The sequence below is a fragment of the Lynx canadensis genome, chromosome A1 (genome assembly GCF_007474595.2).
Source record: "Lynx canadensis isolate LIC74 chromosome A1, mLynCan4.pri.v2, whole genome shotgun sequence".
NCBI lineage: Eukaryota > Metazoa > Chordata > Mammalia > Carnivora > Felidae > Lynx > Lynx canadensis.
In genome coordinates this window covers 164,273,283-164,417,461 of record NC_044303.2, presented here as the reverse complement: position 1 = coordinate 164,417,461, position 144,179 = coordinate 164,273,283, and the positions used below count along the sequence as shown (strand labels likewise).

At 39.3% G+C, this 144,179-nt stretch overlaps 1 long non-coding RNA gene across 2 annotated transcripts; it reads right to left on the bottom strand.

Annotated features, from left to right (window-relative positions):
• Positions 1–58,214: 58,214 nt before the first annotated feature.
• On the bottom strand, positions 58,215–134,585 carry LOC115521063. 2 transcript variants are annotated; one of them, XR_003970945.1, is made up of 3 exons: positions 134,488–134,585; positions 75,829–75,877; positions 58,215–58,345 (listed from the first exon to the last, which is right to left on the bottom strand). It is a non-coding gene; the product is annotated as an uncharacterized LOC115521063 (long non-coding RNA). The 2 variants fall into 2 exon arrangements; XR_003970946.1 differs by lacking the exon at positions 134,488–134,585 and adding an exon at positions 127,076–127,353.
• Positions 134,586–144,179: the final 9,594 nt, after the last annotated feature.

The following is a 144,179-nucleotide window of genomic DNA, read 5'->3' as shown; positions in this document are numbered from 1 at the left end:
CTCTCTTACCCTCCAACATCTATAGATGCCAAAATATGGCCTCCTTCATAAGACCGTGTCAGTATCTGCAGATTATAATTAACTTATTCCACCTCCATACTTCTGTGCCTGTGTCTTTAAGAAAGTGCCTACACATCGTAGGTGTTCAACAAATGTTAGTTAAATTGAAATGAAAGAAAAGAGTCATGAATATCTGAAACTTAGGCATTATCTCTTAGGACACCTTCTACACAAGAAAGCAGAGATATAATTTCTGACTCTTGTTGAAAATTTTCCGTGAGGACAGACTAGCTATTTGGTTATCAATCAATAAGTCGACACTTTATTTTATTTTTAACTTTTTTAATGTTTATTTTTGAGAGAGAAAGAGACAGAACGTGAGCAGGGGAGGGGCAGAGAAAGAGGGAGACACAGAATCAGAAGCAGGCTCCGGGCTCTGAGCTGTCAGCACGGAGCCTGACATGGGGCTTGAAGTCTTGAACGGCAAGATCATGACCTGAGCTGAAGCTGGACACTTAACCAACTGAGCCACCTAGGTGCCCCAATGAATTGACACTTTGTACAAGTTTTAAAGCTTTTTGTTTTTGCTGGCATTTTCTATACCCTCTTAACTGCCTAAAAAGGTATTTACTACCCATGGATTTCGTGAATCCAAATCTTGGTCTGGTGAGATCTTAGACCACATTAGGAACTCTCTTCTGATCTGTAGAAGATGTGGGGATAAATTTCATTCATGGTGCTCTTGTGAACATAAACATGTCTACATTCTTGCAGTTAATTCCCAGTGTGAGAATGAAGAGCAACTAACAGCACCTTGTTTATGAAGCAGAGGGTGTGTTGAGGAAGTAGTGATGGAATGGGGAAGAGTGCCAAGAAATCGAGCGCTGAAAAGTAGATCAGAATGAGATGGTAGAGAGCCTTATTAAACAATGAATGGTGTTTGGGCTTTATTCTATAAGTTATGAGGGCTCATTGGAGGCTTGAAGCAAGGATATGACATATTCAGAGTAACATTTTTTTTTACAGATCTGTCTTTTAAGCATGGCAGCATAAAGCATTAGCTAGAAAGGAAATTGTTAGCAGGGGAGTTTAGGATAAATGCTTTATTTACCCTCCTGGTGGGATAGGAAAAATGTAGCTTTCTGGAAATCACTAGGGAGACAATCTCATGAGGAAACAAGAGTTGCTGGGTCTCAGGACATTTTCTCTCACCCAGTTGGAAGATTTCTCAATCCTCTGCTTCTCGTGTCCCAAAAGAACATAATTTCAGCACTGATAAATTGACTCTTTCCTGTAGATTTTGAGTGACTTACAAAATGTTCATTACTGATGGGGGAACCCGCTTCAGTGAGTTTCAGCTTGAGAACATTTGTGACAGGAAGAAGTAATGATAAAAATATGGGACACTAGGGGTGCCTGGGTGGCTCAGTCGGTTGAGCATCCGACTTCGGCTCAGATCATGATCTCACAGCTCGTGAGTTCAAACCCCATGTCGGGCTCTGTGCTGACAGCTCAGAGCCTGGAGTCTGCTTCGGATTCTGTGTCTCCCTCTTTCGCTGTGCCCCTCCCTCATTCATGTTCTGTCTCTCTCTCAAGAATAAATAAAACAGGGGCGCCTGGGTGGCTCAGTCGGTTAAGCGTCCGACTTCGGCTCAGGTCACGATCTCGCGGTCCGTGAGTTCGAGTCCCGCGTCAGGCTCTGGGCTGATGGCTCGGAGCCTGGAACCTGCTTTGGATTCTGGGTCTCCCTCTCTCTCTGCCCCTCCCCCGTTCATGCTCTGTCTCTCTCTGTCCCAAAAATAAATAAACGTTAAAAAAAAAAAAGAATAAAACATTTAAAAACATTTAAGAAAAAAATATGGGACACTATTAACCAGGGGCATTTCTTTCAAGTTTTCTCACTCAAGCTTCTTTTATTTTTAAAATTTTAATTCCAGTATGATTAACATACAGTGGTATATTAGTATCAGGTGTATCAGGTGTACAATACAGTGATTCAACAATTCTATACATTAGTCAGTGTTCATCATAATGAGTATACTCTATTTTTTTCTTCTAAGATTTAATTTTATTTTTTTAACATTTTATTTATTTTTTTTAAGAGACAGAGAGAGACAGAGTACTAAGAGAGGGGCAGAGAGAAAAGGAGACACAGAATCTAAAGCAAGCTCCAGGCTCTGAGCTGTTAGCACAGAGCCAGACATGGGGATCAAACCCACGAACTGTGAGATCATGACCTGAGCCAAACTAGAATGTTTAACCACTTAAATCACTAAGCCACCCAGGCACCCCTCTAAGATTTTATTTAAATTCAAATTACTTAACATATAGTGTAGTATTGGTTTCAGGAGTAGAATTTAGTGTTTCATCACTTACATACAATACCCAGAGCTCATCACAACAAGTGCCCTTTTTAATGCCCACCACCCATTTAACCCATCCCCCACCCACCTCCCTTCCAGCAACCTTCAATTTGTTCTCTAGAGTTAAATCTCTTATAGTTTGCTTCCCTTTCTGTTTTTATCTTATTTTATTTTTCCTTCCCTTCCCCTATGTTCATCTGTTTTGTTTCTTAAATTCCACATGAGTGAAATCATATGGTATTTGTTTTCCTCTATCTTATTTTGCTCAACATAATATACTCTAGTTCCATCCACATCATTGCAAATGGCAATATTTCATTTTTTGATGGTAGGGTAATATTCCATTATATATTCATATATATGTATATATATATGTGTATATATATATGAATGTGTGTATGTGTGTATATATATATATATATATATACACACACACACATACCACATCTTCTTTACCCATTCATCAGTCATGGGCTTTTGGGCTCCTTCCATAATCTGGCTCTGAAAATGCTGCTATAGACATTGGGGTGCATGTGCCCCTTTGAGTCAGTATTTTCATATCTTTTAGATAAATACCTAGTAGTATAATTGCTGGGTCTTAGGGTAGCTCTATCTTTAACTTCCTGAGGAAACTTCACACTGTTTTCCACAGTGGCTGCACTAGTTTGCATTCCCAATAAGAGTGTAAGAGGGTTCCCTTTCTCCACATCTTCGCCAACATCTGTTGTTTCCGGAGTTGTTAATTTTAGCCATTCTGATAGGTCTGAGATGGTATCTCAGTGTGGTTATTTGTATTTCCCTGAGGATAAGTGATGTTATGCATCTTTTCGTATTTCTGTTAGCCATCTGGGTGTCTTTGGAAAAATGTCTATTCATGTCTTCTGCCCACTTCTTAACTGGATTATTTATTTTTGGGTGTTTAGTTTGATAAGTTCTGTATAGATTTTGGAAACTAGCCCTTTATTATTTATTTCACTTATAAGAAAGTGGTCCAGTTCCATTCTTCTGCATGTTGCTGTCCAGTTTTCCCAACACCATTTGTTGAAGAAACTGTCTTTTTTCCATTGGATATTCTTTCCTGCTTGGTTGAAGATGAGTTGACCATATAATTATGGGTCCATTTCTGGGTCCTCTATTCTGTTCCATTGATTTATGTGTCTGTTTTTGTGCCAGTACTATACTATCTTGATGACTTCAGTTTTGTAATACAGTTTGAAGTCCAGAATTGTGATGTCTCCAGCTTTGTTTTGCTTTCTCAACATTACTTTGGCTGTTCAAGGTCTTTTCTAGTTCCATACAAATTTTAGAATTGTTTGTTCTAGCTGTGTGAAAAATGCTGGTGTTATTTTGATAGGGGTTGCATTGAATGTGTAGATTGCTTTGGGTAGTATAGACATTTTAACAATATTTGTTCTTCCAATCCATGAGTATGGAATGTTTTTCCATTTCTTTACATCCTCTTCAATTTCCTTCGTAAGTGTTCTATAGTGTCATAGCATAATAAGTGTACTCTTAATTTCCTTCACCTATTTCACCCACTTCCCCTCTGGTAACTATTAGTGTGTTCTTTATATTTAAAAGTCTATTTATTTGTCTCTTTTTTCTTTGTTCATTTTTTTAATTCCACATACGAGTGAAATCACATGGTAATTTTCTCTGACTGCTTATTTCCCTTAGCATCGTACCTTCTAGATCCTTCCATGTTGTTGCAAATGGCAAGATTTCATTTTTTATGGCTGAGTAATATTCCAGTAAATATGTGTATGTATGTATGTGTGTTATATGTTTGCATATATGTATATATATTATATACCACCCTTCTTTATCCATCCATCTATGGATGGACACTTGGGCTGCTTCCATAATTTGGCTATTTAAATAGTGCTGCAATAAACATAGGGGTGCATATATATTTTTGAATTAGTGTTTTTATATTCTTTGGGTAAATGCCCAGTAGAATTACTGGATCATATGGCAATTCTATTTTTAATTTTTTGAGAAACCTTCATACTGTTTCCCACAGTGGCTGCACCAGTTTGCATTCCCACCAACAGTGCAGGAGAATTCCTTTTTTTTCCACCTCCTTGCCAACACTTGTTGTTTTTGTGTTGTTGGTTTTAGCCATTCTGACAGGTCTGAGGTGATAGATATCTCACTGTAGTTTTGATTTGCATTTCCCTGAGGGTGACTGATGTTGAGCATCTTTCCATGTGTCTGTTAGCCATCTGAATGTCTTCTTTGGAGAAATGTCTGTTCATGTCTCTTGCCCATTTTTAAATTAGATTATTTATTTTTTCACTCAAGTTTCTTTTAAAGTAGAGGGAAGCAAAAAAGCAAAAAATGCCTCTTCTTGAGTAGCAGGTTTCTATTAATAATATTTTACACCTATTATTTGCTAGCATTTACTTTACTACCAGACATTGTGCTACATACTTGGGATATCTTATTTCATTCACTCTTCCTAACAAAAATATGAGATGTGGAAACTGAATTTCACCAAGACTAGGCACTTACTTAGAGTCACACGATTACTAAGTGGTGTTGTCAGAATTTAAGTATAAGTTCACAGCCCAGGCTTTCTCCTATTGGTTACGCTATCTGTAATATACAGGTATGTACAATAGTAATTGTACTGGATTTGGTGTCAGACAGGCTGTATTCAGATTCCACTCTAATACTCACTAGCCTTGTAAATTAGGTAAGTTACTTAAGCCTCAGTCATTTCTTCTGTCAAGTTGGACCCAGAATGCTTGACAAATGGGGCACTTGAGGATTAAGCTATAAAAGGTTCTAGTCACACAATTAATGTTATATTCCTTCCTTACAATAAAGTGGATTCCATAATTGGAAACACTTCTGCTATATTCTTGCCTTCAGAGGATGTGACATTTGGCCAAACACTCAAAGTCAGAGAACAAACAGCTATGTGTCCAGTCAGAGAATAACAACCACTAAGATCCACAAAAGGAGAGGGTCTGGGGTTTTAAGAAGAGCAGGCATAAGCCATGTGACAGGAGCAGAGAACCAGGGAAAGGCTGGCTAAGAAATGGCTTGAGAGGTGGGCAGGGTCTTGTAAGTCAGGTGTTGGGAGTGTGGATTTTATTTTACACTCAATGGGAAGTCATGGATCTTTACCAGGTGGATGGTATGATGCCTGGGTAACCAGAAGAATGTATCCCGTTCCCCACACCGTGCTCCCAACCCAAAGATGCCCACATCTGAATCCCTGGAACCTGTGACTATATTACTTTACTTGGCAAAAGGAACACTGTGGTGTGATTAAGTCAAGGGTCTTGAGATGGGGAGATTATCCTGGATTTTCTGGGTGGGCCCAGTGTCATCACAAGGATCGCCATCACTGGGAGATGGGAAAGTCAGACTCAATGACAAAGGAAGCAGAGGTTCAAGTGAGGCAGGGCTATGAGCCTAAGAATGCAAGCAGCCTCTAAAGCTGGAAAAGGTAAGAAAAGGATTCTCCTCTAGAGCTTCTAGAAGGGACACAGCCCTGCCAACACCCTAATGTTAGCCCAGTGAAGATGATTTCAGATTTCTGACTTCCAGAACCATTAGAAAATAAACATATCATGTGTTAAGCTGCTAAATTTGCTACAGCAGCAGTAGCAAACTAATCCAATGCCTATGAGTGGAGAATGGCGTGAAGACGGGATGGAGGGTAGAACTGGGAGGCTAGCTGAGATGCTATTACAGTGATCCAGACAAAGTAGGTCTGTCCAAGAGTAATGGTGGCTGCACAGAGCTGCAATAAGGGGACACACTGGAGATATATTTTGGAGGTAGGGCTGATAGGACTTGCCAAATTCCCCTAGCTCCTAAACCATTCTTTGTTTTGGCAGGACCTGGAACCCCTGGGTACTATTTGGCACACTAGAGTCATCAGTCCTAGGAAGCAAGTGCTTCTTTACTAGGTAACTGATTTGACAAATAAATAATTTACTCACCAACCGGAAACATCTAGCCAATGGGAAAAAGCAACAGAACAACAACAACTCAGAGTCCAGACTGAAAAAGTCAAAAGGCAAACTCTTTGGTTTTATACTGTCATAAAGAATGGAAAAAGCAAGGCCCAAGACAGCAGCTGGCACAAAAGTGAATGCCTTTGAGGGTGAAAATGTGCTTGTGGTCTAGTTCCAGGCTCTGCAGAATTTCCTTCTTAGAAGGAGTAACAAGAATGATTTTCTCTGTAGCAGAAAAGAGAAGGAAAGTAATAACCTTTTTAACCGAGCAGCATTTGTCAGACCTTTCCAAGCACCATCCTGCACCCCTTCAGGCCACCCAAAGGCCAGGCCTCCACTTGCTATTCCAATGAGACATTCCTATAGGCAAGATTTCATACCATGGTCTCTGCCCACCATCCTTGCACCAAAGCCCAGAGCTGTCTAGAATGCCAGCTTGAGGACTGAAGACCCAAGGAGGGGGGAAATCCCATGGGAGACCAGCCATCCTGCCCTGTCACAATATAGGCATTTCCTTCCCAGGGAAAAGACTAAAATAAGCCTTCACTCCACCAAAGCTTCCAGGATCTTATTGGATTTACCTAAAATCACCTCCCCAACACTAGCTCCAGCACCCCAGCTCATCACACCTTTCTCCAACAGCACCCACAGTCAATCTCAGCCTCCTAAGACTGATTCCCAGCTGCCCCACATTTTGCCTCATTGTGTTTTTCTGTGTGTGCCACACACTGCCCCTCCCCTCCAAGAAACCCTCTTTGAATCCTTAACTCTCCCTAGTAATTGAATCCACACCCAGTAGTTGAGGGAGGAGGTGAGACTTCCTCGCTTACACCATAGGCAGTGTGGAGTGCTCATGGGGAACCCAGGGGTTCAGCATCTTAGGGTGAGAAGCCCTTCTGGGGGGGGGGGTAAGGAAGAGGGGAGTGTGCAAATGAGTTTCAGAACAGTGCATATCCCCTCTCTGGCCTCTAAATCCCTGGCTTGCAGGCTTGCATGTCATTGCTCTGTTCTCCCTTGCCTGGGGGTCTTTTATTGCTCCAGACTTTTGTCATAGAGTTTAGGAAGCCTCACCTCAACCCGGCTGGCAGGCCTCATTTTCCCCTTGCCCTAGAGAGCCAGAACAGATCGCTTTTCTGTTTTTTTATGTACACCACTTTGATTTAATGGTCCCATTTATGCCCCAAACTTGTCACTCTCGACTAATGCCACACCTTACCTTCTTCACACTCCCTAGATCCCCAGACTGATTTGTGGGTTAGTATCTCCATTTTTATCAATAATAAAAAAACCAAACTACTTTGCTATAAGAATAACACAGATGCCCGATGCTCATAAAGAAGGCGCCCTCTAGCTCTGATCCCTCCCATCAGAACTAGACTTCATCCCGGGTCTCTATTTTGGGAAGCTTTTCATCCCACAGGCCACAAAGGCAACCAATTGCCTGAAGAGAATAGCATTGTAATGAGCACAGAGGTCATTCTGGATACCATGTGCTGTTAGTTGATTACACACTTTTCCAAGGCTGCCCTTGGTACAGATGCAATGAATGCTAAATGGCATGTGCTGCTCGTTCCAGCAATTAGTTTTGATCTCTCTGGCTTAATGCTGTGTCCAGTTGTTCTGAAAGAGAAAAGAAATGCTCTGCCTCTGCACCATTTATTTTTATATATGCATTCAGTGAAGACTTACTGAAGCCTAGGCCCTCCTAGGCATTGTGCAGGATAAGAATAAAGCATTCTTCCCCTCCCTGGAGAAGCTCATAGCATAAAAAGAGGAGGAAAACATGTAAGGAAAATATGACATGCAGTATGCTACAATATTAGGAGGACAGAAAGAGCCCTTTATTCAACAAGTACATGCCAGGCATGGTTTAAGGCCTGTGGAAGTAAAGAAGGCAAAAGAGGCCCTTACTCTTCTGGGAGAAATGATCATTGCACTAGTAAAAAAATTAAATATCCAAAATTAATTTAAATAGTGATAACTACAACTAATGGAACAGGAATGGGATGAAATGGAGGTTAGCTTAGAGCAGGTCTTCAGATAGACCTCTCTGGAAAGATGGCCTTCTGAGTGACACACTGGATCTAGCTGTAGAAGATCTAGAAAAGGAGCCACATGAGTAGGGGAAAGAAGTGCAAAGGCACTGAGGCAGGCACAGGCTGGGAGCTTTAGGAGAAAAGTGACAGTTTGACCTCTAAGAATGGGTAAAATGACATTTCAGGAAAATAAAATGGCTTGAGCAAAGGCACACAACTAGGAAAGTATGAACTGCATTTGGTCAGAAACAAGCACAGATTTGAACCAAGGTCTAGCCAAACATGAAGTTCAGAAGATAAGATGAGGATAGACTATTTACAGAGAGCCCAGGGCCAGGCTGTGGCTATGGAGGATATTCTACGAGCAGGCAATGCTGCAGGTTTTAGGTCAGTCTCTGACTTGATAAGAATGTGCTTTAGCAAGTTTGCTCTGGTGTTAGTGGAGACCTTTTTTTTTGCCTTGGACAAACAAATATTACTTGTGCTTCCTATTCACTGATAAAAATTCATCTTCATGCCTAGATTTCTTGTAGGCATGGGCTACAAAATAGGCTGGGCTATAAAATAGTTTTAAGTAGGGATGGCAATCTAATTTGTGGGGTCCAGTGCAAAATGAAAATGTACGGCCCTTTGTTCAAAATGCAGTTTAGAAGCTTTTTCTTTCTCCAGCCATCTCTGTCTTGACTTGCCATGATGTTTTGTATTATTTAATATAAAATGACTCTCTCAAACATGAGGATACTGCCAGGCAAGTGCAGACCCTCACAGGCACCAGATACCTTCCATTCGACCCAACACTCTGGCATCCACACCCAGCACCCGCAGCAAGGGAAGGCAGCAGTGGTGTCTGGGCAGGATCAGGAGGCCAACACTCTGTCTCACAGAGGCAGGGAGGTAGAACCACATGTGTGCAGAGGCTCCAAGCCCCTGGCACATACCCCATTGTTCATCTTATTTCACTTACAAACGTAAATCCAAAGATAAAATATTTAAGAGTTTCAAGATGCTGATTGCATCCTTCTGCGTGTGGGGCTTTGTGAGATGGCATGGGTGGCAAGCCTATGATGCCCATCCCAGACTGAGTCCTGAGGAGAGGGTAACTGCATCTCAATGTAGACTTCTTCCTCAGAACTTAAACCCAGTGAGCTACTGCCCCTCAGAAACACCTGTACTACTATCGTTCTATGAGATGCTTAGCGTGTGTGTGTGTGTGTGTGTGCGTGCACACCAGGAGGAATGAGTGAAGGGTACACATTTCCTTGATTTCCCATGGATATACAATTATTTGAGAATAAAAAGTTGTGTACAGAAAGCCTTCACACATGTGCTGTTTTTCTGAAGGAGAGGAGGGAGGAAGGAGTCTAACAGCAAGATCGACAAGATAAACCTAAAGCCACTTAGTGGTGCTTGGCTGGACATCAAAGGTTACCAGGCTTCCTCAGCCAGAAATGTAAACCTTGTCCTTGAGCTAGGAAAGGATGAAAAGAGAGTGGTCGGGCTCACATTCCAAAGGTGAAGGACTAACTAGCTTGTTTCTGACCACATTCATCCTGTTTAAATCCACTAAATGATCATTTACTAATTGCTCACCATGTGCAAGGAATGAACTGCACTGCTCTTTGCTCTCTGGCATTACAATTCAAGACAACTGCATTTTATGTAAGGAATGTTTTCCCAAGAGTGGACAGAATCCAAGACTAATCTTGACAGAGAATGGTGAATTCTAATTACCAGCTAAAGGAACACTACCTCAAGACAACAGAGAGTTCTCTTGGTCCAAAAGTTTTGAAATTCCTGTCAATTTTTAAGTTTGGGAGTATTCACCTTATTTCTGATTTTGTGTTTGATGTTTACATAATACTACTCAAAATTTGCATAATTCAAATTGGCATAGAAGGATCTTTACATAACACCATACAATATCATACAGGGATATTGTTGTAAAATAACAGATATAAAAAAGTATCTAGCACAATCTTTGGAACAAATGGGAAGAAATTAAAGAGACCTATTCTTTTTGCTGTTATATTCAGTAATATTTCCAATAAGTCACAGTCTCCAATCCCAAGAATAGTATTGCTAAGCTATAAAAATGGGGCACATTTCATCTTTTTTATATGCAGGAGAATAAAAGTGCAGCTTAGAGAGCTAAAACATTTTAATATACCTTCTTTTAAGCTTATTTATTTGAGAGAGAGAGTGTGAGCAGAGTAGGGGCAGAGAGGAGGAAGAGAGAATCCCAAGCAGGCTCCATGGTGTGAGTGCAGAGCCTAAAACATTTTATAAGAAAATTCCATTTAGCATTGAGGTTTTAATGTTTTTCCACTGAAGAGAAAATTAATACCTAGTCAATTCTACTTCTGTGCAAATGTGTAACACATTAAACCAACATATCATCCCAAAGCTGTGGTCTAGTCAGCAGTTAGAATACCTCTTCCATTATGTTGTTTTTCTTTGCCCACACCATGGGGAAAGGACTAATGATCAATGAAATCTCTTAATCAAAGGCTAGCAGTGGCAAAAGCCCTGTGCATGATCATTTGAATTGAGATACATAGCCCATAGTGTCCTTCAACTCTTGGGTAACAGCTAGTGAGTGAGGGACCCCATAAGCAGCAGAGCCACGACCAGGGCACTAGGGTTCAGATTGCTCAGCACCACCTTCATGCATATGACCATCTTCATGGCCACCCTTTGGCTCTAGCCATTGTCTGTGCTGCGTAGCATGTCCTCCAGGACCAATCTTATAACTTGGTGGAGTCTCAAGAATTGAAAAAGGCCAAAGCCATCAGACAAGTGGTGGCTTGTCTTCACACAATTCCATGAAGGGGGAAGGTTTTCTGAAAACAGAACTAGGGAAACTTGTCTCTGGAGAAGTATGTCATAGCTGTGAAGAAACACAGCAAAACACACTTATCCTAAAAGAAACTGGTGCTGGATACCAGGACTATGGGCTCCTTAACAGTTGTCTGCTTTGATCATGGTGTGTGTAACTGAGCGCTTCCTCTGGATCCAGCCCTGTCTTAGCTACTTTTGGGGGAAAACATATAATCTCTGCTCAAATGGAGCCTGTATTTACCTGGGTCCATAAGACCCACATGAAATAGTCTTTTGAACAAGAGATTAAGAGTACCAGCCCTGGGTCTCACAGACTGGGATCCAGCCTCAGTCCTGCTAACTTGCTACCTGGGTGGACCCAGGTAATTCACTGAGTTTTTCCAAGCCTTTCTCCTGAACTATGAGGATAACAAAAGCCCTGACCTCCCCAGGTGAATGTGAGCATGGGACATAGTAAATCTGACCTTTATGAAATAAATCTCATTTCATGGAGACAGTCTCATGCTGTGCTTCAGTAAGTTTTGATTCACCTCCTAGATTTACCATCTATTAGCTGCATTTCCTTGGTCAAATTACTTAACCTCACTTGTCGCCATTTCGTGGTTTGTAGAATGTGGATAATGCAGCCCTCACAGTGAGATTGTTTTATAACCTTGCCACAATCAACAAGGAGTATTAAGACAATCCCTTTTAAATGTGAAGAATCAGGGCCAGTCTGCTGACATTTTATTCTTCACTCAAGACAAGGCCAAACAGCATTCGGAAATCTGTATTTTTAACAGTATGTTGGTGAAATTTATTTTCCATTTTCCAAAGATCTGAGCCATTCAGATTACTTCACCTGGACAGAAAGGGGTTTGCTAGAAACTCCCAGTCAACTCTGCGGACATGACACAGCAACTAATGCAAAATGGGGGAGGTGTTCTGACCCTTTCTGTCACCTCCCTGGGATTTCAGAGTGGAGCCCAGGATGGGCTATCTCAACCAAGGCAGGTTCATTGAGAAGGGTTCTCTCTATTATTGATTAGAAATGCTAAACCAGCAGGCAACTATAATTTTCAGATGCACAGAGAGATTTCTCACAGGAGTTTGACAAATATCACGTTCTTTCCCCTCACTCATATGTACCTGTTGCTTTTCTTCTGAAAAGGGGTACCCTAGTCTTACGGCATCTTACTTAAAAATAAGAGACCATAGTTCTGATTTGTTAATCTCATTTGGTTCTTCAAAAAAAGAGGAAAATTTTTAATTGTTTACTGAGTGTGAGAGGAATAAATAGGCCCATACAAAGAGCATATGACTAAAAAACTCCTAGATGAGATGATTAAATGATTAAAAGTATTTAGCTCAGTGCCTGGTTCATAATAAGAACTCAACCTCAATAAATATTAGTGAGTGCACACATATACACATATATATGCATCTACGCACATACACACACGTACGTACACACATACACACACACTCATCCACATCCGCACAAACTAAATGAAGCAATATAATTTAGCTCTCAATGATAGGGCACAGGCATTCTTTGTAGGCAGAGAGAGAATGGTGATGGCTCCAAGAGGTAAAAAGACTTCATGAAGGGAGAGGAATTAGAGCCAACCTTGAAGGTTGGCTAGAATATGAACAGGAAGAGGAGAGACAGGAGGACATGAATGGTGAGGGAAATGGAGGACAGGCAGGGAAGGAATGAGTGCTGTGTTCCTGGGACGGACGCTGAGGACAATTAATGAAATTGATAGAAATGATGGGGTCAGGTAATGGAGGGTATTGGGAATCAGCAGGAAAGACTTGACTACTTATTTTTTTATTTGTTCATAAGTCTATCTGAGGAGGCAGAAATAGCACAGTGTATTATTCAGGGAAACAGAACCAACAGGAAGTGTGTGTATATGTTTATGTATATATACACACATATACACACACACAGAAGGGGATTTTAAGGAATTGGCTCATTGTAAGGGCTGGCAAGTCTGAATTCTATAGGGCAGTCCTGCTGGACACCCAGGGAAGAGTTGATGTTGCAACTGGAGTCTGAAGGCAGAAATCTTTCTTCCGGAAGACCTCAATCTCTTCAGAAATCTTTCTTCTGGAAGACCTCAATCTTTTTATCTTGAGGCCTTCAACTGACTGGGTGAAGCCCACTAACTACATGGAGGGTCATCTGCTTTACTCCAAGTCTACTGATTTAAATGTTAATCACATCTAAAAAATACATCGCAGCAATATCTAGATTAGTGTTTGACCACAGGTCTAGGCACCATACATAGCCTAGCCACTTTGCCATAGAAAATTAGCCATCACACACAGTAATTTAAACAGAAGAAGTTTAACATGAAGAACAATTAACCAATGATAGGAAAGTAATTATAAAGACAAAAAAAGAGAACTCTAAAAGGAATCTTAAGGTAGAAAGAGAGAGTACTCAAGGAAGCATTAACTTGGAAATAGGGGTACAAGCCTCATCAGAGAAGGTTGGTTGCAGTCACTGGTTGATGGAAGATTTTGCTGGTTTGGCATGGCCAGAGTTGGTACCTAGCCTCTGGGCTAGCAGAAACAACCCCTGGGGCTCAGGTGAGCCAAGGCTGCTGGACAGGTATGCAGTGAGTCAGAAGTACTGAGTGTGTCAAGCACTGCTGCTGGTGTGAGGCCCAGAGAGCTTGGTGTCTGCATTAGAACAGCCACAGAAACAAACGTCCAGGGCACTGGTGAGGTGAGGTTGACACTTGGCCATGCAGAGTGAGTTAGGTACATAGAAGATGCTGGAGTGCCACTGTGGGTGCTGTTGACACTGGGAGTTGCAGAGGAAGTCTCCCTCTATAATGACCTAGTGTACTTTTAGGTACCTCTGAGGCCCGGGGGCCATTTCCTACACGGCCAGCTCCACAGGGCTGAGGAGAGGGCTAGAACACAGGCCTTGGTGTCTGGGGCTCCCCAGTATGCCACCAATGCCCAAATTGAGAGCTGTGGAACCCTGGAGAAGCTATATCCTATAAGCACTTAGCACTAGAAGAAATCTCAAAGGCTGAGGAATGGAGAAAAATGTAGTACAATCTACAGGAACTAGGAAGAACAACCCTTCTTCCTGCAGTGTCCCTCCAGAAGTATGTGGTAGCAAGGTTTAATTTCATGCCAGCTGGCAAAGGAAAAATATTGTAATTTTATGTTTAATATTAATATTAAAATATGAAGGTCACAGGTCTATTTTCACAAATCAGGCAATGAAGGATAAATCTGGAGCTCAGAGGCAATAAACTGGCAAGTAGTATCATGGGAAGTGCAATGGAAGCAGACCTTGGGTGAGTGATGTCAGGCCATTCAAGTTACATTGTCAAGATTGTGCTGGCATCGAGAAGCTCAGCCAGGGGGCTGCTGTAGTGACATAGGCATGACAGGCCAAGACCTTGGATCAAAGTGCTATCACTAGGAATGAAGTACAAGTTTGGAGTGAGATATTTCAAAGGAAAAACAGAATTCTTGCTTTAGGTTATCATCCTGCCTTCATCTATTCAGTCTGCTATAACAAACATACCATAGATTGGGTGGCTTAAACAACAAATATTCATTTCTCACAGTTTTGAAGACTGGGAAGTATAAGATCAAGGCGCTGGCAGATTTTGGGTCTAGTGCAGATCTTCTTCCTGATTCATAGATGGTGTCCTTTGTATGTGTCCTCACATAGCAGAAGGGGCAATGGAGCTCTCTGGACTGTCTAATATCATTAATGAGGGTTCCATCCTCATGACTTAATCACTTCCCAAAGGCCCCACCTCTTAGCACCATCACATTGGGGTTTAGGATTTCAGCATATGGATTTTGGACTTGGGGGAGGACACAGACATTCAGTGCATAACATACCCCAAATTACAAAAGCTTGGGGAGATCTGCAAAGAGATTAGAGAAAGAGAAACACTTTCCCTCAACTCTGAAGTGCTAAGTATGCTATCGTGTGTGTGTGGATAAACATCTGAATCCACTGAGGATCAGAACACTCCCTCTCATAAGAACTGGGTCACTCCTTTCCTAATGAGGGTCAAAATAGGGCAGAATGAGGTAGGCAAAAGACCATGAGTAATAATGAGCATATTAGGTTTGGGAATCCCAGAGCCTAAGAACATGACCAGAAAAGGGGCTAAGGAATTCATTGTCCAGAATGAGACTGGCTGAAGACTAGCAAATCAGTCTAAGGCTAAAACCCACGGTGGGTCTTAGTACTTAGCATGAAGTCTGGCAGAAGGTACAGACACACTCAGTAGGTGTTGGAGAAAGGAAAGGAGCAAGAGAGGGCAGTAAGGAGAGAGAAATTCATTAAAGCCAGGATGTTAATCCAGGCATGACTGGACCAAAAAGCAGCCTTTCAGGACAGAGGAAGGGAGAGCCATTAGTAAGCACCTGGCTCTTCCAACAGGCAGCTTCTATCTATGGACTGTGGGAGACTCTACGCATGAGTATAACCAGAGGCAAATACTGACTCCTCTGAATCCCTGAGTGAGGGGCAGGTTAACAGGAATCCAGGCACAGAAGTCAACCACTGAAATCATCACAACTCCCTTCCAAAATAAAACAGTGAAATTGCCAGACTACCTCCCTTTTCTACCTTCTCCCTCTGTTCTGGCCCCATCCCCACCCATGTCCCAGCCCAGCCCAGCCCTCCTCTCAGTAATAACCACTGCTGGTTCTGGAACAGAACTTTCCTCATACAGCATCCTGAGTCATAGCGATAGTGTAAGGACACTTCATTTGCACTTAAACTGATATAGGACCCCAGATACAGGAAAGAAAAATCCTCATTGTTATGTGCACTTTACATAGATGATCTCTTCTCATCCTCAAAAAGGAGGGTGCTTTTACCCCTATTTTACAAATGAGGACACTGAGATTCCCAGAGTTTAAGCCCTTCCCCTTGTTCATGTAACCTGTAATTCTTGGAGAGAAAAAAAAGAGACAGATATAAGAACTTACTTTAAATAAAGTTACTTTGACATCCATATTAAAGATGCTCAGTTAACAAATATACTAGGTTCTTACTCTTCATTTTCATCAAATTTCTACATAAGAATGAAAGTTAACATTTATATATCACTTATGAAGTGCCAGGCAGTGTTCTGAAAACTTTACATATGTATTAACTAAACTCTCTTTCATAAGGAAACAGAGACACAGAGAGTTGAAGTAACTTGCCCAAGGCCACAAACATAAGGATTCAAACCCAGCCTGTCTGGCTTCAGAAACCACCTACAAACTGAGAATACGCTGAGTTCAGAGAGAAAGCTTGTAGGACAAACATTCAATTGCAGAGCTTAAGATGCAGAATATCTTGATTTTACAGTGAACCTGGTAACTTTTTGACAACTTTGGAAAGGTCATGACTATGACTCAGATTAACTACTCCACAGTCTTTCTGTTCTCACTGGTTGGTAGTTGTTCTACTCTAAGGGATAGTTGAGGAGCCAAGGGAAATGGTGACAAATGAGACATGTGACTGAGGCCAGAAGTGTCTCTTCAAAGCTGTAAAGCATGGGCAGCTCAGACTCCAACTTCATTATCATCCCTCCACTTAGCTGACTTTCTAGCAGGAAGCCTGTCTGTCTGGGAGCAGCATAATGCATTGGTCTGTGTGCACATGAACTCCTCCAGCCCCAAAAGCCACTTGTGTTTCCTGGAGCCTGGAGTCTCCCCGGTGCCAGGAAACAACATGATGCTGCCAGCCTGTATTTATCATTCCTAAAACATGGCTCCCTACTCCAAGCAAACTGAAAAGAAAAGCACAAAATTCTGAGTTTGCAGCCAGTTACCTCTGCTGGTGTTGGTGGCAGCCAGGCATTATAAAAGTAGGGAAAGAGCAGGAAACGCACTTCTATTCAGACAAGAGTTCTTGCAACTGTGGGGAATAAAATCGACATCATCTCCATTTCTTGAAAAAAGCAAAAAGAGAAACGTTAAATTCACAAAGCTCTGACAGAGAACCCAGTACCAGCCACAAACAAGAGTCTGACGTGCATGCTCTTTATTCTCTGTCTTCTTTTCTTCATCAATGCTTTCTTGCCTACTTGGAGGGAAAAGAGGAAAGCATAAATAAGTAAACAAATGCATACATACATGTATGTAATAATCTTGAGTGGGTCATGAGGGGAGTGTAGTCCCTAGGGTCAAAACTTCCATTTAATCAAGAACAGAGATAGGTAACACAGGCTACTCCAGCGAAAGCATCCTGTATCTCTCCTTACCGTTGCAGGCTTTGCCGCCCTCCTGATCCAGTCATCTATGACATGGACAGAGGCCACCGCCTCCTAGCTATCAGAGTGATGGTTTTCAGACACCAGGGAGGAGGGAAGCCTCCAAACTGCTGCCTACAGATAAAAGGCTCTGATCATCATTAATAAGGCTCCAAGAGGCACTCACCCCTCAATTTTGCTTCAACCTGCTAGCTTTAAATATAGCAGTCTAGATGTGTGTTTTATGTACCTTTCATGTGCTGTTTTGCTTTAGGACATGCTTTCTTTCCCTCTAAATTTATGTTGGCTCTGTTTTCCCCACTGAGAATTATCAGTTCCTTTTTCTGGCTAAAGATGCCTTTTTCCTCCTTCTTAGTTTATGGATTTTCATGGCTATGCCTTTAGATAAAGTGAAACATGTTGGTATAGTGTCCTAACCTTTTCTCTCTCCTTAAAAAAGAGACGCAACCACAAAATATTTCTGCCAAGTTTAAACCAAAATTTTGACCAAAGCAAATAACTAAAAAAACCTCTGTAGGTAATTTTATTTTACCAGAAAGCCCAGGTTGCAGACAGATACAGATGTCCTTGTCTGTATTTTTCTTTATAGAAATAATTTAATTTATAAGTGGATTCACTCTGGGTTGGGTTTTTGTCCTTATTATTTACTATTTCCCTTTTCTGAGCAGTCTGACCTTTGGAATCATTTCTGTAGAAATCTTATTTCCATGACAGACACTGTCAACATTATCCAAGGCCACCTGGCATAAACAGCCTAAATTCCTTTATCTCAGTTGATAGCTTCTGGACCTCACTAAACAATTCCTTGGTATTATTCTATTCAGCATCATTTCTATTTTACTCAATCTCGTATCCATGAAGCAACTGGATCTCTCATTTGGCTCAGGAATAAAAAAATGAAGCTAGAGTCTTTCCATTCCTTGGAAAGGAGAATATAAAGTTGTAGGGAAACCAGTCTTTTTTTTTTTTTTAATGTTTTTATTTATTTTTGAGAGAGAGAGGGACAGAGCACAGGCAGGGGAGGGGCAGAGAGAGAAGGAGACATAGAATCCAAAGCAGGCTCCAGGTTCTGAGCTGTCAGCACAGAGCCCAAGGCGGGTCCAGCCCGTGATCCACAAGATCATGACCTGGGCTGAAGTTGGGCTCAACCGACTGAGCCACCCAGGTGCCCCCTAGGGAAACCAGTCTTTAAAAATTCTTTGCTGTTTTCAATACCTACATAAGTCAGACTTTTGGCAGAGCCAGAGGGAAAGACTCAAACAGAACCCATTTAAGAATTAAACTGAGGGACTGAGTTTTGCTTAAGGGAAGAGTTAAAGACCCCAAGGGCATGGCAGTAAGACAAATTGGGGTTCTCATTGTTGTTTATCTCTAGAAAACATTTGATTAGAGAATACAGAACCACAGACCAAGCAGCGTTCGGATTCAACTAAAAGAGAACCTTTTCTGAACCCCATATCTCCACAAGAGTGGAGTTTAAAGGTGCTTGGACTGGTGAAACCAAGAGAAAAGAGTAAGATGAATGAGCACGGCTGCAAGAGTACCACACCTGCTACGTGGGCTCTGTGTGCCTGGTCTTCTTGCAGCTGCTCCCAGGGCCACAGCAGGCTCATAATCATGGACAATGAGGAGCAGCTGAGAGTAGCCAAAATGGAATCCGGGCCGTGTTAGAGGCCATGTAAGAGACGGTAGCATACAGTTTTTAATCTAATCCATTCATCAATCATTCGTTCTTCTGACATAGCTGCTATTTGAGCAGAGGAAAAAGAGCCTCATAAATGACTTAAGGCACTATTCTTGGTTGTGTCACATGCCATATGAATGTAGTCCTTTGCATTCTCTTACAGCAAAGGATGTGGAGAACATGGTAGCTCTAGAGTAACCTAGTGGTGCTAATGCTGAGACTGACATATCATCTTATCTATAAAATGGGCCCAAAGGAAAGCAAACCAAGTGAGTGTTTGCTCTTAGTAAATGAGCACATCTGTCACTTCTCATGAGAATAAAATTTCCAGCCTTCATTTGTTTTCCCATATCTTTTTATAGTTTGCAATGCTCCTGTGAATATGATAGAAGTAGCCATTATGGGCATGTAAAGCCTTTATCCTTATTAAAGCAAATGAAAATATATTCTTCTGATTTTTAATATCATAGTATTGACCATGTCCAATGATTACAACATGTGCTACTTTCTTTATATTTACTAAAACTGACTGAAATTCTGCATCTCTGTCTCTATTCCAGGAAAGTTAGTGGCTTCAGGACATACTGTGTCTCCTAAAATGTTCAATGTTATAGACTTCAAATGCTGAATCTAAGATCCAGCAGTCTCCCATATTTCCATGGCCTAAGAAGCCAGACACATGGCAGAAGTAGTGTCGAGGACAGAGACAGAAGACCAGTGTCCAAATTCTATTTCTATGTAACATTGGGGCATCTCATTGAAACTCAGTTTCTTCCTCTAGAAAATGGGGATAAGAGTGGCTTCCTATTTTATAGAGTAGTTATAAAACATGAAAAGGCAGAGCCCATGGAAATGTTTTATAAACTAAAGTGCCATACAACTATGAGATATTACTTTTGGTCAAAGAATATTTTTGTTTCCATCCACCCATGAGTAGCAAGAAAATTTCTGCATATGCATGTACGCACATGTGCGTTTATATGTACCCATGCATGTGTATACATGTAACATGTCTCACACACATGTATTTACACGCACACATGTGTGTATATGTGCACATATAAATGTATTAGGGGAGGGGTGAGAGGGTTTTCATATGCATCTCAAAGGAAGTCGTTACCTAAAACTGGTTAAGAGCCTCTGGTATGGACGATGCTCCACACCATCAGCCATTAGAAATATGCAAATTAAAATCACCAGGAGATTCTACTACATGCCCAGTAGGATGGCAGCTATTATCAAAAAGACAAGCACTACAGACTATTGGTGAGGGTGTTGGGAATCTGGAACACTCATAGACTACTGGTGGGAATGTAAAATGGTATAGCCGCTTTGGAAAATAGTTTGCCAGTTTCTTGTAAAATTAAACCTACGATGTGACCCAACACTTTCACTCTTAGTAATGTACCAAAGAGAATGAAAACATATGTCCACACAAAGACCTGTACACAAATGTTTATAGCAGCATTATTCAAAATAGACCAAAACTTGAAAGAAAAATCGCCATTATCTTGTGAATGGACAAACTAAATGATGCATACCTGTATAATAGAATAATAGCTCAGAAGTAAAAAAGGAATGAAGAACAAATAAATGCTACACTGCGGATGAAACTTGAAAACATTACACTAAGTAAAAGAAGCCAATCACAAAGAACATAGTATATACTACTTATATGAAATGTCCAGAAATGGCAAATTCATAGGAATAGAAAACAGATGTGTGATTACCTATGATTGGAGGAGCAAGGGTGGCAAATGACTGCAAATGGGCTGAAAGAAAATTTGGAGATTGATGGAAAGTTCTAAAACTAGATTGTGGCAACGGTTTCACAACTCTGTACCTTGCCTAAAAAAAAAATCACTGAGTTGTACGCATATAGTTAGTGACTTTATGGTACATAAATTAAACCGCAATATAGTCATTTTTATAGAGGACATGAATAGTGGACAGGATGTTTTGAGATATAATTGTAAAATAAATATAACAAAATATTTACTTGTAAAATTATTTTACTCTTGCATACATAGGTGGTATTTTAAAATACTGTCATTTAAAGAAAAGTGTTCTTGATTCTCTCTGTGCTGCAGTTTCCTGATCTGTAAAATAGAGATGATAAAAGCAACTACCTTGTAAGCATTTGTGAAGCAAAACCAAATAAGAGATGTGAAGAATTTAGAAGAGGGCCATACACAATAAGCATGGAGTACATGTTAATTGTAGAAACTAACTAGAGATCTCATGTCACTACCAACCACATATATTTTGTAATGTGAACTTCTTTTATTTTTTTAAGAAGCTTTATTTTGTGACGGAGTGCACACATGTGCACATGTGCACACACAACTGGGGGAGAGACAGAGGGAGCGGGAGAGAGTGAATCCCAAGTAGGCCCCGCGCTGTCAGTGCAGAGCCCAATGCAGGGGTCAAACTCATGATCCGCAAGATCATGACCTGAGCTGAAGATGGACTCTTAACCACTGAGCCACCCAGATGCCCCTATAATGTGAATTTACTTTTTTTAATGTTTTATTTATTTTTGAGAGAGAGAGAGTATGAGTGGGAGGGGCAGAGAGAGAGGGAGAGACAGAATCCAGAGAAGACTCCAGGCTCGGAAATGACAGCAGAGGGCCGGCATGGGGCTTGAACCCATGAATTGGGAGATCATGATGTGAGCCAAAGTCGAATGCTTAACCAAATGAGCCATCCAGGCATCCCAATGTGAATTTCTTTTAATGTTTTTTCTCATAGGAAAAATGGGCATTAATAATTAACTATACTTTCCCAAGTTGGCATAAATAAAATGCATATTAATAGAGGGTATTCAAAAGTGATGTGGAAAAATATAATAGCTGGAGATTTGGAGTTCCATGGAATATATCATGGGGAGCATAATCAACAAAAACTCATTTGGGTTATAATTTCATTTGAGATCGTACAGTCAATTATAAAAAAAATGACTTCAGTCCTCCTTTCTTCACTCATGTTCGCTCTTATCTGCTTAGTTGCAGTGCCCATGCTGAACCTCTTCCTTATCAATTACAGGATGAAGGAAAATGTTCGCCTCTAGAAGTAATAAAATTAGAAGGTGCAGAAGTTGGCATTGATAGCAGTTTGGGAAAACCATTTGTGTTTAACTGTGTGCCTCAGTCTGGAAATAGAACGTTTTGCTTCTGTGCAACCTCAAACCAAGAAATGAAAAGGTAATTCATTAATCTGTGATCTTACCAGTCTCACTTTGGGTGGAGGAATGCTTCTTCAATAGCAGTCTTATTGATTTGGGGGTTGGAAGCAGAGAAGGTAACAGTAAGTTTATAGTGTGAGTCAATCAACTATCTTTTTATTAGGTATGAAAAGTTGGGTTCTTCATTATTCCCCCAGTTTTTTTTCTATCAGAATTGCTAGAGAACTGAAACATTTTCTCCTAATTCATTTACTTTAGATCTCCACATTTTCTAAAAAATCTTAATAGTGTCACGGTCATATCTAGCTTGCCTAAGTTACCAGGTTTATATATTTTAAGCCCATCAGATTGATAGTCCTAGCTACAAAAATAATGTAGTAGGGTTGCAATTTAGCACACTACAGGGAGATGAGCAAAATAAATAGTAATAATGTAGCCTTGTGGGGAATGAATCCAGTTGACATTTTTAAGCATACAACCCAACTGGAGGGGTAGAGGTATGCAGGCTTTCTAAGAGGGTAGCCTACAAATTCTAAGCATTTAGTGGCTTATGATCATTACTTCACTGTATCACCCTAAGGGAATGGAGATCACTGGTCAATCCAGTGAGTCAACTGAAAACTGCAATGTAAGTGCTGCTAATTTAGGGTGAAGGTAGGATGGAGTAGAAGTAAGGGAGACTGACAAAAAGGTAAGAGGTCAACGGTGTTGAGTGTTTCTTTAAGAGGAATTGGACTCAGTTCCAATCTTAAAGAGAAGCCTAGGTCTGAAACGTCTGAGACTAACAATATACTGTTCCTACTTGTAGAACATTATTGATTCAAATGCATGTTGCTTTAAAGAACAAAGAAGGAAATATGATGATGGTAACCTGACTGTATTTCAATTCAGGAACAAAATATTTGTTGGTTAGCTAATGTGCCCAAGACAGTGTTTTAAGTTCTCCACAGACTATTAGTATGATTAAATGCCAATTCTTGCCCTCAAAAAAGCTCAGAACTAAGAAGATAGGGCATTTGGTTGAATATTTGTAATGCCAAAGAAACATTAAGAAGTGCTATAGGAGAAGACAGAGTGGCACGGCAACTGAGTGTAGGGAGTGAGGATCTCCCAAGGCGGGGATGAGGGAGGAGTTTACAAAGGGTGTGGCACAGGATCAGACAAGCGTGCAAAAGAAGAAATGGAACAGAAAAAGGCAGAGGGAATAAATCAAACTTTGGGGAGAAGAGCAAGCAGTATGGTTTGATTGAAAGTTACAGGGTTTAAAAGAAAATTTAAAAGATTGGCAAATGGGGTGGATAGGCTGGTAGCTGGCTAAGGAGACAAGACTAAGAAAATATAGTCCTCAAGTAGGAGCACTAATAGTGCACTAAATGTGTCTACTCTGTCCAAGGAACACTTGGGGAGGGAGCTAAGGACAGTGACTGCCAGTCTTTCCATATTGTAATAGCCAGTGCCTTATAGTTATTAACACCAAATCGTTACTAGCCCTGCTGGTGGTAATTAATTCACATGCCTTGGTAAAATAAAGAGTGAAGAAATTTTATCTTAGTCACTAATTAAACAGTGGTAAAGGAGAAGGATAATAATTTATTTAAAATTTTTTTTCAACGTTTATTTATTTTTGGGACAGAGAGAGACACAGCATGAACGGGGGAGGGGCAGAGAGAGAGGGAGACACAGAATCGGAAACAGGCTCCAGGCTCCGAGCCATCAGCCCAGAGCCTGACGCGGGGCTCGAACTCACAGACGGCGAGATCGTGACCTGGCTGAAGTCGGATGCTTAACCGGCTGCGCCACCCAGGCGCCCCATAATTTATTTTAAATATGCCTGGCGGAGGTGGGATTTTGCCATCCAGTAATACCAATTTCGTAAGAATGTGTTGCCGCCTTTCGACCGTCATCTTCCAGCCGTGAAATATATCTGAGTCTCAGGACTATTCTGTCTGGAAGATGGGTTTCCAGGGAGAAGAGCAAGCCCCTCCGAATGATACTTATCCAGTCCCCAAAGGAGAGTTCCTCTCATTTTACTATCTTTCAGGTGGCTGGAGGCAATGGACAAAGCAATCCATCCTGTCCACCAGGTAAGGTATCCTTGATATTCATCTCTGCCTTCATCCTGCTCTTCTCCTCAGAGGGGGAAAGGATCAAGTCAAATGTCATGCAGTTCACCCTGGGACTTCTCAGATCTGCTCTAAAAGCTGGGAAAGAGGATTTTAAGTTAACAGGGATTTCTATTCAGATTCCATGAGGGAACTTGCATTCCTGCTGTTCTTTTTATTTTCAGGGGTTTGTGTGACATTCTCTCAGTGAACTCTAGGTAGTCACAAATTGGGGTGGGATTTACATTTTACAGGGAGCAGTCCAGGAGGTTAAACCACTGCTTCTGTTTTCTTTTCAATCTCCAAGTACAAGATCTCAGGAATGTCCTAGGATAGAGCTGTAGGCTGAGCAGCATGTTAGAAATTGCATGTCGCATGTTCAGAAATGCACTGCTTAATGTTCATACCCTTGTTTTGGACACATATTAGCCCAACTTTCACTGTTCCTACCTGTTCAAAACTCCCAGTCTTGCAGCAATATACTTTCTAATTTGGGCTTGACCTTTAACTTCCTAACATCAACAGGTGAGTCATTCCTTTAGCCCCTAAGACATTTGATACCCCACTTTCTGAGCTAGTGCTATCACCTGGCTGGTGGGGAGGGGATTGCTTTTGTGCCCAACTGTTTCCTTTTTATGCTACGTGTAAGATTTCTAATAAGGTCATACACTTCCTTTAAATATGCTCATTTCCTCACCAAATGTCATACAAGCAAAAGGTATTTACTATCCATTATCTTCTCTACATGTTTCGGCTCTTACACATTCAGGGAAATTTGGATTGTTTGAGCTTAAATGTACTGCCCTGTGTCCTATAAGTGTCCTTTCTGAACAATCACTGGCATCATCATATGAGAAACAGCAAGACTTGTGTTTCATTTTACCTGGAACACAATGCTCAATACACTCATCCATCTCTCCAATGTGTCATCCTAACTAGGCTGATATTTGTAAGAGGGCTCTAGTCGGCTGATGCGTTCAGAGTGTCTGTAGCAGAATGAAAAAGGAACACCCAAGCTCCCCACAGGCTCCCTCTTCACAGCAAAGAATACAGCCGGCTCTGCATTCTGAAATCTTCTGCACTGCCTTTTTAAAACTAAAGAGCAAAATGGAAACTAAATATGGAAGAGAAACTGGCCGGCACCTGGTAGGGCATTGTGATAACGAGATGAAGCATTGCATCTACTGCCTCAGGTCAGGTTACAGGGAAAGCCTGCCTCTCAGGCCTATGGACCAAGGACTGCCCTCCAGGGTAGAAGATCTGGATTTATCATGACCTGGCACATCACTGACCATGTGAGCTTAAGGCCAGATCTGGCCTGGGGCCTTTAACTTGGTCCTTTGCACAAATGGGAGTTCTAAAGGGAAGCATGAACCAAGGGCTGCTATTAGACACAGTAGACATGCCAGGAACAGGGCTAAGAGGACAATCCCAGTGGTCAGTGAAATAATCTTTTGATTTCCTGACACTAGGACAGAAACCAAAGAGAAGGGACATGAATTCAGGTTTTCTGGCTAGTTGCTCAAGTATTAGATTGCCTTGGCAATAGAATCACTGAGGGCAGTGCCTTTTCTGAAGTCAAACAGCCTTAGTGCTGATGTCATTGGCTCCTGGGAGTCAATGACCACTGGCACAGGATGAGCACTCAGATGATCCCTTTGTGCTACACTTGCAGAACCATGTCTGGGAAGACGTTACCCTGCACAACAGTAACCTCCCACCCCTGGCTATCAAGAACCCAGAGTGCCTAGGCCTTTTGCACCAACTGGACAGAAATACAGATATGTGGGTCCAGCACTACTGCATTCTGAAGGATGGCTGCTTGTACTTCTATGCTAGCATTCGCTCCACCCAGGCCTCAGGTATGGACTCAACTTTCACTTGAAATAATAGTAATTATAATAGTAATAGGAGTGACATCCTAGCTTTATGGACCTCTTACCAAGCCTTATACTGTGTGCCTTACCTAAATTAGTTCATTTATCCTCCAATGAAGAGATACTGTTATTATCCTCCTTTTACAAAGAAGAAAACTGGCTGGAAAGTCTACTTAACTTACAAGATCACACATAGTAAGCAACGAAGCTGAGTTCTAAACAGCCAAGCTAACTCCAGATCCTGTAGATGTAAACCCAAGCTTTTTTTGCCTAGAAAAGCAAAAGTAAGCTCCTTCATTCTTTTGGTTACCGATGGCATTCAGAGTTTATGTCAATAACTTTCTGCTAGGAACTCCCTTTTGTCAGAACATTCCTAATGTTGGACAAATGAATAACAAAAGGAACATTAACTGTCACTTTTCCTTGGGCAAGTTACTTCACTTCCTAAAACTTACTTTCCTTATTGGTAAAATGCAAATAGCTATTTCGAAGGACTGTTGTGAAGATCACACAAGGTAATTGTTATCAGGGTGACTTAACCTCTACATGTAAAGCTCTCTCTATAAAAAGCTCTCACTCTAAAAAATGTACACATTTACATACTTATTAAACTATATATATTAAAAGCTATATATGCAAAATGGGCATATAAACAATATGATTTAATAATTTGGTTTTTTTTTATTTTAAGTTTATTTACTTATTTTGAGAGAGGCAGAGAGAGCAAGCAGGGGAGGGCAGAGAGAAAGAGAGAGAGAGAATCCCAAGAGGGTTCCACACTGTCAGCACAGAGCCCGATGTGGGACTTGAACTCATGAACTGCAAGATCATGACCTGAGCCGAAACCAAGAGTCAGACGCTTAACTGACTGAGCCACCCAGGTGCCTCTTTGATAATCTAATAATAAAATAGTTGTGTCTGATTTTGACAAGAAATATTTTGCCTTCTTGTAGTCTTTTTTAAAGATTTTATTTTCAAGTATCTCTACACCCAGTGTGGGGATTGAACTCATGACCCTGAGATCAAGAGTCACACGTTCCACTGAGTGAGCCAGCCAGTCACCCCTAGACTTTTGCAGTTTTTGACAAAAGCGATTATTGCTATTTTATTTGCACTTGGATTTTTTTCCCCAAATGAATAACCTTAGTTAGCAGTAGTAAACATCCTGGAATCCCAGTCATTTAATCATTTTTTTAGCATTAATGCTTATGTTTATTTAAGCTAGACAGCCATGCCAAATGGGAAGGAAGTATCTGGTGACCATTTCAGCCTTCTTGGAAAGTACAAAAGAAGTACGAGGTGAATATCACACTGTGGTCCATTTCTTATCACTCAGGATGAATGATATAATGATTCTCTTTCACTTATTCAACTTTCCATTTGAGAATATTATAACATGACCCAAAATATTTTCAACTATTAAGAGATAGCCAGCATCTCTAAGCACTTACAGAACAGGCTGTTGCTATTTAACTCCAAATCCATAGTTGTTTTGTTTTTAAGTTTATTTATTTATTTTGAGAGAGAAAGTGAGAGTGGGGGAAGGGCAGAGAGAGAGAAGGAGTGAGAGAACCTCAAGCAGGAACCATGCCGTCAGCACAGAGCCCACCACAGAGCTCAAACTCACAAACCGTGAAATCATGACCTGAATCAAAAACAAGAGTCAGAGGCTTAACCAACTGAGCCACCCAGGCACTCCCCAAGTCCACAGTTTTAAGCACCTGATACCAGGATGGGAATGAAGGTAAATAAAACAAAACTCCAAAGTAGTCACGGATTGGGATTTTTATTATAAAATATCACCACAAAAGTCTGAATCATTTTAATTTCCAAATCATTCATGCTCATTTTTAAGAGACTGTTTCCATAGATTCAAAGGGAATGTTTAGGATTGATGCTTAGATTATTCCAAACTGAAATATTAACAAAGTGCTTCCAAACCCCTGGGGCCCAGAGACTGCTACTGACGCCAAGTTTAAAACAGTAATAACAGCCACTAGGTGGCTTCCCTTATTCTGAAAAGTCAGAAGGAGGTCCTACTTAGAAAAGTTCTACTTGGAGAACTGGAAAGTGGCTACTAACAAATGGCCTAAAAATAATAACAAAAGTAGAGTTACCATTTAGTAAGTCCTCCTTTTGTATTGGTCACTCTGTTAAGTGTTTTTACTTACCATTTTATTTAGTTTCAACAACACTCTCAGAAAATAGGCTATTATTCCACCTACCAGTTTGCAAACCAATGCTTAACAAGGTTAAATCATTTGCTTGTGGTCCCCTGGGTAGTAAATGGTGAAGAAAGAATTTGAACCCAGGTAGCCTAAGTTATACCAAAAAAAGAAAAAAATAGACAAAAATGGACATCTTCTTTATATTCAGCTCTTATCATTTCACACATCTTTCCAGAACCTTCCATGGTTCTTTGTTGACTCCATAGATAGTACTCTAGAGTTTTATACTTTGTCTCAAAACCCTTCTCTCTGGTTTTCTTTTCCACTCCTTGTGTTAAAGGACCTTGCACTCTAATCAAACATGGTCATGTTCTATTTCCATAACTCACCACACATCTTAAACCTTTGTCTGGCACCATGTCTTTGCTTTTTCTAGTTCCTTCCCCTGAACTGGTGTATATCTACTGATTCCTCAACACAAGTTGTTCAGATTCTACCTGCCCTTCAAATTTTTATTCAGTCACCAGCCATCTCTCCTGTCAAGCAATCCCACATGGTCTTAGACAAAGTGCCTCCCCTCTCTGAACTTCCACATTTACCCATCTTGTGACACTTACCACTCTCTACCTTGTATGTTACCTCCAGAGAGCCATATTGTCTCTTCTAAGGGACTATATTCTCCAAAGATGTCCCTATACTATGTATTTTTAATGAATGAATCAATGAATCAATGAATCAATGATTAAATGACCCCAAGTGGCCATTACTCCCATGAAGTGTGAGTAGTTTGTCATCCCCTCATGTAATAGTAGAGAATGGTTAGAAGATTGGAAAATCAATTCAAAGGCAAAACCAGAACTCAGGCCACCAGATGCCTAGTCTTTCTGACACATCATACTCTTTCTAGCCCTAGGAAGTTACCTAATTTCTATCTATTTTTAATTCCTCTCTTAAAAAAGATCATTCTGTGACTAATAAAAATATTTAATCCAAGCCCATTCATTCTTAACCAGCCATACATCTTAAATATTCCTATGTCCACAGGCCCTCCATTTCTAGCTTAAATTATCTCAAATATGGATTAAAAGAACATTTTTCTTACTGAAATTCCAAAAGAAAATGCTATGTCTAGGCCATGTTCTAAAATCGAGGCCTGTGATTTAGGGTTTTACATGACTCTACTCTTTCTTGAATAAAAAGTGCCATTTGCCTAAGCATGCACCTTGTGCCAGAAAATACACTTTACTTCCACCTCCTCCCCAGTCTCACCCTGACAGCTGCTGGGTCCGGATGGAAGCTCTCCCAAGGTTAATCAGCAGCTCACTCTTCATTAGCATTAAGGTGGCTTTGCAGGAGCTCTTCTGGGGTGCTTTACCCTTCCCAAGATTGGAATTTTGCATTGAGGTTTACATTCTTTTCCTAAGAGCCCTTCTCAATCTTATACATCTTAACTTGCATCGTGACCTGAGGCCCGTAGCCAATGATCCGGCACAGTGAGACCCAAGCTGAGACAGAGGCATATCGAAATCTCCTGTGGAAAATCCCCAAAAGAGAAATGCTTCTCTCTACTGTCCACTAAGAATCACTGCCCTGGGGAGCCGCATTTTTTTGAGAGGCCTGGGTCATTCTGCTCAGGTGTATTGGTGGCAGAAAGTATGTCTCACTGAATGCTTCCTGTGTGTCCAGCACTTAAATAAGTACTTTATGCTCATCATCTAAAACTAATATTTGCAAAACATCCACGGTTATTGCCCCATTATAAGTCAGAAACTAAGGCTTAGAGAAATTAACTAACATGCTGATGTGGTCACCCAGCTGTTAGGGGACAAAATTTGAGCAAATGCTATCCAAATCCTTATGCCCAAACTCTTAGCCATAATGCTATATATAGCACTCCCTGCCAGAAATTAGTCTTCTTAAAGTAGTACTCAGTATTTGGCATCTAGTCTCTGGAAATCAGCACATTGGCTGCCATAGCCATGATCCACACAGTCCAACTATTTATCACAACAACTGGGAATTGTAAGGACAGTGAAGAAATTTATTGAGTTAGGGCTGAACCTATGCTGTGCCATGAACACCACAGGCACTACAATGAATCAATTAAAAATAAAATACTCGGGGGGCGCCTGGGTGGCGCAGTCGGTTAAGCGTCCGACTTCGGCCAGGTCACGATCTCGCGGTCCGGGAGTTCGAGCCCCGCGTCAGGCTCTGGGCTGATGGCTCAGAGCCTGGAGCCTGTTTTGGATTCTGTGTCTCCCTCTCTCTCTGCCCCTCCCCCATTCATGCTCTGTCTCTCTCTGTCCCAAAAATAAATAAACGTTGAAAAAAAAATTAAAAAAAAAAATAAATAAAATACTCGGGGCGCCTGGGTGGCTCAGTCAGTTAAGCGTCTGACTTCGGCTCAGGTCATGATCTCATGGTCCGTGGGTTCAAGCCCCGCGTCGGGCTCTGTGCTGACAGCTCAGAGCCTGGAGCCTGTTTTGGATTCTGTGTCTCCCTCTTTCTCTGACCCTCCCCTGTTCATGCTCTCTCTCTGTCTCAAAAATAAATAAATGTTAAAAAAAAATTAAAAAATAAAATAAAGTAAAATACTCAGTTGAATGTAATCATTTTTATATGCATGGAATGTGAATCATTATATTTATAAAGATTGTACAGAGTTCTAATACTTATACTCAGTTCTTCCAGGTTATGCTAAGTGAATGACCTTTGTGCTGGTCTGATCTATAGTTCCTCCTTCACTTGTATTGTCCAAGCTCTGCTTGGCTCTTGCGTATCCTACCCTTGCTTGGTTCCTTGTTCTCCAGCCCAGTGAAACAGGCCGTGGTTACTATTTATAGCATTATTCGTCAAACCACACGTTTTTACCCCCTTACTGAGCCATGCAGTCAATGTAGTAGGTTGTGGCGAGTATTTAAAAGTACAACAGAATAAGGGCTCCTGGCTGGCTCAGTTGGTTAAACGTCCAACTTTGGCTCAGGTCATGATCTCACAGTTTGTGGGTTTGAGCCCCATGTCGGGCTCTGTGCTGACAGCTTGGAGCCTAGAGCCTGCTTCGGATTCTGTGTCTCCCTCTCTCTCTGCCCCTCCCCCGCTCAGGTTTTATCATTCTCTCTCTTTCTCTCAAAAATAACTAAACATTAAAAAAAAAAAAGTACAACAGAATAGAATTTAATTGAATAGAAAATATCATGGTACATCACAATGTTCCACAAAACTTTTGGTCTAACTGTATGAAAACCCATAGAGCTCTGTATTTATCACATCTTTGGATCACAGGCAAAAAGCCTGGAAAAATACTCATATACAAATCATTGTCTCTGCATTCCTGGTCAGTTTTGTGTTCAGAATCTTAGGTCCTTTCCTTTCAATTATCTTTGTCATCCACCTAGGATATTAGTTGCTTTGTTATTAAGACTCAACTTTCTGTGGTCACCACTTCATAGAGACATGGTCCCCTGACCACAGCATCTCAAAGGCTTTACTGCTTTATTTTCATTTTATTTTATATTAATTTTATCCCATTGATTTATCTTCTTTATAAGAGATCCCGGACACCTCACATGATATTTCTTCTAAAGGTATGTGTAGTATTTGGGACCTGACTTATTTACTGTAACAGTCACCTGAGGGACTGAGACAATCCCGGGGACAGCAAAGAGAAGGCAGGGAAACGGTAACAGTGAAAGGGGAAAGTACGCGACGTGAGAAGCCACATGGCCCTAATTTCCTGGAAAAAACAGGGTAGATGCGAATCTCACATTGTACTTTCAGCTAGATAAACATGCCTCTAATGTGTATTGTAAGAGTTGTAGAAATAGCACTGGTCAGCTCCCTGAAGTCTGTGCTTACTGTCAAGGAAAGTGCTCGTACTTTAACAATATGCATCACTGCCTCTCCTATGCTGGCTAATATTAAAAAAATATTAAAAACACTGTACAAGTATTTCCAAAAGCCCTTTGGTCAAATGCCTCTTCATAGGCCCTCAGGCTCCTTGTCATTCACCATATACTTGATTTTTTTTCCCTCTTATCTCTCTCCAGCAAAAGCTGAAAGTAACAAATTGTGACTTAACTATTGTTCTTGAATAAATCACATGAAGGTCTATGTGCACTTCTCAGATATATTTTACATTATTGCAACAAATGGAACACTTAATGCTTGCATAGTTCTTCTGAGAAATCTCTGTCCAAATGTTGCGTCAGCTTGCTATTTATTGCTGCTACTTAATAACAGATAGAGACTGGACCAATGAGGTCACCTCAAATGAGGTAATAGGGTTATAGCAGACGTCTTTACTGCCAATCATTTCTACCCTGCAACTGGTTAGAAAAGGGGTCAGAAACTTTCCTGTTTGTAGCAGACATATTTTTGGACAAAACTTTCTATCCATTCTCAAAAAGTGTAGGGACAGAAGAGGGTATTCATATCTGCTTAGACATATGAGAAAGGGAAATCTCACAAGAAAGAAGACATCAGAAACCAGTACAGTAATATAAATGCATTGTGCTATTGTTGGGAGCAGAGAATTAAGACAGCAAAATAACCCTTGGATATGTCTTTGGGTAGCCTATAGTCCTGACACATCTAACACATTGCTTATTCTACTTCTAGGATATACCCCAAAATATATATATATGCAAAAATTTGTATACAAGTATTTATAATGTTAATCATTATAGTCATGAAAATGAAGAAAACTCAAATGTCCATCCATGAACTAACGAAGAGATAAATAAAATGTTGTATACCCATACAATGGAATATCATTTATCCATAAAAAGGAATGAAGTACTGATACATGACGCAACATGGATGAACCTTGAAAACGTCATACCGGATAAAAGAAGCCAGTCACAAAAGACTGCATATTGTATGATTCCATTTATATTAAGTGTCCCAGGAAAAGCAAATCCATAGAGATAGAAAGTAGGTTAGAGTCATCTAGTGTTAGGTTGGGGCAGCCAATGGGGAATGACTGCTAATGGGTATGGAGTTTCTTTTTGAGGTGATGAAAATGTTCTAAAATTAGATTATGGTGATGGTCACACCACTCCATAAATAAGCTAAAAATCATTGCCCACTTCAAATGTGTGAATTTCATGTTGTGTAGTGTAGATTAGCACAAAGACACAAGTCACTCTCTGATTTTTATAAATACCATTTTACTGGGACCTACTAAAGGGGAAAAAAATCTAACCATTTCCGAAATGAATGCATTTCTAGAAGTTAGCTTTGAAACTCACTCTTTTTAAATAAAAAAATTTTAATTTAGTATTGCATCTAAACCCCCCCCCATAAGATCATGACCTGAGCCATAGTCAGATGCTTAACCAACTGAGCCACTCAGGTGCCCACAATAGCCAAATTATGGAAAGAGCCTAAATGTCCATCAACTGATGAATGGATAAAAAAAAATGTGGTTTATATACACAATGGAATACTACGTGGCAATGAGAAAGAATGAAATATGGCCCTTTGTAGCAACATGGATGGAACTGGAGAGTGTTATGCTAAATGAAATAAGCCATACTGAGAAAGACAGATACCGCATGGTTTCACTCTTATATGGATCCTGAGAAACTTAACAGAAACTCATGGGCGAGGGGAAAGAAATAAAAAAAAAAAAAGAGGTTAGAGTGGGAGAGAGCCAAAGCATAAGAGACTCTTAAAAACTGAGAACAAACTGAGGGTTGATGGGGGGTGGGAGGGAGGGAAGGGTGGGTGATGGGTATTGAGGAGGGCACCTTTTGGGATGAGCACTGGGTGTTGTATGGAAACCAATTTGAAAAAAAAAAAAAGAAACCAATTTGACAATAAACTTCATAAAAAAATAAATTAAATAAATAACTAAATAAATAAATAAATAAACAAACAAATTTTAAGGGAAAAAAAAAAGTAAACCCCCCCCTATAAAACAGACAAATTTTAAAGTCCAAAAGCCACTCTTTCGGTTTAAAAAGAAAAAATGTCTGACTTCTGGACAGTATACATCAGTACCAAATATAACCAAAAGGAAAACCAAGGTCAGCCATAGTCAAAGGGATGAAATTTTTCCTTCATGGTTTCGTTTTGGTATAGAATAACTACCAGATAGAGCAAACATCCAAGTTGTATTTTTGTATTTTGTTAGTACAATGCACTAAAGTGGCTCCTGGGAGGAAGTGGGAGATTAGAACAAGAGTTAGCAAGAGCAAGAAACAGGTTTAAACAATCTAATCACTGATATTAATGACATTACCTAGATTGTGTACATGAGATTCAGGTTACCACAGAGCATCAAGACACTATAAAACACATAAAGGTTTTGAGTTTTTAGCCTCTTCCCCCAGACCAATATCCTTTCTCTACCCCCAGATAATGGAAACAAAATTCAGGCCAAGAAATATATAACCACTAACTTGGACTCAAAGGACCATGGGGGGAAAAAAATTATCTTCCAAAACCAGTCATTTATTCTCATTTTAATTCAAGTTGGCTCCCTCATATCACCCTGTGGGTTCATATTTTAAATGTGCTTTGCATATTCACAAAGAAGGTGAGAATCTACATTGGTTTTAGAAACTGCTGGCAATCTCCATTATTATTCAGGAAAGCTGTTTTAATGGTTCTGCCTAAGCAAATAGTATTTAATTTTCGTCTAATGTGATATTGCCGGTGTCACTCTTTGATACCAAAAACTTTATTTCAAAATGTGTCCTCCAGGTAAAGTACCTGGCTTAGACCCACAGTAACCCAAGCTAAACACTGAACACATAATGAGAAGACCACAAAAATGAAAACTGGGAAATCCACCTGTATTACCAGTCTTGCCATTAATCGTTAGTGGAGGACCTTAAATTACATATTCTTCCGAGTCTCAGTGTCTTCATCTATAAAATTAGACACCTAGAATTAGAGATTCCTTCAGATACAAAGTTTTCTTGATGCTTTTTCAGATTCCCTTTTTTTCCCCCATGTTACTCTTTCCCTAGTCTCATTTTTTTTTTCTTTCACCCTCTGCAGGTGGTCTATATCTGCAAGGATACAGGGTGAACGAGCAGATCCTTAGCTTCAAGCAGTCAGTAATTGAACTCAAACCTCCATCTGAAGAGTTCAAGACTTTCTATTTCTGTGCAGAAAATAATACAGAAAACCAACGGTAAGTCAAGGTCTGCATATTTCTTCTTCATTTGCTTTGATAAGTCTTCTTAGCAAAATCCTTACCCTTACTCTCCGACTTCAGTTCCCATCTTCAGTTAACTCTCTCCCTTTCTTGCATAGTCTTCATAGCTAATACTCCCCAGGATTGTTTTTTCTTGCAATGCATACAAGATGATTCCTCCAGAAGTACTTTTTTAAGTGGAAAAGGAGTCCACAATTCTCCCCAAAGCAATGGGCTCAGACTTAAACATAAAAAAAAATCTACTAACACAGTTTTCCATGAATATTATGTTATTAATTCAGATTTGCTGTCTCACCTCCTTTCATATAACTCTTATTCATATGTCCATCCGAATTTGGTCAGTTGTTTGGCTTTGTTATAAGCCATTGAAGGATATAGAACTTACCTATCTAATTCAATATGTTCAGTATCCACTTTGACATGCACACATGGGCACTTGGGTTCATGATGATTTGGGGGAAAAAATAGCAGTAGAGTCAAAAGAGACAAAACCATGAGGCAGAAGAAGGATTCTCTGGTACCTAGAGGATCTTCCTCCATCTAATTTCAGTACTCAAGACGTCCTGTGCCCTCCATCTCTCATTCCTACTATCAACTACTTGATGACCATCCCTCACCTCATCCAGATGCTTTCTCCCAACTGTCTGAGTTAAAAAGATCTAATAAAGAAATTCACAGTCATTTATTAAAACAGAGGACATGGTAAAATTTCCAGGGGTATTTACAAGAACCAAATGCATTGCTTTAACTCAAAGAAATAAACTCTGAAAGTAGAATTTCAGGATTTCTAGCCAGTAACCTTTAGGGAAGAGAGGAGTCTCCCTACCTTCTCCCATTATGTAAACCTTGTCTGCACCACTCATTCCTAAGGATAGGCTAGAGTGGGAGGTTAATGAATATAGAATTGCTAGATATTTTGCCAAGATCTTTTTCCTTGGGCTTATGCTATACAATCTGGGTGGCAAACTAAGATGGTTCCCTTGAAGGTAAGACTCCAGCTGGCATATTAGAAAAAGGGTCAGTAAAATAAAATTAACCCTTATCTGTTAAAATCCACTGTCTTCTCTAAGAGTGGAGGTTGAACAGTTAGATTTCACTGCCAAATCCATGAGTCAATATTATCGATAGGAAGCAATAGTGAGTCACTAGAGAAATAGTTCAAAGCAAACGAGTAGAGTTTTGCAAAGTGTGGTTCATGGAATTCTGGCTCCACAAGATGCCCTACTCCCGCAAAATAGTTTTTAGGAAATGATACATATCATATTTCCATCTTAGAGAATCACAAAACATATTAACTTATCAATGTTCCTGACACACCCTGCTAGAAAGAATCCTGGTTAGCTCTTCATAACTCCCACTACCCAAGCTTATCTGACCCAACCTTTCTTTTTTTTTTTTTTTTTTTAATTTTTTTTTTCAACGTTTATTTATTTTTGGGACAGAGAGAGACACAGCATGAACGGGGGAGGGGCAGAGAGAGAGGGAGACACAGAATCGGAAACAGGCTCCAGGCTCTGAGCCATCAGCCCAGAGCCTGACGCGGGGCTCGAACTCCCGGACCGCGAGATCGTGACCTGGCTGAAGTCGGACGCTCAACCGACTGCGCCACCCAGGTGCCCCCCAACCTTTCTTTTAAAAACATGACACGTGCTAATTACCCTTAGAATAAATTCTATATGTGTACACTTTATAAACCATCACAAAATAAAATGAAAAGAAGGAAATAGAAAAGAGAGGGGAGCTAACCTAGAGAGTTTGCTGTGGTTAATAGAATGTAATAAAGGAATATTTTGCCCTAATGGCAATATTTGATAACTCTATATTTGATCAACTGAATTTGAAATTTCTATAGGAACAGTAAAGTACTATTAATAATTGCAAAAGCCCTATAGCTCCATTAATCACTGCCTACAAACATTGCACATTCTTCTCATCTTAGTATTTATATGAACATAGTTTTACTTCTTTGCTAAACATTACATACTCTGCATTTGGTGTTTTACCTTTCATTCAATCCAAACCTAAGGATGAGGGTTTACTATATTGATTTCAAACTAAATAACCGAGAGAAATTATTAGAAAATAAATTTAAACGATTTTTTAACATTTCATCTTCCTACAGTCCAATTTTTTTTAAATGAACTGGCCTGTACTGTTATTTCTACAGCTGGATTACAGCGCTGAAAGCATCTATCAAAAAGTGGCTTCCTTTGCATCAGGCTATTCAAGACTTCATGAATCGACCTCTAGAGGAGACCAGAATGTAAAAGAAACCCTAATCTTAAGAGAAAGGACCCACAAAAATCACTACCAGCCTGTTGTGGGAAGAAACAAAAACATTTTTTATTACATAGCATTCAACTGAATGTTCCTCCAAAACATTAAAATTTTGTGATAATATTATCACTTTGTTTTTGAACCAAAGCACCAACATCTAATGCGACATTCAGAAAATAGAATATCTATCACCATCATTAATATCTCACGTTTCTGCCCCTCAGGCTGCTCGTGTTAGCATCAAAAAATAGTATGTTCCATACCCATGTCTTTTGAAAGCATAAATTCAATAAAAGTTAATTTCTTTTTTGTATTCTTTGCTAAATTTTCCATTCTTTCCTTTGACTGTAGGCTTCCCAGAATGCCTATAGGCCATGATATGGGAAGCTGATATTTGGAAAAATTAAGATCATGGAAATGAAGTGGCTTAAGTGGTGAATAAATAATACAGCTAAACAAGGTCCTCTCTGTCAGGTCATCCTACAATCAACTAACCCAGCTACCTCCCAGGACTTCGCAGATGAAAGAAAATAATAACAATTATTGCTATAAAGATAAGGAAGGATGTAGGCTGAATTTAGGGGGGCAAACTCAAAAAATGCATTGTATGATTACCTGAATTATTACCTGAATATCTGTCACACTGCAAAGGGAAAACACAAAATAAGTCAAGAATGTTCTGCCCTGGAAGTAACATTCAGAGAAATTCAAAAGTAAATTCTAAGTAGTGACCTCATTTCTTAGTGGAACAATCCCAGTGTGGAGCCATGATGTTGTGATGCACTTGGAAGTCCCATGCCCTTACTAATGGAACAAGGAAAACAAGTTTCAGGGAGTTCAATTGTCAGATTTAAGTGCTCTGGAACAACTGAAAACAATAATAAAAACTTAAGGTCTTGTTTGTTCACAAAATAATAGTATTTCAGAGCTCACAAAGACCTTACAGCTCAACCCCTGTTTATGGCGAAATCTCAGGGAGGGAGTTGCCTGTTGAAGATCACAAAGGTTGTTAATGAAAGACCAGGAACTGAATCCGGGTCTTCATCCCTCCATCCAGTGTTGTTTCCACTCATCCTACAGCTCTCCATTGTTATAAAGAATGTGTGGTTTCACAGAGATAATGTAATCACCCACTTTCCGAAGTTGTCCAATGCTTCTAGTCTTTGCCTGAGATTGGAAACACACTGATTCCAGCAATAAATCATGTTTATATCTCTACAATCTCATGAAGAACTTCGTGTTGATTCAAATTATATCATTTTACAGAGAATCTTAAATGTGAAAAAGATATCAAAATTCATGCCATTTTTCATACACTCCTCACCTCTGCCCTCTCCCCCAAAGACTGTGAACTCTTCAAATAGATGGCAACAGTTTGCAGCTGTCATTCACCACAACTCAGATAAAGGACGTGTGAGTGTGTGAACATGTGCTACTTAGTTCCTGTATTAAAAGAAGCTGCACAAATGAACCCATGCCCCCCAAAAGACATGCCGTAATACCCTAACCAACCTAATACCATAATCAAAAATATTCAATTAACAATAACAGATAGTCCTCTGTTCTGACAATGGTCTCTTTGTTCTCCCAGTATTTGCCATGACAATAATGAGGTCTTTCAGCAGGGGCATCATCAGTAATGTTCATGTCAGAAACCTGGAGCTCATACATCCGCTCCCCAGTGGAGCACTCGGCCTCTTTGGAGCTCCGCCATGGAATGCACAAACTGTGCCGTTACCAGGCAGCCAGCTAGTGACCACAGCCAACTGTAACACTGGCACAGAGCTTTCTCCTGAAGGGGAAAAACAAAAGCAACTACCTCAATAAAATGTGAATACAATTTTCCCTGAATTAAGCAGTTGTATAACTCACTTGAAAGTAAAAGGTATCAATGTTCAAAGTTACTCCTCAAAAACTACTGTTGCTATTCCTGGAAGATTCTAGAGCTCTAAACACTACCATACATTATGCCAAAAAAATTTGTGTGAGCATTTTTATGTGGAGACAATTTTAAGCTTTTATATGATTTTCAAGGGATACATGACTCAAAAAGAACTTTTTCGGTTTAAGATTAAGAACATTTCTCAAGATCCACAAGGTTTCCATCTTTTAAAAGATACAATATGGAGGGGAAAGGGCAGGGCCGGTCTTCTACATATGCACTATCTGACCACACATTTTAGGATTAGCCCACCTTTTGGCAAATCAAAGAGAGCTTGCCATGAGTCCAGTGGTCAGTTAGCAATTATTTATTCATTGAGCACCTACTGTGGACCAAGAACTGACTGCCACCAGCCTACTACCATTAGGAGAGGCGAAAAAATTATTAAAGTCTGTTCTCTGTAGCCAGAAGGCCCAAGTTCAAATTTTAGCTCTGTCACTTCCTGGCTGTGACTTTACACAGGTAAACTTTAACCCGCCCTGCTTTAGCTTCCTCATCTATAAGTGGGGATAATAGTATGTGTCACATGTGTTTGTGAGAATTATATGAATAGTGTACAAAAAGCACTGGAACAGTGAGTGTCCCTGATGAACTCCCAATACGATTATCAATATCATTAGCAAGGATTGTCAGCCAATAGTCACATCTCTGTGGACTCTTCCTGAGGGAATACATCTTGTCTCCATTTCACTACCCACAGGTAGAGAGGATAAAGGAACATTCCATCAGGGTTTCCATCTTAAGTGGGCTTAATAGAGAGAGCCAAATATAGTTTCAGGTTTTGTGGGTCATATGCTGCATAGTATTGCCTATTTAGAACCCAAAGACTGGCCTATAGTTGTCTAAACTCTGCTAGCCCAACTCCTTGATAAACTTGGAAGATTTTCCATCGTATTCCTAGAAGCCCTAAACTAAGCCCACATTGTTCTCAGGAGGTCCCTGATGGGCCCAAGTAGTGCTGATCTTGCTCCAATTCTTGTTCTGCCTCATCTGTTGACTTAATGTGCACACTATAAAAGAAAACCCCTGGACTGTTCTGTACTTGGGAATTACATTTAGTGAAGATAAATTAAGAAATATCAAAGAGCACAATGAATTAGAAGGGAACTACAGGCAGCCAGTCTATTTCCTTATTTGCCTCACCCACTTAGCCTGAGAAAATGATCTCAATGATCCCTTGCTTCCCAATCCCTCTCAAGCTTCTTCCTGGGCTTGGAACAATTTCTCCATACCCACCCTGACTTCTGAGAAAAAATACTTTCTCCAGAGTACAATTCTGTTTTCCATTCCAACCCATGTAACAACCATATAAAACCATTTCAAAGATGTGTACATAGTGGGATGTAAAAGCTAATGAACCTATAAAGCATATTCTTTAAAAAAGTAACCACTCTATACTAACAATTCCTCACAGCTTACATATACAATATTTATGCATGTATCTTTTTGGTTTAAAAATATCCCTCATATGTTTCCAAACCTGTCTTTTTAGAATGGAACCCATTCTTAAGCAGAGATTTTCATTTCAGTGACTCTTCACAGGCTATGAATACCCAGGATGCATAAACAAGGTTCTGAATTATGCTAGTGGATTATTTGATCAATCTTTTGAAGCATAGTGAGGAGGTTCTCAAGTTTTTAATTCCAGGTGTGATGACTTCAGGGAGGTAGGAATATGTCTGTCTTACTGTATTCCCTGAAACTAGCACACTGTCTAGCATACATTAAGTATTCAATATTCATGTGGAAAAGCATAAATAAATGAATTCCAGCTACTGACCTGATCACAGATGAAAATTAAATCTTCTAATTATGAATTTAGATTCTAAGTTGCATTAGGACTTTAAGGGTTGACAGTTACCGAAAGGTTTTGGAGTAGACATAAGTATAAAGGTATTATAATTATGAAGAAATGGTGGCATCTATGGAAATTAAGGCAAGAATGCACCTCAGAGGTAGCTTCAATGGTGATCAAAGCATTAGGAAGAAACCTGAGGTATCATCTCTCTCTGTGCTACCGCTTTTGTGCATCCACTTCTTCTTTCTCCCTGCAGGTTGACTTTAGTCGTTATAGAGAATGAATGCATGAATTGTGATCAAAATTCCAATGACAGTCATGGCCTCTTGTAGACAGTATCTACATGTGAAGATTGCCTAGCCTCCTCATTCATAAAGTCAAGAGCCAGAGCATAAGGTAGAACAGCCTATGTAGCAATCATATCTAGGGTCAACATGGTAGGGTGAGCTACTCTGCATATCATCAATGAAGTGTTATGTAAGCAAGGGCCTACACAGAAACACTTATAAGAGAACCAAAGTCAAAACAGAGCTCCCCCTGACCAAAGATAAGATACAGGAGACTTCCCATTTCAGAGGGACTTGCTCCCACAAAGAGGAAAATGCTGTCTTGCCACTCTTTCCAAGTGCTTGAAAGTTGTGTCTTACTTTGGATGGTGGAACCCCGGGAGATATCGAGGTAGCTGCTGTTCAAGTCCAGCTTCTATCATTTGCCATCAGAGTCATGAGTGATTAGGGTGACCATATAATTTAGCTTCCAAATCAGGCCATTTTGAGAGAAGACACTACGAATAATTATACTGAGACAACGGATATAAGCAGGGAATGTCTCAGGCAAAGTAAGACATATGTCATCTTATGAATAATGTACAAAATGGTATTCTCTGCTTTGTCATCCACTTGGAAGAACATGATTTTAGCTCACAGCTTCCAGTACATATGCTCTCAGGTCCAGTTCCCCATGAAAGAATAATTTTGTTCTTTCAATACCAATTCTAACGAATTCAAAGAGACCAGTTACTCATGACCAAAACAATGGGTTTACATTACAAGAAAACAGATTCTGAGAGCTCAGCAGCCCTAACTCTGTATTTGTTTGGAGTGGAGCAGGAGGAAGAAGGGTTTTATTTTCAGAAAAATGGAGTCTTTGGGAAGTCACTGGTTGAGATTTTATCCTACTTAAACAAGTTTAATGGTATAGAGGAGCCCTAGAATCCAAAGAATTCCCATTAAAATGACTACACAATTTAGCGTGTTTGCCTGTCATGGTTCCATGGATGCTTGCAGAAGTCCATGAGATCCCTGTGTCTGAGACAAGACTTTATTACTTACAGCCGAAGCAGCCACTGACCACCACTTGTAAGCTGCAGCCTGTGACACAAGTTCTAGCTCTGTCACCAACTGCCTGTACTGCCTGTAAAAAATCATTTGGCTTTTCAAATATTTAGTTACCTCACCTTTATTGTTGTACTATGCAGACTCAGCCCCAAAACAGATTTCAAAACAGTTTACTTAAGTAACAGTTCTTGAGAAATTGTTGTTTTTCCTGAGCTCATAAGAGTGTAATCAACTACCCCACACTTTAGAAAGTTTACCACGTAACACAATAAATTACGATATAACTTAAGATTATGAGGAAAGTATAGTAATATGTAATTAAAATTATAAATATAAAACAGGAGACCCCTTTTTTTGGACACTGTTTAAAAGGTACTGGATTCGAGCTTGACCTTCTGTAGAGCTCCCCTACTGTGTTGATTTAGCAGCAAAGCAATGAAGTGTTATGTTATGAATGTAAGTTTGAAACAGGAACTCTCTTGGGTGAATGCCATTGAACCACATCAAATCTTTTATTTTGCTAAAATCCCCCTCTCAGACAACTTTCCAACTGATTATACATATTTGTCCTTTATGCTTCATCAGTTTCTCAACTTGTAGATAAAAATAAAATGTTTTGCTCAGTGAATCTGTTCAATTGTAGTCACTGTAATTATGACTTTATTTTTAAATGATCCATGCTGTATTTTTCTATGCTGTAAAATAAACTGAATTGTGTTTTGGGGAATCTTTTCTCTACTCTTTGCAACAACATAAGGTAATGTGATCCAATAGTTTTGCTCTACTTTCGTATGGACTTTTCACTCTAGCTTCTCTCACTTTCTTCTGGAGTGTTAATTACATGTGAAATCTGATACTAATTGGACCAATGGAGTTATATATAGCCCTAGTTGGTTCAGCATTATTATATTTACTGTGAATTAGTTAATTATGGGACTTCCATAAAAATATACTGATGATGATGTTTTGTTTCGTTTTTTTCATGAGAACACCTTCCTGATCTTTTGAAAGGAATTTGTGTGTGTGTGTATGTACATGCGTTCATCATCTTTCTTTAAAATCTTACTTAGGAATTCCTAAGCCCTGAAGTAATACAGACATTTTAAGTTCCATGACAGGGTTTTAACTGAACAAAATGTAGTAGCTATAACAGAGCTACCCCTTCCACTACAGTCCTGAAAAGAAATAGGAGGTTTCTGGGGCATCCAGGTGGCTCAGCTGGCTAAGCGTCCAACTTTAGCTCAGGTCATGTTCTCTCCGTGTGTGAGTTCCAGCCCCACGTTAGGCTCTGTGCTGACAGCTCAGGGCCTGGAGCCTGCTTCATATTCTGTGTCTCCCTCTCTCTCTGCCCTTCCCCTGAGCATGCTCTGTCTCTCTCTGTGTCTCAAAAATAAATAAATGTGAAAATTTTTTTAAGAAAAATAGGAGGTGCCTCTTTCCTCATATGGCATCCATTTTCGGTCCTAAACTGTGATGTTTTTACCCCAGGACCTGTTTATACCTGGCTTGAAATGTAGTAGCAGTTTAGAATTGTGTATACATTGGTTCAGCTAAAGCAGTTGTAGGTGCTATTCTGTGAATTCCTAGAGAGGTAAAATTTCCAACTTTTTACTGAGACTAAACAAACATGCTATGTCACATAGGATCACTACCCTATCATGTCCTGCTGCGAAATCTAAATGCTTCAGAAACCAAGTAAAATAAATGTGGCCATCCGACAAACCTATACAGAATGTATTTATTTAGCAGCAATAGGCCATTATCTAATGACAAATCCTCAATTTATCAGGTAAAACTGGTGACCACAGCATCCACATACTTAGTCAAAAAATAGAATTCGTTTTAAAAATATTTTCAAACATTTAGCTCTATAACCATTCATTCATTCATTCATTCTCAATATGCTTCAGGCCCTAGAAAAGAGTTGCCTGGTAAACGGGGTCTCTGTCCTCACTGACAGACTGACCTTCTAGGGGAGGAGTCTCACTGTCAACTGGCAATAAGATAAATCAATGGATGAAATAAGTACAAAACATGATGAGCACAAGGAGGAAAATAACTAGCTTACACAAAGAGAGAATGAAAATGATTCTGAGACCCAGACAGGGAGAAGAAGCTCCTTTGGGAAGAGATGGATTTCTGCTGGAACTAGGGAAACAAATGAATAATCGGACAAGAGTTTATAGATTCAAGTGTGCTGACCACGGACCAGGAGCTTTGGCAGTACAAGGAGCCAGGAGATTGCATCATACTGGCAAATACACAGAGCCCAGAATGGAGATGAGGTAATAACGGATCGCTGGGGGGCTTGGCCTTCATAGCATAACTGAGAGCAACTGGGAAGGGGGTATGACTGAATGAATTATAATTAACTCTTAATTAAGAGTAAGCATTGCTCTAGTGTTGAAGTCTCAAATATTTTGCTCTGTGGGGTGGCATCCGAAACCAACTAACTAGCTGTTAAAGCACCATTACTCAAATTATGATGACATAAATTTTGTATCATTATTTCCAGCAAATTATAAACATTTAAAAATGAAATGTGCTAACTTTGCATGACATATTCTTGATATCACCTAATTCCTATACCTCTTGTTAGGCTGAATAATCAATGAAAGTAGAACTGGGTGCTGTTTTCCTACCACTCCTGGAATTTTACCACTGATAAACACACCGTCATAGGAGAGTTTCAGGATAACAAAGTGTTGTGTGCTAAGTAATCTTTTCCTTACTCTGCACCTATTTGGCTCAGTTGATTATTGCCAATGTTAACGGCTCTTTTAACACATTAAACACATTCACCAGGTAGCTTTGTTCTCTTCCAAGGCCTCAAGTTGTACCTCTAAAAGTGCCAGTTTTCTCCAAAGACCATTTTGTTTTCTTTTGTTTTCTAAATAAAAAATAACTCAATGCACAAGTCCTAAAACCACAGGTCAATTGTGTCATAGGTAAAGGATATTCAGTACATTCTTTTGTCATATGCTAAAATACTTGCTTTGTACCGAAGCAGAGACATAAAAAAGGTAAGTGAGATCATAAAGAAAAACTATGATGAGAAGGGAACTGAATACCTAGCCCTGACAGTAAAGAATAAGGAGACTCCAAATTATCTTAAACATAAACCCTACTATATGATCACTAACATGAACCAGAAAGAACTTCCTGGCTGTCTACAGGTGAACGTGTTGAAACAGAGGGAGAGAGTCACAAGTAACCAATTCATTAGACATTTTCATCCCCTTTAAAAAAAAAAAGAGGGAAAAGAATGAGTTTTTAACTCCTCATTTTCAAGATAAAGAAACTGAAGTCTGCTGGAACCTGTAAAATCTAGCTGTCTGGAGGTTACCTGAGAATAATGGAATTGGGGACACCAACTCCTATGTAACATAGAAGTAGTGGTCTGAGAGGTAGAGATTTATTTAGAGAACCCAATGGCATAGCAAGAAACTCTAGTAAATAATGTAGAAAAGGTAGAGACAAGTGGAAATATGTTGACCTTCAGAGAAATACATTAGGTTCCTTTTAATTTTCTCCTAAAGAACTAAAATCTGTTCACTGACACAGCACCATAGGATGAACCTTGGCAAATTGGGAGCTCAGTCATAAGATGGTGAGTTCTTGGTATTCCATCTAAAGGAGATATATCCCAAAGGCATAATGACTTGGTCACCAAAAACAGGAGTTCTGCTATAAGAATTACTGTGTTACTTCATACGAAAAGGAATTCAAATATTAATTTTTCCAAAAATCCAACAGCCACTGACCTTGCACTGAGAGACTTCCATAATGACAATGAGACGTGAAAGCAAGAAAACTCTCTGAACTTAGGGTAGAATAGATTTTACTGGCCTCAATGACAAGCTTGTTGTACTTGGCACAGGACATGAGTGACAGGAGCTGTTACAAGTTCAGGCAGCACAGCTGAGAAATGTGATAAGTAGTAAATGTCTAGTTCTAGAGAATACTGACTTTCTGTTCCATGGAGGAGCAAAATATTGTGAATTACTATTTTGGCTAAGGTCCAGTGCATCAAAAGGATCTAAAAGTTCACCATTTCACTATACAAGAGTAATGAGAAAGAAGTACTTTCCATGTTATAGTTTATGCATCAAAAATCCAATCCAATTAAGGATATCATTAAAAGAAATAAGGTTCCCAGGGTGGTGGGTACTAAAAAGTCTAGACTAAACCATAGCAGTCACAAAGTTGTCTTCAGCTACAACGTTTGGGCCATCCATAGTTAAAGAGGTTAAAAATACGTAGGTGAGAGCAGAATGAATGTGGTGCCACCAGCCTCCTGCTACATGTCCACATCACAAGTAATTTAACAGATTAATTAAATCACAAGTGATTTAATAGATTAATTCCCCTTCCATGGACCTCTGAGTTACAGTAATACAAAATAGTAAGTTCCTGAAGACACTACGCTGTCACATTCCAAGCCAAGTAAAAAAGTAAAGCAGTTTTCTTTAGCTATAGCAGCACTATCCAGTAGGTAGCCTCTAGCCACGCATAGCTTTTCCACTTGAAATATGGCTAGTGATGTGTTGTGAGTGTAAAATATATACTAAATCTGGAAGATGTAATATCAAGATATGTAAAACATTTCATTAATATTTCTTCATATTTGCAACATGTTAAAATGAGAATCTGTCAGAAATAGTGGGTTAAATAAAATATATTATTAAAATAATTTTACCTATTACTTTTTAGTTTTTTTATGTAGCTACTAGAAAATTTTAAATTATATATGTGGCTCACAATATATTTCTATTGGTCAGTGCAGAGATACACCTTTCATATGCTACTGGTAAGAAAACAATGGGGTGCCTGGGTGGCTCAGTTGGTTAAGTGACCAACTTCAGCTAGGGTCATGATCTTGCAGTTTGTGAGTTCGAGCCCCACGTTGGGCTCTGTGCTGACAGCTCAGAGCCTGGAGCCTACTTCAGATTCTGTGTTTCCCCCTCTCTCTACCTCTCCCCTGCTCACGCTCTCTGTCTCTCTGTCTCTCAATAATAAATAAACATTAAAAAATTAAAAAAAAAAAAAAAAGAAAACAAAACAGGGGCACCTGGGTGGCTCAGTAGGTTAAGCGCCTGACTTCAGTTCGTGAGTTCGAGCCCTGTGTCGGGCTCTGTGTTGACAACTCAGAGCCTGGAGCCTGCTTCAGATTCTGTGTCTCCCTCTCTCTCTGCCTCTCCTCTGCCCGTTCTCTCTCGCTCTCTCTCTCTCTCTCTCTCTCAAATAAATAAACATTTAAAACATTTTTTTTAAAAGAAAAGAAAACAAACAGTAATGGAGACATGAGTTTCCTCTTCCAAAAAGTCTTGGCTGGATACTGAGCTCGGCCACACAGTCTTTGTATCCCTAAGAAGCAGAGACACAGAAAGCTATACTTTTCTAGGTGACTGAGAAACTAGCAAATCTGTGATTCTACAAAAATTAAATAAAAGAACTATGAAATAAACTATCCATGTTGGAAATCACTAGAGCTTTTAAAAGAACAAGAGAAAAGGGGCTTAAAGAATCATGGGAATCGACCTCATTCAGATGGATGTATTAAAGATAATCAATATGAGGATTTTGTGAATTCAGAGGTAGAAACTAAAGTGAGACACACTCCACAATGCATTTGTAATCTTGCTGTAGGCATTGATAAACCAATCCCAACAGTGAGGTTCTGCTGTAACAAAGTGGAGATTAGTTTGGTCTACATCTGTTGCAATGCCCTTCTTGTATTCTTTCCTGTACTACAGAGCTAGAAAGGTAAAGAGTACATGTCCCAGACTCTGTAACAGCGTAGGTTCCAGATGGGAGTTCTGGCTCTATCAATCAGATACACAAATATGAGACTTGAATTTGGAACTGAGTATGCAGGGAAAGAGTGGAGCAGAGCAGTCATGTTGCGAGCTTGGTTCTCAAGCTGAGAGCTGGAGGAGCAGAGCTTCAGTTGGACAGGCAACTTTCCCATGGTGGCCAAGGCAGCAACTTGGCAGCCCAGTTTTGACATGAAGATTTGGGAGTTGTTCCTAGAAGCTCAGTCTAATATCTGTCTCTTCAACTATAAAACATATACAAAAAGGGTACTTATAAGCTTGTTGGAATGAACTGATCCATAAAAAGGATTAGCACAGTGATTGGTACCTAAAAAGCAATTAATAACTGTTAACTATTATTAGAATTTTAATATGAGTTATCAGAATTTGAATTCAGGGTTGATCATGGGGGAATTCTGCATAGCAAGTCAGATTTTGGCCAGAAGTAAAAGTGATGAACTTTTCCACTCATGACAGACCAAGAAAATCCCTTTATCTGGAGTCACGTATTAAAGAAAAGTTAGAGAAACATCTTCCATCAATTCTTAAAAGATGATAACTCTCTCATGTAGGTAAGTGTAAGAAAGCTAGACTAGAGGAACTTGCCACATAACATTATATTCCAGGGAGCTAAGTACCTGGGACTGTTCAGAAGATGTATGAATCTGGAGAGTCCATAAATAGAAATACCTCATTCAAAAGAATGATGCAGAAAGCAAAATAAACAAAAAATTCTTTGCTGATTAGTTCTTAAACTAATGGAGGATGTTAAATAATGGTTGAACTAATTTTCTAAGACTTCATTGCTGGCTTCATTTCTAGAGGGTGTCATTAGTTAATCCTTTAAATGGCTATTGAACAGCGTGCCTAGGTGGCTCAGTGGGTTAAGTACCCAACTCTTAATTCTGGCTTAGGTCATGATTTCACGGTTCTGTGGGACTGAGCCCTGTGTCCCACTCTGCACTAACAGTGCCAAGCCAGCTTGGGATTCTCTCTCTCCCACTCCCGCACATGTGCGCTCTCTCTCAAAATAAATAAGCGTTAAATATAAGTAAATAAATAAACAAAGAAACAAATAAATAGCTATTGAGCCTTCCATGTGCCAGGCACTGGCACTAGGCTAGGCAATGGGGATAAAATGTCAGGAAACAAATCAGTGGCCCATAGTTGCAGTGTGAGGGTTGATAGGAGCTGAAATGAGAAAGGAATCGAGTTTCACTGGAACGTAATCTGTTTTAGGAGACAGTTCCCAGGATGAGGGGGAGTCAGTAACATGATATTCCCCATAAATTTTTATTCCTTCACTTTGCACTTGACATCAACCTTCTTCCACATTACCCTTTGCCCAAGAGAGGACCAACAACCAATCTAGAAGAAATGCTATGACTGTATGGCAAAAGCTGAGGGAGCAACTTTAATTGTTTTAAACCATCTCAAATTTGCAAAAATGTTACAAATATCACACAAAAAAATTTATTCCTGAATCATATGAGAATAAGTCACTGACATGATGTGCCATCATACTCCAAGAAGTTAATGTCCATTTCCTACAAACAAGGACATTCTGTTTCACAACCACTACGGAGCCATCAATATTAAGAAATTAGCACTGATACATTACCACCAGCTAATCCTTAGACCCCACTTGAATGCCACCAGTTGTTCTAGTAATATCCTTTACCAGGATCCACTTCAGAAGTATGTGTTGCCCTTAGTTGTCACATCGTTTTAGTCTCCTTCCACCTGGAACATTTCCTTGACTTTAAGAACCAGGTACTTTCAGTTATTTTGTAGTAATTTTGATCACTCTGATATTTTCTTGTGAATAGACTAAAAATATCACAAATGTGAGGTTGTTTTCTTCCCCTTGCATCCTATCAAGTGGTAAACAATCTCTATTTTTACCATTACTACTAATGTTCACTTTGATCACTTGATTAAGGTGCTCTCTGTCAAATTTCTCTACCACACCTTAGTTTCTATCTCCCTGTAATACGTAGCCTGTGGAGAGTCACTTTTAAAATACATGAATATCCCTTCTCTCATAATTTTTTTAAAGTATCCACTTATTTATTTATGTCAGTATGAATTCATGGTTCCTGATTCTATCTGTTATTCTCATTACTCACTTGGATGTTCAAACTGTCTCAGGTTTGGTCAGTGGGAGTTCCTGTCAACTGGCTCGGCATCTAGTTGATATTGTTCATTCCTTGAGCATTTTTTTTTCATTTTTTTTTTTTTTTACTTTCTGGCACAAAAAGATGTTCTAGGTTTATATTGTACTTTCCATGCTCAGCCTGGAGTAAGCCATTTCTCCAAGAAGCCTTGGATGTCTTATGGTTGAAAGTAAGAGCATCGTCAGCTGTCAGCCACTTCAGAGAGTACCATTACTGCAAAAGCCCCCTTGCCCAAGGTCACACTCCTGGGCAGCCCAACTGAGGCAGGTGTCAAAGTCTGTGTTAGAGTGTACCTCCTAGAAAACCCAAACTGCAGCTGAAGCCAAGTGTAGTCACTAGTTGTATTCATTGATATTGGGGTGTTACTGCTCCCAGACCCTCAGTGGGCAGAGGATTTCGTGTCTGTGTGCACAAGTATATTTACAAGTATATTCTTCTATATATCTGTGGTAACTTAAATATAGCCTCCCAAATGTTATCCACATCCTAATCCTGGAACCTTGAATGCTACCTTATTCTGTTAAAAAAATAAAAATAAAAACAAAAAAAAAAAAAGAGGAGAGCCTTTATCAAGTTAAAAATTGTGAGATGGGGACCGTATCCTGGATTAACAAGGTGGACTCAGTGTAATCACAATATACTTACACAAGAAAGACAGAGGCATCAGAAAGAGAGAAGGAGACACAATGATAGAAGCAGAGGCCAAGATGATACAGAGCCACAAGCCAAGGAATACTGGCAGCTTTTAGAAGCTGGAAAAATAAAGAAAGTAGATTCTCCCCTATAGCTTCCAGGAGGACTGGGGCCCTGCCCACACCTTGAGTTCAGCCCAGTGTAACTGATTTTGGACTTGTGGCCTCTAGAACCTTTGAGAAAATAAATTTCTGTTGTTTTAAGCCACCAAGTTTTGGGTGATTTGCTACAGCAGCCTTAGGAAACTAATCCAATTTCTATCATGACACAGAAGCCTTCCTCACACAGCTCAGACTCTGATACCACTCTCCTCACTCTGGTGACTTCCAAAATCATCTAGTAAAAAGCCCCTTGAGAGAATGACCTTCTCATCTTGCTCAGACTCAGAGAACTCATGCCAGGCCACACCCTATATAAATGGTCTCCTTACCCCACTGAGGTTCCCATTCATAGCATCTCACACCAGGCTGCCTTTCTCTATACCTGTTCTCTTTCCCTTCTTGCACCCCCACAACCATTCCAATCCACTTCTCCCTGGATACACCTTTCCCCCACATTTGCAACCAATAACCACTTTCTCTCTTCTCATCATAGAAGGCCTGACATTTGTTTTCTGAGAAAGTGAACCAGTCCCCAGATTTGAGCATATCAGGCACCTGGGGGATTAAGGAGAAGTCTTCATATTGAAGATGGGTGTCTCTTCCTCTGCCTTTCTCCAAAAAGGCTGACAGTCAGGCTTGCACTCAACCAGGGAAGAGATAAGAGGAATCTTCTATGGAGAAAGTGAATAGCCTCAAAGAAGAGATCTACACAGGGGTGCCTGGGTGGCTCAGTCCGTTGAGCGACCAACTTCAGCTCAGGTCATGATCTCATGCTTTGTGAGTTTGAGCCCTGGGTCAGGCTCTGTGCTGACAGGTCAGAGCCTGGAGCCTGCTTCAAATTTTGTGTCTCCTCTCTCTCTGTCCCTCCCCCACTCATGCTCTCTCTCTCTCTCAAAAAATAAACACTAAAAAATTTTTTAAAAAACACACTAAAAAAAGAAGACAAAAGAACCCAGAAAAAAAATAGACAATTTAGGGAACAGCAAAACAAATTTTAAAATATACATTATATTCTCAGAAAGATAAAAGAAAAATGGGATTCTGTAACAGACAACAAGAAAGAGCTCTTAGGGATTAAAATAAAACTGATTAAATTTTAAAATTCAAGGAAAAATACTAACTATACAAAATTAAGGATGTGTTAATTAACCTGATTATAATCATTTCACAAAGTATACATATATCAAATCAACATGTTGCATACTTTATTTTTTTTAACGTTTATTTATTTTTGAGACAGAGAGAGACAGAGCATGAACGGGGGAGGGGCAGAGAGAGAGGGAGACACAGAATTGGAAGCAGGTTCCAGGCTCTGAGCCATCAGCCCAGAGCCCGATGTGGGGCTCGAACTCACGGACTGTGAGATCGTGACCTGAGCTGAAGATCGTGACCTGAGCTGAAGTCGGACGCTTAACCGACTGAGCCACCCAGGCTCCCCTACATGTTGCATACTTTAAATTTATGTAGTTTTATTTGTCAATTATACCTCAAAGTTGGAGGGAAAATAAAGAAAAAAATTATTTTTGTTTCTTTTGTTAACGTTTATTTATTTATTTTGAGAGAGGGAGAGAGGCAAAGAGAGGGAGGGAGAGAATCCAAAGCAGGCTACACATTGTGAGTGCAAAGTCCGACGTGGGGCTTGAACTCACAAACCATGAGATCATGACCTGAGCCAAAATCCAGAATCAGACACTTAACTGAGCCACCCAGGTGCCCCAAGAAAAAAATTTTATATAAATAGATATTCAAAGGAGTTCAAAGTTAAAATTGAGGCTTCTTTCCACAAAGTAGAACAAAATAATAATAATAATAATAAAGGAAATATAAAATTAGAGAGAAAATATGAGGAAAAAGAGAATCAGTCTAGACTATATAGTTTTGAGCTAATAGGAATTACAGAAATAAAAATAGGACAAATTATCAAAAGTACAATACAAAGTTTATCATAAATGAATAGCATAATTCTCGAGGTTGACTCTCAATAGGTAAAAGCAGAACAAAAGAAAACAACAACAAAATCCCAACTCACATCAAGCAAGACTCGTCATGGTAAAATTTTGAAACACCAGGGATAAAAAGAAGACTAAAATCTTCCAGAGAAAAAAGCTAGGTTGCATACAAAGGAATAGGAATTAAAATAGAATCAAACTTCTCTATAATCTAGAATTCTATATCCAGTCATGTTATTAATTAAAGGTGAGGGTGGAATAACAATATTTTCAGATTGGAATGGCTCAGAAATCTGTTTCCCGTGAACCCTTTTGTATTAGTCAGGAGAGGCCAGAATGCCAGCAATGCGAAAAATCTCGACTGCTTAATAAACCAAAGGTTTCTCTCCTGGCATACTTGGAATTTGTGTGAGTACAAGAAATTTCTCAGGTCGACCATCTTCCATGGCAATTTATCAACCAGTCTTATTTTTGGTTTTATGACTTTCTCTATACAAGGACTGGTATCTCCCTCCATGGAGAAAGATAGTGTTTTTGTCCAAACTGGCGCTTATCGTTCCTACTCCTAGCCCATTGCCCGGAACTAGTTAATGACCTACACGGCTACAAAGAGGCAGTGGAGTGTCACCCTCCTATCTATCCAGGAAGGAAAGAAAGATTATGGAGAGGTACTAGACATGTCTACCATATTTATTTTAGGAAGCCACTGTGAGATGTGCTCAAGCAAAACAAAGGAGTATCCAAGAAAAGAAAAAACATGAGATCCAGAAAATAGGGATTCCACATCATCAGGCCTGGAAAGCATTCAGTCCAGACTAAAGCAGGAAGACTCAGGGCTCTGGAAAAGAGGTCATGAAGGGAGAAAAACAAAATGGAATTAATAGCCTATGTGTGAAGATTTGGAAAAAAAAGTATCATTGTCAGCAATGAAAAATATTCAATCAAGTTCTTAGAAAACAATGTAAATAAAAACATGTAGGAGGGCTCCTGGCTGGCTATGTCAGTAGAGTATGAGACTCTTGATCTCAGAGTCAGTTAAGTATATGACTCTTAACTTCAGCTCAGGTTGTGGCTTCATGGTTGTGAGACAGAGCCCTGTGTCAGGCTCCACCCTGAGCATGGAGCCTGCTTGGGACTCTCTCTCTCCTTCTCTCTCTGCCCCTCCCCCACTCATGCTCATGCCTTCTCTCTCTCTCCCTTTCTGTCTCTCTCAAAATAAAGAAATAAACATCAGAAAAAGAATAAAAAGAACGTGATAATTGGAGGAAATAAAAGTTACATAAGACAAATTATATAAGAAAGAAAATTTAATTATATTCACTACTTGGCTTAGCAGTAACATAATTTATCTGGTCATGATAATGTAAATATTGACTATTACTAGATACGAAAAAATATTACATAACTTTATTGGAGTAGGAATGAAAAGAAAAGGGGTGTAAGAGAGTTACATACTCATCAGCTTATACCAAGACATCAGTATTTCATGTCTGAAGGTAGTAAATCAAGGAATAAACACAGTATGTGTGTTATTCAACCACTCACATTGACTCTTACACTCTTTCTGAAGATGCTGTCTGCCTCCTGGACTGAGCCACCACTCCCATCTCCACCACTTTAGCCAAGGTCCCCAAATGGCCACAGTTAAGGTAAAATCCAGTGCCTAATGGCCCATAAACTGCACTTGCTGAGGGCCTGCCCATGCCAAGTCACTCCTCCACTCCCAAACTTCAATGGACCCTTGTACCACAGGGCGTGGAATAAGGCTTCTGGAGGGGCCACCAAGGGGCCAAACGGCATGACACTCCCCATGGAGTAAACTCTGACAAAAGAGACAAAGGAGACAAGAGAAAGCCATGCAGATAAATCTCCCTTCCTTTTCCTATCCGCACAATATTGAGGGTGGGGTGACTCATCACAGCCCATGTGGAGAAGTCATATGCTGAGGTGACATGCTTGCTGAGTATCCACCATGTAACGCATTACATGGCAATCTTTGTAACTTTCCTCGCTTCCCTTCTCTGTTGCTTCACCTTCACCTCTCTGGGCTTGTACTCCCCAAATAAAGTGTCAAGATATTAATTCCTGAGTTAACCTGTTTTTAGAAAATCTAGGTTAAGATGGCATATTATTTTAGTTTATTATTATTATTTATTTATTTATTTCAAAGTTCATTTATTTATTTTGAGAGAGAGAAAGATAGCAAGAGTGGGGAAGGGGGGGGGGGAGGCAGAGAATCCCAAGTAGGTTCTGTGCTGCCAGCACAGAGCCTGACATAGAGCTCAAACTCACAATATTGGGAAGTTGTGACCTGAGCCAAAACCAGGAGCCGGACGCTTAACAGACTGAGCCACCCAGGTGCCCCAAGACAGCATATTATCTTTATTTTATTTCACTTTATTTTTTTTTAGCATATTATCTTTTTTTTTAATTTTTTTTAACGTTTATTTATTTTTGAGACAGAGAGAGACAGAGCTTGAATGGGGGAGGGTCACAGAGAGAGGGAGACACAGAATCTGAAATGGGCTCCAGGCTCTGAGTGGTCAGCACAGAGCCTGATGCGGGGCCCGAACTCACGGACCGCAAGATCATGACCTGAGCCAAAGTCGGACGCTTAACCAGCTGAGTCACCCAGGCGCCCCAGCATATTATCTTTAAATGCAGCGATAAATACTTGAAGAAATGGTTTCCTCTGGGAAGTGAGACTACAGGTTAGGGAAAGTGAGACAGAAGATTATTTATAAGCCTTCTGATACTACTTATTTTTGAAACTATGTGTTTTATTTTCATGAAGAAAAATTAATGTTAAAAGAAAATATGTGATGACTACCATTATATGGATTTGAAATTGCTCACGTACCTTTCATAAGTTTTCCTCATAAATCAGAGAAACAAGCTAAAAATTATTTTAGTAGTATTATAATAACATTGTGACTTAAGCCTCTGCATTCATACACATTTTATAGATTTGTTTAAAAAATCCTTTTATGAGGAGTGAAGAAAGATGTCACCTTAAGATCAATACCTCCTTGTATCCTGCTTAAAGTGCTATATTCTTGAAATGACAGCAAGTGCTTTATGGCAGAATAGCAATAAGTCAATCTATAGACTCATCTTAATAAATTATAGAGGAAAGAGAAGCAGCTAAAAAAAGAAACCGTTTTATTTTTACATTGACTGTCTTTTGAAAAATGGAACTGAGGGTGGAATTAATGATTTAATTAAACCGCTTAATGTTTTATTAAAGTCAATATGGCCTAGCGTTCCTGTGCAACCATCAGCTTATCAATAAAACCTTTTATTTGTTTTTGCCATAGAATTCTTATTTTTCATTAGAGGTGCCTGTGTTACAGAGCCTCTAATTGTTTTCAGGAAACCATATATACGCTTATATTCTAAATTCTACTGAAAAAAAAAATCAGGTCAGGTTCTGAAGGCCTGGTTTATTCAGCTTGGTTCTACTCACTATGAGAAGCTCGATTTCTGCTGTATTCAGCAGAATATCTGTTCAGCTTTTACAGCAAAGGAGGGACTCAAGGTCACCAGTGCGAAACCCTCTTGAGATTGATGTCTTCAGCAGGAAGCACTGAAGGACCAAAGATAATTTTCTCACTAGAACCTGTTAGTTTCTCCCCTTTCTTTGCAGTGTCTTTTCTCATCCCAAACTCCCCCATTCCATATCCAGCATAAATTACCAAAGGTAAAAGCCAGTTAAAGGAAGAAGTGGATAGGAGAGGCCTCCAAGATAATTTACAAACATGAACCTGTCTATTTTCATCTGAAGCATTGAGACTAGATGGGAACAGTCCTGGCAGAGAAAGGAAGAGCGTGGAGATACAAATCCAAAGAATAAAAGTGTGATCCAAGGTGTGTGTGCTCCCTGCCGTCCCTGGATGTGAGTTCACTTACACAGCCTTCACTTAGAACGTCTAGGACAATGGGAGACTACAGACCAGTAGTAATCAGTTACAGAGGCATGTCTTCATGACCACACTAGTCCTACTATTAGTTCTGCTTGGGTCTATGTATTGCTACAGGGAAACTTTCCAAACAAAAACTGCTTTTTAACCAGAGAGGAGGATCTGTCCTTGCAATGCTGAAGTCTATGCTCACAGGTCAAAGCGTCTGTGGGCAGGTCATGTTCTCACACTGTCTTCAAAGAAGTATCTTCTCTAGAGCTTCATTGCACAGAAAACAAAGACACACAGAAGAACGTTTTAATCAAATTATGACACACATACTTCAGGTCGACCTGATGCTACAGACTCATTTTCTCCACATTTCAGCCTAATGGATTTTATGACACTTATTTAAAATTTTTTAATTCACAGGTTTCACATGATTTGGCTTACAAGAGACTGACCGACTGGCTTGACTGGTTTTTAATGTAATTAACTTGCTTCATAATGTAGACATGCTTTTGACTGTCCCAGGTTACTCTCTTTGCTTATATTCCCCCCCCCTTTTTTCTTCTATACCATTTGTCCCTTATGTGGTTTTTTTTCTCACTTTTAATCCTCTGTCCTAAGAGTTTCCATCTCTTTATTTTTACCTTGATCATGGAATATGGAATATGAATTGGATTCCTTTTTCTCATTCTTTTCTTCACCTTTTTGTTTCTAAGAAGTATGTGGTAAGGAAACAGGAAATTAAAGTTAACAATGGTGTTTTAAAAATAATGAACAATTATAGAGAAACATAGATACAGATATAGATATATACCTATATATCTTCAGTAAATGATCTTTTGTCCCTAAAACACAGAACAACAACAACAACAACAACAACAACAACAACACATATATTCCTACTATCAACTCCCAGAATTAATAACTTTTAATATTGAATTAATTGCTCCAATATTTTTCCAGTATGGATAATTTAAGATAAAACTGCACAAGCAATTTGTGCTTGCATTCTTTTAAGGAAAGAAGGGAGAGAGGCAGGGAAGGGAGGAACTAAAGTTCCCTTTCACAACCATCAACCTCATTTTTCATTTCTCTTTATTCTCTGCCCTACAGGCAACTCCCCCACACCAGGCAACCAGTAGCAAAATATACATAATTTTTTCAAAATTTTCATACTTATCCAGAAATAACACACTATACATATCCTTCTGCCACTTGCTTTTTAACTCAACATTAAATTTTTGAGCTAGATCCCTGATGATTTATATAGATCTAGGGCACTGTCATTCATATCTTTGTCAAAAGTCCCCTCATTACTTGCTAAGCACTATTTGCTAAGTATATAGGGACAAGCTTATCTCCTTTATCCACATGAAATCCCCTCTTAACTGTATTCACATCACTGAGAAATGGAGGTTACTTTGGCAAATTCACAGTAGGACAACTTTACAATAAAGTCCAGATTTAAAACAAAAATGAAAAGCTTTCCTTTGGAAAGTTTAAATAATTTTATACTTGAAAAAAAAAAAAAAAAACATTTCACCAGCTGGCTAAATTAAGGCACTACAAAAGTTCAGTCCAAGAATACTCCTTGGCTTTGAATCTGTTGCCTTTTCTTGTAGTTGGAAATCGGATACATTTTTTCCCAAAAGCCTTGCCAATGTATACTTTCTTCTAAAAGAGTTAAATAAATGTCAATAGGCAAGCCAGCTCCCTTAATAATATTTCCTTCACTCAGATGATCTATTTTGGTTGAAGTTTGGCATACAGAGATGCTCTCATTCTTCCTGACACATTTCCAGAATATATGTAAATAAGGCTCATATCCTTCTAAAGCCTTTTGCTCCAACGATGTTCAATATAAAACATTTCTTCTCCCCACTGCCCTGAAGCCTCACTGTCTCTTTATTTTGATATTCTGAGAAAAAGGAAGATGTTTTTTAAAATTTCCTCCTTTTCATCCCATGGCCTTGTCCTACTAGTGACTGCTTTAGGAATTACTTCAGAAAGTATTTATCTAGTTTTACATTTATTCTGCTTCTTTAATCTCTCTCCTGGACCTCACTGGTCCTTGACCTTTAGAATTTTAATGAAAGCTCTCAGGAAAGGCACACATGTGCACAATGACTACAACATTATACGTAGGTGTATCAGAAGGATGGTGGATCTCTCGATATCCACCCGGACCCCAGGTTCAGGTCCCTGAATTACACCCAGCCTGTGCCAATCAATACTCCCCCTCTGCTGCTGTTTTTGACCCCTCAACTAGAACACCAGCACGCCCCCCCCTTCTCTCTTGCTTCCCACTTTCCCAAACACTTGCATCTCAGGCACAAAACAAGATAATTCTGCCCCAAATTTTCAAGTTGTGGGGTGGTATCATTTTAGGAACCATAAAACCTGTCCTGTACCGCCTAATGGGGATAATGCTGCCTAATCTGTTGATATGACAAAAATTATCATTTGCTAATGAAAAAAGAAGCAAAGTGAATGAAACCGAGCAAATCCACCCAATATTGAAAAGCATGCCGTTTCTGTACAGTTAAACAACTTGGTTGATCTATTCTCTCCCCTGCAAATGTTTCCTGCCCTTTTGCTATCCATTCTTTACTCCAAAATACTTCTCTCTATCCTTTCCACAACATGAACTGGAGAGACCTGAAGGTTAAGGCCTGCAGGTGTTAAAAGAATTGCTGGTCATGCAAGCTGCCAAAAAGCAACTCACTCCAGATATTCTGGAGAATTCAGTGCTGAAAACAAGGAAACATGACCTTTCTGTTTTAGGATACCTTTTGTTTTATGTCTTTTTTCCCAGTCCTACCAGGAATTCAATGGTGAAAGCAGGTGACAACTAAGGCAATACCTGTGTAGACTCACCTTAAGCCCTTCAATGACTCATCTTTGTTTGTATCATATGTATTAGAAGAATAAAAAATACAGTGATTTCTTAATAGTTTCTATGCATCTTATTTTCCTGAAAAATTAGTATTTAAGATGACTTCCCTTCAACATGCTTCCAAAGGAAATTCCTCAGTCACCAGTTGACTCATTGAGAGAATACAAACTTATTTTAACATCAGCCTGAGTAAAACACACTACAGAAGATAGTTATGTTGCCTAAAATCACAGAATGTGTTCTTGAGTCAAAGGTATGTCATTTAGGACTTAGAAATTTATTCTGGATGATCTGCACAAGTGTTACTCTCTATCTTGATAGATGCCTGGGATCTTCAGAGTTTCTAGAATGACTGCTGTTAGTGACAAAATGAAAAGACATGTGTGTATATACGGTCTGCTCCATGTAATCCTGTCACTGTGTCACAGAGTAAGTTGTGGTAAGTCTTTCATGGTCTGGATTAGGCAGCCTCACTCTAGGGTGATAATACTGAATCCAATCTGCTCAACCAAATTCATGTCCTTTCAAATGTAGTATCTCACGCAACCTACTACCCTCTCCCACCCCCCATATCTGCCAGCAAATCTAGCTAGATATTCCTAAAGACTTTAATTGAAGCCCATGTCTTTCTTATTCTTACTGTCATTGCCCTCATCCACACTGCCATGCTTTCATTTTCTATTTAGCACCCTCTTATGGTCTCCCTAGCCAAATCCATTGTCTACCTGGCTGCTAAGAAATCTTCCCAAAATGCCACTTTTGTTATGTGAGGAACTTCTGACATCTCTGCTCCCCAGCAGTGGTAGGCAGCATAATGTCTCCCAAAGGTGTCCACACCAGACATCTGTGACATGTCATATTATGTGACAAAAATAACATCCTTTATATATGTAATTAAGGCTACATATCTGAAAATAGGAACTTTATCCTGGACTGTCCTGGTAAGCTCAATCCAATTACATGAGATCTTAAAAACAGAGGACTTTCTCAGGATGGAAAGAGAAGAAATGCAGAAGAAAAAGCCAGAGAGATTCAAAACATGAGAAGGACCTGACACATCATTATGGGCTCAGAGAGACAGGCAAGATGACAAGGAATGTAGGTGGCCTAAAGGAGCTCAGAGAGGCCACCAGCTGACAGCCAGCAAGGAAAGAGGCCTCAGTCTTATGTCCATAAGAAAATGAGTTCTGCCAACAATGTGAATGAGTTTGGGAACAGATTCTCGCCCAAAGCCTCCACCAAGAGCCCAGCCCAGCAAACACCTAGATTTTACTCTTATGAGACCCAGGGCAGAGGAATCAGACATCTGAACTAGAGCACCATAAGATAATAAGTTTGTGCTATTTAAAGCAACTAAGTGTGTGATCATTTGTTATGGCAGTAATAGAAGACTATTACACTAGCTAATCAATCCAAACTCTCTTCCTACTCTGCAAGACATATCAAAGTCTGAACTACTTCACTAATCCCAACTAATTTCCCTCAGCTCACAAACACTAGCTTTTAATTTCTGCCAGGCCAAGCTCAGCTTGGTACACAGAGCTTACATTCTTTGGTGAAGAAAATAAATATCAATATACAAGTGACTAAATAGTATAAATTCATAGAGTGTGTGATATACACAGAGTTGTGCCGTCCTGATCCTCTGCATAAAGGACTGTCCAGCCATGGGGAAAGGCAGTCAGCAGGCAGCTCCAGCTGTCAACTCTTTCAGGACCCACTTGAGCTGCAGAGAGCCACTTTTCTCAAAACCATACCCTTTCCAAGGAAGTCTGTATCAAGTAACTAAGTGGGGAAGGCGAGCAGCATTTTGGTTCAACGCAGGCCACTCTCACAAGCAGTATTCACTCCAGAGTTCCCCACAGGGCTGGCTGAAGTTTATAAGGCCCACATTGCAGTTCACATTCTTCCTGTGTCCAATCCTGCTCCCTGTTTCCTTTCATTGATTAATTTTTAATAAACAACTTGGACTGCAAACTCTACTTTAGCAGCTGTTTCTGGAGAATTCACGCTGTGATAGAGTAATAAGTACTAATAAGAAAATTAAGGCAAGTTAAAGATATAGTGTCTGGGATAGCAGCTCAGAGAAATGGGATATCATAAAAATGTCATGCTACAAAGATTCAGAAAAGTGATATAAAAAACTATTTTAAAAATTATGGCTAAGTTTATATGAAAGTAATACATAATCCAAAATGCAAGAAACAAAGGTGAAACTGAAAATCAAAACAGTAAGAATGTAAGCTGACATGGATGAGGTATGGGAAGCAGTTGGATCTGGAATTAGGACTTGATGACCAAGGGCTTTGATTTTAATGCACACACAGGGGCAGGAGAAAAGGACTTAGGGCCATGTGAATCAGAAATTGGAGCTGAGACCTTGCATAAACCTGGGAAACTAAAGAACTGCACCCTCAGTAGAAGAGGGACTGGAAATACTAAACCCATCTGTCATTGAAAACTACAAAGAAGCCTGCTCTGATGTTGTTCTGCTGTAAGTAGGAGAAAGAAATATACCACTAGAAGCCACATGCCCAACATTGTACTACACACGCTTTTGGAGTTCCACTTAGGTAGTATAAGAATTTTCAAAATGATAATTCAGATAAATATGTCATAAGCCAAAATATCTCTCAAGAATCAAGCAGCAGCAAACCAGTCTGCCCTAGATTCCCTCAAGAAAGAACAATACCAACTGAAGATGAGATCACAGTTATGACACATTACAGTATCCAGGATGAGTGCAAGGCAGACAGAATAGATTATAAACTAAGTATAATTAAAATCAGGCAAGTGATTCTTAAAAAGGCATAAAAACTACAAGAAAATACTAAAATACTGAAAAAAAAGGAAACCTGACAGATTTGAAGAAAAAAACACAAATAGAACCCCTAAAAATGAAAATCTTAATCATTGACAGTAAAATTCAATGACTAGGTTAACCAGCAGATCAAACAGAACTGAAGAGAGAATTAGCAAAGTAGAAAATGGAACATTGAACAAATGTTCCCAGATCCCATGAAAGTGTGCCACTCAGATTGCCCTTCAAGATACTCTGTTGAGGAGAGCATAGTTGCTCAATAGCCCCTCAATAGTTACTCTCAGTTGTACCACTTAGTTCACTTTGAGGTCTATTCTCCAGGGTACAAGAGCCAGTCCATTCCTACTCAATATGAAATTCTTCTAACAGGCAACTTCCGCTCAGCAACTCCCCCATCAAAACCTCTCCAGAACTACATTCAAGTCCAAGTTGTTAGAATCCTCCTTTCCTTCTCTCCTTTCACATTTGTCAGCTGTGCATGATGATCTGATGGCTTTCCCTGTCTATTTTTGCTCTCTCCCTCTTCATCTTCCATTACCTCTAATTAATCTCTTGCATATCTAATCCTGCCTTGACTTTTGTTTCTTCGAAAAGCAAAACTCACACGAAAATAGAATTAAAATAACCAAGCAACATAAGCATTGAATAGAGGAGGAAGTAATCAACATTAGGACATTTAATAGCTCTTTTATTGTATAAAGATGAAGAGTTTGGTTAGACTTTTATTGTGTTAAGAATGCATGTTGCAAATGTAGAGACAAACTCTTAGATTACAAATGGAGTGCATTTTTTCAAATGCAGAAAAGAGGAGCATCATTAATCTAATAGAAGTATAAAAGAAGAAAAAGCAAAGCAAGAGAAGAGCGAGGTAACTAAAAAGCAAAATTTATGATGGTGGAAAAACCCAAGCAAAGTAATCACAATAAAATTCATTGAAACTGAAACTATTATATGAGCTTATTAAGAATAAAGCTACATATGATATATATGATAAAATTATATATCATATATATGATAAAATTAAAAATGCATGAGCTTTTAAAAATCAAGCTATATATGATAACAAGAGAAATACCTAACTTTAAGTTCTCCTCAAATAGAAACTAAAGTTGTGTAGAAAGATTTTCTAAGAATAGATTTCATAAAAGTGAGGTCACACTTTTAAGATCAGAAAAAGAGTTTTAAGGTTTTTTCAAAGAAGTGTTACAGGGAAGAGGAGAAGCATTTCATAATGATAAATGAAATTTACTGGAAATATAATAATGCTGAACCTCTAAGCACCTAACAACACAGCTTGAAAATTCATAAACAAAAATATGAGAAAAAATCTCCAAAATAAATTAAGAAATACATAATTATAATGAGATTATTTGCTATACCTCCCTTAGAAACTTAGAAATCAAGTGAATAAAAGTTATTTAGAATATAAAATATTTGAATATCACAATTAACAAGAGTAATCTAAATATATATATATATATATACACTATATATATATATATATATACTATATATATATATAATCTAGCAATGTTAGGGAAAATATATTCTTTTAACTATGCATGGAACATTTACAAAAATTAATCAAATTTAATATCATTGAGCAAAACTCAACAGCAAAGCACTGACATAAATCACAGACCTCATTCCCCAATCATACAAAACTAGACGTCAACAACAAAATCACCCCCAAATCCTGTACATTTGAAAATATTTTTTAAAAAGTTACAGAATTTAACAAATGTTAAATAATCTGTGGTTCAAAAATTGAATTGTAATGGAATTTTGAAAATAATTTAGAATTGAACAGCAATTTCTAAAAAAGCACTGTATTTCAGAACTAGTGGGATACAGCTGATGTCATTTGAGAGGAATTCACAACCAACCTTAAATTCAAATATTAAAAGAAAATTGAAAATTAATGAGTTGAGTATCAAATTCAAAAAGTCAGTGTAAAATTTAAAAGGCAAACCCTGAAAAAATAAAAGCAAAAAAAAAATAATAAAGAAAAGAGAATGAATGGGTAGGATGGACGTGGGTTTTTTACTTTAGACAGGATGGTAAGAAGGGCCAAAGGAGTGGCCATTTGAAAAGAAATATGCAAAAAGGAAAATTTTAAGATATTAACAAAGTATTTTTTAATAACAACATGCACATTTTGCATCCTGCCCTACCATGGAAAGAGACAGAAACTTGGCTTACCAGTTTCCAGTTCCTAGCAGGTATATATATAGAATGGAAAAATCATGCATGTCTTGGCTCATGAATCCTCCCTCAGGGATAAAGCCATAGATGCAGCAGGTGCTCTGAGAATAGATCCCTTGAGGAGATGATGATGACAGACTGTGTAAAGGGAGTTCATACGCCTGAAATTAGAGAGCCTCTCAGTTCTGTTGCCCTGTTCCCCCATGAGAGCCAGAATCTACACCTTGTGTCCCAGCCTACACAATAATGTACCCCTTGTGGGAAGAAAATTCACCCTGGCCTCCTAACAGCAAGCAGGACTGCCTCTCCTACTTGCAGTTGCACAGGACTTTGGTGCCACTCAGAGGCGTGTGTTCCTAATCCTAAAGCAACTTTTGCTTGTTCCTTTTGCTCTTCAGACCCTGTTGAAAACTCCATCCAGAGTAAGCTAATTACTCAACTTTCTCCTATCACATTGTCCTATCATTGTCACCAATGCAGGCCATCCATTGTCACCCAGACTTTCACCCACAATTGTTCTATAGCTCCACTAATTGGATCCAACCTTCCACACCTGCCAACCTTCAGAAAACCCACTAAGGAACTCCCTATTACATCACCCTACACTATTTCTCTCAATAGTGCCTATCTGGTCATTTTCTTGCTTCTTTATTTTATTGTTTCTTTCATGTCTACCCCCATAAGAATGTAATCTCCATGAAAGCAGGGACCTTTCTTGTCTTGTTCACTACCATACCCGCTAAAAAGATAAATGAATTTCTCCCATATATCCAGGGAATCTTCTCTCCATATGAAGACAGGAGGGAAGATCACTAGCATGAATGTCCATTCTTTAGTATAATTCTGCCATTTCAGAGTTTGTGAGACAGAGATAATGTTGTACAGCCCCCTCATGCCCATCTTTCTCTGCCGCATGAGGATTATGCTCCTGCTAGGCTGGCCCCATGCCCAGATTCAAAGGACTATACTGCATTGATTTTAGCTGGGGCAAGATGCCAGCCAAGGACCATTTGGGAAGAATTTCCCACAGTAGGCAGAAAGTGACACCTCAGATGCAAGTTTAAACTGCTCTCAGCAGCAAGCGATGCTAAACAGGCTCCATTTGAGACTGCACTGTAGGAGAGCACACCTGAGCATTCTGGAACATGACATCAGCAGCCAAAATTGTTTCTTGTGCAAACCCCAACCCAGGAAAACCTAGGAAATCCACTCACACAGCAAGAAACCTATTGAACCTTGTTAATCGCAAACAGCTTGCAGCCCCTAATTAATCCCTGCCTCCTTGAAGGGTTTTTTCTTTGGCATTTACTTATTTCACAGTTGCCTAAAACTTCAACAATAGGCAATACTCAAGTAATCTTACATTGTTTTTGGTTTTTCTGCAAAGGTGTGTGTAGAGCCACAAAATAAAATGGCAGTTGAGAAAAGATGGCCAAAGAATGGAAAATGTTATCTTAATCAACCAATAATTTTTCTGCCAAATATTCATACTGTGGCAGAAGATTACTTCTAACATGTACTAAGTAATTTGGTAGAAATTGTTGAAGACTAAATTTTAACAGGTAAAACTGTTATAATCCTGACCAATTCAGCTAACTTTTATTGAGCACCACAAAGCCAGTCAGAATGAAGTCTAACTGGCTACCCCCTAGGATTTCTGAACCACCTTCAATTTTGCATCTTATAGCAAGAAGTATCTTCCAAGACTAAGTGTCCATGCTTGTCATTTTTATAGAATCTTTTATTGACTCCTGCTAATTTTTATAACTCTTATTTCCTCAATAAAATATAAGCTCCCTAAGCATAAGGATGGTGCCTTGTGTTCCTATTATATACCTAGGGCTTAGCCCATGGGCTGGGATAGAATGGGTGCTACATAAGTGCGTTCAGTTAAAGAGATGTATGGATATCGCTTTGAAGATGGCTAGATGGACGAAAGAGTGATGAATGAACCAGAGAAAGCATTACAGCTTACTCCTTAGGTACCCTGCATCACAGTCCCTTCTGATTTTAGGACAGCTGCAGTGGACAGTATGCGAAAACCTCAGACTAAACCCTCTCACTGCATTCCACATCCAACATCATCTGCATGTCTTTCTGCTGTCTGCTCAGGGCCTTCTCTTACATGGAAGGTGCCCATCCAGCCCAAGCATAGGCACATTCCAGTCCGAAGTGCAGGGGAGTTAATACCCTGGGGATGTCCTCAACCAATGAGGTGTGAGAACCAGTGGATGCATGCCCCAGCCTCCCACCCTCAGGGAGACAAGTCTCAGAGGCATTCTGCACGAGTCTCATCAAGTCTCAGCAGAATCAAGCCCCTGTTGCCTATGGCAATGCTTTCAGTCTTTATGTTGGCTTTCTCCCCCTCACTCCTTCACTGTCTGTTTCCTGAGATGACCTCCCAAATAAACTACCTGCACCCAAGTCCTTGACTTGGGCTTTGCTTTCATGGAAACCCAAAGAAAGTGTCATAATGAATCTAATGTCTGACTCTCAACCTGAGAAAGATCTACAAGGACATAAATGATCTAAGATGTGACAGCCTCAGAGAACATGGGGGAGAACATATATCACAAACGCTCCACCATTAACAAAATAATGAAAGACAAAGCGCTAAACACAATCCCTAGGCCACAGCAAATGCCTGGTAAACTGCTCTTCTCTTTCCTAGTTACTTCCCATTCTCTGTGCATTGCTTCCTCTGTAAGTTGTGGGGGAACCCCGTCAACTTCAGCCTCTAAACTACTCCCACCTCCTTCGGTGTAAAGGTCTCAGAAGGTTTCTTACCCTAAAAACTAAGGCTCTTAGTGAATAACTATATTTACACAGAGATCAAGAGAAGTAGTGATCAACAAAAGTTTAACAGCTGATTTTTAGGGTAAAAATACAAGTTATACTCAAGTGTTGATATTTAGATCTTCCACTTTTACAGACAATATTGCTTGATTCATATTATTGGATGACTAAATAAGTAAAATTGAGAGCCATATTACAAGTACCAGAGGATAATCTGTGCTGTAGGCCATTCCTATCTATACAAAGCTTGGTTGTTTGACCCATAAAGTTAAAAGTAGATGTGGTTCCCAAGATAAGCACATATAGACAAGACTTATAAAGCTGAATTTGCAAAAATTAATGTAGACATTGTAACATCTCTGGATTACGTTTTCATTTTTGTGATTTTACCCAAAGATGTGAAATATCTTAGGGTTTCAAGCACTGTGAGTAACCAGGTTAAGAGGTTTTGGGGACAGAGTGACCTCAAATCAAATCACATAGCTTTTTCATCTAAAGGCAAGGCTTAACCTTATTCCCTGATGAACATTATTGCCCTTTTGAAATGCCAACACTACATTTCATAAAATATGGAAAATACTATAATTGGACTGTCTCTTCACCACAGAGTTAGAAAATCCTTATTTAAGCATCCAAGCTTAAAGTGAGCAAACATCACAGATCCTGAAAACACATCGTGTCTTAGGAAAGAAATCACAGCACGTGCACAACTCTGATAACACATTTGCAATTCTCAAGTACTTTTTCAAACACCTTGTTTCTGCAAAGAGAAAAATCATTCCAAGTCTAGGAATTAGTGGTGAGTGAAATTGGCAACATTGGAATTCTTCACATGTCTAATCTTAACACTATGTTTGAAACAAATTAAACTTAAAACAGAAGCCCTAAATATATCTTGGGCAGAATTTATCTACACTGGTGGCAAAAAGGAATTGCAGACCCACAACTGCCTCTATCAATACACTCAAAGCTCCCAATAGGCATACCAGTAGTTAATGACATTGGCTTGCTATGCAAATGCAGCTTTAAGGGAAGCCACATATCTTCATCATAATCAAAGTCATCCCTGATAAGCATGGGTTAAAACCACTGGGCTTCCCATGCAAATGTAACTTCAAAAACCAACTCTAGCCCTTTCTTCCAATCAGATTATTATCTTAAGTCTGCTTTTATAGACACTGTTGGCCCACTATCATTTCTCACTTTGTTTTCTAAATAACGTAAGTGAGCTGAAAAGTATACTAATCCTACTCAGCCAATGATATATTTTGTGATATTGTATTCATACTTTATTTTCTATTATTATTACAAGAAATTCTTCAAGAAGTTCTTTCAACCTTTTCAGAACATTTGTTTTAATTAAAATATAGAAAGAATTCTATTGTCAAAATTAACAACTTAATAGCATCAGATTTGATGTAGGATTCAAAACAATTTTGTCAAGTGAACTTTCCCATCAGTCAAAAATATGCTCTAATCAATTCCAGGATGCATATTTTTGAAACTTCAGCACTGGTTTTCCTATTCAGCAAGGACATAAAAGAGAATAAAATAAACTGAAGATTCTCCACTGTGTTGGGTGCCCTCCCAGTGCAACACCCAGGGAGAATTAAACTTTGTTTCTGTCCCCTCATTTACAAATGAGTAGCCCAGGGTTCAGAGCTGTTTCATAGCTTGCTCAAGATCACATTGACAAAGGCAAGAGAGGTTGGAAATCACTTGCTAATACTTGCTGCTGCTGATACAGAAGAGAATTAATTGGATCTCTCTCTCTCTCTCTCTCTCTCTCTCTCTCTCTCTCTCCACTCCCTCTCCCACACCTCCCTCTCGCTTGGGAATTCTAGGAGGAGGATGTTGGGATGCTGTGACTAGTATGTACTACATCTTGTCAGAAGATGCTCAGGGAGTTTACCAGAAAACTTCCCTGGAAACCAGGAGCTAGAGGTTATTCAAACTAATAAGAAATAAGATCATTGCTCAAATGAGGAATAGCAAGATCTAGGAGTGACACAAAGAATTTATATAACCTTTGGCAGAAAATGAGCATTCAGCTAAGAACAGGAAGAGAGGGTCTGTGTGTGGACAACAGTAGAGTGGGAGTTAGAAGCCACGTCTTGCCAGATGCTTGTTTAGTTCAAGCCTGTCAGTGAGTTTCAAACAATCAATTAGGGAAGAAGAGAAGTGAAACAACTTTTCTCTAAATTCTTCAGTAATCAACACTTAGCACAAATCATAATGCAGAGGCTAAAGTGAAATCTGGGTTTGAAAAATAAAAATAAGCTTAGTTACCCTGACGGTTGCCAGCTGACTTTGCCACAAAGCCATGAAGGTATGTAGCCTGAGAAGACTTCTGACTCTTGCTCACAGCTGCTCCAAGCATCAAATTTTCAGGGTACCTGGGTGGCTCAGTCAGTTGGGCATCCGACTTTGGCTCAGGTCATGATCTCACAGTTCATGGGTTTGAGCCCCATGTTGGGCTCTGCCCTGACAGCCCAGAGCCTGGAGCCTGCTTCAGATTCTGTGTCTCCCTGTCTCCCTGTTCCTCCCCTGCTCGCTCACTCCCTTTCTCTCTCTCTCAAAAATAAAACATTAAAAAAAAAAAGAATCAAACTTTCATTAACAATCAATGGCAACAATCACAGCCAGTGGTCACCTCTCTTGAAGGTCACAAGGAATGTGATGGGTGCTGTGAGCAAGAGTCAGAAGTCTTCTCAGGCTACATACCTTCATGGCTTCATGGCAAAGTCAGAGCCAACTAAGGGCAAAGGAATGGTACCAGGAAAGGAATGTTTCTGTCCTGTTTCTGCATGCTTTGGGAGTCTCCCCACTTGAGTGAAATTAATTAAGTGGTTTGAGGACAAGATTAAATGAAACAAAGGTTTCTTCCTGGGGTCAGTGGGTACAGTGAGTGCATAAACTGCAAAATCCTCATTCCTCAAGGCTAAAATACTAACAAAAAGGAACAAAACATGGCACACATCCATTGTGAAGAAGGGCACAGCGAGCCGAGGTTTGCTGTAAACACGCTGCCTCTTAGAGGTCGATATTCCTCAGCCTCTTCGGCCTTGCCAGTCGTTTCACCCAGGAGTTTAATTTTAGCTCTGTATTAATTATACATTACAATTACACATAGACATGGGCACGCACACACTCCATAATGATTATGCCACTATCGTGGACTCACTCTGGAACTTATTCAGGTCACCTCAGCCCCTGTGGGATCCGAGGTTGTTTACCTTCTAGTACCTCACACTCAGTTTTCTCTGGAATTGCCTGCCCAGAAACAAGCTTCTTCCAAAATGGAAACTGCCAATGCTTTCCAGTGGGAAAGGATTACAGATCTCTGTGTCAGATGCCATGCAGGGACAAAAAAAAAAAAAAAAAGTGTATATGGCGATAAAATCAAAATGTTCTGACAGTCCCTCTTAGGCAAGTGTGGCTTGATGTGCTTGGGAGACCATATATGTGGTCATGCCTCACAAAGGCAATCCGATTCAGAAATGTGGTTTTTAGGTTGCACAGGAAATGGATATTGAAGGCTTTTCCTGTCGTCGCTGCAGTTTTGGTGATTGCAGTTTGGGCTGGGGAACAAAGGCTCAGCAGAAATATCTCTGCACTTCCCCCAAGCCCAGCTGCTTGCCCTTGACATCTTGAAACTGGCACTTCAGTGAGCTCGTAGCCTCTGAGAGCAGTGCATGAAATGTAAGACCAGAAGCATCTATTTATGAAGCTTGGTCACTAAATTAATCTTTCCCTATGGCCAGCTATGGAGTGGAGTTAATGAGGATGAAGCAGAAGCCGAGCTGGGACCTATTTAGCCACGGGCTGTACCTCAAGGCCTCCTTCCCTGGCGAAAGAATCAGGACAGCTCCCTCCTGACATCAAAAGGGCATGAAGCAGACCCACAGGCAGAGAACTCAGGCACCTTTTACTCCCCAAACCCTCTCTTTATCTATTATTGAAAGCCTGGCCGTGTGGTGGCTCCCACACAATGATGCCTCCCAGGACTACAACCTTCCCACAAAAGTTGGACTTCTTCATTCGTAAATCGGTCAGATATTCATTGCGCCCCTCCCATGTCTAAGCACTGTGCCATGTGTTGAAGACACAGCAGTGAACAAGGCAAAGTCCCTTCCCTTAGAGACCTCACAGTGCAGTGGGAGTAACTGTCAAGGACCCAAAGAAATTCACACACGCTTTCAGGTCATGCTAATACCTTCATGGCGGCTATGGCATGGATGAATAGCAACCCCAGGAAGGGTGGTGAGGGAAAGCTTCTTTCAGGAAGTGTCATTTCAGCTGAGCCCTGCCCAGCCCCTCCCTCTAAAGAACACAAAGGAGGAAAAGGGACCAGAGTTACATAATCTCTGCTTTGGTAAATGCTCTTGCATTTTTTCTCCCTTATAACCTAAGGTGGGGTATCTATTAGTGGGGGCCATGGCTGTGGACTGGATTCACCTTGTTTAGCCACTCAAACCCCAGGGAGGCCACAGTTTATACAGAGAGACAGATGCAGGTCCAAATTCCCATCACCCAATGTCTGTGTAACACTAAGCATGTTATTGAACTTCTATGAGCCTCCGTTTTCTCATGGGAAGGGTGGGTTGATAAAGGGAGGAATTAAATTATAAAGCAGGCAAAACACTTCTGGCATAGTTCCTGGCTCACAGTAGGTGCTCAATGAGTCTTCATTGGAGGTGATAATTTCATATCTAATTATGATAATTAGGTATCAAATTAAGCCCTTTGTCAACTTAAAAAAATGTATTCTCACAATAAAACGGATATTATTGTTATCACCATTTTAAAGATGAGGAAACAGAAGCCAAGAGGGCTTAAGTAAATTGCTCTATTTGTAAAGCTGGTCAGTGGCAGAGCCAGTGCTCACCCCTGGTCTGGCTCCAGAACCAACAATTAACTCACTTCCCTAGCACAGCGTAGGCATGAAGAGAGTTCTAACCCCAAACCATGTCCTACTTCCTCCAGGTGGAATTAGAGGCCATCCACCTTAATATCCCATGGTCATCTCAGCTTCTTTTGAGAGGATCCCAGAGGAAAAGGGGTTCTATTCCATTCTGACCTTTTCTTTCTGGTTTCTTCTCAACTAACATGGCACAAAACTGAACGATCTTTTGGTTAACGGTATTTATTAAGAAAAGAGGCTGGAGTGAGCATGGCTAGGTCAGTCTGTACAGTGAGTGGTTTATCACGCACAAACACACTGTGACAGATTGGGTCCGGTGGAAGAAACAGCCTGTGAGCAGCATACTACTTTACCACTTATCTCCAAAAGAAAGCTGTCTCTGTAAGGATGATGAAAACTTTGCCTGACAAACCAACAAAGTGCAAAGCAGCAAAAGTTCAATGAGACTAGCCATGAAAAAAAATCCTTCCATCATTCTGTATCCCATTGAGAATTTACAATGAATTAGACAGCTGGCTACATACAAACAAAAGGGGAAACAGACTAAGAATTAGTTATTTTAATAATAACAATAACTACGGGATCGGTATTCTAGGAGAGTTGTAGGAACACCAAGAAAGATATATGAAAAAATATTTTAAAAATTATAAGATTTTTCATTTGATCCACAAGTGCATTATCATATTCCCAGCACTATTGTAAACACTGGGAAACAAAACAAATAAAAAACGTACCATCAAAACAATAATAATAATAACCACTAATATCTACCATAGTAAAACTTACCTTATTTGTATAATTGTTAAATATTATGGAAATACTAGTAATTTTTATTTCCTTAACTTTGAGGTTAACTCCTATTCAAATGCAAATATCTGACAGTGTGTACCTTTATTTGGTTACCTGTCAAGTAAACCTTCCCCATTCACCAATTTCCTGAGAGTTTATTTTGTTAAGAGAAGGGGGAACTAAAAAGGACCATGTAATTTGAAAGCAGTGGGAGTCTGTGCCAGGTGAGTTTGTGGCGTGGGGGCGGGAAGGAGGAGAATGGTGCCTCTCACAATTTTGCCTACCAAAAACACTGGCAACACAAAAGTAATTTAACTATTATTCTAAGTAAACCACCTGCTACTGCTTTCAAAAACGAAAAAAAAAATCACATAACACATTTCAAAGTCAGAAACACTGTGTATGGTCTGAATTACTATTCCTTCCATTAGTATGGATAATCAAGAGTTTACTGTGTGTGTTCAATCAAAGCTAGCCCCAAGCGAGTCCTAAAATATAGCAATTATATGGTTTCCTCCCACTCCTGCCCCGCATAATGGATCCTGAAGGAGAAAGGGTGTTCAAATAGGCTGAAGCATAATTCTTAGTGCGTGGGTAAATCTGAAAGAGTGCAGCATTTTAAAATAGGTAAGAGAAAGGAGCATGGGTGTGTCCTTCCCTGAAACACCATGAGTATATTCCCTTTTGGAGGAAAGAAGATGAGGCCAGAGGGACAAAACGGGATCTGATTGGTTGGTTACTCTTTACTTCCAAAAGAAGATTCTAGGGATTGAGACCATAGGCCAATCCAAAACAGCAATTAGCCAAAAGAAGAGAAGACAAGGCGGTTGGGGGGTGGGGGGCACGGAGAGGCAGCCAGTCTCCGGGGATTGTCAGATCTCTGTGATAAGGAATGGCACCATAATGCTTGCATTTTCAGAAGTGGCCCTCCTCTTATCCTAGTTTCAAAAGAAGCCCCCTCTATTCACCTTCTCATTAAAACAGCCTCTCCAGAAAAAATGCTGAGACCACACAAAGCAGGACATTCATCACTAGGGCAACCCGTGTACTCAATGAAAGCTGGCAAGCACAAAGGGCTCACTTAAGGCTTTGCAGGGAATCTGGTTCTCTTTGCCTCAGACCATATTTCAGATTTAACACTGGACTCTGGAAGCAAATTCTATTTTTTGTTTTTTTGTACTAAGGGTACTTACGAAGAATGAAATCATTCTTTAAATTTTATTTTATTATTGAAAGTAGGCAACCTCTTGGGTAGTATTCAGCACCAAATTTTTATTTACCAAGGCACTACCACCAGCTACATTCCAACCCATTTATACCATATAAATACAATGTGGTTAATTGTCTCCCAGGATGCCCTGGATACTAAATTTGCAAGGGCCATTCAGATATCCTTCCCAGCTTTGCCCCTACCTGCTCCCCCCTCCATACTCCCCCAACTGCCTTTCACCCATCTTCCCTGTCAAAGACCACACACACACACACACACACACACACACACACACACACACACCTCCTCAGGGCCAGCAAAAGCCTACCCAGCTATAGCTCAAGTGTAATGTGTAAATTGATGCCAGAATCTGGCTACAGCACTATTCACATATATAATAGAATTTACTGCAAGTCATTTTTCTCTTAGATATTATTCTTAAGGACTTTGAGATATTAAAGTTACAAACAAAAACCCTCCATTCTGTGGAGGCAGGGGGTAGCCTGTCTTACAGCAAAACCATTACAAACTAACTTTCAGTTAGGGTACTTACCTGATCAACCTTGCTTTATTCCTGGGGATCCTTTTATCTCTTTCTTTACCTGGAGATGGAATAAAACCACTACATGTGGCCAGAATAATAATATTGTATCTCAGCTTTATTTTAATTTGCTGTTGACAAAGCTTTTTCTCAGTCACTTTTCAGAAAAATAACATCTCCTGAGAAATCATCTTTAGCATATTAGAATCTCAAGCAGAAGTTCCATTGTGGACACCTGGGGCAATTTTCTCAGATATAGGACAGAATTCAGCTGGAGTGTGAAATTGGATCTGTTTGGATTTTTTTTTTTTTTTTGGTCTTTTTCATGTATTCTGAAGAGTGGGATGAATTGGCTTTACACTCCTGTTTCATAAACTATTCTTTCATTTTGTTTTAAATCTACACAAAACACCTAAGAAAGAAACTTAGAAAGAAACTCAGCAAAAATACTCTTTCACATTTGCTAACAAAGAATTTGAGAGATCAGGAAAATAAGCAGATAGAGTTAATAATAATCAAAAAGTATCAAGTTCTGAATCAGGTACCAGGGATTCCAAGATTAGTAAAACTAATTAGTAAAACTATGTTCACTCTAGGTAAAAATAAAGAGGACAGAGTATTTATCCATCTGGAAAGGGAAGTTAAGCATCTCAGAATAGGTAATACCTTGTGGCTACCCACCTAAACAAGAGCTATTTGAGGTCCTTGTGAATTTTCAAGAGTCTAAAAGAAGTCCTGAGATCAAAACGTTTGAAATCTGCTATTCTAGCAGACTGAGTAGGAAGTGAAGAAACAGAGACAGAGAGTAAAAACAATGCTTTCAGGAAGCTTGGCTATGAAAAAGAAAGAGATAGTATGTTATTTAATTTAGAAGGGAAATTTGGGCTCTAAAGGGGTGTGTGTGTGTGTGTGTGTGTGTGTGTGCACGTGTGTGTGTGTGTGTGTGTATGCTCATGCATGCACGCATAGTTTAAGATAAATGGGATTGAAGCTTGAGCATGTCTAAATACTAAGATTAAGGGTCCATTAAAGAGAGAGATTTATAGATGGGCGATGGGGTAGAAAGAATAAAATCCCTTAGAAGAAACAGAGGAATTAGTCTTTGGAGAAGGGACAGCTCAGTTCTTTTAAAAGGAGAAAATTAAGAAAGGATTGATTCTGATGTTGAGAAAATTTTAGAGTTTGTGGCAGTAACTTGAGGAAGAGCTCATCTTATGGCTGTTGTATGCTGTATGAATTAGGAGGTAAGGTTATGTGCTGAGGAGGAATAAAAGGTTTGGGAGCCAGAAGAGTAGGACATTGTAGAATATTTGAAAGTATTCCTATGGTGAATGCTAGGGACGTGACTGTGGAAACCAGACAGGATTGCCAGGAAGAACTGAAAATCCTGCTGACTAAAGTTGATAACCATAAACTAAAAGAAGACCAAATCACTAAATTAATTTTTCATTTTATTGTGGAATAAAATATATATACAGAAAAGTATATAAAATACTTACTTATAGTTAAATAAATGTTTCTGAAGTTGGTCAATACTTTTACCCTCCTACCAGATAGCAAAAGACCATAGAATGCTTTCACTGAATGTACTCATTCTGCTTATGTCATTATTAACATGTATTTTCATCACTGTGTTTTAACTTCATAATACATTATTGTTATTTTATGTAATAAGTGTTCTTTTATATTTACCCAAGTATTTACCACTTTCTTTACTCTCCATTCCTTCTTCCATTTTAGGCCTTTCATTCCAGCTCATCCTCCTTTAAAATTTCCTTCAGTGATAGTACACTGGTACAAACACTCCCTGTTTTTCTTGTCTGAAAATGTGATCTTATTGTACTTATATTTTTAAAGGTTTTTCTAAGGGTTTATAACTCTAACTTGGCAGGTATTTTCTTTCAGCAATTAGGAGATATCATTCCACTGACTTTTGGCTTTCATAGATAGTACTGAGAAGTCAGCAATCAGCCTAACTGCTGCTCCTTTCAAAGTATTCAGACATTTATCTCTGACTGCTTTGAAAAAAATTTTTTTGTCCTCTGGTGTTCTGAAGTTTTAATGTAAAGTATCTAAGCATGCAGTTCATATTTATACCACTTAATATTTGATTTTCCTTTGTTTTTTTAAATTCAGGTAAAGGTGGTAAATAACATAAGTTTCAGGTGCACAAAATTATAATTCAACATTTGTTGAACATACGCTACCACCAAAAGTCTAGTTATCATCCATTACCATACAACTGAACCCCCTCACGCATTTTGCCCACCACCCTTGATTGGTTTTTGAATTTTTGGATTGGTATATTTCATCAGTTCTGTAAAATTCACAGTCATCATTTCTTTAAATTGCCTCTGTCCTTATTTTCTCTCTCAAATGTACATTATACCTTCCCCTGTGACCTTGAATATCTCCTTTCTATATTTTTCTCTTCATGATTTATTCTGTATATTTTCTTCTCATATATATTTCCATTCATCTTCCCATTAATTCTGTGAATAATTTGCTGTTAAATCCAGATGCTGAGTTTAATTTAGGCTATCTTTTGTTTTTCATTTCTAGAAGTTTTACTCTTTTTCACTCTGTTATATCAAGTTTTAGAGTTTCTTGTGTTTACCATTATTTTGTTAAAGAGAATAAGGATAAGTATTTATGATTTGTGTCCACTGATTGCAATTTGTAGAGTTTTTGTAGACTCTTCTTCTGTTGTTCCTAATGTTTCCTCCTCATAATATTCTGTTGCCTTGTATATTTGATTTTATTTATGACTATAAGCTTTTCACTTTGAAAAATATTTACAGGGATTCCTTGAAGCTTAATACCAAGCTACCTACCACCAAAGAGGATCTGAATTTACTTCTGCCTGGAAACCAAGGACACTGCAAGTCTAAAGCCACCTTAAAACAAATTTTTGTCTTGAGGTTTCCCTAAACCCCTCAGAATATGTGGTTAGTCTGCAAATCAATACAAAGTGTGGTCTATGGCCATAACTTTTCAAAAATTGTTTTCCTTTCCTTTTTTTAATTGTTTTATTGGTTTTTTTAATGTTTATTTATTTTTGAGAGAGAGCATGAGCATGGGAGGGGCAAAGAGAGACGGGGACAGACCCGTAGTGGGCTCTGCACTGACAGTAAAGAGCTGGATGGGGGGCTGGAACTCCCAAACCATGAGATCATGACCTGAGCTGAAGTTGGACACTTAACTGACTGAGCCACCCAAGCACTCCTCCTTTTTTCTCTTCTATGTGTGGTTTCAAGGCAACCTTTCCTGCAGTTTCTTTCTGATTCATCCTTTCTAGCCTTTTGTGATTATGGCTTAATGTGAAGAGTCTCTTATTAGATTCCCCATTTGCATTGGCCTTGGGCCTTCAATAATAATCTCTTAGTTATGAGGCCACCAAAAACAAAGTGCTATTTTCCCAACATTACAATGCCTCCTGGGCCAAGTGACTTCAGTGTTCAGCTTACCTCTTTGAATTTCCAGTTTTCCTTAAGTTTTGGTCTGGTAATTGCTTAATATCTTTTAAAATTCTGCAGTGTTTTGAAAGAGATGTCTTTAATATTATACCTGGCATTTTTAGTCATTTTCAACAGGAGAAATTTGTCCAAGTAATCTAGTCAATCATTACCAAAGTGGAAGTCATGATATTTCTTCAGGAACACTCATCAACCCAAGTATGCAGGTAGAGAAAATGGACATTTTGTTTCATCCAGGACTGGGGTCTTACCAAGTAAGAATAGAAAGAGGATGTGGTGGGGCACCTGGATGGCTCAGTCGGTTAAGCATCCAACTTTGGCTCAGGTCATAATCTCACAGTTTGTGAGACCCACATCAGGCTCTGTACTGACAGCTCTGGGCCTGGAGCCTACTTTGGGTTCTGTGTCGCCCTCTTTCTCTGCCCCTCCCCCATCATGCTCTCACGTGCTCTCTCACTCTCTCTCTCTCTCTCTCTCTCAAAAATAAATAAACATAAAAAAAAAGAAAGAAGATGTGCTAAGTGAGCTTAGGGAATTAGTCAAGAATGCTTAAAGATTTTAATTATAATATATGAGCTGGATGAGGAGAGAAGGAGAGAATTAAAAATAAAGGAAATGTTTGAAACACTAAAAGCAGATGACAAGGAGAATAGAAATCTCAGTGAGGTCAAAGAATTAATACATTAGGAACAACTTAGTGAGTGACCCAAACAGGAAATTATAAAAAGAGGAATGTCTAGGTATATGATTTCCAGGATGGAGAAGTTTATTAGGACTATGGCAGTAGGCTGTGAAGTACAGTGGTTGAGAAAGTTATTTTCAACATGAAGAAGTAAAAAACTCTCAGAAGATTTTGAAGTCAGCCCAGATGAGGTCAGAACTAGAAACGGAACAAAAGACCATGAGACCCAGAGTCTTCAGTGAGTGAATGGAAATGATTATTACAAGGGTAGATTCAGGAACAAGGGGTAAGAGAAGGTGGGATGCCAGATTTCATTTGTCTCATGACATCAGGGGAAATTTCATGAAGAGAAAGGAGTAATCACCTGAAATAGCTTAAAAAATAAAGTGATACAAATTTATATTCACTTCTGAGGAATGTCAGAAGACAATTTTAACAAAGCAGATTTGAGAAACAGCCAAACAGAACTTTTAGCTAGCAAATGGTTCTCAGCTTTATCATATCAGTATGGATCCCAGTGAGATCATAAGATTCACTTTCCTCATGGGGCAAATACAATAGAAGGCACTGGGTGATGTGTGTCTGATCCTGGGTTCTTGTCTCCCCAATCACTGTCCCCCTCTAGTTATCATATCTGTCTGGGCTTTGTAGGACTTCACAAATAGCTGATTGGGTGATTGCTAGGTGGCTTGGTTTGTGTAAGCATAATGTGTTGGTCTTCTCTATGTTGTATGTGGGGGCTATTGTTCACAAGCTTCTTTTTCTATTGAAAAAAAAAGCCAAAGCATCTTTGACAAAAGGTCCTGCACCAGGAAAAGAATCTGGAACATAGAACAGTGACCCCTCTTGAAGTGTGAGGGTCTTGAACCATCCTTTGTTTTGTGTTTGCCTTCCCATATTTCCTATTTTGGGCTAGATCTTCTGTCTTAAAAACTTGACTCCTACCCTATTCCTTCTTCTATCATCCCTCCCCAAAAAAGCCCCCACACATACACATTTAAATGCTGAAGAAGCTGAGACTGTAGATGCTGGAGAGGATGTGGAGAAAGAGGAACTCTCTTGCACTGTTGGTGGGAATGCAAACTGGTGCAGCCGCTCTGGAAAACAGTGTGGAGGTTCCTCAAAAAATTAAAAATAGAACTACCCTATGACCCAGTAATAGCACTGCTAGGAATTTACTCAAGGGATGCAGGAGTGCTGATGCATAGGGGCACACAGGCTCCAATGTTTATAGCAGCACTTTCAACAATAGCCAAATTATGGAAAGAGCCTAAATTCCATCTACTGATGAATGGATAAAGAAGGTGTGGTTTATATATACACTGGAATACTACTTGGCAATGAGAAAGAATTAAATCTGGCTATTTGCAGCAATGTGAATGGAACTGGAGGGTATTATGCTAAGTGAAATAAGTCAGGCAGAGAAAGACAAATACCATATGTTTTCACTCATATGTGGATCTTGAGGAACTTAACAGAAGACCATGGGGGAGGGGGAGGGGAAAAAAAGAGAGGGAAGGAGGCAAACCATAAGAGACTCTTGGATACTGAGAACAAACTGAGGGTTGATGGGGGGTGGGGGAGAGGGGAAAGTGGGTGATGGGCACTGAGGAGGGCACCTGTTGGGATGAGCACTGGGTGTTGTATGGAAACCAATCTGATAATAAATAATATTAAAAAATAAAAAATAAATAAATGCTTAAGAAGCTAAGAACATTCCTTCTCTTGTTCCCAATCTCCTGTGTCAAGACCATTCCTTGAGGTGATTCATACTAATACATTGTACTTGGATGGATCAAACCTACTTTAATCCTTAATCTTATGGTAAGGAGAAGCAGAGCAATGAGGGGGCCCTTCCACATAGAAAGTAGGGTCAGGGGACTAGGAAAAGGAAGATGAAGTCTTCTGGGGAAGTCTTCTTAGAACACTAGGAAAGGGAAGATGAAGATTCCCAAATCACTCAGGAACTTTTATGCAGGTGCAAGAAACATGTCAAAGTGGCCACAAGATTATTTAATAGGAGACAGGCAAAGGTAACTCCATGTTTCCTGCTAAAAACCAAAACTTTGTGTGAAATCTTGAATTTATGGGGAGGGGGAGGCGAGGAAAGCTTGTACCTATCTGTTCTTTCCCTGATCCCTTCCCCTCATTCCTGAACTGCAGGAGACTGAGCTCCTTTGGGCCTTAGTGACTCCACCTCTGGAGAGTGTCCATTTGATGGTTGATTATGCTGCGCCCGGTACTTCCTTTCCTACTTGCTATCATTTTGTAACACATATGCTGACCCTTTTCTCTTCTCTCTTTACCCTGGGGAAATACAATGAATAAATAAAAACTTATTGGTACTGAAAAAAAAAAAAGATTCACTTTCTTCTCTTCAAGAATTAAATCAAAAGCAAGAAGAGATTCTAGGAAATGGTAGGCAGTTTACATAAAAGGATTAGCTTTATTAATGGGTCAGGCACATTCTCAATAATCTCTAACACTTGGAGATCTCTAATATAGCTGCTGTGGATAACATGGTTTAGGACAACCTTCCCCAACCCGCCGTATGGTAGGCTATGTACTCTGAACCACAAATTAAAATGCTCAAAGAATTTCCATAAAAAAGATGCAAAACCCTGAGCTCACCATTAGAAACAATGGCAAAACTCACAAGTAACTAAGCATCTTGAGAGCTACTGAGGAGAAAACAACCAAAACGGATCTACAATAGCTTCAAACACTAAAATTAGTAGTACAGAATTTAAGGTAAGTATGCTTAATATGTGTTTAAAGAAATAAAATAGGTTTGAAATATGAATAAGATGTCCAGCCATATTTGAAAAAGAACCTTCCAAATATGAAAAGGAAAATAATGAAATTAAAATTTCAATGATGGGTTTTAACATGCAATTCAACACAACTGAAGAAACAGTGATTCAGAGATCTGGAGGACTACCCAGGATGCAGCATGGAGATCCTGAGAGATGGAAAATAAGAGAGAGAGTTAAGATAAATGGAGAAAAGAATGAAAGATTAACACATAAATCTAACCACAGTTTCAAGAGCAGAGAAGAGATGGGGAAGAGCCATTATTTAAAGAGTTTACGGCAAAGAATCAGTGAAAGAACAACAAATCCGGAGCAGGAAAACCTTTTGAAAAAACTTACACCTAAACCCAGTTTAGCAACACTTCAGAACACCAAAGACCACATTACCTGCAAAGAACTACAGAAGAATTAAATAAAGTTTGTTTGTTTGTTTGTTTGTTTGTTTGTATAGGACAAAATAATGATAGTTTTAGATTCTGCAGGTCCAACAGTCTCTGTTGCAAATATTCAACTTTGTGCTTTCAGTATAAAGTCATCCATAGATGACATAGAAATAGACTGTGTTCCAATAAACCTTTATTTATAACAACAGGCAACAAAACAGATTTTGCTTGTGAGTCACAGTGTGCCAACCCCTGAACTACAGAATGACCCAATTTCTCTACAGCAACAATGGCATCCAAAGAAAAAGGCCTAGACTGAGGTCAAGTAGGAGACTCCTATTCTCTCCCCCAGGCCTTCACTGCCCATCCAACCTAAATAATACAGTTCAGCTTAAGATATTGGAACTAAGAGAGGTCCTTCTTAGTCTCTTAGTCTCTCTCTCACTGAACCTGAAGCCTGTCACTAAATGTGGCCCAATGGGTATCAGGTCCTGCCAATCAGAAAACTGCTCCCTACTTCTCCAGCAATATCCCCCACTGAAAGCCACCCGATATTACCAATGTAAACAAAGCTTTAACCTTACATGCCACCCCATCCCCAGGATGGCAAATCCCATGGCCACATAGGCACTGACCAGTCATTTCCACAGTGGTTACCAGTATTACATTCAAGAAGCTGAAAAACAGACCAGTTCATGGAAGAGGAATTATGACCACCACAAATTCTGTAAATACTTCAAAACAGTGATGCCAGACAGGTGAATATACCTCTAGAAATGCAACTGTGAATACCCTGTGAGATGACCCAGTGGGGAAAAGAGGGTTTCTAAGAATATCTTTTTGAATCAGTGCTCAAAAAAAGCAGGGGGGGGGGGGTGGGTGCAATAGAGAAGAATAAGAACCTCAACCAAAACTGCATCAGGCTTTTAGAGGGAAAACAAGGAACAATGTTGCAAACACCAACACTCAGGGCACAGCCCTGCTGAGGCAGGTTCCCAGAAGTTTAGGTTAGCATTAATCACTGCTCCTAATTGCTGTCAGTTAACTCTCTGCAGCCCCTCCAGGCCAAGCCATCATCCCATGAAACATGCTGTCTTCCCTTATAATGCATTTTCTGTCTTGCCAGTAACAGAATCTGTGGCTTTGGTGTTCTTTACAGAAACACTGATCGAATTACCCTAAGACCTTTTTGTGTGTTCTGGGTTACTGGGCAGAATTCCAGAAACAAATGCTTACATTATCCTCAAACAGAATACCTAACTTTCCAAGACTGCTTAGAAGTAAATGTTTCTCAGTCATTTCAGGGTTGGCCACTGATTAAGGCACACAGTGCACTTGACATCCTGCTTTCTGGCCAGTATGTTACTCAGGCCACATGCAATATTGTAACTTCTGAAATAGTTCTAGTATCCTGTGTTCTCCACTGGAAATGCAAATAGGGCAAATTTCTCTTGTCCCTCCACACTACAGGCTGGTTTCCCAACCTGGTAAGTCTCATTGTGATTTCCATTCCACTTGGTCTATTCACTTAATAAACTGCTGCTTATTCTATTATTTAAGTGCTCAGAGAAAACAAACACATACAGACACACACACGTACATGCTTTTCCCCCTAGTATGTTTCCAGTATTTTGCAACATTTTGGAAATTCTTTTGTTTTTCTCTCTAGTTTTTTTTAAATGTTTATTTATTTTTGAGAGAGAGAAAGAGAGCACAAGTGGGGAGGGGCAGAGAGAGAGAGGGAGAGAATCCTAAGCAGGCTCTGCGCTATGGGCACAGAGCCAGATGCAGGGTTCGAACTCACAAACTGAGATCATGACCTGAGCTCAAATCAAAATTCAGTTGCTTGACTGACTGAGCCACCCAGGTGCCCCTGGTAATTCTTTCTTTTTTCCTTTTTAATGTTTATTCATTTTTAAATTTTTTTTTAACGTTTATTTATTTTTGAGACAGAGAGAGACAGAGCATGAACGGGGGAGGGTCAGAGAGAGGGAGACACAGAATCTGAAACAGGCTCCAGGATCTGAGCTGTCAGCACAGAGCCCGATGCGGGGCTCGAACTCACGGACCGCGAGATCATGACCTGAGCCGAAGTCGGCCGCCCAACCGACTGAGACACCCAGGCGCCCCTGTTTATTCATTTTTGAGAGAGATGGAGAGAAAGTGTGAATGGGAGAGGGGCAGCCAGAGAGGGAGACACAGAATCTCAGGCAGACTCCAGGCTCTGAAATGTCAGCATAGAGCCTGATGTGGGCTCGAACTCACAAACCATGAGATCATGAACTGAGCCACAGTTGGATGCTCAACCGACTGAGCCACCCAGGCACCTCTCATAATTCTTTCTAATGGCATCCAGAAAACCTATCATTTGGGGAAACTGAGATCTATAGTTTGCATAATTTATGTGAGAATCAACTGTGAATACTCATTCTAGTGGTTTTCCTACCATATCCTTCATATCTTAAAATAAGCTTTTTTATTGCCCTACAATTCCAAGATTCCTAACTTTTCCTACAAACATTGCTGATTACATGCTTTGCCTGCATCTTTACAGAAAAAAAAAATTGTATCTTTTTAAAAAATGTATAGGGCTGACAGAAGCTTCACAATTGAATATTCATGTCGATTTGACTTTCATTTGACCTTGAATTGTCACTGTTACGTAATGTGAAGTTCTCAAGATGATAGCCCAGCAGATGCTGCCAAATGAAAATTTTGCTGCAATGAGCTTTTTATGAAATATTGAGGCTAAGCAGAGAACCAGTTCCTCTGACAAAAATACTCTCAGTCACTCCCCTCACTAAATCAGTGTGGAGGCTGCAGGCACTCCAGGCTTTCCACTGCCAGCAATGACATCCTGAATGTGCTTAGCTGGGCAAGAGCCAAGATCAAGGGATGACCTTTTTATTGCAGATTGTGAGATCATCTTCGTTCCCACAGGTTTACATTCAAAATGAAAGTTTGCTTTTGGTGGGGTTTTTTAATTACATGGTATTCAAGAACCTCATCTGTAGGAAGATAAAAAATATGTCACACTGAGCAGGAGATGAAATGGTGGATGTTCTGTCTGCATCTGCAGGAGGCACAGTCACATCTCGGGAGCACACGGCATTCTCTCTCCTCCATTGCAGTCCCAGTTGGCTCCCAGCCTCCCCTCAGGTGGAATATCCAACATCATGAACTTGTATGGAAACACAGCTTACTATTCTGTTGACACCTTTGACCTACCACTCTGTGAGGTGAACCTCAGTTTGGAGGAAGGAAAGGAAGTCATCACTAAGCAATGCGGTAAGTCAGATGCCCCAGGTGTGCTTTGCATCAGGAATGTGATGGTAAAAACCACCTGAGGTGCTCTCAGCTCTTGTTGTGTCACCTGGCTGGTGCTGTCTGTATCAGATGACATTTTCTGAGCACCCGGGAGGGGCTGAGAGCACATCCACTGTGCGGCTGAGAGACTCAAGGGTAAGCAGCTTTCCGGAGGGACTGGTTTAGGAGATAAAGAATATGCTGCATTCCTCTAGGGATACGAAACCAAAGGCTTCTGTATGCAGTGGCGTGGAGCAGTGGCTGGGGTGGAATGAGGTAATACAGTGCAGCTACTGTCTGAGAACTCTCCCTGATGACACCATGGTAACCTTTAGTTTCACTGACCGCCACGGCCCCACTATTCTATTCCTGGCATGACGCTCAGTGCTGGCCAGGATTCATTTCTCCCTATTCAGCTCAAGTTGTAGTCACATAATAAAATGCACAGTGACAAGATTTCCTAAGGCTCTCAGGTGCATTCATCCTGGCAGGCTGCAGGTTGCTACATTGCTAGGTCCAACGGTTAAATGAAGGCACCTATTGCTTCCAGACTCCAGTCAGAATCCAAACAGATGCTGTCTAGAATTAGTTATTCAGGAGGCAGTTAAGGATCCTTTGAGTCATTTATGTAACGAAGTATTTTTAGAGTGTCAACTATGTCCCAGGCATTATGCTCCACCCTGGTTGATACAAATATAAATAAGACATGGCCAGGAAGAGCTCACAGATAAGTGAGAGAGAGAAGTACACACATAATACAATATGGTGAGTGAAAGATTAGTGGTAAGTGCAGTCTCCTCAGAAGAACAACATCTAACGTAGTCTGAAATGGATGAGAAGTTTTCCTAAGAGAGTCTAGCAAAAAAAAAAGAAAAAAAAAGGAGGGGAGGGGGATTAAAAAGTAGGTATTCCAAGCAAAAAGAAAAATACAAGCAAAGGGAAAGGTGCATGAAGTAGGGGGCCATGTGCACATACTTTGCCTTTGCCCGAACATTAAATGTGTGAGCGTGAAAGGGATGGCCCCCGGCTAGTAGTCAGGAAGCCAGGTAGAAGCCAGGTCAAGGAGAAAATTATTTCCTCTGTAAGGAGCTTTATTCTACAGGCACTGAGCTTTGAGTAGGGAAGAACATAGGCAATTTGCACTCCTGAAAGATTATTCTGGTGATAATGTGGAGGAGAGGGCTCAGCAATGGGACTAAAGGGAGGGAGAACACTTAGGAGCTTATTATGAAAGCTGAGATAAGTAATGACGGGGGCCTGTCTCTTACCCCCTCAGAAAGCTGACCACCAGGTCTGGAAACCACAGGAATCTCTAACTGTGTACATTGTACAGTCAACTTTGAGCCTGCTGTGACAAATCGACTGTGTGAAGTGTGCCTGACTTAACCTTAGATGTCCTCTTAAAGCACGCGGAAGTCAGGGGAGAAAAGGTTGAGAAACGCCATCCACAGCCCTACTCCCTGCCCTTCTCTTCCCCAGATGCCGAGGTGTGCTCGTGACCCTATTTCATGAACGCCCAGACAGACCCGCATTCTCCCTGCCTCTGTTAACTTGTGAGGACTTGCTTCTCATCTGCTTTATGATGATTGGGATTTCTCCCCCCTTTCTAAATAAAGCTGCAGAGTTGACCCCTCCTCTCCAGCTCCATGCTGTGGCTGCTCAAATTTAATGCCATATAATGCTTGCTGGGGTAAAGAGTAAATCCTAGGTCCATTACAGAGGGAAGTATACTGTTTCCTTCCTTCCAGTAAGATAACATCAGGCATTTCAGCCCTGCGAGGAGAGTGTCTTCCTGTTGTGAGGCCAGTTCAGTCTCCTTCCAATCCTTCCAAGGCAGGGAATCATCCTCTCTTCACAACACAAAGGGTCGTGGCATTCAAACTTCTCAAACGGCAAGCCCTTCTCAGACTTCAGTCTCCCCCATCCTGCCAGGTGGAGCCTGTGCAAAGGTTCTTACCTCCTCACCTGGACATTGCCAAGGAGAACATCGTTCTGGACTACAGACTCCCTTGCGAGGTGACTGTCACACTGCCAGCACCCCAGCGTGCCCTGGTGATGACAGAAACCTTTTGTCTCCTTTTCTGGCTTTATTTAAAAATCATAAAGAAAGCAAGCAGACCTGGACACATTCTTATATACTTTCACTTCTCTTCTCACCTTTAAAGAGAGCCGAGAAGACAAGCATCTAGACACCACCTCCCTCCCATCCCCTACAAAAGATCCTCGGCATTACCTTCTGGATGCCAGGTTCAGGGAACAGAGGCTGGAACAGACAAACTGTGCTCTCCCTCTTCTGTCACAATGTCTATGACCTTAAAATTGCAACCTTATTTTTGTTTACTCCCCTAGACTGTAAACTCCTTGACATTTCTCCACTGTCCTCAGTCCCAGCAGAGTGTCTGGGGCTCTGTAGTTGTCCACTTTATGTTGGCTGAATAAATGCACAGTGGCAACCTCCAATTTCATGAGCAAATGACTATTCCCTTAGGCCTATGACATGAGCCAAGGCGTTCTGAAGGCTGTACCTCTGAGATGCTCATGACCCACATCTTTCTACAAGAGCTGCAATCCTAGGCTGGTATGTCCAAATAGCAGTTTTTAAAAAACTAACCAAAAGAACAGAGAATTCTTCATAGCTACTGGAAACTAAGAACAGGAAAACAAGTGCTCATAAGAAGTCAGCACACACACAGGAGAGGTGGCATCGTGGTGACTTTAGATGACAAGGTTTGGGCCGATGCTGGACAAAACTGAAAAAGGCAGTGGCTTTCATGCTCCTTCTTCTTTCTCCTGGCACCATTTCCTGTCACAGCTCCTGCCATGGGGCTCATGACATTGGAAAACATTCCCAACAATATGGAACTCGTGGGGAGGTCAGAACTATCAGGTCATGTCAGGCCTGGCATGAGGCCAAGCATCTGGCCCTGGAAATCAGGGGACTATCCCGGCTGTACCCAGACAGACTCCATGGGGTCCAGAGTGCACAATTAACCGTAGGCATGATTTAGAAAACAACTGGCATCAATTCAAATCTAGCATAGGGAGACTGAATTCTGGCACAGCTGAGTGAGGAGTCTGCTGACCCACACACCAGTGAAACTGGTGAAAATTATTAAAAAAAAAAAAATCATTTAAAGCTTCTGGAAATGGTCCTAAGAGCAAATAGAAAATAAAATGTCTATTTAAGAGAATCTGAAATGTGGTAGAAAGGTGAGACTCTGTGGAACTGGACCAAGATCCCTCTCTCCCTCCCTCCCACTCTCAACTCAGTGAGGCAAAGACTGGGTTCCACATCGCCACAGCCTATATATAGCACAGGGCTCCCTCTTCTCCCAGCTCCCAGAGGACTTCCTTCCCTGGAAAAACAGGACTTCGGCATTTCTCATCCTGCCCCATCTACCTGATGCTGAGACTAAGTATCAGGTGGGTACCATCAGGAGGTGGAGTCTCCTTTCTTCCACCTAACCACTGGGAGTGCTCTCAGGAGTAGAGGCTCCATCTTGGGTACAGTAGGCCAAGAGCAAGGCAGTCCTGGTTGCCCCTGCCTCGGGTCGTGAGGCAGTGCTCCACAACACAAGAGGCAAGCCAAGAATACCACAGAATACCGTCTCTATGTTCTAGAGTCCTGCTTTATAGATTTTTGTCTGGAAAGAGAAGCACTGTAAAACAGCTCATCTTTTGCCAAAGGAATTGACTTCATCTGCAATGGAGCATGGAAAATTCAAATCTAAAGCTCTCTCAAGAACAATGGAAGTTGCAGTTTAAGGCAATTGAGGCAATTTGTAGATTAAATGAAGCTACAGCCTAGACTGTAGGCCAGCTAGTTTATAGGACAGAACCAGGGAATAAGAGAGCAGGGAGGAGCCCTCTGGAGTCAAAACAAATACCAAGCAAAGACTTCAGGAACTATTTCATCAAAGGAGCCACAATTTGATTGGATTACTTTGTAGAGCAATTAAGACCTGAGGTTCTTGTTGAAAACAGTAGAACAATCATCAGGCAATTAGTGTTCAACAGCTAGGTTAGGGAAAGACTCTCCCTATCTAGAAATCCCTACCAATACCACTGTCATCTCAGGGTCACTGTGGGCATACCCAAAGCTGCACCTCCCAAACAAGCAACATTAGAGGCTTAACAATTGTGGGGAGGAAAATCACTTTACTACAATAATAGTAGCCAGTCACTAAAAAATAAACAAGCAAGTAAGAATAACAAGCCTTCAGGTGGGAGCTGTACCCAGAGTTCTACAACATATTATCTAAAATTTCTGGCATCCTCCCATTTAGGAGACAGGCAAAGAAAAAGGAAAGTGTGACCATACACAGGGGAAAGGCAGGCAACACGAACCACCTATAAGAGCAACTAGATGATGGATTTAATAGAAAAAGATGTCAAAATAGCCATGATCAGTATATTCACAGAACTAAAGGGAAATGTGGTTAGAGAATTAAAGGAAATTTGTATCAGTAGATAATATCAACAAAGATAGTATTATAAAAAACCAAATGGAAATTCTAGAATTAGGAAATATAATAAATTAAATGAATGGGGCACCTTGATGGCTCAGTCGGTTAAGTGTCCAGTTAAGTGTCTGACTTGGGCTCAGGTAATGATCTCACATTCTTGAGCTGGAGCCCCACATTGGGATCTCTGCTGTCAGTGCAGAGCCTGCTTCAGATCCTCTGTCCCCCTCTCTTTCTCTGCCCCTCCCCTGCTCACATGCTTGCATGCATGCTCTCTGTCTCTCTCTCAAAAATAAATAAGTAAAAACATTAAAAAAACAATAATTGAAATGAAAAATTCATTAGAGGGAGTCAAAAATGGATATGAAGTTAAAGAAAAGAGAATTAGTGAACTCAAGATAGATCAACAAAGGGTATGGAAGTCAAAGAAAAGAAAGAAAAAAGAATGGATAAAAATGAACAGACCTTCAGAGAAATGTGGCACATCATCAAAAGCACAAATATATGCACTATGGGAATACTAGAAGGAAAAAGGAACAGAAAAAATAGTAAAAAAAAATAGTTTAAAATATCCCAAATTTACTCCCACTTTGGAAGTAGGAGTACTTTAAGTACTTCAAGTAGGATAAATGCAATGACATCCATAAACAGACACGTGGTAGTAAAAATGCTGAAAGTTAAAGACAAAGAAAAAAAATTGGAAATAGCAAAAAGGAAAACCACTGTCCTTTACAAGGGAAAGCCAATTATGGTTAACAGCTGACTTCAGAAGAAACAATGTAAGCCAGAAAGTAGTGGGACAATATATTTAAGGGGCTTAAATTGAAAATAAAAAAAATAGCTGTCAATCAAGAACCCTATATCCAGCAAAGCTGTTTTTCAAAACTGAAGACAAAATACTTTCCTAGGAGAACAAAAACTGAAAGATGTTATTGCTAGCAGACCCACCTTATAAGAAATACCAAAGAAAGTTCTTCAGGTTGAAAGTCAGTGACCTAGATCAGTAATTCAAATACATGCACACATGGGGCACCTGGGTGGCTCAGTGAGTTTAGTGTCCAACTTCAGCTCAGGTCATGATCTCACTGTTCATGAGTTTGACCCCACATCAGGCTCTGTGCTAAGCCTGGAGCCTGCTTCAGATTCTGTGTCTCCCTCTCTCTCTGCCCCTCCCCCACTCCCACTCTTGTCTCTTTCTCTCTCTCTCAAAAATAAACAAACATTAAAAACATTTAAAAAAAAATCTACACACACAAAAGACAAAGACCACCATTAGGTAATTCCATAATTATTAAATATATATATTAAGTATATATAAATATACTTATGTGTGTGTATTTTTCTCATTTCTAATAATTTTATTTATGCAATTGCATAAATAATATGTATATAATGTGGAGCCTATACATATAAAAATGTAATATATGTGTAATATATTTGCCAGGAACAGCAGAAATGAGGTGGATAGGACCAAAGCTATATTGGGCTTAGGAAAGTAGTATAGATGGTGAAGTATCACCGGTTCTGTAATAACAGATATAATATACTTAATAATAATACAACAAAAGAAGAGGAAATGGAATGGAGCAAATAGGAGAAATATTTCTCTGTGTCACTGGAATTAAGCTAGTATAGATCTAAAGTTGATCTGATAAGACACATATGGTAAACTCCAGAACAACCATTAAAAAAAAGAGAAAACTTCAGGAGCACCTGGGTGACTCAGTCAGTTAAACGTAACTTCAGCTCAGGTCATGATCTCTCATGGTTCATGGGTTTGAGCCCTGCGTCAGGCTCTGTGCTGACAGCTCGGAGCCTGGAACCTGCTTCGGGTTCTGTGTCTCCCTCTCTCTCTCTGTTCCTCCTCTGCTCATGCTCTGTCTCGAGATATTTTTAATTTAAAAATTAAAAAAAAAAATTTTTAAAGAAAACTTCAAAAAATACAGTATAGTGAAAAAGTCATTAAGGAAATTAAAATACTACAAATCTACTGTAGCATCATAGAGATAGAGTTAGTCTCACAATCTATCAAGCTACTGGCCATCGTCACTAAGGAATCTTGCCAAAAATATCACCACCAGGTCCAACGGTCTGGGGAAATGAACAGAAATGCAGACCTGGGGCAGAAAGGAAACCGGACATACACATGCACATACTCACTAGGCTTGCTTGTTAGAAGATGAATAGTTGCTGGTCATGCCTTACCTCCTATCATTTGACCAGAACAGTCCTAAAACAGAATATAACATAGCAGAACTCAGAGGTACAGATCCAAGCTGAAGTTCTCACACTTGAGCAAAACTCGGAAGCCTGTGGAGGCCTTGCTCAACCACAGATTGCTGGTCCCACTCCCACAGTTTCTGATTCCATAGATCTGGAGTGGGGCCCAAGACTTTGCATCTGTAACAAGTTCCCAGGCGATACTGATGGTGGTAGTCCAGGCACTCCAATTTGTGAACTACTAGTTGCCCTAATGTGTGAAGCCTATGATGCATAAATAAAACTAAAGCAGGTGGAAAATGTAGGTCATAGCCTAAAATAGAAGAACCTACTTCCAGATAAATGAGGGTGGTGATACAGCAGGCCAATAAGCAGCAGGTATAGAGAACATCTAGTTGTTTTGCCACCCTGAATCACTTCACTTTCCTTCTGGTGACTATACCCTGCTTTTCCTCTGGGAAACACTTCTCCCTCGCTTTCAGTCCCCATGCTTTGGAAGGACTTGATGACCTACCTTTGCCTCAAAAAAAGGGATGTGACAGGGCTTCACATTTTTCCCCCAGCTCCAGTGATCCTTTCAGAAATGGAAAATCAGAGCTAGTAAGAGTTGTGGAGAATTTTTCTGAGGCACCTTAGAGAAGAGAGGAAGAAGGACGCAGAAGGAAAGAGGAGGGGGAGAGGGAGAGAGAGATGTTTAGATCAGGAGCTGCCACTTTGCCACCATGTGGAGCCTAAAACTGAAGCCATTTTGAGGTAAGCTGAGTTGAGGAACAAGCAGATCCTGGTGTGGTCATTTGAGCCCTGCATCAAACACACCTGAAACTTGCATTGCCCTGTGAGCCAATTAAATTCCCTTTTCATTTGAGGGAGTTGTATTGGGCTTTGTAATTTGCGATTAAAAATCTTTTTTAATTTTGGGGCACCTGGGTGGCTCAGTTGTTAAGCATCTGACTCTTGATTTCAGCTCAGGTCATGATCTCATGGTTCATGGGATCAAGTCCTGCACCAGGCTCTGTGCTAACAGCGTGGAGCCTGCTTGGGATTCTCTTTCTCCCTCTCTCTCTACCCCTCCCCTGTGTGCATTCTTGCTCTCTCTCTCTCTCAAAATAAATAAACATTTTTCTTAAATTAAAAAAAATGTAACGTTTATTATTTTGGGGAGAGAAACAGACAGCAAGCAAGTGGGGGAAGGACAGAGAGGGAGACACAGAATCTGCAGCAGGCTCTAGGCTCCGAGCTGTCAGCACAGAGCTCTACATGGGGCTCAAACTCACAAACTGCGAGATCATGACCTGAGCCAAAGTCAGACGCTTAACTGAATGACCCCACCCAGGCATGCCTAAAAATTAAAAATTTGTTTAAAAGGAGGGAAAGCTACTATGACAATTTAGTAACCAACTGAATAAGCAAAGTGTAACAAGCTACAGGTCATGAGGGACAATGGGCATTTCTGGAACCTAAGCCCATACAGAGTCATGAAGGGAGACATTCTACATACTAACAGGGCACAGGCTCCTCGAAGGCACCAGACCAAGACTGTCAGGACCTAAATAGGCAGTGTGACCACATAAGTACAAAGACAGAAGCACAAGAATGAAGATTCAGCCAAATCTGGTGTTCAGATCAGTGTGGGAGGCAAATAAGAGGGCAGGGACTTGGAACTAACAAGGGACCAAGGGCTAGCCAAGGAGGAGCCTGAGGCAAGATCTGAGTGCCATCAAAAGGAATCACAAATCAACTTACACATCTCTCCTCCCCATCTTCCCCTATTGCCAACTCGCTTACCTCTCATCCTACCATTCTCTCTTGCCAACATCACTCCAGACATAGTAGCTTCATCACTGGTCTCCAAATATGTCAAACATACTCCCACCTTGGAACACCTGCACTTATTTCCTGTGCCTGGTAGATTCTTGCATCAAATACTTGCATGGTAGTTTCCCCATTTCCTTCAGAGCTCTTCTCAAAAGTCAACATCTTAGATAGGTCTTTCTGAATCAGTGTCTGTGAAATAGCAAGACCACCAACCTGGCCCATCCTTACTCCTTCTCCTGTTCTGTCTCCACAATGGTTGTTACTATCTGACATATAAGTACTTATTTCTAAATTGTGTCTCATTAATGTAATGTAAGCTCTATAAGGGCACAGACTTGGGGTTTTTGCTGCTATATTCTGGTACTTAGAATAGTCTAGACCATAGTATGTGCTCAATAAAATACTATTGAGCAAGTGAATGAATGAAGTAACAAACCAGCATTTAGCAGCCACAACTTGACCACTGAATCCTAAGTCTGTGTATCTTTTATGACCACTTATTAAATCTTCCTTTGTGTTCTTTATTACATGCTTTATAATAAACCAGTGAGTGTAAGTAAGAGTTTCTCTGAGTTATATGAGCTGTTATAGCACATGAATGAACCTGGGGTGGGGGTATGGGAACCCTGAAGTACAGTAAGTTGGTCAGAAATACAGGTGAAAAGTCCCACAAGTACAGTTGGGACCTATACCTAGGGTCTGAAGTGGGCACAACCAGTGAGCCACATCCCTAAACATAGCTGGTCTGTGCCAACTCCGGGTAGTTTGTGTCGGGATAAATTAAATTGTAGATGATAGAACATCCAGGTGGTGTGAGAATTTCTTGATGTGGAAAACCCACACATTTGGTGTCAGCAGTGTTGTAAGTAGTAGAAACAGAATCTTCCTTTATTTAACCTGGCTTTACACAAAAACTTCTGAGAGAACTTAAAATATACATTTATGGGGCGCCTGGGTGGTGCAGTCGGTTAAGCGTCCGACTTCAGCCAGGTCACGATCTCGCGGTCCGTGGGTTCGAGCCCCGCGTCGGGCTCTGGGCTGATGGCTCAGAGCCTGGAGCCTGTTTCCGATTCCGTGTCTCCCTCTCTCTCTGCCCCTCCCCCGTTCATGCTCTGTCTCTCTCTGTCCCAAAAATAAATAAAAAACGTTGAAAAAAAATATATATACCTTTATGAGTCCACACAGAAATTTATAAAAAATGTACATCCACATAGCAAAGAGTGTAAATAGTTTGAAGTGGCATATTTTCTCCCCTGACTAGGACTAAATTAAGTGTTAGATTAGTAAATTTGCATATTTTAATAATCCTTTCCATTTAGATTTGTAAAGACTCTTTTCTGTGATAAATTGTAGTAACTACAAAAAATCAGTAGATAGTATATGATTTTCATACAATTCACATTTTTATATTCCTGCAGTTGATGTATGTGCTACCCATGCAGAGGCATAATAATCACAGTGCAGGTCAATATGCAAATCAAGAACTGTGCACTCTGAGGTCTCCTTCCTGATGGACCCACACCAGTTGAGCAACCTGTAAACAAAGGTACTCTATATACTTTGGGAGACTCTCTAAGAAACAAGACTATATAGCAATTAACCCTTCCTTATTACCTATACTGCTTGTCTGGGCTCAAAGACTTACTGGCCAGAAATTCTGTCAGTTCAAACAACTATTTAATAATAATTATCAATTGACTGGTAGATTCAGTTCTGCAGGTTAACTGGCTTAAGTGTGCATACCCAGCATGAATTCTCTTAAAGGAAGTTTCCAGTTGAATTTTCCAAAAATTAAAAGGCATTTTCCTAGAAAGCGCCATGTGTTTGGAATTTATTTCCTCCACCATTTTGACAAAGCCTGTGTCTGCTAGACTTCTGGGCACCAAGAACACAATGTCTTTCCAGGCTTTTTGTGTCTCTCCAATGTATTGCAGAGATGAACTTGGCTCTGGAATATCTCTTCATCTGTGTCTCTATGATGACAACCAGCTGAAAAGGGAGAAATTAAGTCAATCAGCTGATTGCTTTCTTTGCACAACTCCAACACTTTTGGCAGATTTTCTTCCTCCTTGTCTTGGCTGATTGTTTGGAGACTGTGTCAATAAAGACATTGCTAAATGTGAGATTGAGGATTATAGTAGCAAGTAGCTTTAACAGGATTGTGAAAGTCTAGCTAAAATTGAACTAAATACTACAGTGTATAAATAAAAAATAATACCAAAATGATTACTACAGACATGGTAACGAGGAAGAGAAAGGCCAAAAGATTGAAGGGACAATTTTGCTTTCGGCCTTCTGTGCGACATCCCTTTAAAGGAACTGTCTGCTTGCTCATGGTGGCTGTTGGACTATTGACATGGTGGTCTAGTAAGACAGCTACCAACTTGATCTGTTCTCCCTGGGCACCAAAATCTTGCCTTTACTCATACATGTCAAATTATTTGAGTATCTATTGCTAATCTGGGAGGAATTTTTAATTATTATTTTTTTAATTTTAAGTAAGCTCCAGACTCAATGTGGGGCTTGAACTCATCACCCTGAGATCAAGGGTCACATGATCTATTGACTGAGCCAGCAGGGTGTTCCTGAGAGGAATTTTTAATGTGAGTCTTTAAAAAGAAAAAACAAATGGTTGAGAAAAAATGAATTTCACCAAAGAATAAGAAAACTTAATATAGACTATATAATAATAATAATAATAATAATAATAATAATAATGGCTGTGGTGGTTAATTTTATGTGTCAACTTTACAGGGTCATAGGCTGCCCAGTTATTTGGTCAAACATTATTCTGGGTTTGTGTGTGTGTGTGTGTGTGTGTGTTTGGTTAAGATTAACATTTAAACCAATCATCTGGCTAAAGCAAATTAACCTCCCCAATGTGGGTGGGCCACACCCAATCAGTTGAAGGCCTGAACAAAATAAATGACTGACCGCTCTCTTAGTAAGAGAGAATTCTCCTGCCTGATGGCATTCCAATTAGAACATCATCTCTTCATGGTTCTGCAGTAGCTTCTGGACCTTGAACTCAAATTGCAGATTTGGACTTACTGGCCTCCATAATTATGTGAACCAATTCCTTATCTTAAGTCAATCTCTCTATGTTGATATATAACCTATATTGATCCTCTTTTTTGGGGAGAACCTGGACTAATACAATGACTATAATATATTGGGAATTTGTTGTGCATCTACCAGTATGCTGTGGTTATTACCTCTATTATCTCACTTAATCCTCTCAACAACCCTATGAGTTGTGTTTCACTCATTGTGCCCATTTTATGCATGATGAAACTGATTTAAAGTAAGTGAATTACATTATCAGGATCATTGAACCAATTTGTAGTAGAGCCAGGGCTAGAATAAAACACATTGCTTCCCACGTTTTATTTTTATGTATTTATTATCCTATTCTTTATTATGGGAAAAATTATTAGTGCTCACCATAAATCCATTTGCTCCTCTACATTTCCCAGTCTTCCTTTCAGTTAACTGGGGCTGTGTGAATAGTGCTGTCCAATGAAATATATATGGATGTAACATATGACCTTTAGGACCAAGACATTAAGAGCTGATGTGCCTCCTTCATTTCTCTTCCCCTGCCTACTGAACCCTGGAGGATACCTGTTCCAGCTGGCATAGTTACAAGATGAAAGCAGCCCAGGTCACTGAGTCATCTTTTGGAGGAGAGCCAAAGAGGAAAGTCATCTAAGCCACACCAAACTTTGAGTAGGAAATAAACTTTCATTGGGTCAAGCCACTGATATTTTAGTGTTGTTATCATGGCATATGGTATACCTATTAAACTCCATTTTACGCCAATACGATATAATATCACAAGTGATAAGCATTTGAAACATAATGATAAATGGAGGAGTATAATGTGGCATGATGAGGCTTTGGAATCAGGCTACCTAATTCAAATCCCAATTCCACTAGGACTAGATCTTAGTCAAGTAACTGACCTTGGTTGTTAGTTAACCACTCTGTGATTCTTATGTGTAAAAAGGAGGTTTTTATAATAGGGTGGTTATGATGATCAAATGAATATACCTAAACATACCAATTTATGTTGGCATATATTAAGAGTATAAAAATGAGCTATGTATACAAACAATAATTTATATTTGACAATGTAAAAAAAGGTTTTACTCTCATTCACTCAAGTTTATTACACAAACAACAAACATGTTTAAATGGAACCATATGGTCAGTACAAAACTACGTTCTATGGATACAAAGACGAACAAAACATGGCTGTATTCACAGAGTTCACAACTTATCAGGGGAGACAGCCATATTAATGTTATTAATGTTAAAATTCAGTAAGTACCATAAAGGACCACTTCCTTGTTTCATAACTAGGTCTTATTCCAAAAATTTTTTCCTTTCCAGTGCCTTCTAGAATGCAACTTGGGAACTTTGGTGTAAGTCACCCCCCCCCCCCACACACACACACACAATGCTAATGAGGTAAAGACAGCACAGGTCTCCCAATTCACTCCCAGTTTTTCCTCTCTCCAAACCATTCTCTAGGCTATTTCCTAGAACACAGATTTCATTAAGTCATTTTATTACTTAAAAATCTTTGATATATCTCCAATGATTATAGAATAAAGTATTGTAGAGTAGCAAGACTCACCTGCAGCCCCAAACTATCTGCAGCTAACATCCTCTGTGTAGTGTAGAGAACTGGACAAGAAACCCTGAATGCAGACCTAAGTTCTGCCTCTTAATGTCTTTGAACCTTGGGTGAGAAATTTACTTCTCTAGATCAAGTTTCCCCATGTATAAAAATGAGATGTTAACTGTTCTTTATATCTAACAAGAATTCTCTGAGAGTCAGATGACATCCTAAGTGTGGAAGTGATTTATGATTTATAAGTATAAAGCACTCTACATAATATAGGTATAGATATAAATGATACAAATACAGGTATGGTGAGGCAATGCTTCTCAAACTTTAGTATATGGGGAAAAAATTCTTCTTGATTCCGTAAGTTCAGTATAGAGACAGGTTACTGATTTTTTTTTGCCAAATACTCTAAGTGATTCTGATGCACGTGGTCTGTGGACCATGCTTTGAAAAATGCTAAGTGTTATGAATTCCACAAGGAAAGAGTCCTCTAACAAACACACAATTTTCTTGACCCAACAAAGATAGATCTTGGTCAGTATCTACTTTTCTATTTTCATCATCATTCTAAAAATGGTCATTGTTGTCACACTACTAGCAAACTAAAAATAGGTCTATTTATTGAGAGACCCAGAACGTTTCATAGTTTTTCATCTCATTTTAGTCCTTGGAAAAAAATAAAAGTATATAGCTTTATCCCTAATTTAGTGGCAAGGAGACTGAGGGTTAGATTCCTAGAAACAAATTTCAAATTTCTCATGCCATATGGAATGGAATTTGAGAACTTTTAGAGCCTGAGTGTAAACCCATAGACTTTTCATTTCTCATGGCTGCCTTCTCAATAGAGCCAGAATTGGCCAGAAGCCAGACTTTGTGGAAGCTCTTGAAGTGTAAAGGTGGCTATTATCAGTCCTGATGAGCCTCAACTCACAAATCAATATTTTCCCATTACCAGCTCTGCCTCCAGACATTTTTGTATCTGAAACATCGAAAACATTACCTCTATTACAGTCCTTCCCTAGCGCTACATTGACCACGTGACCCAAGGCAGCTCACGGGTGGTGGAATGACAGTTGCAGCTGTCTCTAAGAGAGCTGCACGGATCAGAGATTAAGAAAAGACTGATGGTGATATTACTCAAAGTCACTTCCTTCAGTAGAAATTCCAAATAAAGCTCCATTCTCTCTCGATAGTGACAAATGTAAATAAGGAGCTGAATTTACACACACACACACACACACACACACACACACACACACAATTGTTTAAAAGCCTTTACTAAAAGCCCTTTGGCAAAGACAAAAATTAAGCAATCAAAAGGTCTTCTACTTTGGCCACCCAATTAGCTTATTCTTTGTTTTTGCTTTTTTGAAAATGTTTTATTTATTTTTTTAGAGAGAGGGGTAGAAGAGAGAGAGAGAGAGAGAGTCCCAAGCAGGCTCTGTTTGGATTTCAACATGGGGCTCAACCCCACAAACCACAAGATCATAATCTGAGCTGAAATTAAGCTCAGCGCTTGACAAAATGAGTCACCCAGGTGCCCCTGTTTGGTTTTTGCTCTTAACTAACTGATAAAATAAGTGAGGAAAGGATCATATAATTTTCTGACCAAAGCAAACAGTAGTCTCAGGATAAAGTGAGAACTTTCTTCTCAAACATAGTTTATCTTAATATTGCAATTAATAGCTATAATAAAGCACTCTAAAGTTCAGAAGTGCATGATGATATAGAAAACTCACTTTATATATAAAAATAATGAAGCTAAGCTATTTTTAAGTCCAAATAAATCTTTATTTTACTTGAGGGAAGCATTCCTATTTTTATTTACTCCTCGGTGTCTGCTTGAAGCTAAGCAGTTATAATGCATTAACAGAAAAACTTTCAGGAAATGAGGCAAACTCATAAAAAAGCAAATACAGAAAAATATTTTATATATAGGAAAAAGTCCTGTACACCATCCTATAGCCTACTATCCACAGATTAAAAAAAAAATTATAACAGATGTGCAGCAGAAACTGAGAGAAATTTTTACTTGCACTAATCTGAGCTAACAGCTGTCATTAGGGCTGACTCTGTAATACTTCTGTCATCACTTCTAAAAACTAGCTTTTCAAACGTGGAAAGGGACATTTGCAAATATGAGAAGGAAAATTTAAGGATATAAATTTGGTTGTTATCATTCTTGAAGTTCATCACCTTTTAAACTCACAATCAATATTTTTCCATTATCAGCTCTGCCTCCAGACATTTTTATATGGAAGCATTGGAAATATCACTTCTATTGTGGTTATTCCTCTTCACTATATTAGCTATATTTTTGAAGAAACTCATAAGGAATTTTGAGGTTTCTGTGCCTCAGGTAAACTTTGAATGAATATATTTCAACATGTAAATGTCCGAGCAACTCAACCAAAGGGCACTATAACATAGTGACAAGGAAGTAGCACAGCCTTTATAGTTAGATGGTCCAGACTTAAATATCAACCTTACCACTGTGTGACCCTGTACAAATTATTTAAACTCTTTGAGCCTCTATTTCTTCTGAAAAATGGGGATAATAATAGCATCTAACAATTCAAGGATCTGTTTTGAAGATTAAATATTATATATATGTATCTATGGACACATGTATATGTGAATGAATGGTGTGTGTGTGTGTATGTGTGTGTGTGTGTGTGTGTGTATGCAGCTTAGAACCATGCCTAGCATATCATACACATTAAGTTCTAGATGCTATTGTTGCTATTATTTATTATCAGTGTCATTGCAAAACTACCATACAATTTAGCCGACATATCAGACTGGGGCACTGATTAATTTACAATCTGTGACTCTGTAGTTGGGATGAGCACTGGGTGTTGTATGTAAGCGATGAATCATGGGAGTCTACCCGCAAAAGCAAGAGCACACTGTATACACTGTATGTTATCCAACTTGACAATAAATTATAAAAAAATAAAATAAATTTTTTTTCAAAATCTGTGTCTCTGAAAACTTAACTCATGAGTAAAATCCCACAAAACATGTTTGTTTGTTTTTCCCCTAAGAATTGTTTTGAGAAGTTGTATTTACTGAATAGGCTGACTGGTGTTATAAATACACATGGAAAATATGACCATGACTCATATCAGAGATGTTTTATCAAATTCAGTTTTTGGTCATGAATCAGAGGACATCAAAGATTTCTACAATTTCACATTGAATTTGTAGCAAGCAGGGAAATTTGTTTGGGTTAGTTACTTTCATGACATGTTTCACCTTGTGCTTTTCCAATGTTTACCTGTAAGATAGGATTCTTTGCTACATTCTTTGGTGAAGGTTCTGCTGGAGCTGAGACCAAATTTAAGTCTTTGAATTGCCTTGATGGTTATCGTGGAGGAGTGAGGTGTGGTTTTCCAAGAAAGGTAAAGAGATTGTGTTTTAAACCACTTTTTCTAGAAAAAAAAGAGTCATATTCTTTTTACTGTTGGTAATGTAAGTTCATTTTTCTCTTTGTTAAAAATATATATACTGTATATAGGATGTTGATATAATTACAGGATAATTATTTCTCCTTTTGCTATTACAAAAAATCTGTACTCTTCCTTTTCTGACTCTCTCCTCCAAATGGCTCTTCTAACTCTGTCCTTTTACATTTGCCAGACATTGATTTTTTTTTTCAGCATTTAATGGAATGACAATTAAGAGGACCACACTGAGTTTTGTTGTTTTTTTTTTAAACCTTCACCTCTCAGCTCCTTATTTTGATAAAATATGTTTTCAGACACCAACATATCCAAGTATGTCAGCTGTAGCTTGGGAAGAAATACGGTTTTTCATTACATCCTTCTAAGTCCATGGGGGAAGGACTAAGTGTAAGCTTTTTCAGAGACCACTAAATATGTGAAATCTTGTATGGCTTTTTACACTTCTCAGAAACTCAGTGGTAAATTTTTCCAACTAAATATTTTGAAGTGGGAAGGCAATATCTTTAAATTGAACATGGTCTTGAGGCTAAAACTATGGCTCTGTATTTATATTGTCATTTTAGATATCTCAACAGTGCATTAGTTTTAGCTGATGAACAAAAAGCCACTGAAATGCACAGGATAATAGAATAATAAGGCACTGATAGCATTCTTCCTGCCAAATAAACATGCTTCACAGAAGGCTTAACTGTCACATACCTACAGTTTCAGCTGTTTGAGAGAGTTTTGATAATAGCCCAAAATGTCAAAATTCAGCTGCCAACACTAAGCTGTCAGCTCTCAAAATGCTCTATGGAGTGCTTGTCCCTTAGGGCATTAATTCCAAGGAGCAACTGAGCTGCCCTATAACTTGACAGCTTATCCTAGTTTTGGGAGAGCCTTGCATCTGTGCAAATCTAGGAAATGTAACTGCAGCTCTAAGATGAGGAACTGTGATTGGAGCACCATCTCTCAGAAAATAGCACAGAGGCCATTTGGGTGCTAGATATTCAAAGGGCTTTTGAGGTCTCTGGAAATGAAGCTAACTTCGGCTACACTAGCTGGCTCGCAGCTGGGCAGAAAGCACTTAGGTACTGCTTTGGCCAAGATTCTCAAGGTGGAAAATGATATCCTGGGACTGCTTCTTCCTCTGCTGGTGACCCTGCTAAGTAGAAGCAATTTCCCCGATTACAACTGCAATTTCTCATCAAGCATTACATAACCCATATCATTTCACCTTCCTAAAATAAATTATTCATGTCGTTTGAGAATTCATCTGGGAGCTGCAGGTCAAATGCCCCATTTGCTGCTAAATTACTTTTAACATTTTTTTCCCTTTTTTTCCTGATTTATTAGCTGTTTACACAGAATATTGCTTGAATATAATACATTTCCCTCAGTGCAGTATTTCTGTGAAGAAGCAAATCTGTGTTTCCTTTTGAACCCCCAATGTCAAGTTAAGTCTTATCAGTTGCCCTGAAAAAAGTAGAGTACCATCCCCTCAAAATTCACATCACATACAAAAAATTTCTCAACTGATACTATCCCATCAATGTTTTGAACACATATAATGTCTATTCTATGAAGACAGTGTGGTGTGATGGGAAGTAGTCTGTAGAAAATATTTCTACAAGTATTAACTTTCCATGTGGGGTTGACCAAGGTCACTTTGTGGCATTCAGTCGGCAGATGAAAGATCCCAAATGGGTTCCCTTACATATCCGATGCCTGGCAAGGATGGCTAAAAGAGAACTGCTGACCAGATCACCTACACATCACCTCGCCCGTATGGCAGTCTCAGGGTAGTGGACTCCTTACATGATAGCTCAGGGTTCCTCTAGGTTCCTCCAATACACCAAGACACATGAATGAAAGCTGCCGGCATCTTAAGGCTGAAGCCCAGAACAGCATAACTTCTGCTGTATTATATTGATCAAAGGAGACATAGAGCCCTCCCAGATTCAAAAGAAAGGACATTAATATGAGACACACCCCCCATACACACTCTCAATGAGAAGGATGTCAACAAATTTGTAGCTGTCCTTAACCTCTCATGCAATCACTCCTTGATTTACATAACAACTATAGAGCATCCACTAGTGAATCAGTGAAATATGCTTCTTTCACCATACATAGTTATGTACTTTATTAATAATCAAAAATATGCCTGTGATAAAATTTATATATATATTGAAATTTAAAAATTTTAAAACATGGTTATGTAAGAAACTTCCTTTTCTGTCAATAAATGGAATTAAAATAATTAAAATTCTTAAGAAGATTGAGTTTGTGATTGTTATGGGCTTAATTGTGCCCGCCAAAACTTGTATGTTGAAGTCATAATTCTCAATACCTCAAAATGTGACTGTCTTTGGAGTTCAGGTCTTTCAAGAGGTAATGAAGTTAAAGTGAGGTCACTAGGGTTGATCCCAGTTCAGTATGAATGGTGTATAAGAAAAGGAGATTAGGACACAGTCTTGTGCAGAAGGAAGACCATGTGAAGATAATAAGGAGAAAATGGCCAACTACAAGTCAAGGAAAGAGGCTACAAGGAACCAACCCTGCTAAATCTTGACCTCAGTCTTCTGGCCTCCAGAGTTGTGAGAAAATAAATTTCTATTGTTTAAGTCATCCAGTCTGTGCTACTTTGTGATGGCAGCCCTAGCAAACTAATACAGCTGATGTTTGGCTTTAGTAAATGCGTCAGTAAATTTTACAACTGCTCTTTTTTTCAGCTCCTGAGGCAGATATGCTGGATAGCACTAAAGCTAAAATGTGTTGACCCCTAGGGTACTTTAAATAGTCTTCACTCGTTTTCATTTCAGATGCAGCAATAGGGAGTGCCCAAACCAAGATTAATAAGCAATTTACTTCAAAAACATTTGAACTCGTATCCTAATATTTACCTCAAAAAAAGCTATCTGAATAAATTTGCAGATGGTTTACTCGTTTGCTTCATTTTTACTCATTAAATAAAACTAATTGTTTAGCTATTTTTTTCAGAGGTCACTTACGAATTTCTTTGGCATTTGCTATGCTTTTCTTCACAATGGATTTTTCATCTATTTTAATTAATTGGGTGGAATAAAAAATCTAAATAAATCTGCACCATGAGATCTTAGGTCTAGCATGAGTAAATCTAGCTTAGGTCTAATTGGAAATTTCTCTCCCTTTCTCTCAATTATTTCTTCCCTTTGCTTCCACATTTCACCCTCTCAGTTTTCTTCTTACTTTTCTAGTTGTTTGTTTTCACAAAAGTGTTTTACTTACTTCTCTTCAAATGATCATCCTTTAAAAGTCAGTGTGCCTCACAAATGTGTAATTGGACTCTTCTCTTTTCCTTTCACAAACAAATCAAGTTACAAGTGATCTCATTAATCCTCCACGTTTTAGCTGTTTCTGTGTGCTGAAGGATTCCAAAATATGTGTTTCCAGCCCAGCTATTTCCATGTTGTCCAGACCCACATATCAAAATGCTAATTGGAATCTCTACTTGAGTGTTCCACTGGCTCTTCCAAGTCAACAAATCCAAAGATTCATTCATCATTAGTTTCCTTAGGCCCGTTCCCTCCATCTTGTTCATTAATATTATGAATGATCCAGTCACATAACCAATTACCCAAGCAAAAAATGGAAATCATCCTTAACTCCCTTTTTTTACTCCACATATACAATCAGTCCTCAAAGCATAAATCCTCTTCTTCCTAGTATCTTTTGAATGTATCTATACATCTATATATTCCTACTTCTAGTGCCTGAGTTATGGCTCCTATAATTTATTACCTAAGTTATTTTAACTGACTGCTAATACATATCCCTTCCCCTGGCTTTGATCTGCTCTTAATTCGTCCTCCACACTGTCACCAAAGTGTTCATTCCTAAGGGAAATCAGATCAAGCTCCTCTCTTACTAAGAACCTTTAATAATGCCACATAAAACCACTCCCAGTTCTGAGTGGTCCAAATTTCCTAACACGGCATTCAAGAAGCATCAATGTTCGGCCCCTGTTTCTTCTCTTTAAGAAGAAACATTAGTTTCATTAGTTCATCATTAGTTTCCTTAGGCCCGTTCCCTCCATCTTGTTCATTAATATTATGAATGATCCAGTCACATAACCAATTACCCAAGCAAAAAATGGAAATCATCCTTAACTCCCTTTTTTTACTCCACATATACAATCAGTCCTCAAAGCATAAATCCTCTTCTTCCTAGTATCTTTTGAATGTATCTATACATCTATATATTCCTACTTCTAGTGCCTGAGTTATGGCTCCTATAATTTATTACCTAAGTTATTTTAACTGACTGCTAATACATATCCCTTCCCCTGGCTTTGATCTGCTCTTAATTCGTCCTCCACACTGTCACCAAAGTGTTCATTCCTAAGGGAAATCAGATCAAGCTCCTCTCTTACTAAGAACCTTTAATAATGCCACATAAAACCACTCCCAGTTCTGAGTGGTCCAAATTTCCTAACACGGCATTCAAGAAGCATAAATGTTCGGCCCCTGTTTCTTCTCTTTAATAATTCCAACTCCTTACTTCAAAACACACAGTGTTCACACAGAACACTTGCTGATCCTCTTCCTAGTTTGACTTCCCAACTCCCAATTTTTGTCCTTTGTTTCCCCATGCCTACCTCCACCCCAGTATTTTCACATCCTTTTATAATCATGCACATACCATCTCTTATCCAAGAGGCTCCTACCCCAGAGAGCAGCTATTGGATCTTATTTGTTATCTTGAACATATACTATCAATCATCACAAATTATCTAAATTAATAAACGAATGAATACAGTTGTCACACTGATAAAATTTCCATTGGAACTCTCAACTAAGGTTTAATATTGAACAACAGTGTATCTTAATGCCTCCAAATAAACCCTGGAACCACAGAAAGCACTTCCCAGTGCAAACTTTGTCCATACAAAGTAGATCCACTCATTTGGAGTGCAGTCCTTGAAGGTCCTGCTTGTTTGCTGACTCTTGAAGAAAACCTGTCTGGAAGATGACTGAACAGTGGTAATTTAAAGAGCCATTACCTGTGCACAGCACTGGAAATATTTCTGGCTGGTGGGAAGGAGAAACATAAGGATGCTCTTAAAACAAAGACACTGAGCTGGCAGTGAATGACTGAACACATGTGAGGGCAATTAACTCCCACAATCATGACTCTAATATTCAGTGCAATAGTTGAGTGGAGAATCACAGGATGTATTTTATAAACTTTACAGTGTTAGAGGGCAAAAACAACAACAATGAAAACAATAATATCTTGAAAACACAAGGTAACTGTACTTATTGGAATATATTTTTTACCTCTTGAAAATATGTATATTCTTTGACAATATAATGACCATCAATATTAGTCCACAATTCTATCTATGTAAAAACAAACACACAAACAAACAACAAAAATAACCTCTCTATTTTCTATTAGTAATTGTTGATTCCAAGTACTATTTCACTGAGATTGTGGAAAACTTAATATTAGTACTTTTTGGGTTCTCTTCTCCTTTTATTAGAGTTCTGTCAAAGTTCTAATATCTTCTACCAAGCCAAGGCATTGGGAAGAAGGTGGACACTAGAATAACCTGTCCTCACACAGCTTTCACACAGGTTGCCTATGAGGTATATGATGTCCTTTTCCACAGGTCTATAGGTCTGTCTGCTTCTGTAAGGGAGCTATCTATGGTTCTCTCTGCCCAGACTCAGCGGGCAGCTTTTTGTCTCAGGAAACACCAAAATAAAACACAGGTCCTCTTTCACTCCCAGTAACCAGTGACTCTCTTCTCTTGCTCTTGTCAGGCTGGGAGCATCTCTTTATCAGCTGTCAAGCACTCCCTAAAGGTATTTTATCTAAACCTATGGATCCTCTGCCTGAACTGGGGCCTTTTTAGTAGTGGAAATGATTTAAAAGGGACACTCCGTGGGGTATCTGGGTGACTCAGCCAGTTAAGTGTCTGACTTCAGCTCAGGTCATGATCTCATGGTTCATGGGTCCGAGCCCTGGGTTGGGCTCTGTGCTGACAGCTCAGAGCCTGGAGCCTGCTTCAGATTCTGTGTCTCCCTCTCTCTCTGCCCCTCCCCCAATCACATTCTGTCTCTGTCTCTCTGTCAAAAATAACCAAACATTAATTTTTTTTTTAAAGGGACATTCATGTGTAGATCACTTTTTCTAATCATTTTCCACTTTTGGAAAATTAAGGCATTGTTTTTTTCGGTGTTGTTTAAACAGTCAATTAAGTCCAGATTACCAGGACACTTGCCCCTTCAAAATGAGTCTAAAAAGCCTGGCACATGCTACAGCCAGAAGAGTAATAAGGTGAAACAGTAAGCTCTGCTGGCTGAAGAATATGGGATCTGTCTATGGTGGGTGCCATCCCTCACCCTAGAGCTGTGGCCAGATCATCCGATCTTCAAGAGATGTTGAAAATATGGATTTTTGTGCGAAAGGTCTTGTATTTTTATAATGAAGCACAATTGTTACAACACACCATGTTTCTACGTAGTGTAGGCTAAACAAAATACACTAGAAAGTACATAAATTTGGCCCATGCACATTACCGATTTGTATAATCTAAACACAAGTGTATCACGTGGTCAAAGAACCAGATTTCTAACTTCTTCTAATCAGTGATCTTGGGAGAATCCATTAGCTCTCTTTTTCCATTTTTTAACCAAACTAAAATTTCCACTTCTACAAATTATCAAGGCAGGATGTGAGATTTCCTCTCCATCATTAGAAAATGTGGCATCTCTGGCTTTTTATACATCACAGAGCCAAGCAAAGCCAGAAAGATAAGGAATCTATTTTCTCGGGTCTCTCCTCCTCTTTCCTATCATTGCCAGTTTCTTTTTAATTAAAAAAATTTTTTTTAATCTTTTGAATGCTCATTTATTTTTGAGAAAGAGAGAGACACAGAATGTGAGTGGAGGAGAGGCAGAGAGAGAGGGAGACACAGAATCTGAAGCAGGCTCCAGGCTCTGAGCTGTCAGCACAGAGCCCAACATGGGGCCTAAAACCATGTACCGTGAGATCATGACCCAAGCTGAAGTCGGACACTTAACTGACTGAGCCACCCAGGCGCTCCTGTCATTGTCAGTTTCTGAACCTCTTCAGAACACTACCAGCACAGCTCAGTCCCTACTCAGCCAACAGAGCTCCATTCCTTTAGGCCCTTTTAGTAAATGCTAGTTAACACTATGATGCACAGAATCAGACCAGATTTAGAAACAGACCAGAGTACAAAATTGCACCATCTATACAAACAAATCCTGACAGTCACTAAACTGATGATATTCTTTTCCCAGAAGCAAAGAATCCATACATATAAATTGCTCTTTGTAGTTAGACTACTTAAAAGTACTATTTACCCTTTTGTTTAATGGAGGTATAATTTTCATAAGCTTACTTTCTGGCACAGAAAAGCGACTCCTCATTTGTGATTTCTTCATTGGTTAAATATGGAAAAGGAATTCTCTAAAACTCACCAGGAGACCCTACTAGTATTTGCAAACTTACACCTCATTTAATTTAGCCATTTACTTATTTGAGGCATAAAAAGTGCTTCCAAAGACTTAGGATTTGGGCCACGTTCTATTAGTTACCTGTTTTACCATATAACAAACCATCTAAAACTTAGTGTCTTTAAACAACAATTGCTTAGTTTTTCTCACGATTCTGTGGCTTGGTTGGGCAGTCTGATCTGGTTTTGCCTGGACTCACTCATGTGATTCCACTCATGGGGTGGCCAGGCTGGAGGATCCAGAATGGGCCTACTCACATGTCTAGGAATGGGTGCTGGCCATCAGCTAGGATGTGGTTCTTCTCCACATGGCTTCTCATCCACCAGTAGGCTAGACCGGCTTTCTACACTGGTGATCTCAGTGGAGAGGGTAAAGGCAGAAGCTACAAAATGTCTTGATAGTTAGGTCCCAGAATTTGCCCAATTTCACTTCCACTTAATTCTTTTGGTCAATGGGAGTCACAGGCTAGCTCCAATAGTGTAATTCCTCCCGATTTAGAGACCCAGAAACTAAGGAAAAAGTTGACTGCCAGTCTAGATACAGAAGAGTGGAGAAATAGACTCCAACTGTGAATGGAGGGAAGATACATTCTATGATGAGAAGACTGCATGAAAATGCAGCCACATTTTCCAATCCACCCCACATGATGATGACTCACTCGTAAAATTTTTACAGACGTTATTCTTTATGGATAGAAAAACATAGACTCTAAACTCGTCTGTAAAAACTTTTCTGAAGAAACCCCTAACCTAGGCTATCAGTTACCTCCTGCATGACACGGTAAGTCCTCTTTTACTTTTCTGTTCCAGCTGCAGATCAGCCAACTGCTTCACAGTGGCAGGGCTCCCCCTAAGGTATATGGAATCCTGGGCAAATATTTTTAACAGAGCCAGTGACCATACAAACAATGTGAGCCACTTAAAACCAGAATGTCGGCACCATTTTGGAGGCCCAGTTTCACACTATCCCACAAAAGAAATACTACTCTGACCATCTACCCCAAGGCTTCCCTGTTCTCGGAGGCATCTAATAATCCACGGCACAGTTCTTCGGCCCACCTCTGCAGTGGGCACATGTACACAAGCTCAGGTTCATGCTGACTTCTCAAATACTTTCTTTTCAAACTAGAAGGCTTCTCCAAAATCCCAGAAGTCTTTTCAGTCTACATGTAAGCATTGCCCAGAAAGGGAAGAAAGTTACTATCCCCCAAGGCAGCTCTCAGTAGATGATAAGTGATGGGAGACAGTGGATAAATGCCCCAGCCTCCCATCCTATATATGAACAATTCTGAGAAATGTACATACTGCCTCTCAGATTTCTTGGTGGAATAGAGCCTCTACTGCTTACAGCAGGGACCTCAATAAAGCATCTTCATATTGTCTTTTTCTTCTTCCCTCTTTCTCCCAACTCTCCCACTTTTGCATTCTGGGCTCACCTTCCAAATAACTTACCTGAACCCCAAACCTTTATTCAGGTTCTTCTTTCAAGGGAACCCAAATTAAGACACCATGGAACTGTATTTTGCCAACACATAGACAATCTAAAAAGTGCAGGTAAAAGAGTTAAACCATGGAGTAAAACTGCAATGAATGGGAGACTGAATCAGCAGACAAAGTCTTACTATCACCCCACCCCATAAATTTTTCTGAAAAGTAATCATTTATATGGCCTTTTCAAAGATCTCTTGAAGTTTAACAGTCAGTGAGGCTCAATACCAGGCAGTGGCCAGTTTGAAGACACATCTCATATTCGTTGTCCTTTTTTTCCTTATCTCACTCCTTGCCCTACCCCTTGTTCCCTGGGATTGAAGTCTGTAATAAAATAAGAACACATGAGACTTTAGCTCAGACTCTGCTTCTTAGATAACCCAGGCTAAGACACCACATACAGAATTCGAGTCTACCGGTAGTTAATGGGGAAACATGGGGCATAATGATTTTTTTTTATTTTTTTAATGTTTTTATTTATTTTTGAGACAGAGAGAGACAGAGCATGAGCAGGGGAGGGGCAGAGAGAGAGGGAGACACGGAATCTGAAGCAGGCTCCAGGCTCCGAGCTATCAGCACAGAGCCCAATGTAGGGTTCGAACTCACAGACTAGGAGATCATGACCTGAGCCGAAGTCGGACGCTCAACCGACTGAGCCACCCAGGTGCCCCGGGGCGTAATGATTATTAAGAGTTCAGGCAGACTTCTGTTTTCTGGTCCAGGATATAAGAAACTTAGAGTCACCACTTCATCCTAACAAATAAAAATCTGAGGAAATTGAAAAATCAACAATTCTTCCTAGATCCATCAACACCATGAGGTCACAGGACAAACAATTGCTCCAAAATTGGAAAGACAACCAGGTTGACACAACAAATTACAACTTACCAGAGCAGAAACTTCTGAGAGAACCAGTGCAAGGATATGAAACCTAGACTTTACTTGACAGACTGATGAAGACTCAGTGTAGACAACTGAAAGTTTAAAAACTTCAGGGTTTTTAGAGGGGTGGCCACCTACCTTTGTGGGTTTTACCTCCAGAAGCTTTACTAGATTCACACACACACACACACACACACACACACACACACACACACTATATATATATATACGTGTATATATATACATATATATATACATACATATACATATATGTATGTACATACATACATATATATATACACGTGTATATATATGTGTGTGTGTATATATACATAAATATACATATACATATATATATATATATATATATATATATATATATATACCTCAGAGAATTCCATCATAGAGAGAAGAAAAGGAACCATCTTGAAATACATCAGAACATTCTATTACTATTTAAAAAAAAAAAGATTTGCTTTCAGGAGAAATTATTTCACCACAGCCTAGCCTGCTGAGATTTTATTAGAAACTAACCTACCTGGGGTAAGAGAAATACCAATTCCAGCCTTCTCTAGCCAACCTGTCACACCTAAGCAGTGAAGAACTAAAAAGTACTGGTAAAGTTCAAAGCTCAAGGGTAGAAACTCACCAAAAGATTGAGATCTAATCAGAGGACTATAATGTTCATTCCCTCCCCATAAACCTGACCACTACATTGCTAAAGTTCTATTTACTGCAGTACCTTTCACCCAGTGCATCATGTCCACCTTTCAACAAAAAATTATAAGGCATGGTAAAAGGCAAAAATGTTTGAAGAGATTGAGCAAACATCAGAACCAGAGTCAGATAAGGCAGGAGTTAACAGACGAGGGATTTTTCATAACTGTGACTAATATGCAAAGGGATTTAATAGAAAAAGTAGACAACATGCAAGAACAGATGGATAATTTAAGCAGAAAGATGAATAGTCCAAGAATCAAAAAGAAATGTTACAGATCAAAACATTGTAACAAATGAAAAAATGCTTATGATGGGCTTATTAGTATTCTAAACACAGCTGAGAAGAGAATATCTGAGCTTGGTGATATGACAATAGAACTTCCAATACAGAAAGGCAAAGGCAAAGGCAAAAAAAAAAAAAAAAAGACTAGAAAAAAAACCCAGAACACAATATTTAAGAACTGTGGGACAGTTACACAACATACATATAATGGGAATACCTGAAAGAGAAGAAATAGAGAAAGGAACAGAAGCAATATCTGAAGCAAATGACTAAGAATTTTCCCCAAATTAATGCCAGACACCAAACTATAGACCCAAGAAGTTTAGAAACATGAAGCAGGATGAATATTAAAGAAACAAATACAAAAATAAATAAAAAATTATTCAAATTTCATAAAATCAAAGATATTTTAAAATCTTGAAAGAAGCCAGAGGGGGAGACAATTATCTAATAAGGAGAAAAAAAATTATATCCATCTTCTCAAAAACCACATAAGCAAGAATAGAGTGTTGAGAGGAAAAAAAGCCATCAACATACTGGAATTCTGTACCCTGTGAAATTAACCTTCAAAAGTAAAAGATAAATAAAAACTTTTTCAGATACACAAAAATTGAGGGAAATTGTTGTCAGTAGATCTGCTAAAAAAATTTAAAGGAAGTTGTTTAGAAAGAAGAAAAACAATATAGGTCACTGAAAACTGAATAAGGATAAAATAAAGACTTTTACTTTCCTTATTCTTAATGGATCTAACAACAATTTGTTCAAAATAGTCATAGTAACAATGTATTCTGTTATATACAATCATGTAATATATATAATAGAATATATATGTATATGTATATATATGTATATGTATATGTATATGTATGTATATGTATATGTATATGTATATGTATATGTATATATAATGAAAGGATTAGGGAGGTTTTGTCATTATAAAGTATTCATACTACCCATGAAGTAGTACAGTGTTATTTGAAGGTGGACTTGAATTAGTTGTAAATGTATATTATATACTCTAGGGCAATTGCTAAAAAAATTAAAAAGAAGTATAGTTGATATGCTAAGAAAGGAGAGAAAATTGAATCACATATCATGTTCACTTAAAACTGCAAAAGGCAGGGGCGCCTGAGTGGCTCAGTTGGTTAAGCGTCCGACTTCAGCTCAGGTCACGATCTCGCGGTCCGTGAGTTCAAGCCCCGCGTCGGGCTCTGGGCTGATAGCTCAGAGCCTGGAGCCTGCTTCCGATTCTGTGTCTCCCTCTCTCTCTGCCCCTCCCCCCGTTCATGCTCTGTCTCTCTCTGTCTCAAAAATAAATAAAACGTTAAAAAAAATGTTTAAAAAAAAACTGCAAAAGGCAGAAAAAATGTGGGAAACAAAAACAAGAACAAAGAACAAAAGAAAAAATAGAGAACAATAACAAATAGGTAGATATTAATCCAACTACATCCATAATCACTTTAAATGTCAATGGTCCAAATACACCACATAAAAGACAGAGATTATCAGAGTGGATCAGAAAACAAGACCCTAACTATATGTTATCTAAAAGAAACCCAATTTAAATATAAAGACACATGTAGATTAAAAGTAAATGGATGAAGGAAGATGAAGGAAGATTTAACATCATAACACTAATTAAAATAAAATATAAAGAACAATCACAATTTCAGACAGAGACTTCAGAGAAAATAAAGTTGTCAGAAATAAAGAGGAGCGTTACATAATTGTAAGGGGTCAGTACTCCAAGAAAACATAATAATCCTTAACGTGTGTGCCTAACAACAGAGCATCAAAATACATGAGGCAAAAACTGATAAAACCACATGGAGAAATAGATGAATCCACTATTATAGTTGGAGACATCAATACCTTTCTATCAGAAAATAGATCCAGAAGCTAGAAAATCAATAAGAACATAGTTAAACTCAACAACACCATCAATCAATTGGATATAATTGACATCTATAAACTACTTCACCAAACAACAGAATACACATGCTTCTGAAGGCCACATGAAACATTCACCAAGATAGACTACATTCTCAGTCATAAAATACACCTTATTAAATTTAAAATAATAGAATATATGATGTAATGTATACTCTCAGACCGCAACGGAATTAAACTAGAAATCAGTAACAGGAAGATAGTTGTAAAATCTCCCAAATACTTGAAGATTAAACAATACACTTCTAAATAATACATGGGTCAAAGGAGAAATCTCAAGAGAAATTGAAAACTATTTTGAACTAAATGAAAACATCTTGTTAAAATGTGTGAGATATAATGGAAGTATTGCTTACAGGGACATTTATAGCATTGAATACATATATTAGAAGAAAAGAAATATCTAAAACCAATCATCTTAGTTTCTACTTTGATAAACTAGAAAAGAGTAAATCAAATCCAAAGTAAAAGTAATAAAAATCAAAGCAAGCAGAAATCAATTACAATGAAAATAGGAAATCATTAAAGAAAATTAACAAAATGCAAAGCTGATTCTTTCAAAAGATAAATATAATCAATAAGCCTCTAGCCAGGCTAACTTAGAAAAAAAGAGAGAAAACACACCAATTACTAATATAAGTAATGAGATAGGGGACATCACTATCCCATGGACTTTTAAAAGGATAATAAAGAAATATCGTGAATAACTCTGTGCCCACAAACCTGATAACCCAGATGAAAGGGACAAATTCCTTGAAAGACACAATCTACCAAAACTCAAACAAGAATAAATAGACAGCTTGAATAGTCCCATATCTACTTTAAAAAATTAAAAAAATAATAATAACCTTCCACACAGAAAGTATCAGGCCCCAATGATTTCACTGATGAAATTTACCAAATATTTAAGAAAGAAATTATAGCAATTCTCTACAATCTTTTCTGGAAGATAGAAGAGAGAATACTTCCTAACTCATTCTCTAAGTATTATCCTAACATCAAAATCAAACAAAGACATTAAAAAAACAGTACAAACCAATACCTCTCATGAATATAGATGCAAAAATCAACAAAATATTAGCAAATTGAAACTAACAATGTATAAAAGGAATTACGCAGTACAACCAAGTGGAATTTATCCCAGGTAATACAAAGCAGTTTCAACATTCAAAAATCACTTAATGTAATCCAGCACATCAAGAGGCTAAAAAGGAAAAATTACATGATCATATTAATAGTTACAAAAAAATTTTGACAAAATTCAACACCCATTCATGATAAAAACTCTCAAGAAACTGAAACTAGAGAGAAATTTCCTTAGCTTAATAAAGAACATCTACAAAACACACACACACACACATACACACAAACCTAGAACCAGCCTCATACTTAATAATGAGAAACTTGAGGGGCACCTGGGTAGCTCAGTCGGTTGAGCTTCTGACTTCAGCTCAGGTCATGATCTCATGGTCCATGGTTTTGAGCTTCATGTCAGGCTCTGGGCTGACAGCTCACAGCCTGGAGCCTGCTTCGGATTCTGTGTCCCCCCCCCCCGCCCCTCCCCTGCTCGTGCTCTCTCTCTGTCAAAAAAAAAAAAATCAACATTAAAAAAAAAATTAATTAAAAAAAATAATGGGAAACTTGAATCTTTCCACCTAAGATTAGAAACAAGGCAAGAAACTCCTTTCTCACCATGCATTTTCAGATCATACCAGAAGTTCTAACTAATGCAATAAGACCATAAAAGGAAATAAAAGGTATACAAATTTAGAAGAAAGAAATTAAACTATTTTTTTTCACAAATGACACAATCATCTATGTATAAGATCTCAAAAAATCAACAACAAAAACGTCTGACACTAATAAGTGAGTACAGCAAGGTTGCAGAATACAATAAAAGGCAATCACTTGCCTATACATCAACAATTGACAAGTGGAATTTGACATTGAAAACACAGTATCACTTATATTAGCACCCTAAAAGAGGAAATATTTAGGTATCAATCCAACAAAATGTATCTAAGATCAAAAGAGAAAAACTATTAAACTCTGATGAAAGATATCAAAGAAGAACTTACAAATAAATGGAAAAAAACTTCATGTTCATAGATAGGAAGACTCAATATGGTGAAGACATCAGTCATTCCAACTTGGCCTATAGATTCAACATAGTTCCAATTAAAATTCCAGCAAATTGGGGCACCTGGGTGGCTCAGTCGGTTAAGCGTCCAACTTTGGCTCAGGTCATGATCTCACGGTCCGTGAGTTCAAGCCCCGCGTCGGGCTCTGTGCTGACAGCTCAGAGCCTGGAGCCCGCTTCGGATTCTGTGTCTCCCTCTCTCTGCCCCTCCCCCGTTCATGCTCTGTCTCTCTCTGTCTCAAAAATAAATAAACGTTAAAAAAAAAATTTTTTTTAATAAAAAAAAAAAAAAATTCCAGCAAATTACCTGTGGGTGTCAAAAAATTGCTTCTGAAGGGTATATGGAGAGCCAAAAATCTCAGGATAGACAATCCAATGTTGAAGAACAAAATTGTAAGATCAATATTTCCCAACTTTAAGACTTACTGAAAAGCCACGATAATCACAACAGTGTGGTATTTTTAAACAATAGACAAATAGATAAATGAATAAAGAATGAAGAGCTCACAAATAAATCCACATAAATACAGCAAATTGATCTTTTGTTGTTGTTTTTCCTTCAAGTTTTTATTTAAATTCTAGTTGGCTAACATATAGTGTAATAGTGGTTTCAGAAGTAGAATTTAGTGTTTCATTCCTTATAACACCCAGTGCTCATCACGATAAGTGCCGTTCTTAATGTTCATCACCCATTTAGCCCACCCCCATCCACCTCTTCTCCAACAACCCTCAGTTTGCTCTCTGTAGTTACGGGTCTCCTGGGGCACCTCGGTGGCCCAGTCGCTTGAGCGTAGGACTTTGGTTCAGGTCATGATCTCATGGTTCTCACTGCTGTCAGTGCAGAACCTGCTTCAGATTCTCTGTCCCCTTCTCTCTCTGCCCCTCCTCCACTCACACTCTCTCTCAAAAAACGTTAAAAGAAAAAAAGAGTCTCTTATGATTTGCCTCTCCCTCCCCCACCCTTCCCCTATGTTCATCCATTTTGTTTCTTTTTTTTTTTTTTTCCAACGTTTATTTATTTTTGGGACGGAGAGAGACAGAGCATGAACGGGGGAGGGGCAGAGAGAGAGGGAGACACAGAATCGGAAACAGGCTCCAGGCTCTGAGCCATCAGCCCAGAGCCTGACTCGGGGCTCAAACTCACGGACCGTGAGATCGTGACCTAGCTGAAGTCGGACGCTTAACCGACTGCGCCACCCAGGCGCCCCCCATTTTGTTTCTTAAATTCCACATATGAGTGAAATTAAATGATATTTGTCTTTCCCTGACTTTTTGGCTTACACTCTAGCTCCACCCATGTTGTTACAAATGGCAAGATTTCATTCTCTCTGATGGCTGAGAAATATTCCATTGTATGTATATGGATGGATGGATGGATAAAGAGAGACAGAGAGATACCACATCTTCTTTATCCATTCATCAGTCAGTGGACATTTGGGTTCTTTCTATAATTTGTCTATTGTTGATGACACTGTTATAAACATTAGGATGCATGTGACTCTTCAAATCAATATTTTCTTATCCTTTGGGTAAATACCTAGTTGTGCAATGGTTGAGTTGTAGAATAGTTCTATTTTTAACTTTTTGAGGAACCTCCACACTGTTTCCCAGAGTGGCTGCACCAGTTTGCATTCCCACCAACAATGTAGGAGGGTTCTCCTTTCTCTGCATCCTCACCAACATCTGTTTTTTCCTAATTTGTTAATTTTAGCCATTCTGACATGTGTGAAGTGATATCTCATTGTAGTTTCGATTTCTATTTCCCTGATGATGAGTGATGCTGAATATCTTTATGTATCTGTTAGCCATTGGTATGTCTTCTTTAGAAACATGTCTATTCATGTCTTCTGTCCATTTCTTTACCGGATTATTTGTTTTCTGGGTGTTGAGTTTGACAAATTCTTTATGGATTTTGGATACTAAATCTTTATCATTTGCAAATATCTTCTCCCATTCTGTAGGCTACGTTTTAGTTTTGTTGATTGGTCCCTTTGCTGTGCAGAAGATGAAGTCCCAATAGTTCATTTTTGCTTTTGTTTCCCTTGCCTCCAGAGACATGCCCAGTAAGAAGTTGCTTCAGCCAAGGTTGCTGCCTATTTTCTCCTCTAGGAGTTTGATAGTTTCCTGTCTCACATGTAGGTCTTTCATCCATTTTGAATTTGTTTTTGTGTATGGTATAAGAAAGTGGTCCAGTTTCATACTTCTGCATGACAGTAAACCGATTTTTGACAAAGGAGCAAAGGCAATATAGTGAAGCAAATAGAGTCTCTTCAATGAATGGTGCTGGAATAATTGAATATTCACATGCAAAACAATGAATCTAGACACACACTCTTCACAAAAGTTAACTCAGAATGAATCATAGATTTAAGTGTAAAACACAAAACTATAAAACTATAAAATTCTTAGAAGATAACACAGGAAAAAACTTAGATGACCTTGGGTAAAGCTATGACTTTTTAGATATAATTCATCAGAGAAATAATTGAAAAGCTGAGCTTCATTAAGAGTATAAACTTCTGCTCTTCAAAAGGCAGTGTCAAGATAATGAAAAGACAAGCCACAGACTGGGAGAAAATACTTGGAAAAAATAAATTTCACACATCACTGTTACCTGAAATATACCAAAAATCTTAAACTTTAAATAATATGAGGGGCACCTGGGTGAATCAGCTGGGTAAGTGTCCGACTTCAGCTCAGGTCATGATCTCGGGGGCTCATGAGTTTGAGTCCCGCGTTGGGCTCTGTGCTGACACCTCAGAGCCTGGAGCCTGCTTTGGATTCTGTGTCTCCCTTTCTCTTTGCCCCTCCCACTGTCTCACTGTGTCTCTCTGTCTCTGTCTCAGAACTAAATAAACATTAAAAAAAAAAAAACAACCTCCATAATATGAAAGGAAACAACCAGATTAAAAAATTGGCCAAAGGGGTGCCTGGGTGGCTCAGTCAGTTAAGTGTCCAACTTCGGCTCAGGTTGTGATCTGATGGTTTGTGAGTTCAAACCCCACATCGGGCTCTGTGCTGACAGCTCAGAGCCTGGAGCCTGCTTCAGATTCTGTGTCTCCTTCTCTCTCTGCCCCTCCCCCACCTGTGCTCTGTCTCTCTCTGTCTCTCAAAAATAAATAAATGTAAAAAAATTTTTTTTTTAATTGGCCAAAGATCCGAACACTTCAGCAAAGAGGATATACAGATGGTTAATAAGCCTATGAAAAAATGTTAAGTATCATGTCAGCAAATTTCAAATTAAAACACTGAGCTATCACAATACACATACTAGAATGGTCCAAATCCAGAACACTGACAACAGCAACTGCTGATGAGGGTGTGGAGCAACAGGAACGCTCATTGTGTATGGAAATGCAAAATGATATAGCCAATGAGGAAGACAGTTTTGCGGTTCCTTACAGAAGTAAACATAATCTTACTATACAATCGAGGAATTGGGCTCCTTGGTAGTTAGCCAAAGAATTTTAAAACTTTTATCCACAAAAAAACCTGCACACAAATGTTTTTAGCAGCTTTATTCCTAATTGTCAAAACTTAGGAGCAGCCAAGATGTCTGTCAGCAAGTGAATGGATAAACTGTAGTATATACAGACAATGCAATATTATTCTGGGCTAAAAGAGCTATCAAGCCATGAAAAGATATGGATGAACATTAAATGCATATTATTAAGTGAAAGACGTCAATTTGAAAAGGCTACATACTGTATGATTCCAACTTTAGGACATTTTCGAAGAGTTCAGGCACAGAGCTGGTTCTATCATTTAACTAGCTATTTGCCTCTAGTCAAGTGACTTATCTCTCATTGCCTGAAGTTACTCATCCATGAAATGGGACCAGTAGGTACCTCCCTCATGGGCTTGTTGTGAGAATTAAAGAAAATAATTCATCTAAATTAATTAGCACAGTGCTGGGCAGAAAACAACACTCTCATGCATGAGAATCATCCCGTAGTATACTGTAAAAAATATTAATAAAACAAAGCATAATGGATGCTCTCCAAGAGTTCATAATCAAGAACAATCTACTGAAATATAGTGACATTAGTTTATAATAAATTCTGCCATAATGAGAAATGTGATTTAATCAGGAGTTAAGGGCTTTACAAGGAAATTCCTCTTCAATCTGCTGTAAAAATAGAAACCTTCAGGCACCATGACAAGTTTGAAGACTGTCTCAGATATTTTATGACCATATAGTCCTCTGCAGAGCTCAAATCCTGGTATTAGTCAGCTTTATAGCTCTGATGAACATCACAAACAGGAAGCCACTAAATGCTTCATCAGTGCTATATTTGGTGCTGGTTTAGCCCTTACTTAGAGAACCCTATTCCATATTGATCCTCTTACCTCAGAAATGATATAACTATCCTTGGGGAAGTAAAAATATACAGAGCTGTGCGAGCTAAGCTTAGCTCCAGGATTTATGTCTGCAAGATATGAAATGCTAAATAGGCAAGGAAGCTCAAGAACATATTTTCATCACAAAGGCATAGAGACTTGTAGTCCCTGCTATACAAATAACTCCCTAGCAACCATACTGGAAATATGACCACAAAAAAAAAAAAAAAAAAGGGCAATGTATTAGAGTTGGTGATAGAATTTAAAATATAGCCGCGCTTGACCCAAAGTCCACTGAAACCTCCTACAAGCTTCACTGGACAGAAGAGAATTTAGTACAGGGAGATTATTAAGGTTATGACCATCCCTTCATCCCAAACCAACTATCATAATTACACTTTAACAATAACAGGAGTTTTTTGGTGTGACTCTAAGGATGATTTAAAATTATTTGGAATAATTTTAAGCTTCACATGGCAGAAGCATATTAAAGGTAGAATTTTACTGAATTTAATGAGTGAAGCAGTTGTCAGAGAGTCACTGTCAAGACTTCTAAAGCAATACAATTTAATGCAGTGTCTGATCGTACCTTTTGAACCAAACCAGAAATTCCAATTTTATAAATATTAACAGTTTAAGAAATATTTAAATGATATTCATAACACTCTTTCTTGCATTTTATTTATGCTAAGTCATTTTTAAAAGCAAAGCAGAGAGAATAATGGTATATTTACTTCCCATCATCCTTCAAAAATGTAATTTTTAATCCAAAATTGCCTAAGGAGAAATTTTCAATTTCTGCTTTTGCAGAAAATCCATTTGAACACAGTATCTGGGCCCCCAAAACATTCTTTAAAAATGAAAGATTAAACATTTTTTCAACGCTTCAACATTTGGACTCAAGGACTGTATACACTGGAAGACACATTTGTGGTTGCAGAAAGGACGGTAAATGTTAACCTTAACAATGTAACAACAGAAGTTTAGCTGATTGGTGGAGGATGTCGGAAATAGGAAATAAAAAGTAAGAAAAGAGAAGGAGTCCTACTACTTCCATGCCCTCATTTTACAAAGCTAGGAACAAAACAATCCTGCCCCTAAAATGAGTTTTATGATATGATTTTAAAATTACAAAGGCTTCGAAAAGCCAAAACTAATATGAATATCAAACTTTAGGAGGGCAGATGCAGACAGGGGGTAATGGGAGTTATTACCTCAACTTTCTTAATAGAAAGTCTATGGATGTGGTTTATTGATTTAAGGAAAAGAACAGGAGCAAGCACATTCTCTAAAGTTATCAAAGTAAAATCAAAAGAAATTTAAAAGGTAAAGGCTAAAAGATTTTGCCTCCATAATTAGGAAGGGAGAAATATGGGTGAGAAACTGTTACTTTTTGTCATAAATCCATCTACATTATTTAATTATTTACCATATGCATGTGTTATTTTGTTTTTGTTTTTAATTTTTTTTTAATTTACATCCAAGTTAGTTAGCATATAGTGCAACAATGATTTTAGGAGTAGATTCCTTAATGCCCCTTACCCATTTAGCCCATCCTCCCTCCCACAACCCCTCCAATAACCCTCTGTTTGTTCTGCATATTTAAGAGTCTCTTATGTTTTGTCCCCCTCCCTGTTTTTATATTATTTTTGTTTCCCTTCCCTTATGTTCATGTTTTATCTCTTAACGTCCTCATATGAGTGAAGTCATATGATATTTGTCTTCTTTGACTAATTTCACTTGACATAACACCCTCCAGTTCCATCCATGGAGTTGCAAATGGCAAGATTTCATTCTTTTGGATTGCCAGGTAATACTCCATTGTATGTATATATATATATATATATATATATATATATATATATGTATGTATATATGCGTATATATATATATATATGTATATGTGTGTGTGTGTATGTGTATATATATATATATATATATATACACATACACATACCACCTCTTCCTTATCCGTTCATCCATCGATGGACATCTGAGCTCTTTCTGTACTTTAGCTAAAGCGGATAGTGCTGCTATAAACATTGGGGTGCATATGTCCCTTCGAAACAGCACACCTGTATTCTGTGGATAAATGCCTAGTAGTGCAATTGCTGGGTCATAGGGTAGTTCTGTTTTTAATTTTTTGAGGAACCTCCATACTCTTTTCCAGAATGGCCTCACCAGTTTGCATTCCCACCAACAGTGCAAAAGAGATCCTCTTTCTCCGCATCCTCACCAACATCTGTTGTTGCCTGAGTTGTTAATGCTAGCCATTACGACAGGTATGAGGTGGGATTTCATTGTGGTTTTGATTTGTATTTCCCTGATGATGAGTGATGTTGAGCATTTTTTCATGTGTCAGTTGGCCATCTGGATGTCTTCTTTGGAGAAGTGTCTCTTCATGTCTTTTGCCCATTTCTTCACTGGATTATTTGATTTTGGGGCATTGAGTTTGATAAGTTCTTTATAGATTTTGGATATTAACCCTTTATCTGATATGTCATTTGCAAAAATCTTCTCCCATTCTGTCGGTTGCCTTTTAGTTTTGCTGATTGTTTCCTTTGCTGTGCAGAAGCTTTTTATTTTGATGAGGTCCCAGTAGTTCATTTTTGCTTTTGTTTCCCTTGCCTCTGGAGACGTGTTGAGTAAAAAGTTGCTGCGGCCAAGGTCAAAGAGGTTTTTGCCTGCTTTCTCCTCGAGGATTTTGATGGCTTCCTGTCTTACATTGAGGTCTTTCATCCATTTGGAGTTTATTTTTGTGTATGGTGTAAGAAAGTGGTCCAGGTTCATTCTTCTGCATGTCGCTGTCCAGTTTTCCCAGCACCGTTTGCTGAAGAGACTATCTTTATTCCATTGCATATTCTTTCCTGCTTTGTCAAAGATTAGTTGGCCATACATTTGTGGGTTCATTTCTGGGTTCTCTATTCTGTTCCATTGAGCTGAGCGTCTGTTCTTGTGCCAATACCATACTGTCTTGACGATTACAGCTTTGTAGTATAGCTTGAAGTCTGGGATTGTGATGCCTCCTGCTTTGGTTTTCTTTTTCAAGGTTGCTTTGGCTATTTGGGGTCTTTTCTGGTTCCATACAAATTTTAGGATTATTTGTTCTAGCTCTGTGAAGAATGCTGGTGTTATTTTGACAGGGATTGCATTGAATATGTAGATTGCTTTAGGTAATATTGACATTTTAACAATATTTGTTCTTCCTACCCAGAAGCATGGAATCTTTTTCCATTTTTTTGTGTCTTCTTCAATTTCTTTCATAAGCTTTATATAGTTTTCAGTGTTTTGGGATTTTTTTAAGTTTATTTATTTATTTTGAGAAAGAGAGAAAGCACAAGCAGGGAGGGGAAGAGAGGAGAGACAGAATGCCAAGGAGGCTCCATGCTATCAGTGCAGAGCCCAATGCAGGGCTTGAACTCTTGAACCATGAGATCATGACCTGAGCCAAGATCAAGAGTCAGACCCTCAGCCAACTGTGCCACCCGGGTACTCCTGCATGTGTTATTTTGGGGGAAAAAAAAACAAAAAAAACAAAAAAAAAAACCTTTAGTAAAATGTTGTTATACCCACATATTGGCACTGCTTTTTAATAAATAGAGAAAATGCTTAAATGCAATAGGTAACTTCAAAACATTCATAAGATACTTTTATCAGAAGTCACCAGAATACAATAAAAAAATGCCTTATTCTGAAAATCTTGGTATTTTCTAACTCACTGCATTTTCCCAATGAAGTAGTTCCATGATAGAAAACATTATTCCCGTTTAACAGCTGGCATCCCAGTAAAGCAGCATAACAGAAGGAGGAACAAAGAGGAGACTACATGTCTGGGCACTGGCAGGAGTATCAGTGTGACACTGGGAAAGGTGCCACTTAATCTACTGGGGCCTTAGTTTCCTCTTCCACTCAATGGGAGAGTTAGGCAAAAAAGGCCTTTAAGTTTGCCTCCAGCTCAATGTTATATGACATTCAGCCAAGCAGTGAATTTTATTTAAAAAAAAATTTTTAAGCTTATTTATCTTGAGGGAGACAGTGAGCAGACAAGGGGCAGAGAGGGAGAGAGAGAGAACCCCAAGCAGGCTCTATGCTGCCAACGCATAGCCAGATGTGGGGCTCGAACTCATGAAACTGATACCATGACCTCAGCTGAAACCAGGAGTCCGACGCTTAACTGACTGAGCCACCCAAGCCCCTGCAAAGCAGTGCATTTTACGTAATTAGAATCAAAGATTTAAAAGATTAAAAAATATCTTCAGAGTCAGCCAGTCTCACTCCTTCATGCTGTAGACAGGAAAGTGAGGTCTCCTGAAACTTCTAGAACCACAAGAGCGAAGGGTGGTATAATCAGAATGAGAACCCAGATACAGACCCCCATGCTGCCAAGTGTATCTTCTGTACTAATCTGCTTGGGTTGCCATAATAATATGGCATTGACTGTGTATCTTCAACAATAGAAATGTATATTCTTACAGTTCTGGAACCTAGAAGTATGACATCAGGGTATCAGCGTGGTCACGTTCTAGTGACGCCATGCTTCCTACCTGTGGCAGCCTTCTCACTGTGTGTTCAGACAGCCTTTCCTAGATGGGTATCTGTTTCTCTTTCTCTCCCTCTTCTTCTACAACCACCAATCCTACCAGATTAGGATACCACCTTTGGGACCTCATTTAACCTTAATTACCTCCTAAGAGCCCTTTTTCCAAATCCAGTCTCGCAGGGGTGGGTCAGGGCTTCAACATTTCCATTTTAGGGGAACACAGTTTAGTCCAGAGCGTCTTCTTTCATAAAATGGATGACACGTCTCTTTGACATCTTTCCTTCCTCTGCCAAAGTGACACAAATTTTGTCTATTTCAACCTTTCAATGGGAGAGAAATAATACTTGGATATAAAAAAGGTTTGACATTGTTTCTCATTTCTCAGCGGTAACTTGAGAGACTAAGCGCATAAAGATTTGCCTGTGGTACATCTCACACTTCCTCCACAAAGTGTAAATTCAGACGTACATGGAAAGGTGCTAAGTTATCCTGTGATAACTTTCCATAGTACTTATCACCAGTTACTCTAACACAGTCCGCTTGTGTGGTCCTCTCTCGGCAAAATTCCCAAGGGTAAAAAGTACAGACATTGATCCATTAAAGCTAATGGACTTTTAGAAAGAAAATGTTTTGGTTTTGGCTGAACATTTTTTCTTTGCAGGCCAGCATCACAAATTGATAGAAACAAACAATGCATTCATAGTCCGGGTGAGGTAAGGATTATACCTTCAGTTCAGAGTTAAGGAAAAGAGCTTGTTTGTTAAACACAAAAGGCATATGAAATAACTGAAATTGAGAAATAAGGAGGTGTAGATGGGAAATTCAGCTTTGAAGGAAACTGCTACTTAAATTACAAGTCTAGAAAGGGCAGAGACACACAAAACCCATGAAGCCACAGAGAGTGTAATATGTTCCATAAAAACATATGTAAGAGAAAAGGGTGCACACTATACATCAAGTAGGAAATCCTTTAGGAGAGTTTTTTGGTTTTTTTTAATGTTTATTTGAGACAGAGTGTGAGTGGGGGAGGGGCAGAGAGAGAGGAAGACACAGAATCTGAAGCAGGCTTTAGGTGGGGTTTTGTAGACAAAGGGCCAAGGTCAGGGGATTTGTAGGACTTCATCTTTACACATCACGGTGAGATGTGAATATAGACATAACAACAAAACCTCCTTTCCTCAGCCTCCCCACCCCCTAACCACTTCTACCAGCTGAGCCAGTCAGCCACTCCTTGGATCCCAGAGCACTCAGGGAAGACACATTTTCTATAACCCCTTCTACCTTGTCTTGCAGTGCTTTTCCAAGTGTGCCTCCCACACCATCTGCATTAGATTCACCTCCACCATTCCCCAGCCTACCCACCTCTACATGCTTATTAGAAATGCAGATTCTCTGGCAGCTCTCTGGAATACATCTAAGGATGGGCTAGTAATCTGCATTTTTTTCTAATCTTCCAGTTGATAATTCTGTACACTACCTTTTTTAAAGTATATTTATTTATTTTTGAGAGAGAGAGAGAGAGAGAGAGAGAGAGAGAGAGAGAGAGAGAGAGTACATGAGGGGCAGAGAGACAGGATCCCAAGCAGGCTCCTCACCAACAGCACGGAGCCCGACACAGGGCTCAGACTCAGAAACTGTGAGATCAGGACCTGAGTTGAACCCGAAAGTCGGACACTCAAACAATTGAGCCACCCAGGCCTCCATGTACACTATCTTTTAAGAATCGCCACTATATATTAACTATTAGCTTGTCTCTCACCAAACTATAAGTGCCTTTGATGACTGGTACTGTGGTTTATTGGTCTCTTTATTGCCTTTATATGTTGACTGGGACCCTGAGGAGCGCCTCTTAGTAAGCAGAGGCGGGGAAGTGGAACACACCAAATGGCTGACCAAATGTAAAGAATCGCATTAAACCTTCAAAACTGAAATGAAATAAGCAAGAAATTGTGTTGCGTTCCGATTCAGAGTTGACTCAACACGTCACAAACTGTTTCTGAAACGTTTATTGAACTTGGTCTTCGAGAAACCAAGTGACAGTTGAGACTCAAACAAGTTTTGTCACTTGAGTGCAGTGATTCAGGTAAGACTCAGTGGTGGTCCTTTCTGGAGTAGTGGAGTGATGGTCACTGGAGAAGCCAAGAGGATCCTCACTTCCAGGGACTGCTGGCAGAGAAACTGAGAAGGACTTGCAGCTGAAACTGAGACTGAGATGAAAACCACATGAGAAGCAAGGTGTCAAAATGAAGCATCTAGGACTCACACAGGAAGCCACAGACCAGAGGTTGACCCTGCCTTTGAGTGGATTCCTACTTTGTGACCATATCTGAGAAAGTAGAGATGAGGACTGGAGGTTATTTGTCCAGAAACAACATTGGGGATGAAAGTTAGTCAGTGGGAAAGTAAAAGGTGAATAATAAGATCTTGATTTAAAGCTGGGAAATCTTGACTCCCACCCAAATATGTAGGGTTAGTCTTGGAAAATTGTCTTGCCATAAAACATTTGGGCTTGTAAAAACAAAATATGCTACCTGTCCAAGGAGACAAGATGTAAAATATAATATAAACTACTAGGTCATATCTAGCTTCCATAGTCATGTCCATCTGTGGGTCTATCTAATTATAATACCAATATCAAAAAGGAGTATACTTCGGGGTACCTGGGTGGCTGCATTGGTTGAGCGTCCAACTCTTGATTTCAGCTCAGGTCATGATCCCAGGCTTGTGAGATCAAGCCTCTCGTCAGGCTCTGTGCTGAACATGGAACCTGCTTAGGATTCTCTCTTTCCCCCCCTCTCCCTCCCCCCACCATGCACACACACCCTCTCTCCCTAAAATAAACAAATTTAGGGGTGCCTGCTTGGCTCAGTCGATTAAGTATCCAACTCCTGATTTTGACTCAGGTCATGATCTCACAGTTTGATGAGTTTGAGCCCTGCATCAGGCTCTGCACTGAATGTGGAGCCTACTTGGGATTCTCTTGCTCCCTCTCTCTCTCTCTCTCTGCCCCTCCCCTGCGCATGCTCGCTCTCTCTCTCAAAATAAATAAACGTTAATAAAATAATTTTTAAAAAGGAATATATTTCAAATTAAGTTTCTAAGGAAAACATGTTTAAACTAGTTTTTTCATTGTTTGTTGTGAGTTGTACAGGTGGAAAATATTTAGTCCTTTACAAAAGGAAAGGGATCAGCCTCAGCTACCTTCTATATATAATGATGAGGCTTAAACCCATAGCAGAAGGCATCCGAGAGCTGATGAGCAGTTCAGAGTGGAAATGGCTAGAGAGAACTCTCTTACATCTAAGTAGCTAAGAGCTCTTGAAGAAAACTCTACAACCTTGCCTTCTGATGACCTGGCATTCCTTCCCATGTCTCTATTCTTATCCTGCTCACAATTCCTTAATAGTTCTTTCAAATCAACTTCACAAGCCCTGCCCCCATCACTCTCCCTATCACTTTTATCTGGTGGCCTCCTATGGTACTTCACAGAAAAAGTAAGATGCTAGTAATTAAAACTTCTTCAACTTCCTGTTTGCCCTCTACTCCCACCCAGGAAAGGAAATTATCCATACTCAATCTCACCTCTTTGTCCCCATTTCAGCGGGAGGACAAGGAGGTCTCCCTACCCCCATCCGGGCCTACACTCTTCACCTGATTTCTGGGTTCCTTGCCCTCACAGCTACTCAGGCACTTGACCTCAATTATTACCATCTTCTCTCCTGTTTAATCTGTTTCCAAGGATATTCCCCCTCATACATATTTGAGTCCTGATCTTATAAAAAATATTTTATCTCCATCTATCCTAGTCATACTTCTTTAAAGAATAATCTATATTTGCTGTATCCAAGTTCCAACCTGTTTGCTCCTTAACTCCTCGTTGCACTATATCCCAGCCTCTGAATCCACCTTTTCACTGAAGCTACTCTCACCAAGGCTTCTGATCATTTAGAACCACCAAACCTAGTAGTTACTCAACCTTGACCTCAGAGAGGCACTTGGCACGGCTAGCCACTCCTCCCTTCTCACTATTCCCTCTAGGTCAGTGATGTCTCTGTCTCTTCCTCATGTGTATGCATTTTCCTCTTGCCCATCTGGATGTGCCTTCCCAATCTCCTCAGAAGGCTTGGCTTCTGTATCTCTTCAAATGTTCCCCAGAGCCCTAATCTTGGTCATCTTTTCTTACACTCTACCTCCCTCCCAGAGTCTCATCCATGTGACCACATGGCTGTATTCCAGTGACTCCCCATCTCCATCACAGAAACTTCCTCTGAGTTCCCAAACCATTGATCTGTGATGCCTCAGACTCAGTGTGTCCAAACCTAAAATAATCCTCTCTGCCTATGCCCCTTTACCCCAAATCAATTCTATTGCCCAGATTATCTACCTTGTTTAAATGCACAATCATTGCCCTGGTTCCCGTAACACATCAGGAAGATCTTTGTCTGCTTGTTCTCAAAAATGCTTAAAATTTCCATCTCACACACGATACCCAAAGTCTATTACACTAGTTTCTAACTGGAATAACATTCTTCAGTAAGCAATATTTTATATATGTTACCTATTACTGTCTAGAGCAATCCATGTTTTTTTTTTTTTTCCTGGTCATTTGCCAACTAGCTATTTTGGAGGAAAAAAAATACATGGCTCAAAAAAAGCAAACAGATTAAAGTAAAATACCCATTATTTTATTAATATGGCAATAGTGTGGAAATGCTATTTGTTATGAAAACAGTACATGTGATGGGGTTTTCAAGTTATTGGGTATGGTCTTGGTAAGTTGAATTGTTTTTTTTAATTTTTTAACATAAAAAAACCTATTATAACTTCTTCACACTGCATAAAAACTTCTCCACATTAGGATCAACATTCCCCTTCCCATATTTTATTCTGAAAATTACCAATCTTAGAGAAAAATTGAAATAATTGAATTGTGAATACCCATATGCCTAGATTCTACTCCATCACTTGTGCTTTATTTGCTTTATCACACATCAGTACATCTAGACTTCTATCAATCCATCTTATTTCAAGGTAGGCTGTAGACTTCACCATTACAATGCTAGAGCATTCTTATTTTAGCTACAGTTATTTTTAGAAGAGGATTTCCATATTTTGCATGCACAAATCTTCAGTGGTACTCAAAGAGCTACTCATTCTTGACTCTTTCTTCTTCCTCTTTACTCCTCTCATATCTAATCACCTTCCATATTTCTCAACTCCCTCTCCTCTCCCCGGTCCTACAGCTTTAGTTCACACATGTGTCATTTCTCATCTGAATTACTGAAAAGTCATCCAGTATCTTTCATTTTAATTCATTCCTGGAGCACCGTCAAGGTGATTTTTCCAAACCAAACATCTGGTGTCATTTTCTGTTTAAATTCCCTCAATTGTTCTACCCCCAAATATTAGGGAAAGCTTTAGGACAAAATGTAATCTCATGAGCACGATATACCAAGGTCTGACCTTGTCTATTTCTCTGGTTTCATTTCTTGCCCAGCTCCTTCTCGCACAAATCCTTGTTGCCAAAAGAAAGTATTTTGCACTATTTAATGCATCCTCATGCTTTGCACCTTGTTCAATGGTTTTCCTTCTGTTTGCAATGCCCTGCTCTCCTTTCTTCATCCAGCTACTTCCTACTCAGTCTTCCTGACTCAGCCCAGGCTTTAGCTCCTTGAGCCCTGCACATCTACCCCCACCACAGACTTGGCTGATGCCCTTCTAGGATTTCCTCAACATCCTGTAGACACATCTGAGAACTTTTGCCTCACCGTTTGCTTCTTAGTCATCCCAACCAGTCTGCAGCTTCTTAAGAGCAGGAAGCAAATCCTGCTTCTGGAACCCTCTGGTTCCAGATCTCAATGAATGTTCACAGAAGCAAAGCAGGCAGGAGGAAGGCAGGGGTATTTATGAGATGGCTGAGAATATTGAGCATTCAAGGCGAATGGAGGGATAGTATTAATTCAAGAAAACATTTAATACAAATTTAAAACCAAACAGACCACCTGCCTATATAAGCACTTGCCTGTGACCTCATAAGATCATGAGCCACTTGTTAATTTTAAAAAATTTTAATTGTAGCAAATACATGTAACATTAAATTTGTTATCTAAGTCACTTTTTGCAGTTCAGTGGTGTTAAGTGTGTTCACATGGTTGTGCACAGGCCACTTTTAATTATATAAACGCAAAATTCTATCTTCCTTTGTAAAAAGGACAAATAAAAGCATTGAGCTCTGACTCAAGGAGGCTGGATTCTTGCCTGAAGAACATGTGGCAGCTATGCAGGAGCTACCCTAAGGATGCATCACTAATCACCGGGAGCCCCTTCTAGAGCTGAAGGCAAAACTAGCAAATGACAGTAACTGGAGGGTGTTTTCTTCCAAAGGACAAGTGTTTCAGACAGCACTTCTAGTGTTAAGAATCCCATGGGCTTCACACATGACAGTGATAGCCAGTTTACTTGAAGCCTGACCCTGATTATCCAACTGACTATACCCTACATGATGTTGGAGACACAATAGACGCCATTAGTCCAACTGCGTATTATCCCACATTTTATCCAAGAAAACGAATCTTCATATAGCCCTCAGTTTCTCTGGACTGGACTAGATGGCAATCGTCGATAACAGAAGAGTAAGAAAAGAGATAAGGAATTTGAAATACAATGACAGTATCTGAATTCAGACAGTTGATAGATTCATCACACCAATTCTAACATAGTCATTTCACAGCACAGAGCAAGTCAATACCTACCAAGAAGGCAGACAGAGTGTTATTATTCAACAATACAAAGTTTTGTGCCATGTGAGGGACTCAGAAAAGAAGGCAACATGAATCAGTTCACAGTTATTTATTTAGGCTCTGATATGGACCAGCAGTTTGTTAAATATTTTAGCATTAAAATTAGCATAAATGGATCCCATCTTTCAGAAATAAAACTTTCAAACTATAGAACATCTGATTATAAGTAATATAAACCAGCAAATAACAATTAGCATATTCATTTCTTCGAAACTTGGAGGGAGTATAAACCCAGAGTACAATTGGCTATGGAGGTAAATCTCCTAGAAAGGAAGAAACTAAAAGACTTGGGGTGGTTATTCAGAATTGGATGATGATGTAACTGATGACTTTTTTTTGGTCTAGGATATATTTTGATTGGAAGAAACAGACACTTTCAACCTCCCTTAAGCAAACAGTGGTATTTACTAAGAAGATACATGCATCTTTCACTGAACCCAAATGGCAGAAAATCTACCTAGGTCACACCAGGGAAGGAAAGAAACAAGACCATGGGAGTTTCCTAGAAGATAAGATGCCCCCATCTCCACGTATCTTGCTCTGTCTCCTTTATTCTTCTCCTTCTCTGCAGATAGGCCTTCTCTACCTTGGGATGCACATGGCCCAAATATGACACACACACCAAAAACCCTGTTTCTCTATCCCCTCATATCCAACAGGGATGAACTAAAACCTCTGAACCTAATTCCAAATTCTTAAGCGGAGAGACTGATGAGATTACCTTAGGCCAAGTGTCCACTCCCTGATGTTTGTTACCTGTGACTTTTTCAGAAGACTCTACTTCCTGGGACTCCAGATGTGTTGCCATGTCATGAGGTCTACTCATAGGATTGCAGAAATACTTCAGCACCTACAACAGCATTTTGATTCGTCCAGTAACCAAGTGAAGTTATAGAAACATGAAAAGAGAATATTTGGTTCCAAATTCTTAAATTACAGATCAATATTTTTGGTTTTCATCTCACCCAACAAAAAGCACAGGCACTTTTTTTAAGTGAAGAGTTTCAAGCATATTCTTATGATCTTCAATTTCTACTATGCATTTTCCCCCCACAAAAGATAAACTCATTTTTTACTTACTGGAAAAAGTAGTCTGTATAGTTGTTCCCATCATTGGTGTGGGAGCCTCTATCTGGAAGGCTAAGCATTTATTGACTTCGAAGACTGTGGCAACACACAGACAGAGCATATAAACCACCATTTCTCACCACAGATGCTTTGTGCGAGAGGATAGGAGATGTGCTTGTAACAAATGCCAGAAGGCACCAAAGTACCAATTACTAACTATTTAAGGATGATGCCATCTCCAGAATGGAACAAGGTTCACAATTATGAAAAAGTGGATTCTGTTGCAATAGTTAAGTATTTTCACACTCTCTCTAGCAAGCCTTTATAATCTGCATTAATCACAAGCTTCTTTGGGGATTCTTGTCTAGGGATAAGCTTAAACCGTTAATTAAGTCACTGCATGTGTGATGCTGGAACTGTTTTCTCCTTGTTTATAATACATACTTGTCTACTGGTCTGAATAAGGAAAATGGGATGCAGATGCCCAAGCTGCCTGCCTCTGAAAAATGCAGACTGCGGGGTGCTGCCCTGTTATGGGCTGGAATTGTGTCTCCCCAACTTCAAATTCATATATTGAAATCCTAGCCCCCAGTACCTCAGCGTGTGGCTATCTTTGGAGATACAGTCCTTAAAGAGGTAATTGAGTTAAAATGAGACCACCAGGGTGGGACCTGATCCAATCACAATGATGTCTTTAGAAGAGAAAATTTGGGCACACAAAGAGAAGTCTGAGCTCCAGGGATGCTAGAGCAGAGAAAAGACCATATGAGGACACAGTGAGGGGACCGTCTACAAGCCAAGGAGAGAGGTCTCAAAGAAACCAAACTTGCCGACACCTGGATATTGGACGTATAGCCTCCAAAGCTGTGAGAAAGTAAGTTTCTGCTGGTGAAAACACCCGGCCTGTGAGATTTTGTTATAGCAGCCTCCCTGAGAGATTTTAGTACCAGCCTCCCTGAGAGATTCTCTAACCCTTTTTTTTTTTTTTCAGGATGACCCATTCACAAGCTTAACTATATGTAATCCCAACTTAGTCTGTTTCTTATACTAGATATGCAAAGAAACCCTAAGAGATGTTCCCACAACACAGGGTTCTGGTTCTCTCAGGGCACTGACTGGGACAAATAGCAGCTACCTCCTTTTGGTGAGAGACATTTTCCAATTTCACACAGTCCCTGCATTGCTTACTGTCATACATCTAATTGTTCCACACATTTATACTATCTATCTGACCTCTGTAAGAATTTGAGCCCCTGGTGTTAGCCAATTTGACAATAAATTAAAAAAAAAAAAAAAAAAAAAAGAATCTGAGCCCCTGGGATGGTTTGCTCAGAAACAAGCTGCAGAAGTCACAGTGCCTCTATCAATGTGCAGAGACACTGATCAGGCATGCCAGGGAGACTAGGGCAACAACACGTCCATTAAAAACATTTCCTCTAACGCCAGTGGACATTGATTTCTTTTGGATACACCTCTGAGGACCTAACAGAGTCCCACAATCAAAAAAGCAATAGTTCTCTGGCTGTTGCAGTTACTGAAGCAGCGTCACCTTGGATGCATCCCAGCTAACAACAAGTGAGGCTGTCCTTCCCTTTTCTACTCGCTTATTTAAAAAGTTGTCATCTAAGGAAAAGAGGTTATGATGTGTCCAAAGGAGGTTTTGTGGTTAAGTGTGAACCATGGATTTGAGTTCCTGCAGGACTTTTCAGTTAAGAGTTGAAAACATTGATTTTATCCCTGAGAAGTTTGGTCGAAAAGTTGTTCTTCACCAGTTTGTGATGCCATCCAGTAACATTTCAGCTACTCCTCAGTTCATTTACAGATGGTGCAAAAAATCACAAGGGCCTCTAGAGACATGCTGTTAGCTATGGAACCCAGACTCCTCTCATGATCAAGGAGAACCCCATAGGAAAAAGCCCAAACTCTGCTAGGGATGTCATTCTGTTTCTCCCTAGCCCTCTCTTCCTCCTCCTCCTCCTCCTAACTTTCCTTCCCCCTGACTCTGCTTGCATTCATTTCTTCTCTCCTCCTAAAGCAGATTGAAAAGATATTCGGGGCGGGAGGGGGCGGATATCCCCAACAATCAGAATTTGAGTTCTGAGACCTCCTATTGGGCTCTGTACTGACAGTGCAGAGTCTGCTTGGGATTCTCTCTCTCAAAATAAACAGGAAGGAAGGAAGGAAGGAAGGAAGGAAGGAAGGAAGGAAGGAAGGAAGGAAGGAAGGAAGGAAGGAAGGAAGGAAGGAGGGAGGGAGGAAAAAGAAGAGAAGAAAGAATCTCCATCTCTGATTTACACTAACCCAGATTTTAATAACTGACTTTTGAAGGGAATGGTCTAGTACATTTGCTAGTAACCATTTCTTCCCTTTTCCCTGTGTTTTTGGCCTGATATTTCCTAAATCTAAATCTGTTTAGGCAGGAATGTCTGTTGTAGTATTCTTTGTTCAGTGTGTATGCAAGAAACAAAGGCACAGCTGTACTTTGTAACTAAGTAGCAGACCACATCCTCTCATCATGTCTGCCCTCTTGCCCAAGAGCAATGAAAGCTTCTTTACTAATGGAACAATTCAGTGGAAGGTAATCAAGCCACTTTGGAAGGGCATGTATTATGTGCATTATGAGGAGTGAGGGGGGTGTTTATAGTGTTTTCAGAAATAAAAATTAGACACATTGCCCTCATCTAATTTGGAAAGAGATTATCCAAAAGCAGTCAGTTTATGATTATACTAAATGTAACATGCTAGCAGATTATTTTAAGCCCCCTTTTCCCCCTTGACTGCCTACTTATTCTCTGTTTCACTGCTTATTACCTTTTTCATCAACATAGAGAAAGGTCATGATGTTATAGAAGTCAGCCCTTTTGTTTTATCTTTGTAGCTCTGCAAAAAAATTGGAAGAGGAATAAGCTGAAACACTTATGAGACTTAAGGATCACCTGAGAATTTTTACTAATTCTTTGATCTTTGCTCCCCAATCTGTACAGTTAATTTAGTTGGTTGTATAAACCTTTGCATATGATAAATGTGTCATTATTTCTCCATCGTTGGCTCAGTATAAGAAATGTTCCAACAAGCAACTTGGCAAATGAAAGTAATCAGTAAAAACCACTACAAAGTTCTTGTTCACCGAAACTATGATCTGTTCCATATTCTTCTATCATGTTCTAAGTCATTCACACCAACGTTCTCAAAGCACAATGTCTCTGGTAGGATTTGACATAAAAGAGAACTGCATTTGAATAATGGATGTAGGACTCTGTAATGCTGTAATTGCATAGAAAACTGCTGTATCTGTGGCCACTGATAAACAATCTGACATAAAGAAAGCTACCTGAGTTTTATGAACTTCAGAAATGCATCTATAATAGATTTTCAAACTGTTCAAGGAGAATTTTAACATTCTATTGTTTGGGAGTAGCTAATGATCAATTAATGACTAATACAAGCAGTACAATTAACTAATGATTCATACAAATCGTACTATATTACACAATGTATAAAGTATAAATAGCCTGAAAGGATATTAATGTTAATTGAAGATATTTTGCACTTATATAGACATTTCATTGTTAGATGCCTCATCAATTGGGGTATAGTGTACAGAATATATTGATTGCCAATTACTGTCAATGATACTTATTCCACTGTACAAATATAAAGCATTCAAACTAATCCCTGCAGAATTTCCTGAAGCTCCATTCTCTGTTCCAATCAATATTTGCCTCTCTATATTGTAATACTTTGGAAACTGCCTCAAACCTGATCAAGAATATTGACTGTAATTCACCTACCACCTGAAAAAAAAAACAAAAAACAAAAATGTCATTTCCTTAATTTTGTAAGGCCACTGTGTTATCACTCATTTCAGAGTAATCATTGTTGCTTGTGGTATAATGGCTTCACTGTAAATGGCATGGAAAAAATAGTTGTTGTTTTTTTTCTTCTGTCTTCACAGATCATCAGAAGTCAAAATTCACAATGGCTGGGGAGTTCCATGCTTAGCAATATGTGGAAGGGAGCCTGCTGTCCCATGCTTTTTCTAACATGTTCTGATTCTGATCATTCTAGCTAAACATTAGATCAGAAAAACTTGAAAATATTAATGAACAGATTCACTTCATGTACTAGGTGAATGCCCAAAATCAGATTTTCATCCACTCACAATAATGATTTAATGTTTATTAATAACTGGTTAGCTTTATCAAGAATTCATGCTAATGAACCAGTAAGGAGTTTTGTGCAAATAAAAAAGCTAACATTCATATTGTGCAGTATAGAATACCACTGGTAATATTTCACTAATGAGAGAGAATAATAAAGACAACTAACATTAGTTGAATTCTAAGTCGTAGGCATTATTCTAAGTGGATTATCTCACTGAATCCTCAAACAACTCCATATTGTAGAAGTGAGATGTACTGAGGTTCAGTAGCGTGTTCAAGGTCACAGCTGTTAAGGGGTAGATACTGGATATGAACCAAAACATTCTTACTCCAGATCCCCTATTTTAAACTAGTATGTTGTATAGCCTGTATACTGAATTATAAATCACATCTCCACATAGCTATGCCTGAAACTGTTTTATATTAGCTGCGTAAGGACAAATTCTTATGCTGCTGTTAGACAGTTTTCTTTCCTTTTCTTCCACATTCACACAGCACGGATGATATGCAACCACCTTCTGGATTTCCTAACTCCTTTCACATCTGGAGCACAATTCTTTATTTTATAACGTGAATTAGAAAATAGCTAACATACACAAGAGTGCATAGGATCATGGCACAAAATAAATAATCACCTCACAGAGGCCAAATCAATATTGGGAATTAAGGTCAACTAATTCTGACTTGGTCAGAAACATAAAAAGGAAAATGGAGTCAGGGAGTGTACAGTCTTACTTTCTTTCCCTTTGAATGACTTGTTGCACCTCAACTTCATCTGAGATATAACCTGTGCACACCTAGTCTATTCATCACCCTATGCCCACCACTAAACCTTTTTCACTCAAAGTCCAAGGACCTATAATATGCTTCTCCCTCAAAACCACCAAGCCATTCTTTGCCCCAAATTTCCAATCTCAAGTGTTGTTTTCCCCATAAATCCTTTCAAAATTGATCACTGAACGACTATGGCCCAGCTATTCTTCATCCTGGGTATTGGAGTTCAATGGCTACTTTTCCCAAACCTAGCCAATTTGTTTAGAATTATAAAATTATTATATCCACCTACATATACACCCCTCAAACACACATATCCTCAAATTTATGTCTGTTACAAATACTCTCTTCATTAGATTTATTTACATATGGCCCAGTATCTTTCAAAAGCGTCTTCTAAATCAATAGCTACTAAACCATATTACTACAATATGAGTGTGGGGATCTTCAAAAACCATTAGTATAAAGAGTTTCTCATAATAAAAATATTTGACGCCATTGATTGAGAAGAACATATACTAATTTATGAGTTAAATTTGTTCAATGTTTTAAAATACAGTAGTCCCCTCCCCTCTTTATCCATGAGGGATACATTTGAAAACACCCAGTGGATGCCTGAACCTGAAGATAGTATCTTACTCTTTATACTGCATTTTTTCCTAAACATACTTACATATGAGAAAGTTTAAATTAAAGGCATAAAGAGAGATTAATAACAATAACTGATAATAAAAAAAGAACAAGTATAACAATATACTGCAATAAAAGGTATGTGAATGTGGTCTCTGTCTCTCCCTCTCTCTCCAAATACCTTCTTGTAGCCCTACAAATACACAGAACACTGATGGTTGCCAGAGGAAAGCAGGAGAGTTAGGGAATGGGCAAAATGGGTACAAGGGAGTGAGAGTTATAGGCTTCCAGTTATGGAATGAGTAAGTCATGTAAATAAAAGGCATAGCATAAGGAATATAGTCAACAATACTGTAACAGTGTTGTATGGTGACAGATGGTAGCTACAGTTGTGGTGAGCAAAGCATAATGTATAGAGAAAGTTGAGTCACTATGTTGTACACCTGAAACTTTGCATATGTGTCAAACTGTTATGTGTCAACTATACTCCGAAAAAATGTTTTAATTATCTTATTATACTATGTTCATCCTTCTTGTGATGATGTGAAATGATAAAATGTCTACATGAGTAAATGAAGTCAGGTGAACACCGTAGACCTGTGATATATTCTTAGGCTGCCATTGACATTCCGACATTCATCATAAAAGAATCATCTGCCTCTAGATTGCAGATGCTGAAGGTAACTTGAAACTACAGAAAGCGAAACCACGAATGGGGTTGGGAGGGACTACATACAGTCCTTCATATGTAATATTACTTATTCAAGAATTCCATCCTTTGACAAAAACTACACTTCAAGCTTGCTTATGATCGCTCTTCAACCTCTTTGGAAACACGAGTCCATGGATCCCTGTAGTGTCAATCCATCAACAACACATTAGAATCCTTCTCTTTTCCTCACATTTCCAGCTTACCTTTCAGGGCCCCTCATTGCAGAAAAATTCTTCAATATTCTGCACTCTCTTGCTCCACTGTCTTCATATCTCACTGGTGTGGCAATATCCCACCTCTGGATGGACCCAGCTACTTTCTTTCTCCATTCCCAACCTGAGTGGCTGAGCACTGCCTCATAAAGTCCACCATCAGGGCTGACTACTATCACTGTGAACTAACAGTACCAACCTCAAACAGGTGGTCACCTCTACCTGACATGCCTATGATATTTCTCAGACCCCCTCATTCTTAATCTCTAAAATGACTACCTAGGGACACCTGGCTGGCTCAGTCAGTTGAACATGTGACTCTTAATCTTGGGGTTATAAATTCGAGCCCCATGTTGACTGTACAAATTAGTTAAAAATAAAATCTTAAAAGAAATAAAAATTAAAACAATAAAATGACTACTCATAGTGTCTTCATTTTTCTCAAACCTCCAACTTTTCCACTCTCAATTCTTCTTCCTCCTTCCTTCAGGAGATGATGTGGAAGGATTTCTATTTCACAGAAGGAACAGAGACTGTCTCACTCAACATGTCAACTTACTTCTGTACCCTTCCCATTCACCTGTTAGAAAAAGAAACTACCCCTCTCCTCTTTCAGAATGAACTCTCTCCCTTGGCTTTTATTTATTATTCAAAAAAAATATTCCTTTAGGATTATGATAGCATTGAATTTTATCTCCTCTGACCTTCATAGGAAATTTATATAATAGATTATTTCATATCTTTCTTGTATTTTCAAATCTCATACATACACGTGCATATATAATCTGAATCCATCTTTCCCAGTGGACTTTAACCAAAGTCAAATTCCTGGTAATCAATTAATCAATCAATAACCTACCTTGGCCCTTCCATCTCAATTTACTTTTATTTTTTTTTGTTGTTTATTTATTTTTGACAGAGACAGAGACAGAATGTGAGTGGGTTAGGGGCAGAGAGAGAGGGAGACACAGAAGCAGAAGTAGGCTCCAGGCTCTGAGCTGTCAGTACAGAGCCTGACGCGGGGCTCGAACTCACCGGCTGTGAGATCATGACCTGAGCCGAAGTCAGACGCTCAACCGACTGAGCCACCCAGGCGCCCCCCCTTCCATCTCAATTTAGATACCACCTCCATCCTCTTCTTCCGTAACATCTCACTCACTATTTACCAAAATAAGTCTTGCTAAGGTCACTAATGGCTTTCAGTAACTAAACCCAAAGGATTTTGGAACCTAACCGTATATGATTTATCAGCAGTTTTGCCATGGCTGACCTCTCCTTCCTGGTTTTCAGGACAGAATTACATCTAGTTTTCTTACAACCTCTCTACTTCTCTGTGTTCTTTCTCCTTCTTCAAAGTCATTAAATGGAATTTTTCTTCTCAATCTATGCTCTTAGAAATTTCATCCAATAGGACTTCAGTTATCAACCATAAACCAGTGACTCCCAAATTGACTTCTTCAGTCCATTCATTTATTCACTCATTCTGTAAGTGTTTACTAAATGCCTAGAATATGCCAGTCACTTGGGATAAGAGGGTGAATGAACTCAAACTTTTCTGAGTTTAAGACCCATATATCGAACTGCCTATTATCTCCACTTGAATGTCTCAAAGGCATCTCATAGTAACATGTGTCAAACCATACACATTGTCTCCTCCTCAAGTCTAATCCTCTTCCCAAGTACTTATTGCCACCAGCTGCCTACCAGTTGCTCAAGTTAGAAACTTAGGACTCTTCTTCAGTTTTCCCTGACCCCTCACCCCCATTTTTAATCCATCCTCAAGCCCATTTCATTGTTACCTCCTAAATATATCTTTTTTTTCAATATATGAAATTTATTATACCTAAATATATCTTGATTCCATCCATTTAAATATCTCCAACTTCATCTTCTTAATTCCATGTACCATGATCACTTAATTGCACTATAATCCCCCAGCTGGCTCCCTGGTTCTGCTTCTCCTTCCAATCTCTTTTATACAGTGCAGAAAAGAGTCAAATTTTAAAAACACAAATTTTATATTATGATCCATAACTCTTCTTCACACACCACTCTATTCAGCCCTCTTTCACTTCTTTAAACTCACCGGGCGTGGCTAAAATGAACAAAACAGAAGACTATAGATGCTGGAGAGGATGTAGAGAAACGGGAACTCTCTTGCACTGTTGTTGGCAATGCAAACTGGTGCAGCCACTCTGAGAAACAGTGTGGAGGTTCCTCAAAAAATTAAAAATAGACCTAACCTATGACCCAGCAGTAGCACTGCTAGGAATTTACCCAAGGGATACAGGAGTAGTGATGCATAGAAGCACTTGTATCCCAATGTTTATAGCAGCACTCTCAACAATAGCCAAATTATGGAAAGAGCCTAAATGTCCATCAACTGATGAATGGATAAAGAAATTGTGGTTTATATACATAGTGGAATACTACGTGGCAATGAGAAAGAATGAAATATGGCCCTTTGTAGCAATGTGGATGGAACTGGAGAGTGTTATGCTAAGTGAAATAAGTCATACAGAGGACAGACTCCATATGTTTTCACTCCAATGTGGATCCTGAGAAACTTAACGTGAAGGAGGGGAAGAAAAAAAAAAATGGTTAGAGAGGGAGGGAGCCAAAACATAAGAGACTCCTGAAAACTGAGAACAAACTGAGGGTTTATGGGGGGTGGGAGTGAGGGGAGGGTGGGTGATGGGTATTGAGGAGGGCACCTTTTGGGATGAGCACTGGGTGTTGTATGGAAACCAATTTGACAATAAATTTCATAATAAAAAAAATAATAAATAAAAAAAAATAAACTCACCGGGCTCCATCCTACTACAGGGACCTTGCAGTGGTATTCCTTGGCAAAGGAATGTTCTCCCAATCCTCCTCCCCTGTGTATCT